This window comes from Fundulus heteroclitus, chromosome 8 (genome assembly GCF_011125445.2).
Source record: "Fundulus heteroclitus isolate FHET01 chromosome 8, MU-UCD_Fhet_4.1, whole genome shotgun sequence".
In the NCBI taxonomy this organism is placed as follows: Eukaryota; Metazoa; Chordata; class Actinopteri; order Cyprinodontiformes; family Fundulidae; genus Fundulus; species Fundulus heteroclitus.
Genome location: NC_046368.1, coordinates 11,208,777 through 11,352,955, shown reverse-complemented (window position 1 = coordinate 11,352,955; position 144,179 = coordinate 11,208,777). Strand labels below are relative to the sequence as shown.

General features: G+C 39.2%; 6 protein-coding genes across 6 annotated transcripts; 2 read left to right on the top strand and 4 right to left on the bottom strand.

Moving 5' to 3' along the window:
- Positions 1 to 40,108: 40,108 nt before the first annotated feature.
- On the bottom strand, positions 40,109 to 95,304 carry galt (galactose-1-phosphate uridylyltransferase). The gene is made up of 12 exons (XM_021318773.2): positions 95,188 to 95,304; positions 94,862 to 94,998; positions 92,747 to 92,916; positions 92,411 to 92,486; positions 92,227 to 92,275; positions 79,458 to 79,587; positions 78,810 to 78,866; positions 65,864 to 65,986; positions 59,649 to 59,781; positions 56,042 to 56,125; positions 42,944 to 43,098; positions 40,109 to 40,616 (listed from the first exon to the last, which is right to left on the bottom strand). Exons 2-12 carry the CDS (start codon positions 94,896 to 94,898, stop codon positions 40,536 to 40,538), a joined length of 1,095 nt encoding a protein of 364 aa, XP_021174448.2. The 5' UTR covers positions 94,899 to 94,998; positions 95,188 to 95,304; the 3' UTR covers positions 40,109 to 40,535.
- Positions 95,305 to 96,933: 1,629 nt separating this feature from the next.
- Positions 96,934 to 102,532, top strand: sigmar1 (sigma non-opioid intracellular receptor 1). Its single transcript, XM_012867037.3, has 5 exons — positions 96,934 to 97,186; positions 97,299 to 97,350; positions 98,066 to 98,214; positions 98,333 to 98,425; positions 100,643 to 102,532. Exons 1-5 carry the CDS (start codon positions 97,042 to 97,044, stop codon positions 100,870 to 100,872), a joined length of 669 nt encoding a protein of 222 aa, XP_012722491.2. The 5' UTR covers positions 96,934 to 97,041; the 3' UTR covers positions 100,873 to 102,532.
- A 1,265-nt stretch (positions 102,533 to 103,797) lies between these two features.
- Positions 103,798 to 115,054, top strand: katnal2 (katanin p60 subunit A-like 2). The gene is made up of 16 exons (XM_036140101.1): positions 103,798 to 103,914; positions 105,227 to 105,297; positions 106,346 to 106,512; positions 106,605 to 106,641; positions 106,742 to 106,841; positions 106,928 to 107,026; positions 107,526 to 107,588; positions 107,750 to 107,827; positions 109,706 to 109,804; positions 110,560 to 110,623; positions 111,957 to 112,075; positions 112,628 to 112,719; positions 113,761 to 113,871; positions 114,402 to 114,564; positions 114,719 to 114,821; positions 114,893 to 115,054. Exons 1-16 carry the CDS (start codon positions 103,864 to 103,866, stop codon positions 115,030 to 115,032), a joined length of 1,557 nt encoding a protein of 518 aa, XP_035995994.1. The 5' UTR covers positions 103,798 to 103,863; the 3' UTR covers positions 115,033 to 115,054.
- Positions 115,055 to 115,220: 166 nt separating this feature from the next.
- On the bottom strand, positions 115,221 to 121,301 carry hdhd2 (haloacid dehalogenase-like hydrolase domain containing 2). Its single transcript, XM_012867039.3, has 9 exons — positions 121,183 to 121,301; positions 118,733 to 118,842; positions 118,458 to 118,560; positions 117,337 to 117,442; positions 117,083 to 117,167; positions 116,824 to 116,989; positions 116,394 to 116,444; positions 116,188 to 116,251; positions 115,221 to 115,599 (listed from the first exon to the last, which is right to left on the bottom strand). The coding sequence occupies exons 2-9, from the start codon at positions 118,831 to 118,833 to the stop codon at positions 115,496 to 115,498; spliced, it is 780 nt and encodes a 259-aa protein (XP_012722493.2). The 5' UTR covers positions 118,834 to 118,842; positions 121,183 to 121,301; the 3' UTR covers positions 115,221 to 115,495.
- A 2,095-nt stretch (positions 121,302 to 123,396) lies between these two features.
- On the bottom strand, positions 123,397 to 124,965 carry ier3ip1 (immediate early response 3 interacting protein 1). The gene is made up of 3 exons (XM_012867041.3): positions 124,807 to 124,965; positions 124,453 to 124,554; positions 123,397 to 123,608 (listed from the first exon to the last, which is right to left on the bottom strand). The coding sequence occupies exons 1-3, from the start codon at positions 124,895 to 124,897 to the stop codon at positions 123,553 to 123,555; spliced, it is 249 nt and encodes an 82-aa protein (XP_012722495.1). The 5' UTR covers positions 124,898 to 124,965; the 3' UTR covers positions 123,397 to 123,552.
- Positions 124,966 to 126,720: 1,755 nt separating this feature from the next.
- On the bottom strand, positions 126,721 to 139,851 carry skor2 (SKI family transcriptional corepressor 2). Its single transcript, XM_012867038.3, has 9 exons — positions 139,545 to 139,851; positions 135,645 to 137,665; positions 135,017 to 135,080; positions 133,839 to 133,916; positions 130,546 to 130,611; positions 130,327 to 130,425; positions 130,039 to 130,106; positions 129,111 to 129,175; positions 126,721 to 127,999 (listed from the first exon to the last, which is right to left on the bottom strand). Exons 2-8 carry the CDS (start codon positions 137,634 to 137,636, stop codon positions 129,119 to 129,121), a joined length of 2,424 nt encoding a protein of 807 aa, XP_012722492.2. The 5' UTR covers positions 137,637 to 137,665; positions 139,545 to 139,851; the 3' UTR covers positions 126,721 to 127,999; positions 129,111 to 129,118.
- Positions 139,852 to 144,179: the final 4,328 nt, after the last annotated feature.

Genomic DNA, 144,179 nt, shown 5'->3' with positions numbered 1-144,179 from the left:
TCTGGAAGCTTAAAGGTTTTATTTATATTTTTTTATGCTAAATCTTTGTTACGCTCCTAAGGTTTTTTTATTCATCAAACAACTACTGTGCAACGTAAGCTGATGAATTAATTTCAGAGACTGTTTATTGATGTGTGACTCCATTCAATAAATTACATATACGTTTATTATGGCAATTATTGGTGTAACACTAGTAGGCTGTTCTGGTGGAGTAATTTACCCTTTAATTTAATTTCTGCATTTTGAGGTGTATAAATCTTTTTTTTTTTTTAGAAAAAAACATCAGCAATGTTCCAAAATAGTTCTCTAATTCAAAAAATTTGGTCTTGGACTTGGTCTCAGAAGGTCTGTCTCGGCTTTGGTCTTGGCCTTGGGGAGTTGGCTTTGATCTCAGAAGAAGAGATGTTGGCCTTGGAGGACCTTGGACTTGGTCTTGAGCCTAAGAGAAGCAGTCTGGGTCTAGGTCTTTGTCTTACAGAGTGCGTTTATGGCCTTGGTCTTGGGAGAAGCGGCCTTGACTCCACCACTGCCATTCTGAGATAATTTTCAATCAGCACCTACATTGTCATCTTGTCATTTATGTAGCCCTGCCTTTTCAACAGAAGCTTAACATCCTCAACCTCAATAGTTTTTAATTTCTGCAGTTTGGGATGTATAAATCTTTTTTAGAAAAAAACAACAACAACAATGTTCCAAAATAGTTGTCTAATTTTAAAGATTTGGACTTGGACTTGGTCTCAAAAGGTCTGTCTCGGCCTTGGTCTTGGCCTTGGGGGTGCGGCCTTGATCTCAGAAGAAGAGGTGTTGGCCTTGGACTTGGCCTTGGAGGGTGTGGTCTTGGGCCCAAAAGAAGCAGTTTGGGTCTAGGTCTTGGCTTCAGAAAGTCCGGTCTCGGTCTTTGTCTTACAGAGTGCGTTCTTGGCCTTGGTCTTGGAAGAAGCAGCCTTGACTCCACCACTGCCATTCTGAGATAATTTTCAATCAGCACCTACACTGGCACCTTGTCATTTATGTAGCCCTGCCTTCTCAACAGAAGCTTAACATTCTCAACCTCAATAGTTTTGCCTCTTTGCATACTGCATACATCTCCAGGTACTCAGCCAGACGGTCAAATAATATATCTTTTATCTTGTTTAGGACAGGTAGATATCCGCAGTCTTTGGTTTTGGCTGTGTTTAAAGACACTCATATGTCTTGGGGAGGACCATTTCCTTCCCAGGTGGGCCCGTTTTCCTACATCTCTCCTGCTTGAGTTTAGCTGTAGGTAAAGCTTCACGTAGACTACTAACATGAAAATGTTTTAACTGCTGAAAACAATGCGGGAGTATCAGAGGTTAAAAAATCCTTTTCTGTCTGACAAATGATGGCATCTTGTTGTGGAATTCTTGAAAACCATTTTCCTTCTCATCCTACTCTTATTCCTGTTCTGCAGCATCCTCAGCCAGAGCTTCTCCCGCCGGCCACTGGTTTCAACCTCATGGCGCATCTTGAGAGGGTGAAAGGAGCTTTTTCTGGTGCGAAGCGTTAGGCCCGTCTGGTTTCCGATTTGGGTTGGGTATAGATTGGCTTCTTATTTCCAAACTGGTGTTAAAATCCAGAGCACTGAGGCCTTTGGAGTTGGTGTAAAACCAGCCTGCTTCAGCAGCGTCAGTCAGATCCTCTCTTGCCTCAACAAAGGGCAGAACAACTCTGCCCTCAAAGGGATTAGCCCTGTGAAAAATGTACTTCATGTCACCCTCAAGCTGTTCTGATTCCCACCCTTTCTCCTGGTGTGCCTAATCATTATGTATTTTGTTTGTCAAAGATACCTTTTTACAAATCACGATCTGCTCATTGATCTGTTAATCTATGTTAAAATAATCCACGTCATGTTTGACAAATTCATATCCTGTGGTGTTTATGCATCTAATTCTAAGAGATATCCTATTACCAAAAAAAGCATAGAAAAATATGTTTTTTTAACACAAATAGAACAGAGGTTACATAAAGTGTCTGTTTGATGTAGAACTAACCAGTTCAGTTTTGACCAGTGTAAATATATTAGATTTTGAAGATGCTCAAATGCAGTCCAGATTCCTTAAACACTTGTCAAATAGTGTGGCACCAGCAGAAAACTGGGAAGCAGTTGCTAGCATCAGCATTTTTAGCACCTAACAATTAGCCACTTACCGTCTTCTCACATGAGAACACATTTGTATCTCTTTATTCCACTAGGCATGGCTGACATGTATTCAAATATTATATGTATCACAATGTTTTGGTGGATTTATTGTTGTAACAGTGAAAGCAACAGTCAGACTTTTTACAAATTGATAAATGACTGTGGCAGTAGCAAGTTCTTCAATTTTGTACCCAAGTGTTTTCAGCTAGCCTAACAATAGAAGTCTTTGTTAGCTGACTCTGTCAATACATCAGCTCGGCTGAAGAGCTTCCTCCTTTCTAACGTCAAATCAAGAGTTTCAAACAGATTAAACAGGATGACAAGCTTAAAGTTCATAACAGTATCTTAGTTCAAACAGATGAGGTAACATCCTTAGAGCATCCAGATGCAACCCTATCAGACAAGGCAGACAAAAAAAATTGGTTGTCAAATAATCATATCCAACACAAATGTTTTACACCTCTAACTGTAATGCAAAGTGATAAAATATTCTAAACATATGTTTTTAGAATAAACGTAATTGAAAGTTATTTAGACATTGACACTTTCTTCTACAACAGCAGTGGGCTGATCATGACTCACATGCAATATTATTTGCATCCATCTTTAATGATGATGCTTTTCCATCAGATTCTTTTGAGTCACCAAGAAACAGCCATCTTTGCATTCTTCTTACTGCTTTCATCTGGTTTCCCTTTTCCCCACTCCCCAGCTTTCATTATTCTGTGGTTTGTTTGTTTGTTGTTGTTTTTTCCCCCTCCTCATCTTTTATTACATCTCGGTCACTATTGCCTGCTTTCAGTTATTTTTAGTTGCCTAAATTCTCTATTCAATTTGTTTTGACATTTTATTCCTACTTGTTCCCTGTCATTTCTCTGATCAGCTCTCAACCAGCACCTCTCTCTTCCCCCTTCAGGCAGCCAATTAATTTTGTTTAGTGCTAATTCCTCATGAGCATCATGTAGTGGCAGCTCAGTGGGAGGATCCATAAGGATTTAATGTGTTTATTAAAAGTTTCACTGCAGGTCGATTTGAGAATTCTCCCCCTTGGTGGCTTAATTTCTATCTCTGTCAGCGGGACAATACTCAGCATGCTTGTGATGTCTCCGTGTCTGAATTCCTTAGGGGCAGCCGCTTGGTAAATTATTTTCAGTGACTGTGACATGTTTGGTGGTTTGAAGCGAAATAGGCAGTCACAGGTGGTCGGAAAACAAAAGATTGCTACTCTGAAAAATATTCACAAATGATGAAAATATGTTGTAACCCTTGTATAATTCCTTTTATTCTCATTTAACAATGTACAGTTGTCCTGAGAGCATTAAGGAGGAACATTCTTCCAGTGTGTCTTCTGGCTAGCAACCTAAGTTACAAACCACCAAAGCAGTTTTTTGAATCAAAGTAATATTTTGAATCAATGAGCATGTTGGTTATTATTATTATTATTATTATTATTATTATTATTATTATTATTATTATTATTATTATTATTATTATTATTATTGTTATCATTGCATAGGACTGCATCCACTGGACCTTTGCATTGCAATATTGCAAGAAAAAGGTAATGTTGGATATTTTTAAGCATAAAACAGTTGGCTATCTACACTTTTTGTATTTTGATTACCAGTTATCTCTAAAACATTCAGCTACACAACCTCCCAACCTGCTTCTTCCGCTTAATCAAGAGTTTGCAAAAGTAAAGGTTCCAGGAGGAATACCCAGACATTCGCAGACACATCAAACCATAAAACAATGGGCTGCAGCATCAAGCACCAGGTCCGCTAAGAACAGGAAAATAGGCTACAATTTACAAAGGTTCACCAAACCCAGACAATAGTAGATTATAAAAATGTTCTGTGGTAGTTTATGCTTTGAATCTCATTTGCTGATCCAAACAAACTAAATAAGTGTTGAGAAAATGTTACTAGTTGATCTGATCGACAATCATTTACACTGTCTCTCAGCTGCTAATGTCCATTTACACTCTTTTTTAGCTTCTCTGGGAGTGTTTGTTTGTAAAATCCTGCATATTGCACAGTTTTGATAGACTGTTCTGTAAATCAGCTGCGGCCTTTCTTCTATTTTAACTTGAACATTGCATTTTTACCTGAACATGCCAGATTATCATTGCACAGTATTTTTACTTTTCTGATTTTTCTCTTCTGCTTTACAGCTTAACTCTAAATTCAGATTTTTGTTAAAATTATTTAATTTAGTGTGTAAATATAGTGTCCTCTGTCTACATGTTTTTGCCAATGTCTCACACAAATGTCCAGAATGTGAGACAATGAAGGCATTTCTGTTCGATTCTACTCTCTTTTCTATTGTATTCTAGTAGGGTGAGAATTTCAGTAAAAAATCTGAAAAGACTGGTCCAACATGCTGTCAATGATTCACTCTGCTAATGATGGCGTAAGGGTGTCAGGGATATTTTCCTGACACACTTTGGGTCCTTTATTAGCTGGGTCCTAACTCAGCTTTGGTATAATACCACAACCCTCATGAATAGTGTTGCTGACAGCACGAGGAACATTTCAAACACTGTTTTGAATCTATCCCAACCTACAAGCAAAGTATACCCAAAAAGTGTATCTTGAGCATATAGTCCCTCTACTGAGTTCTTGTTCTTCATATTAAACCTTAAACTCAAATGTATAAGCAAAAATAGAAGAAATATATATGACTAGTCTCCATGAACAGTAACTATTAAATGTTCAAGTGCATTGCTTGCACTCCTTGGAAAAATGTGTAACACACCTTAAAGCTTCAGTAGGTGATTTTTGTACACATTTTTTTTTTGGCATAATTGTTCAAACTGGCACCATGTCCTGACAGTAAAATTTGAGATAGATAATCTGTGAAAAACAGTCAAGCTACTCTGGCTCTTCCCAGTAGCCCTACTACCATTTGCAGAAATACACCAGTCCCGGTCAGAAACAACCAATCAGAGCCAGGAGGAGTGTCTTAACAGTTTCAATCACTTGTACGCGCTGCTCACACCCCTCCCCTGCACAGTGTGTACTGTTGTTCAACCTAATAATTGCTGGTGTGCTGAAGCTGCCTGGCGACGAAACAACTATCTCAATTAGCAGCTACTCTGAAAACAAAAACAGGCTCCCCGGTGGGGCAGTAGCTGTGGCGAGGGACTTGTGGGGTGTGCTAGTTCAAGTCCAGAACTCCCTACTGCAGCTTTAAAACAAATTCATCTTAGATTTAATGAATATTTGAGAAAGATCTAACTTTTAGATCTGCTGAGTGAATTTATTCAGGAAAGACAAGTAAACGAATGTGAAGGAACAACAGTTTTTAATGAAATCACCAGTGACACAATTAGTGCCATATAAAACAATTCTTGTAAAAAATGTTATTGAATTTTTTTAAATTAATATTTTCATTTAAATATATCACTTTTTATAAATATATTCTGTAATGAATCAATTTTTTTTCTCTTTAGTGCTAAAAAATATACTGTCGTAGCCACTGTTCAAAATAGGGGAAGTCACCTTCTTATTCTCTAAAGATCCCCTTCTGAGCAGATAATATTAAAATCAAAGTGAACATTGGATAGGAGCCCTCAGAACAAGATGCTTTAAATACAAAAAGCAACTTAGTAAATATAGTTATGTGCACGCACCTAGGTAGCAGGTAAAATATAAATCCAAATGTTGCCACATGCACTTCAGAGATATGACTATTGCATTAGGTAGATATCAGGATTTCTGCAAAATAAATTCTACTTTATCGGTAAAGAGAACTACTTTATGGCTGTCTCACAAAATGTGCATCTGGATTTAAGATCTTTGAAATTAAATTACGTCTTTTCTTTTAATAATGTCATTTGATCCTGAGCTCTTAATCCCTTATTGGGGTTGTGCTCTCACATGCTGTCTCACTTTATTTCAGTGCTGTAACAATGCCAGAGCAAAAGCTGGCAGAAGAGATGAATAAGAATGGAAAACAAAATCTTGGCCTGCTTTCATTTGTTCCATTGACTTGGCAGCACTGTTTGGGGTTGCTGACGTACAACATTTTCAGCAGAAGAACATCTAGATAAGAAAGCAAGTTGTTTAAAGAAAATGTTAAACAAAGAAACAAATTGATGGTGCAACAATTGCAATTGCTAATAAAGTTTAATACATATAAAATATTCCTAAAATGTTTATATTTGGTTGGCAAAGTGTTGAGTTAATCAGGGATGTTTGCTCACAGAGAGAAAATTATTGGGTTAAATCTCAGCTGAGATCTTTTGTGTGTGAAGTCTACAACTGGGATGTTAAAACTGTTGTATGGAAACCTGAAGGGTTGCAGTGGTAGTTGTATGAGCCACAAAACCAGGAAAGACAACCCCTGGGCAACTGTTACGCTCACTGTTGGCTAGAATACAGGGGTAACATAATAAATGAGTTTTATTGATGGAAATTAAATTAAAGGTTTATTTATAAGGTTTATTTTTTTTTATAGTGTCCTGTCTGGTAATGTGGCAGGGGTCTTTCTTAAGGCCAGAAAGACCCCAACAGATTTTACTCTCACAAGCTGAACATTATCACTTTCGCCATAGTGCTCTGCTTGATTTATATATGTAAATAGTTTTATTGTGATTTATATAGGGAATAATTCACGTTATGTGGACACTACATTGAAAAAGTAGAAGAGAGAAAATGAGAAGAGGAAAAAAAGAAGAAGAGGTGAAGAAAGAGGAGACAGAAGAGAGAGATTGACAAAACTTCAAACATATTTATAAGGTTTCTTTAAACAAAAAGAGACAATGTCCAACACATCCATCCGTTTTCTTACTCACGCTATCCCTCATGGGGTCGCGAGGGGTGCTGGTGCCTATCTCCAGCATTTCAATGGGCGAGAGGTGGGGTACAACCCTGGACAGGTTGCCAGTCTGTTGCAGGGCAACAACCATTCATGCACACACTCACACCTAAGGACAACTTAGAGAGACCAATTAACCTAACAGTCATGTTTTTGGACTGTGTGAGGAAGCCGGAGTACCTACGCATGCACAGGGAGAACATGCAGAAAGACTCAGGGTGTATTTGAACCCAGGACCTTCTTGCTGCAAGGCAACAGCGCTACCCACTGTTGCACTGCGCAGCCGTCCAACACATCATTTACCCAAATTAACACAAACAAATGGGATTTAGATAAAACCGTTTCTAAACAAAACAAACCCAACATAAAAACACAAACAGGGAGTGGCACTCTGCTCAACCCTTTCAGGTATAACACCTACAACAAATAAGATATCTAAGCTGGGACTTAACTAAGTTAACAAGTGACAAACTGACAAGCAGTCAAAATTCAGAAGGTAAAGCAACCTGTAAGGTCTCAACTGTTTCAGACCTTCCAAGCAGCACGGTAGGAGCAAACAGTGTCAACTGTTCCTAATGCGGCTCCCCCTTGAATGTGTAACTGAGAGTCTTTTAAAGGTGGTGGAAGGTCTGGATTGATCCATGAAAATTTTGCTTGCAGGTGGCGGGCCCACATAGCGGGGGGCTTCCTGTTGTTTCTTGAGGCAAAAGCCTAACAGAGTCCCAGAAGCCAAAGCTTGACCACCAAATGCTTGCCGGACACTTGCTCCCAGCAACTGTCACAACAACAGCCTTCGTTATATTAGACTGATTATGTGGAGAAAAGAAAGACTTGTAGGAAGACTGCATGACTCAATGTGTTTTAATTGTGAGGGCTTAACTGCCCTATTGTATTCAAGCTATCTTAACCATTTTGAGGTCACTGTCTGTCAAACTCTAGAATTCTCCTTGAAGCTGGTTTCCATATCACAACATGGCATTTATCCCCCAAGAAGTCAGTTCAAGCTAATGCTTGCTTTGTAGCAAAAGTTACACAAGTCACTACTTCATCATTAACAGGTAGTCACATTATCCTTTAATTCTAATATGCTAAAATTAAGCATTTTGCATTTCTCTTGTAGATGAATCACAAAATGACCATTCAACCACCTATGTGGAAAAATGTTTCATGTATAATATTTTTTAATCTTGTGACTGCTGGAAAAAATTGCCTCCTGACAAATTTCAGTTGACAGTAAAGTCTGACACTTTTGCTATGGGCTAATCTGTCAAACACTTGGCAGGAAGCTAGCAGAGGATAACTACTGGATAATGTGAGAGAGTTGACAGTTAAAAACAGTAACATGATGATGAGGTTTGTTATGAATGGGTGATGGATAGACAAAAAGATAGCAGGCCTCTGGCGTTGAACTTTACCTACAGAAGATGTTTCAAATCAGTTTAGTTCATCTACTGTATATTGTGCTGATTCGCAACAGCTCTCAAAACAAAGCCAATTGTTCCTATCAAACAATGCATTTAAGTTCAGTTTATCATTCAAATTGTTTTAAAAGTGTACTATATAAGAAAACCCAGCAGATTTCATGAAGTCCTTGACTTGCAGAATTCACTCCTGGATGAAAGCGTAACTGTAACTGTTGACGGTTGCTTGCATCGTGTCAACTGACTTTGCAGGAATCCCTAATACTGAGCATGCATATAGCAATAGTGGAAAGCTAAACACACCTTTGATGGGAGGTGCCCTCCAGCAGAACCAGACTCAGTGTGAAAGGCCATCTGCCATGAACGACAGGGTTTGACAAGACAGAGCATAGGCACAAAAAGAACACAGAAGCACTGATACAGGATGACTTTTTAATTGAATTAAAAGTAAAAAGGTAATGGCTATAGTAGCTCCTTTAGTGGGTTCATAGAGGGGAGAAACATGTAAACTCTGAGTCAGTTTTCCAGTCTGAACGATAAAAGAGAAGATATGCAGTTAGTCAAGTAAAAACTCAATAAATACCTATGTCTAGGAAAGAGATAGGGTTACCCACAGAAAGTCAAGCCCATATGTAGAATTTATAGAAAACTCAGTTATTGGTAGCAGTAGCCCAGCCAAAGCCCTCCTCCAGGACGGTGCCTAAGCTGAACAGAAATGTAGCGACTATGAAGAGAGAACAGAGAGAGAGCATAAAATGAAAAGTTGAAGTAAAAGAAAATGATGCAAAATTGGATAGTAGCAGCAGTGCATAAAAAGTGGATTTTCGGTCCCTGTAAACCGCAGTGAATCCCGCTAACTCCTGGCACTGTTTGGCTATTTTCAGCACCTAATGTTTATGGTCTCCTGTGCAGAAAACTGCTGGAAACATACTCACACAAGCACATGGTGGACTTAGCTATCAAGAGGACGCTCAGACGACAGTTAGTGAACGTTGTCTGGATGTTGAATGTTCAGGAACATGACTCAACATTCATTTGCCAAGATGTTTTTGCTGGAGTTTTATTTAATCAGTTTTTCCACCTGTTAAAACTTTATTGCTGTTAACCAGTTTCCACCAAATATAATATGCCGCACTTAGGCACTCAAAATGGCTCCCCTGCCTAACTTTATCCTCCCCGTACAAATGTTATGCACTCATGTCCAAGAGGTCTCATTCGGTGCCTGTATTCCTTATATCCTTTCCTGCGTAATTGTGCATTGCTTTTATTCTAACATTAGATAAACGTCTCTTGAAGGTCTAGTGAACAAATGAAATTTCATTATTTTAGACTCCTCCTGTGGGTCCTACTGCCTTTGTAAAAAAAAAAATAAGTAAATCCTGACAATAGACTATGAGCCAATTAATCTGTGAAAAACAATCAAGCTCCTCTGGCTCCTCCTGTTGGTCCTACTGCCATTTGCAGAAATACACCGCTCCCACTCAGAAACAACCGATCAGAGCCAGGAGGAATGTCTTAGTAGTATCAATCACGCTTATACACACATCCCTCTCCTGCACAGAGCGTAGCGTCGTTCAAGCTCAAGATTGCCGGTGTACTGCAGATGAGGAGAAATGGCACTTAAACTACCTATCATTACAGGAAAACCGCCAAATTCTCAATTGGCACCTGCTCCGAAAACAAAGACAGGTGAACAAAAGAAAACCAGTGACAAAAAGCAAGCTTAAAGCATCACGCTGCTCTCTCGCCGGGACGGAGAAAGTGGTCAGAGTTTATTGGAGGATGGATGGAAGCAAATACAGAACAATTCTGGAAGAAAAAATGCAACAAAAGACACATCCAGAAAAAAAAAACACTCTCAATGCACTACCCTATGGTGGTCAGCCAAATTAAATCTTTAAAATCTATCTATCTATCTATCTATCTATCTATCTATCTATCTATCTATCTATCTATATATATATATATATATATATATATATATATATATATATATATATATATATATATATATATATATTATTTTGAGCGTGTATTTGCAAGCTAGAATTAATCATCAAATGTTGTTACACTATGGATAAGTGTAGTAGTTGACACATAAGTGATAAAGTGATAAGTGATGGAGCATAAAATCAGTCTGCAGTCTCCGATGATAAGGTGCAGCCAGACAAGAGAAAGTAGTGTGGATGTATTCTACTATTGGTTTAGTTAGCAAAATCCTACATCCTCCAGCACACGCAATCAGTAGCAATAAAATGTTAATAGAAATTTGTAATGACTGAATAACAGTTCTCTACCAAAGGAAACAGAACTACAAACACAGTTGTTAAACAGCAGCTAAAAAAAGTGAGGAAATCAGTTGTAGGCTATATCATTTGCATTCATTTGCATTTAGCTATATTGTTTCAAACCTTGCAACCTGCTATTTGCAATCATGTGTTCATTGTATCTGGGCTTCTCCAAATCTGGGTGTTTTCTGATCCCTAATTTAGCTACAGATGTGTTTAGATGAAAAATAATTTTGATTACTTTAGTTGATTTTCTAGCAGAATACACCTAAGCAGAAAAAAGATGGAAGTTTTCCACCACGCAGGTGAAAAATCATTTTCTCTTTTCCTGGTCAAATACAACCTTAGAAGATTTCCAGGTCGTTCTCCAGCTTAAAGTTGATTAAAGCGGCAAATAAAACAAATAATATTTTGAAATACTGTACTTTGTCACTTCTTGCACAATAAAAATTCAGAAGTAATGTGAAATGCCAAGTACTTCTTTATTGTTCCAGTGTATGAATTGAGAGAGTAAGGTGCAGTAATTTGTTGAGAACATGGTTTGTTATGTACAGTAATGTGTTTTTGTCCATTGTACTTACCCAATTTTAAAATGACAGTGGGTATGCTACAAAGTTTTATTGTGTAACTTGTGTAAGTTTTTGTGTTTTTCATGTAACCTGAAAACAAACACGCACATGATTAGCTCGATGACAGCACTTATGATATCATGTTTTCAATTCCAGGTCAGTTTGCCTGTTAACCAATTTCTACCACCGTCTAATACTCGCTATTTGTTGTTTTATCTCCTCCTACTCCCATTTTATAGCCCGAAATGTCATGGTAAATGGAATGAATTTTTATACCACTTTTCTAGTCATACCACTCACACAAAGCACTTTACACTAGAGCCACTTCATAAGCAAGAAATAAACAAAGCATTTTGTGTCTATGTTAACATAATGTGATGGTTTAACTTTCTTGATGGTTTGTTATTTTTGATAAATAATGGGGATTAAAAAAATTAAACAAAAAATGCTATGGTTTAATTTTGTGGGGGTATAAACATAAAGACTGAAACTCAATGGTCAACATCAAAGAGGGAACATGTATATATTTTCAAAGTGTCACATAACAGCAGTAAAAATGAAGCTATATGCTTGTCTATATTCAAATATGAGCTGTTAGAAATGATAAAGATTAAAACTTACGACTTGTTTATTTTAGTTTAAAAAAAAGTAAAGTGCTGTACTATAACTTTTTTAAGACATATATCCAATATTCTTGGCTACACTATATTACAAGTGCAATATTAGTGAGTAATTGGGGGGAAAAAAGCAGCCTAGTATAACTGTTTCAACTTGTACTGATCAGTTCTAATAACACAACTTTGAAAAGAAGCCAGAAAAATAATTGGATCAGATATCAAAGGAGTTCTACCTCAAACTTTTCCTATTGCAGTTAGAAGTAAAAATATTTCTTTGTGCCCCAAGCCGGATTTACTATCATCTACCAAAGACTACAAAAAACAGACACTATTCTATAAATGCCCAAAGACAGACTATCTAAGAGCATACAACTTTTAGCTCTCCAAAAGACCCATGAGCCATCCTCTTATGAATACAGCACACACACACAATTTACGGTTTTATAAGTTGGTGCAGTCCTCAATTTTTAAACTGCATTGCTTAAATATACGCTTTCCCTATTGTGATATCGTCCAACAGAAATTGGTCACTCAGGGTAAACAGTGTGTTGTTCCCATAAATACAAACAGGATTTATACCCCCCACCCCCTCACTGTTTGCCTCTTTCTTTACCTTTTCCCTCTTCACGTTTTTTCCCCCTCATTTTAGTCCCTCTCTTACTTAGTTTGTTTGGCTCAACCTCCTATATTTCCCATGTCTGCTTATTATGAGGAACTATGGACAACCATGAGCTTCTTTTGCTGTGGAGCTTTTGTGCTATGGCAAAAAAAATTATATGAGAAGCTGTTTTCTTTCTGTTTGGAGGGCCTGTTTTTTGTAGCTGGAAAGTAACCCACACACTACCGACAACAAATGTAAACTTTGGGCTCCCTCTTTCATTCAATTATTCATTTTTGCTGATGGAATGGTCAGGGATTCTGAGTTTTTAGGTGAATTTGTTTGTAACAGCCTGAAACCTCTGCTCCCACGGTAAATTAGGAGCAACAACAGTTGGTCCTAAGGCTCACTTCCATTCACAAAGCCTGTGTAGTCGCCAAAACATAATAAATTATTTTATGTTTGCATAAACAGGAGTTGGCATACAAAACTTTTGTTGTTGTTGTCACTCCATTGCATTGTGTTGATCCAGCTTAAAGCAAGAAAATTGCCATGAAAATATTCAGAATATTTTAAAGATCAATCCAGGGCTCCATGGATTGAAGCAAAGAATTGGCAGCAAACAATTATTCTTGATACGGGGTGACTACTTTATTATACATAAATCTATGATTAACTTGCAATTCACTTTGTTGAATTGTTAACATTAACTCGCTTCCTTCACTTTTTAGACTTTTTAATGTCTCAAATGGTTTTAATCAATAAATTCATTGTATCTTAAAAACAAAAGAAGCTGAGTAAATATGAAGGAGATAAAGCTGTCTTATTTTTTTTTTCAACTTAAATGCTGGATTTTTGCTTTTGGGAAAGAGGTTGTGTAGGTGAAGTACACACTAGAAAGGTCCCCAGTCCATCTGAGGGTGTTGGTAACATTCCTCCAAAAATTTGTTCCATATTGACATGATATATCATCACAAAGTTACTGCAGGTATCCATCTGAAATTGGGAATCATTTTGTTAATATTCATTGTTTTTGTAATCTGTTCTTTTGTTTTTGTAATCTGTTCTTGTCCAACCTTTGTAGCCTCAGTTGTCTGTTTTTGCTTTATCCGCTACTGCCACCAGCCGTCCAGTTTGGTAGCATAAACCTCACTTCACGGGCTCTACTAGCAATGATGAACAAAAATTAAGCGGCTCTGGATTTCAGTCTTGCAATCATTTGAAACTGTATATTACAATGCAAATTATCCTGAATTTTAATAATGCCAAGTCATCCGTGTTTTGATTTTTGTAGAAAGTGCAATCCATTTCATGTATCCAATCTTTTCTTTTAATAGTTCGAAGATTTGTTCTGTTGATAGTTCGGTCAATTAAACCAACTTAATCATATACCAACTTTGCCTGGTTCTGGCCCAAGCTTTTTACTCAGTAAATGGATGATTCAGTCTGGATGCTCAGTCAGTATAATAAATGCGGTTGGGCTTTGGATTGATGTAGACATGCTGCTTTGTCTGTTAGGTGAAGTGATGCTAACAAAGTGAATCCACATTAAGAGGATTAAAAGCACTTATGTAGATAAGGAGCAATGTAAGTGAGCAGGACAGAAAAAAGTGTTAATCGAAAAGAGTTAGATCCTTCAGTAATTTAAAATGATTTATATTCAGTGATTTTCAATATCATACCTACATTTTTAAACTTGACAACATGAGTTGGAATTTTTCATTGGATGAAAAACTAGTAAACTAGTAAAGAAATGGGATATCTAATGTTGTCCCCATGGAGGTTAATCTTAAACAAATAGAATATTCTGGTCTACATTTTTTAAAACTCATTTCAGAAAGTGAAACCTATCACCACCCTGAGGTGTTTTGATCTTGGTTTTATTGTGTGTATAATTCTTATATTGTTTGTTCTAGAATTGTTCTTGTTTATCGCTTCCATTGGATTCCCTAGTACAGCTCTGTGTTGTACATTTATGCTCACTACAATCAAGCTCATTCAGCCCATCTGGGCCTGCCAATTATGCTCACCTGTGTCAACTACTACTTAAGTTCTGGTTCTCGTTGCCCCTTGCTGTTTTTTTTTTTTTTTAATTATTGTATTTATTGTCTACCATTTCCATGCCTATTGCTCTGATGATTGTTCACATCACTTCCATTGGTTTTCTTGAGTAAAAATATTTTCCAAGTTTACTTTACTTTACTTTCTACTATTAAGTCATATCTAACCAAACATTACACAGAGTGAAATATTTCAAGTCTTTATTTCTTATAATTTTGATGATTGTGGCTCACAGATAATAAAAATCTCAAATTAATTTACTAAGAAACTTTTAATATTACGTAACAGAAACAAAACACACCTGTTAAACAGAAATGTCAGGCACCTCCAAAGCATGTTCAGATAAGATAAGATAGGGCTTTATTGATCTCACATTCATTTCTATGCACACAAGAGCCTAGGTTGATAGTGGCCGTCAGGTCATTTGCATTGTGGTGTCTCTCATTTTTCTTTTGACCAAACCTCATATAGATTATCTACACAGTACAGGTGTTTGCTGACCAATCAAGCACTGCAACACCATGGCCATTAAACCATCTTTTTGTACCTTTGGAAGTGTGGCCATGGGCCAAGGTCGGCTGGAAAATGAGCTTCTCCATAAAGCTTTTCAGCATATGGAAGTTTGAACTTTAGAAAGCGCAGAAGGAATCAGTAGATGAGATCCATCCATCCGTTATCTATAGCCACTTATTTGTGGAGGGTCGCAGGGGGGTTGGTGCCTAACTCCAGTGGTCATTGGGGAAGAGGTGGGTACACACTAGATCACCAGTCCATCAAAGGGTTACACAGCGACAAACAACCATGCACACACACACCTAGAGGGAATTTAAACCTATCAGTCATGTTTTTGTACTGTGGGAGGAAGCCGGAGGAAACCTTCTTGCTACAAGGCAGCTGTGCCTCTGTGCAGCTCCAGCAGATGACCTGGGACTCCAAATCATCAATGATTGTGAAAACTTCACACTGGACTTCAAGCAATATGGATTCCGTGCCCCTCCAGTCTTCCTCCCAGACTCTAGAACCTTGAATTTTCAAATGAAATGCAAACTGTATTTTCTTCTAAAAAGAGGACTTTGGACGTCAGGGCAACAGTCCAGTTCTCTTTCTCCATACCCCTGCAAACCATTTATGGTCTAAAGCACCAGAAGTAGAAACTTGAGCTGTGTAATGAATATCTATCTATCTATCTATCTATCTATCTATCTATCTATCTATCTATCTATCTATCTATCTATCTATCTATCTATCTATCTATCTATCTATCTATCTATCTAATTTAACTTTTTAAACTCCAAGTTGAAAAAGCAGACAGGATGTCCCCTGAATTTGAAAATGAAAGTGGATATTTTTATTTATTTATTTTACCTATTGAAACAAAAACCCTATGACTGCTTGTTTAAAAAAACTTTTTTGTCCATTTTTACTTTTGAAGGTTTGTCTCAATTGATGTTTTAAAAATTATTGAGTCTGTTAATGAATATCCTCACTTAGTATTTTGTTACAAAACAATAAGCTGATTACCTAGTATTGCTAACAGTAGATAGCTTGACACTGAGCTCAGCATTTGCCATAGCCGAATGTTTTATGTTTTTTTTTACTAGCACATGAAACATGTTTAGGTTAGCTTAGGTATCATTTACAGACCAGTGTTCTAACGTCAATGGAAAGGTAACTGTTAGAAACGGGTCTTGGGTACCTGTTGTCCGTGGGAGTCCTCAGAATATTCTCCACTGCATCTATCTACTCAAACAATTCATCGTTTCACTGTTATTTAGCTTGTAAGTGGTTGAAATCAGTTATGTTTCTCCAAGTACCACTAAGCGGTCCCCAAGCACCAAAGTTTGAGAACATTTGACTCTACACAAATGTAAGAGCAGCAATTTTAGTTTTAATAAAAGTGAAGTTAATTCAATCAGAAACCTTTTATTAAGATCTTGAAAACTGTAAACATGTCCAAAAGAAAAAAAAAAAGAGTGTGCCCCATTGAGACACTTTTACCAGGCAGCCCTTGTTTTTACTTTAACTGCAAGCCGAGAAAACCTCTCGTGTTATTACTCATGACAGGTATAAATTTAGAGAAATGAAAGTTTTCAAATTAAACCTCACATTTTGTCAGATGTTAGAAGATGGCTGGCTTCAACTGAGAGTCAAAGAAAGAACTCAGACCCTCAGATGCAGACATAAAGCAGGATTTTTAGTACTGGTAAGCTTTGACAGGCGGTATTACCCAGACTTTGCTCTCTGTCAGTTTTACCAAGACGACTGGAGCGGTTCTGTGATTTGTGAATGTCTTCCATTGGACTTGTCTTGTTATAAATCTCCAGTAAAAAAAAAACATAGGCACTTGGGAAGCAAGGGTTCATGCACTTTGAGCAAACATGAAAAAAGATATTGACTGTCGACACTGATGTTCAGCTGCCTCAGGCAATCATAAAATACTGGCTGGATGTATATTATACAGTTTGCTATGATGCAATGACAAGTCAATAGTCTGTGTTTATATCGTTGTTTTACTATATATGTTCGTAGAAGATTGTCTATATCTTTCAATGTATGGCCAAACATATTTAAACACAGGCATTTAATTATTGCCATATTTTTGTGGTGTTAAAAAGCTTAAAATCACCTTATGATATTTTTGATCTGATTTTGATACCTCTAATTCAATAGGAAAAGGAGATTGTTTCTCCTTTTCCTACTTTTCCTAGATCTAAAGAGGCAAAGTAAAGGTCGAGGTGTTATTCAGAGAATGACTTTTTAAAGCCATGTTGTTAATAGGGCTTTTCGTGAATGACTTCCCATTTTTTCAGATAGCTCGAGTTGGAGTTAGTTGAGTACAAACTTAGAATGGTAACATCTGTAATGCCAATCATTTTGGAAGATGACGACATCCTGGGAGCTCAATCTTTTTCACATTGTCGTTTTGACTGTCACGCCCCTCCACACGGCCAAAAGTTTCTGACCTGCGCACCTAGGAAAATTCCTTATTAAACAGTCTCATGCATAAAAACACGGAGGACAAGCAAGCACACCTTCTGGTGGAGGTTCATAAATATACACATCTTTATGATTCGACCCATAAAGATCACTGTGATCAACAAGTTAACAATTTCTGGACAGAAATTCCCATCACTCTTGGAAGAAAGTAAGAGGCTTTAAGATGTTGTACACAACTGTGTTTTCTACTTCTACATGTAGTGGGGTGTAGTATACTTGGCGTAGGAGTACAACGCTGCCCTTTAGAGCCTAGGAGAATAGTGTTACTTCAGAGGGAAAGCCACACGGAGCATTAATGCTACAGACGTTGTGTACGCACGTCTCATTTCCACCTGGAGCATACATGAGTCAAGCATAAATAAGCCTTAACACTGAACCTCACATACACCCCTGCCCACAATCAAAGACACCACCAGCCCATTTCATAAACTGTTTAAGCACAAATGTGCAGCGTGTGGTGTGTTTTTATGATCACAATGTTGGGGGATGTCATTGATTGTATGATGATGTCTTCATTCCGCTGAGTCGCCGGTATTAGGTCCGGACATTTTTAACTGTTGGCTCCTTAACACCAATGAAATGTAGAGAGCACAATCTGTCTTTGGTCAGATTTTCCACATTAAAGCCCTCTCACTTACACGCTCATATCTGACATTGAGATTTCTCAGCATTCCTTCAGGGTTTAGGAAAATTAATGGAGAAAAAAAAACTACCTTCATATGTCCTTCCAGCTGATACCAACGCAGCAATGTTTTGCCGTTACATAATACGTCTGTTGAGGCGATATTCAGAACATATCTGTCCACTATTTGACTCGTAAAAGTAAACTATTCAAGCTTTGCCGCTCAATGTTTGTTGGAATCTAAAGTGGTTGCAGCGCATGTGCACTGTGCTGTTCTAAATGTAGCAATTTGACGTCATTCGCAAAAAGCCCTATTGAACTGAAAACCGAAACACACACTGATTATTGGATGAGTCAGACAAACAGTTATTACCCAGTGTCCATTTCACAATACATTCATATGCCAGTTGCAAAGGTGTAACAATATGTTAATAGTTTTAATTTTCAAAATAAGATACCATTGAAGAATTTCTATTCAAATGTAATTTTTCTAGCTTTTGTTGAAGAAATTCAACAAAATTCAACATTGCTAATTTCTCACTGTCTTCAGGAGGCAAAGATGAATAAAAAACTTGAACATTACAAATTTTATATTTGTTTTACTTATTTTCTATTCTAGAAAAACAAAATGGTTAAATACATTACTCCTGCAGTTCTTCTGACACAAATGGACATCATTTATTATTCCTCAATCTGTAGTCTTAAAATAATTTATACCTGTACACTGATCTGGGAAGAGTTTGAGCATTGACGGGTAATGTGAATAACACATTATCATTTCATCATGGCTGCTATAGTGACTGGGGTATAGCAGGCAGCGAGTGAATGAGTTGTCCTCAAAGTTGATTTGTTAGCAGAAGTAAAATGGGCATATAAGGATTTTAGCAAGTTTGTCAATGGACCAAAATTATATATGGCTAAACAAAGGTATCAGAGCATTTCCAAAACTGCAACCATTGTGGGGTATTAAAGGTTTGCAGTGGTGCGTATCAATTAAAAGTGGTTGAAAGCAGGAATAATGCACATTGGGAGTTAAGGCCCAATTTAACAGACGAGCTACTGTAGTGGCATTAACTGTACCAACAGCATTACAGTGGTTCTGATGGAAAGGTGTCAGAATATACAATGCATTGTTGCTTATGGGGGTGCATAGGTGAAAACTAGTCAGGGTGTGGGTATAGCTGAAATAGCTGAAAATACCTTCAAGGAGCATCAGAACTGGAATCAATGAATCTGATTTCCATTTACACTGAGTGGCTGGACAGACAAGTATGCACACTGGTAACCTGTACACTACAGCACAGTATACTCTGAAGCAATTTAGAGAAAAGGAAAGCTAGTAGAGGCTGTATGTTTTTTTTTTTTGCAATGTTCTACAGGGGAACCATGGGTCCTGTCCTTCACATGGATGTCACTTTGACACATACCACCTACCTAATAATTGTTGCAGAGCCTTAACACCCTTTAATTGACAGTGCGTTTCTTGATGGCCGTGCCCTTGTTCAGCAGGAAATGCCAAGGTGTCAAAAAGAATGTTCAGGAATGGTTTGAGGAGAATAACAAGTTTGAAGTGTCAACTTGGCCTACAAATTCACAGACTGCAATGCAATTGAGTCTCTGTGAGATTTCCAAGACAAGTGAGTCCAATTCATTGAGGTCCCACCTTACAAGACTTGAAGAATCAGCTGCTAACATCTGGGTGACAGATACCACGACACACCTCTGGGGGTCTAGTGGTGTCCGTGCCTCAACAAGTCCAGGGTGATTTGGCAGCAAAATGGGTACCAAAACCGTTTTAGGTAGGTGGTCATCATTTTTATGCAAGATGAGTGCATGCTTTAACTATAGCCTGTGTTGTAATTGTCCAAAACATATATCTAAAATGAGAATGTACAAATACAAACAATACGTTTAAGGTTTTGATTAATTGGGTAAATCCTAAAGCTGTAGCGAGTAATCCAATTTCATCTCATTCTCAGTGAGAGCATCCTTGTGAGGGCCATAACAGAATTGATTCTTGATCACCTTCTGGCTGCGGACTGGCAACTGGCTGATGCAGGCCTGGCTGCTTCAGTGATTGGTCACTGGCCGCTGGCTGGTCAGATGGCTCCTAACTGGCTGATGGTTGTCTGGCTGAATAGCAATCAAATACTGGGTAGATTTTATCCCCTTTTGCCAGAAATCTGCTGGCATGTAAGCTATGTCCTGCTTAACACTGTGGGCTGGTTAAATGAAATCAGTGTGTTACTCTCAAAAACATGCCATGGCTAACAATGATTGTTACAGTGCAAAGTTAGAAATAAGGACCTATTTTTTTTAAGATGAAAATATTACACTATAACACTATAACTAAACCATTTTCATTATTTCTTTGCTGCCTCCTCTCCATATGATTGCCTGCTAGCTAGAAAATATTACACGTACCAAAGCAATATTTCTTCTTCAAGAATCTCTTGTATAAATTTGTGTTGTTTTCTGTGGTCATTGCACCTACCAGGGTAAATACAGCTTTTCTGGGTGGATCACTGAATGCTACAGATCCTGAATGGTCCTAGCAGAAAGATATCCCTTCTTGGAATACCCTGAACCTCCACAGTGGAGAGGGAGGGTGCTAAGTATTTTATATTGCTTAGTTGTCTGTCATATTAAATTCTATACAGTTCTTATTGTATTTAGTGGTATTTATAATTTAAATCAAATATTTTGTTGCGAAAAAAATCTAGTCATTGCTGTTAGCAAAAGGGATGTAATCCCGATATGAGTCACTAATATCTTCATACTTTACGAGGTATACTTTTGTCCAAAATAAGCTGTTTTTTCTCCATCTCTCAGGAACATTTGGCAGGAGCCCTGCAAGAAAGACCAATGCCCTCTGGTTTAGTGGATGCACTTTTCATAAACAGGACTTGGACCTAAAAATCCACCCAGCGGAGATCAGTAGTTCAGGATTATTAAATCCAGAAGATAAAGGTTCAGAGCAACACCAAGCTCACACCAAATATGTACCAGGTACATTGTAGATATGGTGTGAGCACTGCAAGTAACCCAAATCATTAAAACCAGTGTGTACACTCACATCAGACGCAGTTTGGTTAATGTGGCCATACACCACTGCAGAAATTTCCATAAAGTTTTGATTTTTGCTGGACACCACTACAACATGTATTCAGAATAAGGAGGTTAAAAAAATTGAACTCTGTGAAAGCTGCAGGCCTATAAAAACTCTGACCCATCCTGTCATTCAAACTGAATAGTCAAAGGATTGGGACTGCCCTCACCCCACTCCGTCCCTCAAGTACCGGGAGTATCACCTCATCAATTTGTTGTCCCACATGCCAATCATTCCGACGCGCTCACGTAACCAGTGTGCACGTTCCTTGTTATTTTTTTACTTGCTGGCTGCACATGTGAACTTCTAGTGTTTATTTATCCGGTTAGCTTTGGTTCGTTGCGGTGTTAGCCTGTTCATTGTAGCTTCGCTGCTTTCACCGTATACTTTGAACATGGCTGAGAGTCACAAGAACCAAACTGTGTACAAGTTTATGAGAAAGAGAGGAAGGCCTCTGTAGAAAGAAATAAGACCAGAGTGGATTTGGGAGCTTTTTTTTTTTAGGTGATCCCCCTGAGGAGAGGAAAAGAAGGTAAGATGGTCTAGTGCATGCGCAGTTATTCAAAAAGGGACTTGGGGAAACTTACGGAAAAATTACCGACTCTACCTTTAATGACCTATTTGGCCATTAATCAGTTAAATAAATGAGAGCATTCATGTTCCTACATGATGTGTTTCATTATATTTTTTCACATTTCCAATATATTTCATTGTGCTATTATTGCCATGTATTTGCACTAAGTCCCTCAGACTTACACACAATTAAACATGACCAAATGACTTAAAATAAATTCAAGAAAAAATACATTTTACTGATTTACTGATTTTCTCTCATCCTCCTGTTTCATCCCAGCTGCCATGCTTTCACAGGTTTTACAGCCGCTTATTTATTTACCTCCACTTGCTATTTGTGTGTAATTACATTTTTTATACCATTGTTTTGGTTGTTTTTCTGTAGCCGATAAATTTGTGCACACAATTTGGACATCTATTTAAGTTCAATTCATAGAAGTGATGTTGGACATATTTCTGGAACACTGTTATTCATCCCCATTAATCACAGGTTTTGCCAACCCATCTATCTCACTATGTGGTTTTTAAGAAACAATTACTCTACGTCTGTTTCTGTCAATACCTCTGTGTGCGGTTGGCCTCCCTCTGACAGCCATTCAATTGATTCAACAGATATTGGTTTACCATTATTAATCAACAAACTGACAAAGCACTAACAATGCCATTGTAGAGGAGAATTGTAAACAGACGGTATTTCTAAAAAAAAAAAAAAAATTGGAATTCTTGTTTCTTCTGGGGTAAGGAGAATGTGACACCATGAATCAAAAAAATAAATAAATAAAAACAAGCCAGGAATAATGATGCGCTCATGCAGAAAATGTACACAGACATGGGCAGGGAGATAAGAAAAACAAACACGACAGAAAAAATGTGACAGAGAGATGAGGCTTAACCCTGCTATGCCAGCTGCAGCATCCATAGCAACATGAGCAGCAGCCCGGATGAATCACTGGAAAATCCAGCGTCGGTGTGTGTGGCTGCTAACCTCGTCTCCTGCCAGGGAAAATCACTGTGTGACTGAGGACAACCTGCACTTTCAAAGTAATCTTAATTGTAAGGCATGTACAGAGTCAAGCAGACCCTCAGCAGTCCGTGATGTAGTCTGCGGTTGACATTTGCTTACGTGAGGATGGTTCACAATGAATACAAACGAGAAGAAAGGTTATTTTCCTTTAAAATGCCAGGGAAAATGAACCGATTTATACATTTAACACTCATGGTTCATGATTTAGAAAAAAAAAATTTTTTTTTCTTTTGATGTTTCTATTCAAGGTAAAATGTATGTTTATCAACAATAAGGTCATGGCCAAACATAAAGCAGGCAACAATATATATTCCATTGTTTGTCTTTGCTGAATTCTCCTTCTTCCTTTGGGTGTATGTTCTCTGATCTCATTTCTCTCTAGTTTTCATGTTTATGCTTTTGTCGCTTTGTAATTTTTACCCCGGCGCACTTATATGATAATATAAAGCCCGTGGCACACTTTTGTTGTCAGTACCTCCTTGTTGTTGGTGCAGTCTGTGATTCTTCTCTTATATTTCTGTTCTTTTAAACAAAGCATCAGTGTGATGCTTCGCTTGGCATCTTACAAGAGCATCATTTTCTTTCATGTAAGTCTAAATAGACTTGTGAAACCCCCTGTGAAACTTGGGACTTTTCATGTTTAATCAAGCTAATTATTGTTCTAGCATGTATTAAACGATAAAACAAATAGCTTTTGATTACGCTTCAGAGTTAATATTTTCTCTCCCTTTTTATGTCAGTTCAATAAAAAGTATTGTTTGCTGGCTGCTTGGTTCCATTGGTTGATATTTGTTGATATGTTACCCTACATTATGTCTGCTTTTGGTCCTTTAAGTCTCGTTGCTTGTGCTCTATGCTTCTCTATATTATCTATGCCTGGGCACTTACTGCAAAAATCTATCCTCAAATATGTTTCAGTTTCAAATTTTGTGAGCCATTATGAATTTTTAAAGACTCCTTCCCCCCAATTGCATAAGGTATCTAAGTGATTTTAAGGGGCTGACATCAAACATCACTATTTTTGCTGATGTGGAAGAGGGCAAGAACAATTATTGCTGTAAACTATTATTGACCATACTTCTTTGACACACTATTGTACATAATACAGTGCAATATGAATGTTCCTAGCATATGAATACTTCTGCATTCATATGCCATGAACATTCTCACATTTTGCCACGTTATAGATCACAATCCTTTTTAAAAAGTTCCTTAAGGAATTTAAATGGTGCCCCAAAGGGAAGAAAAATAATGATATGCAAAGTTATTTAAAAATAAACAGCTGAACATTGCAGTTTGTATTTGTACTCTTTGCTCTGTTCTAGCATTTATAGCACATAAGTGAAGTCCTTGTTGTAGTTACATCACAAAGGGGATAATGTTTGCTTTCAGTATCCTTGTTGAGTTTTATTTAGTGCATGGCAATAATGGGATGTGGAGCTACCCCATATGCATCATCGCAGTACATAAAATAGTCAGCTTGGGGGCATCCAGCTTGTACACAAGACAAAAGGTCAAAGCATTTCACCTTTATTAGCTTTACTGTGAAAAGGAAAAAGAACTATGATTGGGAATCACACCAGGTCACAAGTAAAACTGGATTTAATCTACTTGCCTTGGCGATAAAATAAATGAGACAAGATAGTAAATGGAACAATAAACAACATAGAGCGGTCTGGGTGATAGCATCCGTACAACAGCTGCACAGATAAAGACTGTTAAACAGTGCTATGACAAACAATAAAATGTCTGGGGTATTTTCTTTCTGCTCAGCAAGGATGATACAAGTAGTGATTATTTAGTGTTCAGTCCCTCTTATCTTGATTTGACCAGAGCTGAGGTTATCTTTCAAAGCCTCTCTCCGTGGGTGTGTGCAAGTGTTTCATTATCTATAGCTGTGGCATTTTTATAATCTTTATTTTAAATATCAGATGCTTGAGAAAAAATATCAGCATTCGCTGAGATTCGAAACAGCAGCCTTCTCTTTTGAATGCAACAGTGTTAAGATTTTGTGATTTACAAGAGCTGCAACAAACTCTTCCACAGTTCCCTCCAGTTGTATGACTTGGAGTTAAGGGAGTTTCTGCTCAGCTATGCCAGCTAATGTTCATTTTCTGAAATCCATCGGCTTGGCAGTTCTCATGATAGCCTCGAAACTCTGATGTAGTTCATCGATTGTATCTGCCTCTCTTGTCAATGCAAAAAAGAAAATGGGGGGAAAAAAAGCATAACCTCGAACAGCTGCTTAGTCAGCTTTCATGCAGATTAATTACCCCTAAGGGTGAGGGAGGAAATGATGCAGGAGAGTATTGGGAAGAAGAGACAGATGGAAAAACTGGAACACAAGGACAAGTTTGTATTTGATAATTGGCCCTACCTTAAAAAACAGTTAACAAAGAAAATAGCTCAACAGCTTATTTTGAATGTGTTAGGGAAACAAGTGTGATACAATCCAAAACCTCCAGTTTTTATGTTTTAAGAGACATGTTTTTAACACAGTAATGTGTCCCTTTGTTGTTAGTTTATCTCAATAAAATGTGATATTTGGTTGCTAAAAATAAGACATTAGTTAGTACATTTTTGTCCAAGTTTCACCAAGTTTTAGCAACTAATTTTTACATTAATTATCCCTTCATCTGACTATTATCTGCCAATCAACTCACTTGTTGAGTCTGGCCCAGTGAGTGGAATAGTTGTTTTGCAATCTGAAGGTTTTGAGTTCGGTCCCAGCTTTCCCCTGTCACCTGTTGATGTGCCCCAGGGCAAAGGGTCTTAACTCAAAGTTACCTACTGATTTGTGTATCGGTAAATGAATGTGTGCACGTTAGTGAGTGGGTGAAAATCTCACATGGCAGTTTGAGTGGTCAGTATGACTAGAAAAGTGCTATGTTAATTTTACCATTAACTATGGATCAGTCCATCCATCCTTAATTTTTCAAATTATTATGCCTGTTTGTCCATTCATGGTTTACCCTTGTATTTATCCATCCATCCTTCAATGTAAGTTCTGCATATGAAATATTGCATAGGTGATACCTGTTATAGTGATCTTTAGTATTTCTCCTTGGGTTAAAAGGGCTAAACATGGACTGAGAAACCTGGAACGTTTGAATCTGGAAAAGTGTGGAATTTTGACATGAAAAATATACACATCCTGGCGGCTGAGACATCAAAGAACAAGCTCTGTTTGCTCATTTTATCTACATATTTTTCTGGTTAGCAAAACTGTAGTAATTCAGAGAAATGTGAACTCCATATGCATTGTGTCTAATCAGCCAAATCAAAGCAAGCTTTTACCATATAATTGTGTTTTGTTTGTGGACAATGCAAGCAGTATAGGTCAATTTATGTCTATTGCACTGCTACTATCCTACTTACCACGATTCAAGAAACAAACTGTCTTCAGCTGCTCCTATAATGAGGCAATTCAGAGTATACACTGAGCAGTGCATGCACTGACCAAATCATTATAACAGCTAGTTATTGGGTGGGCAGCATTCAAATCAGGTGCACCAATTAACCTACTCTGCGTGTCTTTTTAGACTAGAGGAAAGAGAAGTCAAGCAGAATTGGAAAAAACAGGCAGACTCACATGAGCTAGCTGGAATAAACCTTCAAGCTGTGAAGCAACAGAGCTAACCACTGCTTCTTGGAGCTGCCTCTTTTCCATAATTCACAATTTATTCAAAATTCAATGCGTTTTGGGTGTTTAAAGATTTTTAGTTAATAATACAAGATAAACAAATAAAAATACCAAAACTGAAACTACAGAAGCATCTTCATGGCTTTGTCACCTAAACACAGTGTGCCTTTTGTTGATGAAGAATCACACAGTTGGTATGATTCCTGTCTTCTATAGCCAAAAATTACTATGCTGCAAACGCTATATGTTATCCAAATATTTTCAATTAATGTTCTCCACATGAAGACATGCTGATATCTAAAACTAAAATCTGCAAATGTGTGGCAGAAAACTACTAACTTCAGGGTTTCCCCCAGCGTTTTCACTCTCCCCCCAGTCTAAGCATTGTTAGTTTATATGAAATGTCTCAATGTTTGTGAGCGACATTAAAGTTATTGCCTGGGCGAAAACCTCCTGGTGTAAATAAGCTAACATGCTAGCTGCTATTAGCTCAAGGCCTACTACATTCACGCTGCGCCCATCCTTTGGGCTGCGTGATGCAGCGGTCCTCCCTGAACATCTATCTGATAGCGCGGTTTAGTATGGGTGGTGAGGTCAGCACCGGATCGTAGGATGATCTACAAGATCTTGGTTTATGCTACAAGAGTCCAGAAAAGGGCCAGGTGTTAGTTACACTTCCTTTTTAATCATACTTATATTTACATAGCTTTAAAATTGAAAAAAAAGCATAAAAAATATATATATTTATATTACATGCAGCTAAGGTGAGCTTGGAGTCTTGTAGTTCAAAGGTTAGTGCTGGTAGCCCTTTGTATAACACAGTACTGATGAAGTAGCTATCAGTTTCAAAAAGATTGGTGGTCCCTGGTCTAATACATTCTTGCAATTGCACAGGATTTTACATTATCCTGTGAACTGACTACTGCCTGTCTTTTTGACTTGACATCAAATACCTTGAACATGTCAATTGTGTTAATGACTATTTGCAGAATTTTCAGCCTCTCCGTTTTGTCTGATCCATTCATGCAGTTGCACAGTAATTTACATCAATCTGTAAAGTGGTTGCAAACGTCTTTATTGACGCGAACATTTGAATCTTATCAGATGGGACTATTTGTACACTTTTAGTTTCTCAGGAAGTGTTGTTGGTGCATTCAACTTAAACATTACATCTCTTTTTGCATATGTGTATCTGTGTGAATTCTCAGTCAGACACAATGACAAAGATTCTTGATTCAAGGCTAGGCAAGGCACGGCAAATGTATTTGTATAGCATATTTTAGTACAAGGACAACGTAAAGTGCTTTTCATGATTAAACATTTTTTTAATATTCAATTAAATCAACTCAAAAAACTGTTGGAATAAAATGTAGAGAAATCTAAACAAAATAAAACATAGGCAAATGGAAACTAAAAGCAAATATAAATTGTTTTTAAAACCGTTGGACTACAAACTTAAACTAATGATGTTTCAGCAAAACAGTTTAACTAGAACAGTCAAAGGCAAATGTGAACAAATTAGTTTTTAATCTTGATTTAAAAGAACTCAGGTATTCTGCACTTTTTCTGTAAATTTGGAAGTTTGTTCCAGGTAAGTGGAGCATAGGAACTGAATGCTGCTTCTCCATGTTTGGTTCTGATTCTGGGTATGCAGGTTAGGCTTGAATCAGAAGACCTGAGTGGTCTGGAACGTTGATACAAGTCTGTTATCAGTGTATAAACCTGTTAACAAATCTGGCAGGCTGTGACTCCATCCTCACATTTCCGTAGGGTTCCTCTGGTCTGAGGGGGTCAAATTCAGATTTCTCCAGGGCAGACATGCTATGGCTTATTGGGCTTATATGGTATGGTGTGGGCTGTCTCAGGGCATGCCTTAGCCCAGTGGATCTCACCTGCTGGAGACATGTTTGTAGGACCTCTGTGACCACCTGGCTGGACATACGAGAGAGTGAATCAGCGTTGGCATTGCACTGGCCCTCCTATACTGGACATCAAAATCAAAAGCTCCCATACAAGACACCCATCGCTGACCTGTAACATCCAGCTTTGCAGACGACATGACATAGTTGAGAGGGTTATTGTCTGTCAGGACCGAGAATCTACGCCCATAAAGGTGGTCATAAAATGTGTCTGTCACTGCCTATTTCAGGGTTCGGAAATCTAGTTTGTGAGCAGGGTACCTTGCCTCAGCTGGATTAAAACATCCGCTAGCTAAGGCTATGAGCCTCTCAACGCCATTCTAGAATTGAACCAAACCAGCACCAAGCCCCAAATAACCTGGTCAAGACTCAGAAAGCCCTGATTTTCCTCTGAAAAGTCAACAACACTCTCCATCAGGGAAACCTTTGCTAAATGTGTATGAGGCTTGATAGTAATTGCATGCTTGGAGAGATTTATCACTCTGTTAGGGGCACATCCCCTCTTTACATCAGCTAGGACCTTTGCAACTATGGGGTCTTGAGGGAGATGCAGAGAGGAGTGGCCTTCAATAATTGCGGTGTAAGTCTTTTTTGTGATCAAGCCTTTATTCTGCATCTTAAATTCATCTCTTTTCCCCCAGAAATATGTGCAGTCTAACCAGTGTACACCGCAGGGCCCACCATATCATCCACACTAGAAGGTTCAGTGCTCCCAACCTCCAACAGAGAAGTGTACCAATCTGGATGGCTCAACTTAACCTGGTGAAGAAACTGCTGACCATAGATTGCTTGGAGGTGATTTCTGGAAGCACATATGACATTAGTCCCTATAAGCAGAGGGACTGACAACAAAAGCTGGCACATTCCTGAACTCAGTCCCCAACATATTTAAGTTAATTTGCAGAACACCATGGTAGGTCATACTCTGACCAGCTGCACCTTATATAAGAACCTTAGAGGGCTGGAGCCCATATTTCTGCAGGATGAAGTGGTGACGCTAGTATGTGTTTGTAACACTGGTTATTTGAGACCCAGAGTCAAGGAGTGCCTCACACTTCTCTCCGATGACTTCCACCTCCACCTCATTGCTGGGGCCCACTAATGGGGTGCCCTTTCCTCCATCCTCCACTGCCTCTTTCAGCGAGGGGTCTTGGTGCTTGCCCATAGTCGCCCGTGTTACCATGGGCTTTAGCTGTTTAAAGGCTGAGCTGACAGAGGTGTGTCCCCATCTGCAGAAGTCCTAGACTGAGGTTGTGCAGCCCATGTCAGATTGGGATCGGGGAACGCTGCTCTGCAAACTCGAGCTATATGTCCTTGCTTTGCACATCTGTAGCACGTCACCATTGGGTTCAAGGTAGCAGGCCAATAATTTGCTTGGGCTCTTGTGGGGGAATAGAGGATGAAGCAACAAGTCTTGCCTCAAGGGTCAACTTAGCCATCTGCTCCTCCTGGCAAAGAGCTCTGATGCATGTTCAGTTCTATCCGCCCTTGCATTTGCGCTACACTCTTGTTTCTTTACTCAAGCTGAGCTCTTTTCTGAGCTCGGCTTGCAACTTCTGCAAGCTCAGAAACCAAGGTTACATGAGCGCAATCCTCATGTATACCTCTTCATCGATAAGTCCCTACCGGCTAAGTTTGCTGTCATGATCGGGGAATGGGTTATATCCTCTTTGGCTCTTTTCAACAGCACACAATGTTGCCTCCAAAGCTATAGTTTTAAGAGCATGCCGACTCCCACCTTTTTGGTTATGCTCATAGAAGTTGACTAGAGGGTCCAAGGAACCCTGTGTGTCACTGTACTCATCTTTCAACTTCTCAAATGCCATTTCAGGGGTTTGGTTTTGGGGCGATAGATTAAAAAAACAGCTTCCTGACCTCACCACTCAGGTGGTGCACAACAGTGGGGAAGCGCAGGTGAAGGGGAAGCTCTATTGCCTCCAGAAGATATTGCATGTCCTGAATCCAGTCCTCTACAAGCATCTTGCTATCAGCATTTCCAGTAAACTTGGAAATTTTTCACCTGGTGGATCTGCAGGAAACACCCATGTGCAGCTGGTGGGTAGCTCGGCATGGCTGCGTTTGGGAATTTATTGGTGCAAGCATGTTTTAGCATTCCTGATCAGTTTTATTGTTTTTCCTGTTGTCCCTCTTACCTTATTGTACAGCACGTTGGTCAGTAGTTAATTTTTTTTTAAATGCTTTAGAAATAAAGTTATATATGGTATGTTGAACATGTATCCAAGGATGCCACGCAGTTGATCTGTGCAGCAACTCAGGAGAAATTCTTTTCAGGCTTTACTAACCCCTACTGTTGTTGCTCTGGTCAAGCTGATTCTCCATCCTCTTCTTGTAGATGTTTTTTTTTCCGTCCCTGCTCTTCCTTCACAGATTCTTCTACACAGTACTCAGCTTCTCTATGTTTGCTGGTCTAAAGCCTGTCTTCTTGTCTTTGAGAAGAGCCTTTATTTCAAGGTGGATCTAGGGATTATTGGATAAGGATTGCACCTTAATGAAAGGGCACAGTATTGTCTAATATAGTCTGTGATGCAGTCTGTAATGCTTTCAACGTCCTGCTCCTGAGGAGCTCAGCGCTCTTACCACACAGTGGAGCTGAAACAATCTCTCAGAACTTCAGCTTACTCAGGTCATCTCTTCAGTGTGTTTCTCACAGCTAGTTCTCAGTGTACTCAGGATTTGATTTATACACGGGTTGGAGGAGAAAGCAGCTAACATACTGGGTGAAGGTTGGGAGAGTAGAGGACAGGGAGACTTGATTCAAATCAGAAGAAGCGTCTGCAGAGGAAGCTGTGTTTGGAGTCTGCTTTAACAATGTGGAGGACATCTCAGGCCGTTGCAGCATTAACCAAGGAGAGACACCACTATCCCAATAACAAATGTAAACTCCAGCGGTAGAAAATATGGCCTCATGCTAACAGCTAGCAGCTTAATATGTTTAATGTAATGTTTCTTCTTTTCAATAGTTCAATGCCTAGAGTTGCACCATCTGTCGTTCACAAACACAGCCAGACCCCGTCCTCTCTTCTTACCGGCATCCTTGTTTCTGTGGGCTCGGTGATAATGAACCTGTCCATGTTTATAAGTGTCCGGATTTAGGGTCTCCCATTTCAGTCAGAATAATTAAGCTGCTCTCTCTGTAGCCTTTCTTATTCCAGATTTGCAGCTGCAATTCCTGCGAAAGGTATTTCAACAAAGCATTTACTCATGGGTTCTGAATTAAAATGCAGGCCATAGTATTTAGGCTTCTATTTACAATTTTTTTTAAAACCCATGTATTATTTTCCTCCCATTTCACTACTTTGTAACATAAAGTCTTAACACAAATTATGGATGTAACATAAAACAGATATAATTGTGGTGGGTGGGGGGGGGGGGGGGGGGGTGGTTGCATACTTTTTTAAGGAAAAGTTTCAGTAAAAATGGTTTAAGTTTATTTTATATCAGTGTTGCCTTTAATTTGCTGCTTGAGAGTCTCTTACTGCCCTCTGTTGTTCATTTTCACATCGAGCAGACTCTAGTGCACAACGCGGACAGAAATAAGTCCACACTATATTTTCTTCACGGCATTTGCCCAGTCTAAGTGACGGTACTGCCTCTGGTGTGCATCTTGTTTTCAGAGGTTTTATACCCCTTTTCGTAACCACAGTCTCCACATGCCATGACACCCATTGTTCTTTCTTTATTGTCATTACACAGCTCTACGTGGCTCCGGGAACCTACTGTGAAAGTTTTCAGCTTTGTTTGAAGTCTCCTGCTGCTGGACTCCGTCAGTGTAAAGCTGCAATCCGAGCGAGGTCAGAGAAGAGAATAAAGAAAGACAAAGATGTTTTTTACTGCCTAATAAAACAGATTTACACTGCCTTGTAAACGTGTTAATTCTCCCAAAGCTTTTGCATATTTGATCATGTTAAAACTACAAACTTTTATGTATTTTAGTGGGATTGTAGGTGACAGACCAACACAGAGTAGTATACTGTAGTACAAAGTAATGTAATACATACATTTCAGAGTTTTTTTACATACAATCATCCCAAAAGTGGGTTGTGCCTTTCTATCCATCCCCACAGAACAAATATTTTGTAGAACCACTGCAACTGCAGCTACAAAACATTTGGGGTATGTCTCTTTGCACATCAAAAGACTTACATTTTGCCCATCCCTTTGCAAAATAGCTCAAGCTCAGTCTGACTGGATGTAAAGCATCTGCGCAGATCAATATTCAAGTTTTGCTACCAATGCTAATTTGGATTGGTAATGTCAATGTGCTTTGATCTAAACAATTCCATCATCTCTGCCTGTATATTTAGGGTTGTTGTCCTGCTGAAAGGCAGTCATTTCCCGCCTCAAATAGGTTTTCTCTCTGCTTTCCACCGGATTTTGTTCTAACAACCTCCCATTAACTCTGACTGCCTTATCTGTTCCCAGACCTTAGCCCCTTTTCCACTCACATTCCTGGGATTTAAATACCTAGATTTTTTTAAACCTGGGTAAGTTCTGTTCGTTCTGTTTCCTAGTGTTGTTGTTCATGAATGATTTGTCCAAATGAACAAATCATTTGAGTGAACAAACTGATTTCAATCAAATCATTTCATTCACTGATTTGTTCACTTCTAAGTTCAGCTGAGGTCAGCATGAGTGTGCCGGTTGTGTGGAAGTTCCATGTTCTCCAACTTACAAAATGTTTGATAAAGACTCACTCAGTGTAAGACACAGGGCCATTCCAGCACAGTAGATGAACTGCGAATCAGGATGTGATTCATTCATGCTGTGACACAGTGCCACAGCACAGTACGCGAGTGAGTCGCATACTGCCTGAATCCGGACATGATCCGCTCACGCTGTGACACAGTGCCAGTTAAGATAATTGGGATGGGGATGTGCAGAGGCGGTTCAAGGCCAAATTTACCAGGGAGGCCAAGGAGGGGCCAGTGGGTTTTTTTTTCATAAGGGCACAGAACAAAAGAATGACACAATAACACATCTATATGTAATTGTTTAATAAAATTGAGTGAGCCACTAGTGGCTCTGGAACTGCATGTTTTAGACACCTGATCTAGCAGATGAAAACTGCGTTCCCAGGTCAGCACAGCTGAAGCTAAATGTGAAACACCTTATTCGTTAGATCCTTATTAGAGTAAAACTGTATAAGTAAAAAATTTAATGGGTCAAAGGGACCAATCAGTTATGGTTTCTTTGCCAGTGCATATAATCATAAGAAATTTATTTTATGTTATGTCTTTAGTACAGGGGCCACAACCGGGGTCAAGACCATTTCTACAGGGGCACTGCCCCCTGTTGGCCCCTGTCTAGAACAGTCCCTGGGGGCGTGTGCGCATTTGTTTCTTTTTGGCTTGATACAACATTAGCTGTTAGCTGGGAGAATCAAAGTGAGTGACACAAAGAACCAGCAGGCAATGATTGAGCAACTAGTACTTTCCTGGAATGGTGCTGTTTCAAAGCGTGAATAGGTCATGTCCTGATTCGTGCAGTACGTGACTAGCTTACATACCGTGCTGTGGTGCTGTCTGCCAGCATGAACGAATCATATCCTCCTTTGTGCAGCACATGGTTAGGGCTGGAAGAAGCACTGCCACTCAGCACGAATGAACTGTGTGATTTGGTGAACAGATCTTGGGAACCAATCATTTTAATGTACCGATTCCGAAGACTCGGTGCCCTAAAATTAACTTCTGTTCCCATTCGTACTGCTTCCACTGCTCTGAAAATTTGCAGAAAATTTAAATCATCTTAATGACATATGAGGAAGTTGTCAAGAAAGTGGCACTACTCCTCCAGTCCAGCGGGTGGCGGTGATAAGAAACCAAAGGCATCATCAGCTGTTGCCCTTACCTCACGGTCTTTGTAGCTGTACCACCACAGCTACAAAGACATAAAAATGGAGCCAGGAGCCTATTTTTGTCTATTTAACCCTTCAGGAAGTCCAGCAGTTTGAATGCCATCACAGGCATGTGCTAAAGATAAATAAGTATTAATTTCCAAATTTACTCGCAAGGCCTCTAGTAAGACATTAAAGTTAAAGCATTTCACAGACAGCAAGATCTGCCTGTCCCCATACGTAATACATGTTACAAATCACATGTGGTCCCCAGGTAAGTAAGTACAATTTTATTTGTGTAGCACCTTTCACAGACAAAAGTGCTTTACAAAACACAAAGGAACGGTATATAAAAACATGACATCAAATTAAATTAAAAGCCTGTCTATACAAATACGTTAGCTGTGTTTTAAAATGGTCAACAGAACACACATGACGTAAAAACAGTGGGAGAGAATACCACAGTCAGGGTGCAACAGTTTGAAAGGAGCGATCCACCACAAGTTTTAAACCTAGTACGATGGGCTAACAAAAGACTCTGACCAGCAGAAGTATGAGGCTTATATACTGGGGGGCATGACTATGCAGGGCCCTAAGAGTTAAAACAAGAAGTTTAAACTGGAACCTAAAATTAACTGGAAGCCAATGAAGAGTGGCTAGGAGTTAAATGAGCTTCCCTGTTATTCCCTGTTAAAATTCTAGCTGCAGCATTCTGCACAGTTTGAATGCAATGCATTGCAGATTTGTTAAAACAAGTAAAAAGACCATTACAATAATAAATAACTTTAAGATCACATCTAGACACCATGGTTCTGAGTTTAGCAATATTCCTAAAATGATAAAAACAATTTCAAGATAATTGCTTGGAATGATGATCAAGAGACATGGAACTGTCAAAAATCACACCCAGATTTCTTAGGTTAGACTGAATGGAGCTAATGTAATGAAGCTAATGTGTTTTGTAATTTCATGAATCCTTTCATCAGACGCGTTAAGGTGAACTTAAACCAGTGCAAATAGGGTTTTAAATAAATAAACACCTTTAAATGTCATCTGACTGAATTATATCTGTTTTTAACCTTCACTCAGTGGTTTAAGTGGAAAACAGTGCCAGTACTCCCCTCAATGTCATTAAAAAAATGACAGAAACAAATAAAAGTTCTATATAGACCTATGAATCAATATATATATATATATATATATATATATATATATATATATATATATATATATATATATATATATATATATATATATAATAGTTAGAGAATAAATAGAACAAAGCCAGTTCTAAATCAAAAATGTTTTTTTTTTTTTTTAAATGTCTACAGATTATGATTTATATGGCGCCATCATTGGCATTCATAGCAAGAACAAGAAATCGGCAAAATAAAGAAAAGTAATCCTATGTACTGAGTACTGAGACTACAGTGGACTCATAAAATTATATTCACCAAGTTTGCCTTGATTCAGGCGATGTTCAAACTGTCTTGAAGATTGTATTAGTCGTAAACACTGATACAGATCTACACATTAATATCAAAAGTTATAATAGACACAATTATAACCAAATTGCTGTTAACCATTGTAAAATGGTAAAAAAGCTGAAAAAGGTTACCCCCTGCCTATAAATTACCACCTCCAATTCCAACTTCACCAGCTCCAAAATGCTAACATCTTTTCCCTCTATTCTATATATGATTGTTTGATCACAGCAAAACCAAGACGGAGTTCTCTGCCACATATTTTAGTGTTAAAACCAAAATTGAATTAATTCTAATGCTATCCCAACTATGTAAAAAACAGTTCTGGAACTATATACTATACAGTCTACATCATAAAAGGGGACTGATAAAGAACATATAAATCCCTCTTGAATATCACAAGTGACTGTAGATAGCACCCCAAACAGCAGTAGACCTATAACCTGATTCATATTGATGCAGTACAAAATTACTCATGTTAGTTTTTATGAGCCACATCCCTCATAATAATTTTAAAAAGATTTAAAATATTAAATTTCCTGTATCCTCTAGTTCTCCATGGCATGATGCTGCAACAGAAACCTACAGATTATACTAATTATGCTTCATAAGGCCAATTTGGCTTCCTTCGCAGCGCTGGGAATAAAATTCACCACCAGAACTGGCTGCAAAAGACAAACAAAAAGAACCTGGCATAGAATTACTAAACTATGCTCCTTCCTCTGCCAGTACAGAGACGAAACGCAGTTACAGACAGAGACTCGCACATTGCCTGCTGTGAGGGAATGGAAGCATATATCTGCAACACACAGGCATACGTGAACAAGACAGTCCCTGAAGAGTGATGAAACGGATGAGAAGAGGATTCTCGGTGAGCCTCAAGGACTAGATAAATATTGACCTGAAAGAATGAAGTTTGTTACAGTACGTAAAAATGGTTATACACCCATATACACACACACATACACAGTAACCTCCAAGCATGAACCTCACCTACATCTTCTACTGTTCAACCGCACATTTTAACCAAACCAGGAATCAATGTTTTATAGAAAACCTGCGACTTTGCTCCAAGGAAAGAAGCATGAATAATGAAGGCGATGAGTGTGTGTTTTGCTGATTTGAGTCATTGTCTATATAAAGAGTGCAACTGTGGTGGTTATATCGACTTTTTACATTAGGTGCACAGCTGAATTTCAACAGCCTTCTAGTCAAAATCCCAACAGGTTCAAGTATTGCATTTTTTTGTTCTGCTGGCCTGAAGGGAAGTAGTTGGTGGATCATTAAATCGAAAATGGAAGAAAAAGCTGATAAGATCCTTTTCCTGAAGGTTGCTGGACAAAAATGTTTATCAGTGAAAGTAGAATAAGATTTCCACAATCAGTTAGAGAGAGTGTCCCCCCGCCCTTCCTTCACGTGAGCATGGCTATGCATTGGTAAGAAGGGGTATTTGTAAACCACTCTTTTTTCTAACTGCAGAAGGTAAAAACTCACTTACCACCCACTTTAAGTACACCTTTTGTTTTTTCACCACAATTTGCAAAGCGCCTATTTTTTTAACACCTCTAGAAGTGGTGACAATGTCTTGAAGTTCAAAGAGAGCATCAATACAAGGAGGAAGGGAGATTTAAATCGCTTTGATCGTTGTTACCATCTCAACCATTCACCACAAACCTGTGAAGTGAAATACCTTCTCTGAACACGTTGGATGTTGAAATAGATGAACTGTAGAAGAAGATGGCCACCCGGTCAGACAAGCACAGGAAACCGAGGCTACAGTTTGTAGTTTCACCAAAATTGGAAAATAACAGATTGGAAAAACATTGTCTCGTCTGTTAGTCTTGATTTCACCCGCCACATTCAATATGTTGGACTTTGGCATAACCAGCATGAAAGTAAGGCTCCAGCCTTCTTTGTAAGAACGGTTCAGGCAGCTCCTGCCGTAATGATGAGATCTTTTCTTTTGTACAATTCGGGCCCCCCAAGTACCAGTTGCACATTTTTTGAACGCCAAAGCCCGCCTGAGTTGTGCTGCTATGTCCATCCATGTATGACCACAGTGCACCTGTCTAATAGGTGCTTTCAGCAGATAGGTGAACCATGTAAAAAAGCTCAAATTCTCTCCAAATGTTTTATTGAAACTAGCAATGAGGTCAATGTTACTTTAATGGCCTCCCCAGTCACCAGATCTCAGTCCAATAGAGCACTTTTTTTTAATGTGGTAGTATGGGAGATTCTCAAGCATTTATGGTCAGTATTAGGAAAACAAAATTTTTATACTTGAGGTTTTTCCTAAAATAAAAGTAATTATAATGATAAAGTACAGCATGTACACTCAATGGATGCTGCTCATTTGGCTCTCGTCATTTTATGAATTTTGTTTTTTTCTTGCCGTTGTTTCACAAGAGACACAGACTTCAGCAGCATATACGCTGAAGTCCGAGTTTCTTGTGCTGAGAAAAAGCAGCTCGTCCGTTTTGTTTGCCGGGCAGCAAACATTTGCCAGGTTTATTGACCAGAGTGGAGTGTCTCGGTCTCGGCCTGTGCCTGATAAATACCACAGAGAGCCGCTGCTGCGCTGTAAGATCAATCATTCAATCAATCAATCAATCAATCAATCAATCAATCAATCAACTTTTAGTTATATTTATAGCCCTTTAAAACACCCAAGGTGACCAAAGTGCTGTACATAAAATCATCATAATGGAAACACAACGAGAGGGAAAAATATACAAAAATCAAGTAAAAAATTATGTACAAAAAAATCACAACACCGTGTTACTTAACGTTAAAAGTCTGAGTCACACCAAGCAATAGCTTCTAACGACCCAGGACAGTCAAGAGCTGTGATCGGTTGATAGTAAAAGAAACAAAAACAACACAAATGCTCCTAGTAATGCAAGGAGAGAAATTAGACTGGATTAAGAAATGTGTGTCGTGATGATGGAAACTAGCAAAACCTATTGTTTGTCACACGGCAACAAAATATTTTAAAGCGCCTTATTTAGATCCTCGTCATTATTTTGATTTGCTTATTTTTACTTGCCAGTCATTTTACTACCTTATCCATTTGATATTAATGCGTACTCACCTGTCAGCATTTTCCTGGGATTGCCTGCTTGTATAAAGCGGTCGTATTTGTCAGAATGAGCGACATGAAATAGGGGGGGGAAAAAATGTAAAAACCGAACAGTACCGCAACCTGTTCAGTTATCTCTGGGAGGAGGAGTGTTGAAAGTTATATCGGCTCCTAGATCACGGCACAAATACACAGTTTAAAGCGCATTGCTTCAGATCAAGGCACTTTTACTCTGCACGTCTTGGCGCTTTTACGCACCAGCCTGAAAAGTGAGCGCACCGTGCAGCAATCAAAGCCCAGAGAGGAGATGGCATCACACACGCAAACCTAGATGACCATTTAGGCTACTAAAATTATCATGCAACACAGAAAATACTTTCTCACCTCTTTTATAGATAATCCTTGTACATTTCTCCACTTTATATTCATGATTATCCAACATTTTTCAATTATTCTTTTATCCTCCATAAAATTCCGTTAAGTAGTGTTGTGCATTTAACCCAAAGGGCCATTGAAACTAATTAATTACCCCCTAATGGAATGATAACGTTTATCTTATCTAAATATTTGTAAGATTGTTAAACAAGTCTATGTGCTTTGCTCCACATCAGCTCTCTGTGTTTCCACCATCTTCTCCGCTGAAGACACTCTTGGTCTCACTAAAACTCCTCCTCACTATTTACATGCTTTCACTTTAGGAGCTCTCTTAAGGCCTAAGACGCTTTGTAAATAACTTTTATTTTACTGACGTAAAACTCTAAGAAAAAAAAAATTTCTTAAATTTTTCCTAAAATGACGTCACAAAGAGCTACTTTTAGTCTCAGGAATCTTTGTGAGTACGGGCACTGGAGATCATCTGCATGGCAGTGGAACGGTAGCTTGTGCCTGGCTATAATATATCACGGTAAAACATTCTGGATTCTTGAGAACCGGAGATAAAATGCTCTGTGAGGACTGCCTGATGCTTAGAACCTGCATTCTGGAGACACCAAACAAAGCAGCAAACCACATGACAACCAATTTGTCAAGGCGTGAGTCAGTAGACTTAAATATTTAACATGATCTTTGACATATAGAAAAACATTCTTCTCCTTCATTTTTATATAGGTTTCTTAAAACTGTTATTTATCTTATATGTTTGTTTCTCCAATCAATTCTGCTGCTAAATAGCAGCACATTTACATAGGTTTTTACATAAAAAGCAACATTTTACATTTAACAGAAGAGGAGAAAAAAAGTTTAACTTTTTCTCATTCAAACACAGAGGCTAGGTTTCATATAATTTTATTCCAAGTTCATAATCCCAGCAGAAACAATACTTAAAATAGGTCATATTTCAAGTCTTCCTTTAACAGCAGTTAAAACACACAGAAGAGTCATTATTAATTTTAGTTTTTTAATACCTGTAGTGGGGTTTAAATGCATACTAAGCAGTGTGTTAGCAAAAACTGACTTTCAATTTAGCAAGTTTTGTACTTCTGAGCAAAGAATTTGCTTTTTGTCATGAATGGAAAGCTCCTGGCAGAATTCTGTTCTGTTGTCAAGCCTGAATCTTCACGACTGTGTGTGTGCAGACGACGACAACAGAGGAGACTCGATTAACATTAGTTTTAGATGTATGTGCTGTCATTATTAGTGTTCAGACATAATCTGTCCAAAATCTGCAGACCTCCATCAAGAACATAGTGGATTGTTTCATTTCTTCTTTTCTTCTTTTTCATGGCTCTCTCTTGTTTTATAGTGATCTTCTGGAAGATTTCTTAACTTCTGAGCAGCCTGAGACCAAAACACAGCAATATTAGATTTTCAGGCAGTCTAATAAATGCAGAAAGAGACAAACAGCCTTAGAAAAATCAAACTTTAAGTATAACAGATTTTTATGCCAAGCATTACAACTAATGAAACAGTGGAATTCAACAATTCGGGGGAAATGTTTTTAAAAAGGTCAGATTCTTTTTACCTTTCTGAACTGCCATATTTTGCGTTACAATTTGTTACTAAATCATTAGTTGGTCAAAACAGTTATTTGCAAAAGCATTTTCACACTGTGTGACATTTCAACCACAAATTTCCTTGTATTTTATTCGGGATTTTATGTGATCAACAATCATAAAAGGAACATTATGCATACCCCTCGTCCCAAGAATCAATGGGCTCTATTGCGTAGAGCCAACCTTTGGCTGCAGTTACCGCTACAAGTGTTTTCAGGTACATCTCTACCAGCCTTGCACTTAAAGAAAATTTAAAATGTAGATAGCCGCTGTGAACATTAAGTTTTGCCACAGATTTTTAATTGAATTAAGAACTGGACATTCTAACAGATGGAAAGACTTTATTCTGAACTATTCCAGTAGTCTCTAATTCTAGCCTGATGCTGGCACCTACATATTCCACAGTGATGTGTTCAGGGTGATGTCCTCTGAACAGGCTATGTTTTCTTTCAGACATAGCCTTACCTTGTAGGCCAAAAAGCTCAACACTGATCTCATTTAACCAAAGAACCTTCTTCAACACGTTTGCTGCATCACCTACATAGCTCGTCCAAACCTGCAACAGGGACTTTTTATGCCTCTTGTTGCATAAAGCCCTTCTTTAAGTCAATCTTCCACAAACGTCAGATTAGTCAAGTGCATGCCTAATAGTTTTCCTAAGGACAGATTCACCTGAGCTGTGGATCTCTAACCTGACAACAGCCAGCTGCATGTATCGCTCCGCCTAGCTCCACTCACATACATCTGGGACACCGCCATAGGCATTGCCTTTACTGAAGGCTGGGCCTTATCAAAAGTCCTTGCATATGATTGGATAAGCCACTTGTCTGTCATCTTTATCGACGTGCTATTTCAACCAGTCACACCGAAGCTAAACCGTGACGCTGATGAGACCGACGGCGGAAAAAAAACCTTTTTTTTTTTTTTTTTTATGTGTTTGCGGCTCTAGTGCAGGGTTTCCCGCAGCGCTATCTTGGCGAGGCGGCCGCGGAAAACGTGTCGTCGTCCCCCCCCCCCCCCGCTCCGCGAACCGGTCCGTCCACCCCCGCTCCGCGAGCCGGTCCGCGGAGAAAAAGACATCCACCCCCCCCCCCCCCCCCCCCCTCCGCTCCACGAGTCGGTCCGCCTCGCATAAGCAACTTCCTGCGGGAAACACTGTAGTGGCACGCGTTTCATTGACAGTGAGCTGATAGAAAGAGGGGGGAAGACAGGCGGCAAAGCGCCGCGGGTCGGAGTCGATCCCGGGCTGACCGCGTTGAGGACTAATAGGCCTCCCAATATGGTTAGCGCTAACCGCTAACCGCTCCGGGGCGCGTCCGCGTACGCGCCCCGGAAAACAAAACTTGCCAAATCCGGTCGGGACAAGGGCGAAAACATGGTTTCCACCAACAAAAGCCTTCAGAGCCGTTCTCTGATGTTCTTTTAATGAAACAATATCAGATAGATTGGACAACACGGAAGAAATAGCAGCATCAATGCTAACGCTTGCTTCCTCGATGCGAGCCGCCATTGTTGTTGGAATCTCACGGTGGCTTCTCCACTACGTCACATCCATGAAACACCCGCCCTGCGTCCTGATTGGCCAGACCAAAAATTTGGTTGGGGAAATCACTTTCAATCAGCCGTGTCCCAGATGTATGTGAGTGGAGCTAGGCGGAGCGATACATGCAGCTGGCTGTTGTCAGGTTAGTGGATCTCTGCAGCTCCTCCTGAATTACCACGGGCTTCTTGGCTGCTTCTTTGACAAATGTGCTACTCGGCTGGCTTTTTAGTCATACTCTTTCTATTTTTACTAAATGGATTTAATAGATCTCTGTGGGAGATTCAAAACTGGGGTTACTGTTTTTTTTTTATCTAATCCTGCTTTAGACGTCTCCACAACTTTATTCCTGACCTATATGTTGTTGTTCCTGTGTTGTTTGTTCACTACTGTAATGTAACAATTATTCTAGGCTATCACATATACCAGCTGTATTTACGATCTGATTAAAATACACAGAGGGGCTCTTTTAAAATTTGTGGCTATAATGTAGCAAAATGTGGAAATGTTCCAAGAGGTAATACGTTTGCAAAGCACTGTAGGTATCCTGCAAGGGCGTCTGAGTGCGTTACCTGTTCTGGAGTTAGATCCCTTTGCTCCTGGGCGAGCATCTCGTACCCCACCATGAACTTTTTAACTGTGGCTGAACGCAGCAGAGGGGGATAGTAATGTGCGTGAAGTTGCCAGTGGGAGTTGTCTTCTTTTAGATGAAGGCCAGTTGGGGCTCCTGAAGAACAAACCGAAAGACAGGAAAAAAAGAGGAAACATAAGGCGGGAGACTGGCCTCGTGTCAGTTACAGGCTTTGCTCATACCAACTGCTGGCTCTAAAGCTTATTACGTTGGACTCCGGTTGCTTTAAAACACTGTTCAGCTTCCAGAGACATCTGAAGAACGTATCACTAAATCTCATCATGCATACGTGGTGCCTTCAAGTTGACAGCTTCGAAAGTCCCACACCACCGAGCGCGAGGTTTAGACTTAAGGATCAAAAGCCCCCTGTCGTAAGTGTCAGCTGTAGTCTGCAGCTACTCCTGATGTGTGTCACATGAATGTTTTTTGCGAAATACAGTTTGTGGGGAACTTCACAGTGGTAAGCAGGTGGCCAATTTATTTTTAAAAGAAAAATATGAAATTGAAAGTTAACATGAACCGCAAGTATCATACAGTCATTAAAAAAAATAAGGCAAGGCAAGTTTATTTGTATAGCACATTTCGGTAACAAGACGATTCAAAGTGCTGTACATGAAGAGAACATATGAAAAGAAAACATTGTAGAAAAATTGTAGCAAAAGGTCAAGATAAGTTGGACTACAAACTTAATCAAACTATGTTTCAGTGAACTTTAAACTGACCATTAACATTTAAAAGGCAACTCTAAATAAATAGGTTATTAACCTTGATTTAAAGTTAACTCAGGCTTTCAGCACTTTTACAGTTTTCTGGAAGTTTGTTCCAGATAAGCGGAGCATAGGAACTGAATTCTGCTTCTCCGTGTTTGGTTCTGGTTCTGGGTATGCAGAGTAGGCTGGAGCCAGAAGACCTTAGTGGTCTGTAGGGTTGATCCACTGATAACACGTCTATGATGTATTTAGGTGCTAAGCCATTTAGTGATTTATAGACTAACAGAAGTATTTTAAAGTCTATTCTCTGAGATACAGGGAGCCAGTGTAAGGACTTTAGAACTGGGGTGATGTGCTCTACTTTCTTAATCTTAGTGAGGACGCCGGCAGCAGCGTTGTGGATCAGCTGTAGCTGTCTGATTGACTATTTTGGCAGACCTGTAAAAACACCTTTGCAGTAGTCAATTCTACTAAAAAAGGCCTTCTTCCATTGCTCCAGAATCCAATCTTTATGCTCCCTAGCAAATTGAAACCTTTTTTCCCGGTTAGGCTCATTGATTAGTGGTTTTCTTAAGGCTACACAGCTGTTCAGTCCATTGAGTTCCCTTCGCATTGTGCGTGTGGAAATGCTCTTACTTTCACTATTAAACATAGCCCAGAGTTCTACTGTTGTTTTTCTTCGATTTGATTTCACAAAACGTTTAAGTGATCGCCGATCAGTCAGGATTTTTTTCCCCAGACACATTTTTTCCTCAAAGACGATGGGTCCCCACTATCCTTCCAGTTTTTAATGCGTTGGACAATTCCTTCACCCAATTTTGGTAGTTTCTGCAATCTCCTTAGATGTTTTCTCTGCTTGATGCGTGCCAACGATTTGACCCTTCTGAAAGAGACTGACATCTTTTCCATGACCACGGGATGTGTCGTTCAACATGGTTGTTTAAGGAATGAGAAGCAACTCATTGCACCAGTTGGGGTTAAATAACTTGTTCCCAGCTGAAACATAATGGCCCATGCAGTAATTATGAAATGGGAGGCGCGTACCTATTTGCTTAGTTAAATCCAGGTGGTGACTTTTTTTTTTTTTGGGCAGGCAGTGTATGCATTTGTATGTAGTTTAATGAAATAGGAGAAAAATCAACAACAAATTAAAACCTGTCCACCCAATTCTTTTTTTATATATATTAAAGTGATTTTCTTTCTATTCTGGGGTGACAGCAGCAAAGAAGCTAGGGGTTTGTCCTTTAACTGGTGGGTTGCTGGTTTGAAGCCCTGCTCTGACTATCTCAGTCGACGTGTAATTGGGCAAGACACTTCACACGCTTTGCCTTCTGTTGGTGGTCAGAGGGCTCAGAAGCAGTGCTGTCAGACAATCAGCGCAACTGTCAGCCCGTCCCAGGACAGCTGTGGTTACAACGTAGCTTACCACCATCAGCGGGAGTAATTAGACTTAGACTTAGACAACTTTATTTGTCATTATGTATGCACAAAGTGCGTACAGAACGAAATTTAGTTTCCATACAGCTTGAAAAATCACAGTAAATTGCAGTAAATTTCCGGATAAAGATGCAACAGCGATAGTGACCATATGGGTGAATGACTGAATGTAGTGTAAAGCACTTTGGGGTCCTCTGGACTTGATAAAGTGTTCTTCAAGTACAGGCCATTTACCATTCACCCCCATTTATCTACATTATCGCATCGTTACAGCTGGTTATTTTATCGCCTGCTTGTTTGTATTTTAGATGTGTTTTTTGTTTTTGTTTTTTTTGATGTTGCACAGTGGGTCAATAACGTTTTCTTTTATAAAGTCTGGCCGTGAACAGTTAATGATTTTAAACTTATTCTTACCAAAGCAGAAGCTTTGTGCCGGCACACTCAGTTAAAATTGTCTGAATAAAAGTGGTTAAAAGACACCCACAAGTTTTGGCTGGCTGTTGTGGCAATATTATGATGGCAGATATTGGTGCAAAGATGGATGATCTTCTCTGCAGCAGACAATATCATTATTTCAGAGTTCTACTTTTATCACAATGTCTAATATGACAATAAAACTGAATGACGTAGCTCGATCTTCTTAGACCTTTCACTTTCACGTCCCCTTGTGAGAAGGAGCCATCTGCTCTGAGATTGGGTGAGAGTGGCTGTTCACCAAAAAATGATTGTGTTTGGTTTACTTTTTATCCGTGCAACTAAACTAAATGCCCATGTCAGAGGGTCACAAAAGGAGATTTATGGTCACTAATTTACAACAATAGCATTTAAGTAGCTTTTGTTCCCTTAAACTGATCTAAGGAAAACGATCAGTAGTATATCTCTCTTAAAACACAATAGAAGTAAAAGAAAGTCCCTGGAGACATTAAAGAAAGTGTTTTCTCTTGAGTCCATTTACTGGCAATGGGGACTAATCAAACACAGATAAAAGAGGCAGAGGAGCAACATAAAGGAAACTAATTGATAAAGAAAAAAAGGAACAAAGACACGCCTGAAGGAAACAGATAAAGAACGAACACAGATGGACACTCCTATTAGAAGACAATTACCTAGTTCTAAATTGTCTCTGGGTTTGTATGCATGCGTATAAATGTTATGTTTCCCCAAGATAGTCAACCATCAATCACAGAAGTGTGATAGAATAAAATGGCCTTTATATGACGGGCTGTCAGAAAACAGCTTTTGCTATCCAGAAACAACATTTGAACAAAAGTCCAGTTTGCAAATTAACATTCTGAGGAAGACCTTGCTCTTTTGAATAATAAAGTTTACTGCCTCAAAGGTCAAATGTCATTGATGGGACATTTAACTCAGCATCGTTTAAAAAGTTCAAAAGATTATGTAAGGCTGATCTGTCCAAAAGTTTAAGATTGAGTGGGTGTTGACCTTTTAAGAAGATTATGATCCAAAACATAAAAGCATATTCTTTTTTTTTTTGGCTCAACCGTTAAATAATGGATGGTTTCAGGTTCCCTGGTTTTAAAGGGGCAGAACCTCCAAAATGTTCAGCCAGCTGTTGCCGGAAGGCAGTGAGTAATTATTCAAAATGCACACAAGCAGGTATTTCAACAATCCCATCCTTGAAGATTTTTTTTTTACAGAAGGAATAATACATTCATTAAAAAGACTCATTACAGAACTTCAAATCACGTCTCAAAACCCACTTATTTAAACTTGCTTTTCATTAGTATGATTTTTCATATATTTGTGTTTTGCTTTTTTGTTTTTTGGAAAGCATCTTTAACTGTCCAAAAAAGCGCTATATAAGTTTGATGTATTATTATTATTATTATTATTATTATTATTATTATTATTATTATTGATTACGAGGGTGCTGTTTCTGATTAAGTTACTAAGAGTGATCTGTAGGTACTGTTTCAACAAGAATTATATGATACTACCCAATCCGGGTGCTCGGTTATGGTTCTACAATGGAATAAAGCCTAGGATATCTTCTCATTCCTATAAATCAGTCTGTACTTCTCTCATTACTTTCCTGGCTATTGTTCATCGCCATTTTCACCAACAGTCCCTCTCTTTTGTTCTACGAGAAAAAGGAAGGTGCTAATGAACCAAACTGTGACACAGCACACATCTGTAGGTGTTGTCTCACCTCCTATGGAAAACAGTGTTGACATGGGTTACCTAATTACTGCTTTTTACTTTAAACAGTGACTGTTAAAAGTGTACCAATTCTGTGATGTAGCAAAATTTGACTTTGATCAAACTTGGTCCATACATAATGTGACACGTACTAGTTACATTTCAAGAAAAAAAAACTAATTTATTAGAGGAAATCATATAAATAAAACATGTAATAACTGGGCTGCATACGTGTTCACACTCTTCACCTAATACTTTGTTGTCTTAACCTTCAGGTTTCTTTAACACATCTCAACAATTAGTGTGAATCCTATTAACTTGAAATTAAGCACTGCAAACTTAGCTCTGTACTAGAGGGAAAAATTATCACAAAAATATATATTTTTTGTATTCAAAAGCACAATTTCACAGTGACCTATATATAATTCATTGGGACAAACCAGTTGAAAGTCTCTGGAAAGATGTCAATTTAGTTTATTTAGAAACCATCGATTCACAACAAAAGCCATTTCATAACAAATATTCCTATCCAATTATGTAGAAATGAGTTGAGTCCAATTCCGCTTCAGATCAACCCATCCATCCATCCATCCATCCATCCATCCATCCATCCATCCATCCATCCATCCATCCAGTTAAATTCAGGGCCATTATAATTTGTCCATTTCAGTCTTTAGTACAATGTAATACTGTCAATTCCAGTTGATGACATCAAATTAGTTGATAAAACGTTAACTAAGGAAGTCCAGCACTTTGCATCTAGTCATTGACCTTGCAGCAATCGCTTACCCCGAGCAATAATGTTGCGATAATAGAAGGAAATAACTTTCATTTAAGACGTAGAGACCGGCATCAGAGCCACGTTCAGCATGAACAACAGCATGTTTCAACCAGTTGGAGGTTTAGAAGACTGCAAGGAGAAACAGGAAACAATGCAGACAAGCTCTGCCTGGGGTTTGGGTTGTTTTGTCCGAACTCCAACGCCGACGGGGCGGGGAAGGTGCATTCGGCAAAGCCTTTTATGTCAGTACAGCGGCAAGACCGGATAAATACCTCTTGTCTCGCTAAACCTGTTTCACTCCATCATGATACACTGAAATGGGGGGGGATTTCCGGGGACAGCTTTTGCTGGGGACAGGTCATACAAAGAGGGGACTGTATGGGGTAAAAGCGGTTCCATAATAAACTTGTACATAAAAGGATAGTTGTGTCCATATTAGTCAGAAGTTGTGCATAAAAAACATTTGTAAACTCATAATAATTTAAATCGTATTCAAAAGATACAACATACAGTTTAAATAGTTACAACTTCAATAACTAATAAATACAAATTTCAAGTTTCAATTTGTGCTTTACTCTTTATGAACACAAACAGTAGCGGCTGCTTGAGAATACAGATTTTTTCTTTGAGAATACGAATTCACAACAGTGGTCTGACGTCACGGTTTCCAAGGCTGGTTAATGGAGCACAGAGTGCGAAGATAGGAGCCGCGCATGCGCTCTTCAGACTGACCGTCTCTGAATGCACCGCGGCTGCAGCTTCATTCCAGACAGCGCAGAGCTCACAGTGGTAAGTTAAACACTCCCTTTTCTGCTGCTGTTGTTCAAAAGTACGTTTTCAGATCGTTTGAGGCGAGAACATTATACTTTTAAGCTTCCCTACGTGGCCTGTTTACAGAGTTAGTGCGTAATTTATAAAAAAAGAGTCATTTATTTGTTTTGTGTTTATCAGGCTGACGCGTGTTGCTTTATTAATTCAATAATTGCTGGAATAAATTGTAAACGTCTCCAAAGAATGACAGCAGCATATAAAATGGAACTGGACCATAATTTAATAACAATATATATCAGTTGAAAGACGTGTGGCACAATAAGGGGAAAAAAGGGTCGATAAAAGTTGGTTATAGAGACAGTTTTCCTTCTTTCCTCTTAGCCTATATTAGTTGATGCTACAGTCACTGCTTCCTCTCAACCAATCGTAATCGCGGACCCAGGCACGCCGTCACAAGCGCCGCCCTCTCAAACCACAACACAGAGCACGTGAATATGTCGCAGCAAGGAGCGGCGGAGGAAATTGTCCCAAAACGGGGTTTTACTTGTTCGCCAGCCTGACTGAAATAAACCACAGTGAACTGTAACATTTGCAAGGAACCGGTAAAAACAAAGTCTGGTAACGCAACCAACTTGTTTCATCACATAAGCCGCTCAGACCCGCAGCAGCGCGAGCTGTGTCAGCCCCGCGCGGCTCCGCGTCATCTTCTTAGGAATCTTCTGGAAGTTCTTCCAAAACAAAGCAGGTATAGCAGCTACTGGGCTCCGTTCTTTGTGATAAAATGACAAAACGTCCTGGCGGCGTAAGGGCATCACGCATGCAGTAACGTGCTTCATAGTGATGGACATGCTGCTGCTGTTTTCTGCAGCTGAAAAACCTGGCTTCAGACAATTACTCGCCACTCATGATCCGTGATATAAAGTTCCGGGCTGCAAGTTTTTCTCTAACAGCGCCGGTCATTTTAGTTTATTCTTTGTCAGTATTTAATAACATCACCCAGGTCTCTTAAGTTAAGTCATTTTTCATTAAACAAAAAAAATCAGTTATAATTAAAAATGTTGGTTAAATAAGAATTAAATTGGGATTGAGTGTTTGTGTGTGATATATTAAAAGTAAGTCATTTAGCAATATTATAAGAGCCAGGTTTTAAATCTTTTTGATAATTATCTATCGATCAATATGCATTTTTTTTATCAATATGCTTTTTTCTATATCGTCCAGCCCTAATATAAAATCTATAAATAAATCTATAAATAAATTCTATAAATGTTTTTCCTATCTAAGTGAGTTTCCTCTGAGTGAGGACACGAAGAATCGAGAGAAGAAAGAGGGAAAGAAAACAATAGTAACAATATATGAAAAAATACAGATATTTATTTTAGACAAATGTTTTAACTTTGGAACAGAATGAAGGTGTAACATATTCAACAAATTAACAGTTACTATTGTGGTTTAAAACAAAGAAATAACTTCTATTCACATCTTATACAAATAGACAACACCTACAAACATACAATTAAAAATAGTTGGAATGGAAATTAATTTACTGATTATTTTATGTATTTTTACAGGTAGTGAAAAAAATTAAATGAAGCAGCACGTGTACATGACTAGAACTGATCTACATAAGGTCAGGTGTAGTCATGTTCACTTAAACATGCAGCCAGCTGGAGCAGCTTCCTGTCTTCAGCCGCGGGATGGTCATCCTCCTCTGGGTCAACCTCCTCGTCCTCCTCATCTAGCTGGTCACCTGCTGCTATACTAATATTGTGAAGGATGCAGCAGGCGGCGATTACTTTTGGGGCAAACGTCAGGCGGACCTCCAGCACCCTTAAGAAGATGGAACGCCACCGTGTCTTCAGATCACCAAAGGCACGCTCAGTGATGTTTATCAGCCTTGTCGTGGTGCCTGTTGTAGCGTGCCTCCACTAGACCTGTACCAAATATAAAATTAACTTGTAATTTAGGTAATATGCTGATATGTCTTAATCTTCTATCCAATTAATATAATGTATGTATCAATTGTGTGTCATTGTTGGCTCTATTTAAGGACAAGAAGGTAAGAGATCTTACTGGCAAGCTGTTTCCCTATAGGATGCATCACAGGCCAGCCAGTAGAGGGTCACCTCTATCTCCTGTGGCCATCCATGGACCTTCTGGATGGGCAGCAGCTGAAGGAGGAGGACGATGGTGGCCCTTCTTAGCCTGAAGGCTGGTTTCAGGTCCCCTTCATTAAAAAATATTTAGAGGATTGGCACAGAAGTGTTTATCCTCACATATGTTGTTTCTGTTTCTTCCTGTAAATAAAAAATGCCAAATGTTACCATAATTGTTTTTTTCAATTCTCACCTTTATACACCATAAAACTATAAATGCTTAACATGCAGATTATTATAGATCTCAAGAAAGAAAGGGTCAAATGTATAGTAGTAAATGTAACAAATGGCTTCCCTTCTCTGGTATTTCTACCATTTCACTGAAAGAATGAACTGAACTAACTGCACATCATTTATAGATTAATCGCTGTAAAGGTGGACAGACAGAAATAACTTTTTCTTAATGAACAATGCTGTGAAGGTTAGACAAAGTAGCTTAACTGTACTCCCTTTACTGTTACTAATATATAAAAAATTATGTTTTCATTTTAATTATTTACAGATAAATAGTCACAATTTCAACGTGATCACATGTTTAATACCATCCTCAATGTTGTTTTTTTTTAAAGATAAAAGTAGGAAATAGGCTGTCAATCTTAAAAAACCTACCAGTTGGCACAGACGCTCAACGTCGGACTTTTTATTAAAATTACGCACCAACTCTGTAAACAGGCCACATAGGGAAGCTTAAAAGTATAATGTTCTCACTTCAAACTACCTGAAAACGTACTTTTGAACAACAGCAGCAGAAAAGGGAGTGTTTAACTTACCACTGTGAGCTCTGCGCTGTCTGGAATCAAGCTGCAGCCGCGGTGCATTCTGAGACGGTCAGTCTGAAGAGCGCATGCGCGGCTCCTATCTTCGCACTCTGTGCTCCATTAACCAGCCTTGGAAACCGTGACGTCAGACCACTGTTGTGAATTCGTATTCTCAAAGAAAAAATCCGTATTCTCAAGCAGCCGCTGCTGTTTGTGTTCATAAAGAGTAAAGCACAAATTGAAACTTGAAATTTGTATTTATTAGTTATTGAAGTTGTAACTATTTAAACCGTATGTTGTATCTTTTGAATGTGATTTAAATTATTATGAGTTTACAAATGTTTGTTATGCACAACTTCTGACTGATGTGGACACAACTATCCTTTTATGTACAAATCTATATAGAAAGCTATCTTACCCCATAGGACTGCCCCCATAAGTCAGGGATGTCCGATCCCCCTACCGGATGGACAGAGTTATATTACACACTTGAGAACAATATGTAATGTGCCTTATAATCCGGTGCATCTTAAATGTGGACAAAAACCCACACAGACACAATAATTCCCGGTGCGCCTTATGGTCCGAAAAAATACGGTAGTTAATAGTACTATTAGCATAGTCAATGGCTATGTCCAGAGCAGAATGCAAATCCAAACACTGGAACGATGGCCATGGATAACTTTTTTTATTAGAGAGAAAAACTCAACTCAGTTCATGACAGAAATGGCTCCATTAATGAGTTTCTCCTGAATAGAGACACAGTTAGACATAGAAACGCTGGAAGAGTGGAGAGAGACAAAAATAAAGCAGGTAATGATAGCCAAATCGGCAAATAATGTATAAAGGGAGAGCCACAGACTTAATTCTTGTTTTATTGTGTGCTTGTCCAGGTACAGATAACATCTGAACCTGAGCACAAGGGTTTGCCTGGTTCTTCAGCAGAAGAGGGGGTGGAGCCCAGATTGTTGTGACCATGTAGCCTGTGTTCAGCGGCAAAGCAGTTTCAGTGAAAAAAATGACACCCCGAATGACCAACAAAGTACATCGCCAATCAAATGTTTTTCTCAAATGAGTTTTGAGCAATTTAACAGAATTGGGAGTCCATTCGGCTGCTCCCTTATTCAGTAAGTCATTACAGTTTGCACAAAGACTCCCCTTTTGCACCGAATGTGCTTCCTAACGCAACTGGGATTTGAACCTGGGTCCATCATTTCAAAGGCGCAGAATACAAAACAGAATATGAGATTAAAACCAAAACGTATCCAAAGATCACCAGAGGCAAGTTTAAGCACAGATTTTCATTACATTTTTGATAACTGATTGAAAAAAAAAAACAGAAGAGCTAGGCTTGTGTCTTCTCTACCCTTTCAGCCAAACCACAGTTGTAAGACTGCATGTTCTCTCTTTTTACCAACTGCCTTTCATGTCAGCTAGTTTGCTGAGAGCAACTTTCTTTAGAAATAAAAAAGACGAAATAGACGAAAAAAAGCCAGTAAAAGCAAGAGTAAAAGAAAAAACACACACACACAGGCGAAGCCCAAAATGAAGCCTTACCTTAAAAAAGGTACGGCTCCATTTTCTCAAACTTATTAGGGATGACAGCTTTGAAAAAACTGTTGGTGAGCCTGTGGTCTAAAGCAAACGGGGTTCTTTCCAACCTTATGGGTTAGTTTTCAATTACATGATGCTCACGCGCCATTTTCAACAAGGCTGTTAGTGGAAGATGAAAAGCATTGTGAAATATCACTTATTCAGAAATGGAGGAGTAAAATAAGAAAGGTTATTGCAGTTCTAAAAATAACAGACACAATGCTTGGCAGCGCTGTTTATGCAGTATGGTAGTTAGACAAATCATTCCATTGCGTTGCCAAATATTATCCTAAATTATCCTAATGTTTATTTAAAAATGAAAGACTGAGATTTTATTTAAATCAATGCTCAAACAGAACATACAGGGACATTAGAATAACATAGATGACTTAATTTATTATTCTGATTTGTTCAAGAAGTCAAATTCATATCAGTGCATTAAAGAGTGATAGATTTGTTTGTTTTTTTCCAGGTAATCATGATTATTATGCCTCAAAGCAATAAAAAACACAAAATTACGCTTTTCACAAAAAAATCCTATGTTATGGTCATCTTTTGGCAAATTGACAAAGGGAAAGACTGCTGACGCGACAATTGTCCAACAGGCCATTGTTCACACTGCCTGTAAGAAGTATGATTTTTTTTTTGCTAAAACAGCTAGTTTAAGTTTAATGCCATATAGTCAACTGTGGCCACATCATAGAAACAATGTATGGTAAACGACAGGAGTCATTTAAAATATGAAATCAAAACAACAGAGAAAATTTACAGACAGTTTAAAGATGAATTAAACTCTAATCTCTAATGGGGTATACATTTAAAAAAACAACTCATCTACGTGGTGGTGTGCTGTTAGAAACATTGTCAGGATTAACTTCACTATAAAAATCATCTCAGGTTACTCAAACCAGGAGACCAAACTAAGATACTGTATCTCACTGAGAAATTTAAACTTCAAAACTAACAAGGCGGTGTCTATTGAGCTAGTAATGCATGAACATACGTAAGCCTAGAAAAACCAACCCGGCAGTTTGTTATTCACGCACATTGATCACATACCCAGTTTATTTTAGATGTACGTCGTCGACAGGTTTGGGATCCAAGACGGGGATTAGACATGTGGTGAGTCAATGCAAGAAATGTTAGTCCGACATGCAACAACTGGCGTGTTCTGTTGAATAACACAGTGGCGATTCTATTCTATTCTACTCCTTAAAGTTGTTGTAAATGAAAACTTAATCAAAAAGGTCAGACCTCAAAGAAAACTAGAAATTTACAGTGGCCAGTAAAAGCCTGATCGCTGCATCTCTGATCACATCTACCTTTAATCTTTCAAATCAAACAACAAACAATGAAACTTAGGTACTGAAACTACAGAACTTATGCAAGTAGACAAGCAATCTCGATGCTAATGCGTTTCCTAACATCAAATAGAAAAAAAAAAGGTCAAAGGAGCGCTTCACTTTTTGGACACTTTATTATTCAAATATGCATAACAACATCTAGCAGGTTCGGTCTCGGCGTGGCTGCTTGATCTGCGGTAAAAGTCTGGAATTACACCACAAGTGAGTGCCCTTTACGTGTGAGACCTCCTGCTTTACATAAGAGAGAGCTTTCTTAATGTATTAAATATTCCACTGTGTCTGGGTGCGCATTGAAGTGGTAATACAGCGAGTATTAGGGTGACATCAAAGATGAGAGGTTTCTCATATAATTTATTAGGGCGGCAGTGATTGAAATGCAACAAGGGTTATCTAGCCCCTGGAAGATGTACGACGCACCTTAACTCGTATCTTTTCATGACATCTGACGGGTAAATACATATTTATATGTGATGCTTGTGTTGCATGAAGGCTGCTTTTGCAAAATTATTTTTGAGTGAAGACTGATGAAACTTGAGGATGTAGAGAGAAATCCTTCCCATGTAAAATTATATTTATCTGACATTGATTGCGTACATCGTGACATAAATGATGAGGGAAGGAAAAGGGAGAGCGGGAGAGCCAATACACGTAAATAACAAAACAAAAAAAGAGGGATGATGGAATTAAATAAGAGATAAAAAAAGAAGGTGATGATAAAACAAGACTAAGATGGTTGGAAAGAAATCCTTTTTTATTTTTTTTTATTTTTTTGCTTGTGCAGTTTAAAAAAAACAACTGCTGGATATGGAAAGTATGGAGAAGTAGAGCTGAAGAGGATTTTAAGCCGAAAACCTGCAGGGTGTGACTGCCACAATTTTAAAGCACCTTTTCCTTCAATCCTCTTACTCCTGGTTAATTTGATATAAAAGTACATTAAATTTGTAACCGTAAAAAAGCCCTCCCCCATCACACTGTTGATTGCAGTCACAGATGAACATGCACTCTTAAGCTACTGTACATGATTCACCTTTTAGGTTTCAATTAAAGCAAGAGAGCAAGACGGTGTCTTGTTATGGCCTGTTATGTTCGTGGCTACACATCTGTACTCAGATTCACTAATCCATCCAGAAAATTCCCTTATCTAATTGGCTTTTTTTGTGGTTTTAAATATAATTAAACAGACTGTTTGAAAGATATATTACAGACCTTTCTTGCACACACACACACACACACACACACACACACACACACACACACACACACACACACACACACACACACACACACACTTTGATTCTGTTTGTCTTACCGTGCCAGCCCATTGAGTACGGGAAAGAGATTTCAAAGAGGTTGTCGTACTTAGTCAGCAGTTGCTTCATGATGGCTGCCAGACCTAACAAACACGAATACAGACACAGCAAAATATTAGATAATAAAAGGAATCTGAATCGGAGGGGCAAATGTTAATGTACAAAGGGTAAAGTTTTCAAATATATGAAATTTAGATTCCATTTTAAAAAGACCAGGAAATATCAGATTAAGCACTTTTGCCTATAAAAGACACTTTAAAATGTAATCGTCAGGAGTTTTAGATCTAATCTTTACAGCTTTCTTTCCCCCCATGCAAACTGTACTGGGGAATCTCCATGTTTTATGACCTCAAAATGTCATTTAAATCCCAAACTAAACAGGTTTCTAGGATTACCAAAATTAGAAATATCCTATCCAGAACTGACACTGAAAAACTAATCCATGCATTTGTTACTTCAGGGATGAACTATTGTAATTCTTTACTATCAGGAAGTCCACAAAATGCTGCCCAAAGTGTTGAGCTGATCCAAAACGCTGCAGCAAGAGTTCTGATGAAAGTTAAATAGAGAGGTCATGTGGGTCCTATTTTAGCTTCCCTTCTTTGTTTCCCTGTCAAATCCAGAGTACAATTTAAAATTCACCTTCTTGCATAGAAAGCCATTAAAGCTATAGTTGGTAATCCTGTTCAGAAAATTTTTTTTGTTACACTGGGTAAAATGTCTTTCCATCCTGAAAGTAGTCAGGAAAGAGAGATTAAAAATCCATCTCTGTGGGAGCTGCAGGCCTGTAAAAAATCTGACCAATCCCTGACCTGCGGTCCGAAGAGCAGGGATTGGTCAGAGTTTTCATCCTGTCCTCACCCCTCTCTGTCCCTCAAGTTCCACTGGAATCGCCTTATCTATTGGTTGTCCAACATGTCAATCAATCTGACGCGCTCACATAATGACAATGGACGTGCACGTTCCTTGTTAGATTCTGCTTTCTGGCTTTGCATTTCTGCTTCTAGTGTTTATATATCTGGTTAGCATCGGTGTTAGCCGTTCATTGTAGCGCCGCTGCTCTCACTGTATACTTTGAACATGGCTGAGAGTCGCAAGAAGTAAACCGCATTCATGTTTATGAGAAGAAGAGGAAGGCCTCAGTAGAAAGAAATAAGACCAGAGAGGATTTGGGCGATTTTTTTAATGCAAACTTCCTAAGGAGCGAAAGGGCAGGTAAGATGGTCTTGCGCATGCGCAGTTATTCAAAACGGGACTTGGGGAAACTCCCGGAAAAAAATGCCAACTCTACCTTTAATAATCAAGCTCCACCATACATCAGATATCTGATTCCTCCATATGTTCCTAACTGAGCACTTTGCTCTCCGACTGTAGGTCTACTGGTGGTTCCTGGGTCTGACACGATGCAATCTGCTTAGAAAACGTTTTAACCAATTTAAATAATAAACTGAACATGACTGCATTGTTTAATATCTAAGATCAACTTACAATGTATGTGCTTGACTTGGAATCTGTCTGTAAGATTTAAATTGATATTTTTTGTTAAGAGCCTTGAGACAATATCTATCCACCCATTCATCCATTATCTATATATGCAGGGTCGCTGGAGGCTGGTGCCTGTCTCCAACGGTCATTGGGCGATTACGAAGCCATTACGTGTTCAACAAACTTTAATTCAATAGACGAGACAATATGGTGAAACAAAATATTGAAATACATTTTTATTATTGGCTGTCTAATGTCATGTATCGCTCACATTGTGACGTCTACTTCCCTGGAAGCAGCTGTCTCCTGAGTCAGCTGGGTTCAGACACTCTTTTTGCACAACTGATTCAACGAGAGGCCTAATTTACGAGTCAGGATCCAGGAGGTATAAATGTTTTAGTTTGCATCATATGGCTTGCTAAGTTTATCTAAATTATCTATAAAATTCTTGGTAGGGTTTTTTTTTGCCTCAATTTTCATTCCTATCATTTAGCTCTAAATCCAAAGTGTGGATTAACCCCAATTGAGCAACAAATTACAACCTCCCAATCACCAAGTGACCTTCGAACATACAGAACCAGCGTTGAATCCAAAGCTGTTCATCCTTCTAGCTGAGAGAGGGAATGGAGATGCAGAACCACGGAGCAGAATTTCCTGTGGTTCAGAGAAACTAAATAGCTGCATCTGACACAGGGTAGGTACACTTCCTGTTATTTCAAAGGGTTTCTAGTCTGGGTAGCTGATGGGTTAACAGTGATATAAAAAAAGAAATGTAATTCATTCTTTTCCTCGAAACTTTTCACCCTATAATAATATAAGGTATTCAAACTATAATTCTATTCTGCAAAACTCATTTGAGAGTGGTAAACATGTGATTTGGCTACAATTGGTATTCTTTTCAGGCAATACTTTAAATGTTTAAATTCTAATTCATAAAACATCCTCTTTTATCTTTAATATGTTTGTAGAGAATCAGCATTAGTATGCTTGTTTCTATCTTTGTTTATTTTTACTTGATTAAATGATTAGAAAACACACATTATTTTTGATTAAAGATAAATAAATACCTTGATTGGATGTACTATTAACTCCTGTTTTTGTTATAATCTTTTAATTGAAGAGTAATTATATTTGATTAATACCAAATAATAATTAAAATATTAACAGTCTGAAAATTACACAAAATCTACTGGTTTCCATAAAAGTGTGATGGAATAGGATTGGAATAGGAAGGAAAATATTTATCTTTCAGACTTTAGATTATACACCTGTCTTCTTTATGTAAATTAATTTAGCTTGTCGAAGGTCATTAAAGCGACATATTTACAAACGCATGATCATTATTCTCTGCTACTTAAGCACCTCACAAGGGAAAACAACAGATGGAATAATGTTATAAAATATATTAGATGGAGATGGCAGATAAGTCAGCCGTTGCCTGCAACCTGCGGATTTTCAGTTTGATCATGCCAGACTGAGGAGTAGTTAGTAAGAAACAAAAAAATAAAATCTAATATTTTTCTGATTAGTAAAAACGCACCATGCCTGAGCACTACCAAGTTGTGCCGCTGACAACAGCACTCTTTCATGTGGAGGCTGTTACTGAGTAAAGAAGACTAAAAGTTATCCATTTTCCATTTCAGTATGGCCTTTCATGATGAAGTCAAAGGATGCACAGAGATGTAAGAAGCTATTTAAAATGGAAACTGTTGCAGTCGATTGATTGCATGACTTTCAGCACAAATGCAAAGGCTAAACAGTCACTTTGTAATGTTTTAATTTACTTATAGACACAATTCACATAGTTTAGAATTTACTACTTTCCGTTTTGAATTAAATTAATGTCAGAATTATCCATCGAAATTGTGTTTTGATGCAACAAAAGCTTGTTTATTAAAGAACTATGAACGATGCTTTGTGAAGTTAAGTCAGTGTGTAGAAAAAGTTCAAATAAAATACATTTTGTCCTATTAGAAGCTTGAATGTGACATGAATGAACATTAGTAAAACCTGTGGGTTCCTTACTGAGTCACTCAGTCACCTTAGACAGATCCTAATCACCTTCTTGCTCTCTCAGTCACTCGCCCCATCAGTACTTTACCCGCGCACACCCTCACTTACTCTCTCTCTCCCCCGCTGTCAGTTCATTGATTCTGAGGACGTGTCGTTGTGGCAACAGCAATGTCTGGTAGGGCCACGTTGCCCAGTACGGGACCACCACCAACCAATCAGAATTCTCCACCACCACACGCTCCTAAGAGAACAGAAACATTTGAATATTGATGGAATGTGGATTGAATCACAATTGCAGTTTTTTTTTTTTTTCCTGTACGTTTTGCAAGTGTTTTAACAAGTAGAATGTGTTCTCCAATAATTAAAACAGCAGATTTCAGTCGTATATGTGGCATATTAATGACACCTCAGCCCTGATACCTGAACCTTTGGCTATTAGAAGAACATTTTAAAGCTAAATAGATTGTGCATCTCAGTTCAAAACGTGCAGGGTTGTTGCACTTTCTAAACATACACAAAACTTGTTTTGAACAAAACACCAAGAAACCATTTAGTCATATCGGATTAAGAACGCCTGTGAACATCAACTTTGTAAGCTATTTAATTTAGGTCTGAACATTTGCTGGGGCATTTTTAGAAATGCATTTAAAAAAAAAAAAAAACACATGGATATACACAACCGCTGAAACGTTTTGAGTCACCCTAAAATGTATTTTTTTTTTCAAGAAAGCACATTTTGATAATGAAATGATTTGCAAAATGAATAGAAAATATAGTCAAGACACTGACAAGGTTAGAAATAACGATATGTACTTACATAATAATCTATCCTTCAAACTTTGCTTTCATCAAACACTCCTTCTTTGCAGCAACTGCACCCTAGCAGACCTTTGGCATTCTAGCTGTCAGTTTGTTGAGGTAATCTAAAGGAAATGTACCCCCCCCAATGCTTCCTAAAGCACCTCCTACAAGTTGGATTGGCTTAATGAGGGCTCCTTATGCACCAAATAAGCTGCTCCCACAACAGTGTGAAGGCCACTCCATTATAGACACAACTTTGACAATGTCTAGACGGTATTTTTAATTAATTTAATGCTATTTTAATTGAATAAAATGGCGCTTTCGATTAAAAATATGAGGATATTTCTACGTAATCCCAACATTTTGAGCGGTAGTGTATATTGTTCTGAATGATTCCCCCATAGCCGTGCGTTAAGTCATGCTGGAAGTCTGCCCCGGTCTCAAATGGTATGCAGCCTCTAACAAGTTGTCTTCCAGGATTACCCTCGTTAGATGATGGATTGAACTGGGCTCTGTGAGATGTTCAAAGAATCTCTAAAAATATCGTCCTATAACCCAACGCTGCTTTAAGTGCCTTCAAGACTTTATCCCCCGACACGTCTGCTGTGTTCCTCATGGTTCTCTTTTTGTTCACTTATGTTCTCTAACAAGCCTCTGGGAGCTTCAAAAAAACAGATGCATTGCAGCTGAAAGAAATTAGTAACGTTTCATTGTATTTAACGGCTCGTTGTAAAAGGGGGCTCAATTTAAATGCCGACACCACTTCTAATTGTGAAACACAACTTCAAAAACACCGTCTCATGTTCCTCCCACTTGACTACCATGCACCACTTTGTGTTTGCCCGTCACATCAAATCCCAATTAAAGACGGCAAATAGTTGGGAATCCCCTGAAACTGCAACGGATGAAACTGCAACAAGTCTCCTCCATTTTGTCCTACTTGGGAAGTTTAGCAACACATTCTAATACAGTTGTTTACATGCCGTGCTGCTACAACCGAGGGGGGTGCTAAGGGTGGCTTAATGCTTTGACAGGTGGTGAAAATAATAAAAAGAACAGGAACACACAAGACACACAAGATCTTTAACACACAACATTGTTTTTCAACTATTTGCCTCATCCAACAGTGGTTCAGTCTCGTTAAAGGTTGTGCTATTTTCTTATGAACCAGAGTTTTCGCTGACAGCATTCATATTTTTTACGACATCATCAATCACATGAAGGTGCTCAGGCAGCTTTATCATATTGCAATGCATGTAATAAGACCTGAAAAAAAGAAAAAACACAAAAAAAGGGGGAGGAGGAAGTAAAAAGTAATACTTGGATAATTAAAAAACAGAACTTGTATCAAAGTGAATTTGAAATGATAATTAAACTGGTCAACGGGGAAAATGCTGTAATTAGCATAAAATGTAAAATGCAGGATGCGTCCAAGGCAAAAATGTAACAAGATGATGAGTTGGCACAAACACCACCTGACCTTGCTAGGAGAATCCATCAGACATAGATTAGCCTGGTGGGTGTGTGTGTGTGTAAGGGTAGAGCGATAAAGATATACTGCTGTGTGGAACGACAAGTATCGCAGTATAAATAATCAAATCTTAACAACCCTGACACTGTTTTTCTGTGCTGCTCCGTGAGGGTGTGTTATTAACAGAGAGCAGAATGTACAAATATTAGTTTTCATTATTGATGCTATCAAACTAGCATCTGTTTCACAGCAGCCCAGCAACTTTGACTTTATTAATCCATCCGACCATCTGTCCGTGTCGAGTCAGGTTTCACCTAACCACCAAGAGAAATGGAAGGCTTTTCCAACTGTTACAGCCAAAACCGTTCAGTTTTGTGGTCGTGAAGAGACGGCACACAACCATAATTATGGTTATCCGTACAAAAGAGCCTCCTGCTGTTTAATAAAACATGAGCCCTGAGACGGTTATGACTAAACTGTCAAGCAAAGGCAAGAGAAAACAAAAAAAATAATAATAATAATAATGAGCTACCACCGCCTGTAAAGCCCCGCAATGGTCCGTCACTGTTATGAGTTCCTTCTTCAAATACTACACATGGGACTGTAGTATGCTTGATTTAATTTGCTATTTACCATCGATGATGTGAGGAATTGAAATGAAACCAAGGCGAGTTGAGAAGTACACATACGTAAGTGTATTTTAAAAATAACAAGGAAGACATGACGCATAATTTGAGGCGACTCGAGAGCACAGTAAAGAGAAAATATTTGTGACATTAGTGGTGATAATTATTCATTCTCATATTAGATTTTTGTTTTTATATATTTGGATGTTTTATTTCTAGTTGATATATTTTTTTTCACCCAACATTTTTGAAGGACACTCAATTGTTGATTTCATTTGTGTTTACATATTTGTATCTAATCAAATGACATCTGAATAAACACTTTCTCAATTATTGTAAGGGAAGATTTAACAAGCTGGTACCAGGGTAAATATGATAATGGCTAAAATCCCATATAATCATATCAATTTAAACGCACAGGATGAGAATGTTGTTATTCAGCATTTTGAAGCAGGTTTGCCCAGTTGGAGCCTCAGAAACCTGGTGTGCTCCTGGCTGTTGGAAGTGAAAGTGAACCCAGGGGTAAGATCCAAAGAGTAGTCTGAGGCTTTATTAAGAAGCAGCAACTCACCAATCCAACCTAATTTAAAGATTTCAAGAAATATTAAAATTATTTGAAATTGGCCTTTGTACATCAACACATTAGTAAATAATTAATGGATTCAGAGGGAAAGCTGGAGTATTTTAGTAACTATAGAAAAAACTGTAATTTAACAGGACAACAACTTACTTGGCTTTTCAATTGAAGAGTACAGCTTTTTTAAGACGGTGCTAAGTGAATAATAAAAACACTGCTAGATTACTGCTTTGCTTTCAACATTTATTTTGAGTAAAAATAAATAAATACATTTTAAACCAATGTCATAAAACCCAATGTTTTATGATCTGATCAAACTCACTAAAAAAAGCTACTTACAGTTATAAACTCGTGTATATTTCATGATTGTATGTGATTAACCAGAAGACAACAGTGTAAGGAAGGAAATTATTATTATTTTTTTTTTATTATTATTTAATTTTGAAAAATAAAACTTAAGGAAAAAATTAGGTTGTTGAACCAGAAGCATAGTGGCTTAAGGTAAACAGCCACTGCATAATTATGTGCAGATTTGTGTTGGTCCAAGACTTAAAATGCCAACAAGGCTTATTATTGTAACATGAAAAAAAAGTTCCAAGGGTTTTTAATGATACAATAATAAAAGAGAATTGTTTTCCATTTGTTTCACTTTTCAGCTCCTTTCATTTTATATTCTGGCCAATGTTTCGTTTTTTTTCCCCCCCTTCGCCTGCTCATTTTCTTGACCTTAGCTTCACTCTTGTCCCACTATACTTTTAACAGGATTATCAAGGGGCAAAATGAAGACGGAAGAACTGAGGACAAGGAGAGGAAGCAGAGGATGTCCTAAAAGAGACACCTAACAGGCAGCCAATCTCAAGGAGTTTTATTCAATTAGCTTAGAAAAGTTTTGTTTCAAAGTTGAGAATGTCACCGGGGAACCAAGGACCAATTCAGAGTCCTCCAAGCCCTCCGATGTGCCAATTTATGGTCCCTAACCTTGGGTCAGGGAGACAAGAGCAAAGAAAGGCAGAGAGATACACACACAAACACCGACGCACTAGCAAGTTATAGACAAATCATTCTTGGCTACTCGCTCACAAACAAACACCGTGCTTCCGGCTTTCGCTCTGATTTTATAAAGGTCGGTGCCCACGAGTAGCTCTCTAGGAGATTCAAGTGTCTACTCTGCTTTTCTCAAAGCCTTAATGTTACCTTCCTATATCACACACATACACACACACACACATAAAGTCCCAGTAAAACAGGTGAGCTAATCCCCAGAACAAATCATTGGCTTTTCTTCTGACGCCCACATCTTATATCTCTCTTTCTGACTTGTGCGTTTACAACTCCGTGCTCTTCTTTATTGTCTCCTAACTTTCACCCCGTTTGCCTTCCTTTGTGGCTAAAATCTTTGGGGTTCACGTTTGATTTGATTAATAATTCACTGTAATGGGTCCTCGGACTCAAGAGTTGTGAAATAATACGTTAACGGCTGAAACGGAAAGCTGGAATTCAGAAGCAGGAGGAAAAAAAAAGTTGGAAACGCTCCTATTGAGAGGATTTCAGCTGTGTAAGAAGTGGCAATTCAACAAAACTAATGGCTGGATTTTGTGTGAGGAAAGGGAGTCGTTCATTAAAAAAGTGCATCTTCTTCCATTATAATTTTTAATGGGAAGCATAATGTTTTACCGCAGACAAAGAATGTTGAGGATGACACAGCACCTTACAAAATTATTCAAACCCCTTGAGGGGTTTTCAATAATATTATAATAGCAATAAACAGTAGTGATAGAAAACGCTAATCCTATCACAGGGCCAACATATTTGAAAGTACTACATCAAGAACAACATCAGTAAAATTACATAGGTTTTATTATAAGTATAACCTGACATTAAGTATATGAAAATTTAAATGAAAAGCCTTTCCTGAAGTTGTCACGTCTAGTTCCGTTGCAGAATGTTTTTAGGCTCGTGTTCGCTAATTTGACATTGGCCAGCATGCTAAACTCTGTGTGAGAGCCCTGAATGTGTTCACGCAGTCTCCCTAATCTCCAGGTAGGATGAAGACGGACTCGGCGGCATTATGCTAATGAGCATCAATGCCGTCCAATCACACGCTTCACTGACTGGGAGACAGGCAGAGGATGGAAAATCAGGAGGAAAAGAGAGGGGCATGGAAAAGAAGGCTGGGTGTGGACGGATTGGAGGGAGATTTGTGAAGAAAGTAAAAATGTGCCTCCGCTGTTTAGAAGGGAACTCATTTTTGAAATATTTTTAAACCGCAAGATACTATTGCAATTATCAACATCAATTACCTCTCAATTTAATTAGCACGTAATGTAAACATTACATTCTAACTTCTCTTTGTACATCCGACACATATAAAGGTTTAGATTCCATAAGTATTAAAAGCAAAAGTAGATTTTCCACCTTTGCCCCCCCGCGGTCCAACCCCACACTAAATGTTGAAAGATGCAGATAAAAAAAAAATCTATGCTTCGCAAGGTAAAGATTTTGATTTAGATGAAATGAAAAATACCATTGCCATAGCAACGCTTCCATCTTTGTAAGCCTTTAAAGGTCTTTCAGAAATTGCCCTGAAGGAAACACGGTGCTTTTTCGGAATAATGTTTGATTTAAGACAGAATGAATATTGCTGTTGCTGCGTGACCTGCATCCTCTCCTACATTTGCCACTTGGGTTGTGGAGGATTGTGTGTACTTTAGGAGCCATTAGATCTAAAATGGCTGTTTGTGAAACTGTTTAGGCTGAAAGGCTAAGTGTAATTTGTGATCCTGCAACTCAATGGAAGTATGAAGCAAAATAGAACATCCACTTAAGATCTTATATGTACCGGCTGTACCTTTTTCTCTGCTTCTTGTTTGGCGTACTGCACCAGCAGCGGCTCTCCGTGTTTCTCATAGTACGCTCTTTGGCAGCGGTCTGACAGAGCCGGCTCGTTGGGCAGGAAGTTGCTGGCCCACACCTATGAGAGAAAGCAAAAAAAAAAAAAAAAAAAAAAAAAAAAAGATAGATAGATAGAGACATTTTTTTTTTTTGCCCTGCCTTGATTTCCAACATTGCTGTCTATAAGATTAAACAAGTATTCATAAAACATAGTGGAAAAAATGAGCCTTTTGATGAACGATTTCCTTTAATCTCCAACATATGTGCATTGGCATTTGCACATGATGTACTGTCTTGGTTCCTGTGAGAAAACAACCTTTTTTTTTTATTCAACAAACACTAAAGAACGTCTGAATAATTCAATCTGTCAGCTGGCAGATACCAGGCTGCATACAGAGATAGAAGGTTTTTAAACTTTTCACAATATTTCTAGAATGCCTAGATTTCTAATTTTTTTTTCTTCCTTTCTGCGCTCCCTACAGGTTTGCTATAGGATATGTTTCACAGAGTTGGTTCTATGGAAAAAGGTTGCTTTGTGTCGATTTGTCCATACGTGTTGGATCATTATCCTGTTCAAAGACCCCATGATGGCACATTTTAAGTTTTTATTATCTTAAATATCCTTATACTTCAAGAGTTTTTGGTTCAATGCAGTAAGATTTTGAAAGAGACCCACAGCATCACAGATCCTTCACCATGCTCAACAGTGGGAATACAGACGTTTTGCTTCAGACCAAACTATCTGAATGTTTTTTTGCAGAAAGCTCAATTATACTGACACACACACATACACACACACACACACGACTCAGCATGTCATTCTGGTCAAGGTGCCACCAGCATTTTAGCATTCTCTGGATGCAAATGTTTGTGATGACAGGAGAGGAAAGGCTTTGACCTCTGGTTATTCCCTGAATTATAACGCTCCATGCATTTGTCCCCATCTTTCCGGCATGTTTGTTAAACGTGAGAAAACGGATTATGACTTAAAATTCAGTTTAACAGATGCCAAGATATCTGTCAAGTAAATACCATGTATTTGTTTAAGCCCTTTAAACGCTCCTTTATAAACTGTACTGACTCGTTTATGGTCAACTTAAAGCAGAACTGTTCCCATCTGACCAGAACTACCCCTTCCACTAGAACCTCAAGAGTGGTTGCATGTGAAACACAAATTACAATAGGAGACCACATCTGCATAACGTCTGAAGATGTGTGTCATGTGAAGTGTTCTGTTCCTCCCAGAGAATTATTGTGAAAGTGTCAGAGCTACTTGGCATATCAGAGAAAAGGCACACAAGAGACACTAACACTGTTGCTGCAGCGCGGTTTTAATTATGCCATGTCTGTTAAAATGACAATCTCTTTACAAGTTTTATATGTTTGTATTTTTTGGCCAATAAAATCAGTTTTGCCTTTGGAAATCAATCTTCCAATAGTTTAATTCAGTGATTTGTTTTATGATGCTTGATTATCACCTTTTTTTTTTCACGTGTTAAGCTTTGTAAGACCTGATGTGAATGTTACAGTTGTGAACTACTTCATTACCAGGGATATTTAACATGTATTGAACTAAGCCATCACAGGGCAATGGTGAACAAAAAGCAGTCCTAAACACATTTCAGCACTATGGTACTATTATGAACAATAACTTATGTTAATCTTAACGTGGGCTAACTTCAATAAGTATCAATACAAAAGTTTATAACAAAATCATAGAAGATACTTAGGGTGAAAGGCTGGGGAATGCCTTTTCTTGTGTTGTCAATAACTTGATGAAAATGCTCCACTGGAGGGCTGAAATTGATGGTTGAGGGCAGATAAAACTTCCATATTTAGTGTGAAATTTCAGAAATGTAGCCAATTTTTTTAACTTAAATAAATAAGTTCTACGACTAATATAAACAATGGAATATTTCCCATACTATTTATTTCCTCTATATATGCCTCTTTAGACCTAGCCTGGCCAGCCAGCCAGATATGCAGTGTTTGTTGCATATCAGTCTGGAAAGCCGCTAGTAGAGCTCGATTTCAAAGGTGGGACTGACAAGAACCAATCAAATAACTACGGATGTGACGCAAACTCCAAGCAACATGCTCTTTTTTTAGCTCTTCAAAACAGTCAATTGTTGAGTTTTTAAAGATACATCCAGCTCATTCGGGACATGACAAAGGCCATCATTAAAACACCACTCCATTGGGCGGCCATATTGACTATTATGGTTACAAAAAAAGCTGCTGCATTATGGGTAATTCTGCCGCTAAGAGTGACGCATTGTAAACTCCCTTACCGGACCAGCTGTGATTGGTCCGGTAAGTCCAGACCGACAAGCTATGTATTGAAAACACATAGTGTTGGTCTGGCAGGCCAGTCTATATCAGACCTGGAAAATATTTCCATGTAGGTGGTTGTGGCAGTTCATTGTTATACAGGCAGTTGCAGAAATTAATCAAATTTAAATTGCCTATAAAAAGAAATTAACTAAATAAATCCAAAAGAAAAAAAAAAGAATTGCCCCTTAATGTTTCTGTGGCTGATTAAGCTAAAATAGTGACATTAGTTTACTAAGTAACACCTTTTTTCAAGGTTGATAGATCGGTCACTTAAGGGGATTTAAGTGACTGAACTTGGCTTTGTTGTTGGTATTCCAATATTTCTGAAAATGATGACCTATTGGAATGGTAGAGCAAAACCTGGTAGTGTATATATTGGGCTTACACAGAATGATTAAAAAAAGGGAAAATCTCCCATAACTGGCGCAGACAGAGGGCAGAGAATGCCACCAAGGTCAGAGGAGAATGGGCAGACTGGTTTGAGATGATAGAAAGACAGCAAGAGCTCAAATAACCACTTGTTACAACCAAGGTACCCAACATTGTCTGGTTCGATGACTCTCGGTTAAGGCTGTAAAGAATTTGATGTCCACAACATTAAAGCATGACACCCTGCTGCCTCATAACAACAGATCCGGCTGCTGGTGGTGGTATGATGGTACTGGGAATATTTTTTGTCACATTAGGCCCATTTGAACCAACTAACAATCATTTAATCTCTGCAATTTACCTGAGGGTTCTTGCTGCAAAATGGTTTCTTGAACGTGAGAAAGAGTTCATCTATTCAGATGGTGCCTACTGTCACCAGATCTAATTCCAATCTAGCACCTTTGAGATGTGACGGTTTGGGAGATTAGCATCAAGGATAAGCTGTCGACAAATCTGATGCAACGAGGCGATGTTTTGAAGAATGACACCTTGGTGAATCCTTGCCTTAAAAAAAAAATAAAAATGAAGGCAGTTCTCAAGGCAAAATGGGATTCAACCCAATACAACAAAAATGTGCCTAATAAAGAAACCTGGGAGTGTACATTTTCATTCCAAAAGCTGTTTACATTTCACGAGCGTTTTATGTTCAATGTCAGTGAAACAGCAACCATATCTCACTACGCCACAAACAAACCCAAGGCTGACCGTTGTGAAGATAACCACAAACCCTGCCCTCAAAGTCATGGAAAAAAAGTGATCTGGGTCTTTCTTCCTTATTAGAATTCCAACACATATACCCTTCAACGGCACATCCATTTTATCTACCTTCAAATGCCCCCTGTCACCCACCTTTTTCACATCTCCTGATTATGCTCCTCCCAGTCCTATTCCCTTCCCATTTCCTACAACTAGAATGTCTTTTTGAGCCCGCTTTTGAATCTCTCCTCCCTGATTAGTATTGACTGCCTGCTCACCTCTTGTCACCGTGTAAGTCTTGTTATTCAGCCTTTGCTTTATATTCCTATTTGCTCATCCAGTCCGGACGATGTCTTTCAATAATTTAAGACTGCATAAATGCAGAAGTATGATATACGAGCAATATCTTACACACTTGTGGTTTTAGATTGTGCATCTGAAGAGAAAACCAACCGCATCACTAAATGAACCAATTATTTAGAGCTGATCCCATGAGCGTCAGAGTATTTTGCCACATGCATTTGCAGACAAAGAGACACACACACACACAGCAAATGATTCTCCTAACTGTGATAATAACTCTAAAACTAAAGACCTGTTTAAATCTAGCCATACTGATTGCCAACTGAAACAAACACATTGTTCCAGCGTTGCTCTCATCAGCCACCAACCGGTTCCCCTTATCAGACGGCATTCACCTTAAATGGGATGCTGGCAATTTCTCCAATTAAGCCTCCCTGGAGAAAATTATGTTCGGCGCTTCAAAACCCATGAGGTGTCACTTATGAGAAAAGACGTATTCTGCTTTAGTTGCTTACACACTTGGCATTTTGGTGTAGCTATACTACATTGCGCCTTTCTTTGGGCCTCATAATGTATTTCTATCACACTCCAGAAAGCTTTTTATAGGCAACAATGAACATAACAAAAGACATTTGCACGGCTCGGGTTTGAGCTTTATGGCATTTTAATGGGTATTAAAGCCGACAAGCAGTACAAAACAACCCTACGATTCAACTACAGGCTCTGGGCTGCAAGATAAGTAAGAACCAGGAAAAAAAATACTTTGAACAATTGGTATTTGGATTTCTTAAAAATCAAAGGCCACGCTTACGTACTCATACATATGCAAAATGCCAAGGCAGGGCAGACGTATGCAAAGAGCTGTGTAGTCTCAACCTGATGATTGAAGCTTTCACCAACATTTAAATTAGTTTCTGAGGAAGAAAGCTGTTTGTCTTTATTCTGTTTTAACCCCTTTAAAGTTTCGGGGTTAAAAAATAAAATTATCTAAAACATACAGCTCCTCCATTTTAAAATGTGATTAATTTAAAGCAACCCATTTATGTCATTAAGAGAAGGATTTGCAATTATACCATTCCATCAGATCATGAGCTCTGCAATTATCAGAGGAATTCTCTGCTTCTCTGAGCCGCATTGCTCCATGATTAAACGTTCTCTAAATAAACAATCTTGACTCATTTTTATCCGGAATTCATTATAGTATTTTCTCCAACCACAGAGAAAATATAATTGCATAATGGAAATTTAAAATAAGTGTTGTTGATTATTTGAGCGTGGCTGTGCACAAGTTTGCCGTGGCCTCTCTCATTTCAGCAAAAATATTTTTGTTTTTGGCTCCATGCAGTCCAATGCAGTTTTTTTATTTGATTTCTGACACTGTTTCATGGGAACTGTCATTATTGTCTTCACTAATTTCACCTAAATCGGTGGATGAGACCGATACCAGCCTTTTGCTCCCTCATCTGCATCAATGTCGCTGTTCTTTCCGCTGACCGAGTTTGGCAGATTGTAACCACTGCAAACTGGGAACACCCCACAACAGCTGGATTTGCTCTGTCCCAGTCCCATTCCAGGTTGGCCATTGTCAAACTCACTTAAATCCTTAAACTATCTCCTTTCTCCTAATTTGACCACGTTAACTGAAGCCACCCTGCCCACTCGCTTCATAATATATCCCACTCACTAACAGCTTCTATGATGTAAAGCTAATCAGTGCTAATCGCTTCACCTGTGAGTCGTCATAAAGTTATACCTGATGGATGACAGTTGATGTTCGACAAGAGTTTATACGTCAAAAAAAACACTGAATTAGCATTATAAGGATTTGTTAGTTTCTATTCTGCTCATAAGTGGTGCAGAAAAGTGAACAAGAGTAATGTGTTCTGGTAAACGGAGGCTTTGTGAAACCAGATGCTGGAAAGGCTAAATGAAACAGTTAAAGGCACTGTGTAAATTGACCGTTCAAATACCGGTCAGCTCTAAGTTTGCATGCATGTATAACATGGACTGGAACTATGTGAACATTGGGCCCTGACAACAGGCCATGAGGTAATTGGCTCACCTTAGTCTTTGTATGCAATAACGCACTATCTGCCTGACAGCAGTTCGCAACATACAAAGTCCAGATAACACAGACTAACCAAAATATAACCCATTATTAGAAGATACAACCATCTTTTGATAGATATGTCAACTCCATACGTCTGTTCATTTCAACGTTGCTGCTTAAGAGGGAAATGTAAGCAGAGGCAGCGCTACACAGAAAACTGATGGCTACTGGAATTTAAAAAAAAAGGCCATTACTATTCAAGAAGCATATGTTTTCCTTCCTCTTCTCTGATCCTGCGAGACCAAAGTTATCAGAAAGCATGCCGCCTACAGAACAGGATTAGCCGTTTTTGTTTTTGTTCATCAAAGTTTCACATCCATGCCTCTAAGGTGTTGGCTAAGGGGGGTGCAGGTGGGGGCTGCGTGCCTGTACAGACGAATGGTTTTAATGTACCAACAGACACATACATACATACATACATACATATATATATATATATATATATATATATATATATATATATATATATATATATATATATATATATATATATATATATATATATATATAGATAGATATTTAAATTTAGACAAGTGTGTCACTTTACAGCTGTACTTCATAATCTATTTAGCGGTCTTTTTCCTCAGTGACATACTGCCATCTGCTGGTAATTTTACACTCTTGTCATAGAACAGTGCAGACTTCTTAAGGCTCTGGGTTTGTCTCTTTCATACTACGTATAACTACAGTCATATGAATTATTTATCAGTTAAGAAAGGAGTACACATTATGGGAAGAAAAACTAGAAAAAACAGGTTTACTCATAAATGATCTTTGAAGATTTTCTGTTTGTTTCTGTCAATCGTGTAGTTGTTCTTAATTTCATTGTCTTAACTCTGATGATCCGGGTTTCTATACATTTGTTTTTCACTAATTATGGTATGCAAGAGGACAACATGATGAAGTAGTGCCTCAAAGTAATGTAAAAGGAAAAAAGATATTTTCAGAAATGTTCGCAAAAATCTGAGTAGAGTGGCATGCATTTGCATTCAACCCCTCTGAATCAATGCTTCAAGCTTTCCTGCCAGATTGCTGCAGTTTAGGGCAGCTGGATGGATGGATGGATGAATGAATGAATGAATGAATGAATTAATTAATGGATTTTATGTCCTGGATTGTATGACCTTCTTTCCAAAAAGCCCTTTCAGGTCATTAGCCAAGATTAAGGATCTATTGCAAAAATAATTTACTGGTAAGTGTGCAGAGTTGTATAATCACTGAAGTAAACCGATTGGAAACGTACTCGTTTGATGACCAACCTGGTTTTTTTTTGTTTGTTTTTTTTAAATCAACACATAAACTTATCTTTTTCTATTTAAACGATTGTGTCCTTGCATGCACTGAATTCCAAATCTTTACCTTAAGACCCCAAGCTACTTTAACATTATGAGATGTATAAATGTTTAGGTGGGTCTGCAGTTAGTTTTTCTTTGAATTTAAGAGGCAAAATGCAGGGCGAGTGGTTTGTGGACAGAAGGAATAATTGTTGTTTTTTCTGTGTGTTTAGGTGCAACGGCTGAGTGGAAACACAAAACACAGGAGGTGCAGGAAATGCTGCGGGTTTGCAATTACCAAGTCAGCTACGCATCACATCCTATAAGTTACACTGCGTAGTATTTTTAGAGGCGGGTACGTTGACCCATTGCATTCCAGAAAATAAGGACCATGTCATCATGAATAACTGTCCCCACTGTTTAAGCAGAAAAGCCCAACCCTTATCCTGAGTCATTTCTAAAAGTCTGTTTCAGAATCAGTTCAACAATGCAACGAAGAGTTTTTGTGTGTGCTGTTGTTCAGGAAAAAACGGCTGTCTGATGATGACCAGTTAGGAGTTTTTACTGCCACTCTCATTCCTCCACCAAACACTGCAGCCCCATTTCCAACCTCAGCTCACAGTCTGAGTCTTCCTTCGTTTTATCAGTCAGTTTTGCTTTTTCTACAATTATGTAACTTCTCATTATTTCTGTGAACAATAAGTCTTCAAATTAGTAAAACAGGTGTAGTTATCATTAACCAATCGCATCCTGGTGGCTTTCACTGACTTCTGGATGGAAACCAATGCGTTTCCACACAGAGATGCTATATGACATCCCCTATTCATTGTTTCTTTGTCCGTAAATTGATTGAGCTTAATACACAGTATCAGAAACAATAATTTAACTACAGGTAATTTATTATATTTTGTTATGTTCTGACTTTTCAAAATTTAAAGGAGTCATAACGTGGTACTTTATGTATACTATCCTTCTGAAAATGTCTTTGAATACATGTCTAGTCATTTTTAGCAGAAATGTTTTTAAATAAAGCTCATTCTGACCCTTTCTCATGCCCTTTTTTATTTCTCGCGAGGGTACGCACGAGACTTTGACTTGACGCTGCAGCTTCATTGTCTCAAGTTAACGAAGCGCTCGGGTGCAAAATGTGACCCGCATACAGAAAGTAGCTGGGAGAGTTGGTAGGCGAGAGGCGGGCATAGCTTACGTTAGCTTCCTTCCACAGTGACGTAAATCTAGGAGCACCACCAATATCTCGCTAGGCAGAGAGTGCGCACTTGTGGGTTTCTATGGTTTGTACAAAAAGCCCACACACACAAAAAAAAAGAACACCTTCACACTCCTGATTTTCTAGAAGGTTTTAACTGACAAACACAACGAAAAAGGCCAAATTCCAAGTGATGACTCCTTTAAACATAGTTTTGCCTTTGTGTTTGTATTGGAAGAAAAAAAACAATGTTCCAGATGTAATGCTAGCATTTCTCTCTGCTAGTGTTCCAACGCCTGCTGTCTAAACGGAAACCTCTGCAAATGCAGTTGAATCAGATATTTACAGAAAGGCTCACAACCGTTTCCCTTCTGCACCATCTGACATTAAAATCAAACTAAACCTCAGACAGGGTTCCAACAATTATTTCTATCCTGATCCTGCCATCCATTATGGAAAGTGCACTGATCCCTCTTGCAGCGATCCACCCACACGACATGATGGTGTCACCCTTCTAGTTCACAGGTGGGATGGGGCAAGCTTCCTCCTTCTTTGGCCAAAGGTAATAATGGTAATTAAGGAGTAATGATGTTTCCTTTTTTTTCATCTTGATTCTTTCTCTCCTTGCTCATCTTTGAGAAGATATTTTGTCTTCAAACTATCATCAGAGTTAAATAATTTGTTTTTCAAGTTTGCCCTTACGTCAATAAGCCAGTTATAATCAACAGACCCTGAATTTCGTGTTTAACATTTGTGTGCAGAGAGATAGAGGCAAAATCTAAAGGGGCAACTTTATTTATTTTGTGTTCCCTATTCGTGAAACCAGACTATGTCAGATGATCTTAGTCTATTGCCTTCTTCCGCTTCTGATGAGGCTTCTCATAGTTTGGAAAGAAGCCGCCGCTTGTAGATCTTATTGTTCCTTTTACCAGCTATATTTGAGACAACATGAAATCTAAACTGTAGTCGTAATTAGAATCTATTGTTAGGGTGAGCATCCACAGGTAGATGGAGGGATAGAAGTTACAGAACATGTTTTCTTACACACCTTGATAAATCTAATCAAGCAGTAATTGAGACTTTTGTGTTATTGGACCGTTTCTAGCTCTCTGAGAGCATCAACAATGTTAGAGTTTATCCACCAGGTTGTTGCCTGGTGTATTGATCCCCAGGAGAACATAACATTTATCTTGTCATATAAATCTCTTCAGATTATGCTGATGACCACCTTACCTATGCGGGTCCTTTTAAACAGATAATAAAGTGATATCCATCACAGAAAGCTTTGATTAAGGCGTTAGTGGAGTGCTTTGGGGATTTAACAAGCGCTGAATGACTGACGTACAGCCGCGGACTCCTGACGCCACTTTGAGGCCCCATATATGGTTCTGGTTGGTACATATTGAGTCTAGAGCAGGCAGCGCATTTCGCTTTACGGACATGCGAGTTACCCTCCGGTCATAGACAGTTCTGCTCCACACGTCTGGGACAAGCGTTGCAAAATAGCAGCGAGCCAAAAAAGAAGATGTGACTTGTAAAGAAGCATTTGTGGCTCATCAGCTGATTTTACAGCTCCTTCTTTATCTGAGATTCCAAGTTCAAAGTTGCATTGCACAAATGGTTTTGCACCAGAGACACCTTCATACACTGGCATCATCCTTTCTCAAGGATCACTATTTAGGAGTCTCAGTCTCAGTCTCAATGCTTTTCCACCCTTGATGTCAATCCAGCTTCCCATCAACGCTCTCCAGCTTTCATATCCAAGATGCTGCCACCAACATGGTTCACTCTAGGGATAGTGTGTGTGTGCAAAGTTCGACTTTGGTCTCATCTGACCAGAGCACCTTCCTCAACATGTTTTCTATTTCCCCTACACGGTTTGTAACAAACTAGAAAAAAGGGACCTCTGCTGACTTACATCAGGCAACTCTTTCTCCAAGGCCAGACGTGTGGAGTGGATAACTAATAGTTGTCCTGTTGACACATTATCCTACCTGAGCTGTGGATCTCTGCAGCTGATCCGGGGTTTCTAATGGGCTTCATGGTTGCTTCTCTGATTAATGCACTCCTCGCCAGGCGCGTCGCTAGGTAACCCTTCATCATTTTCCCACCGCCTCATAATTACTCCTGACTTTGTGTCCGTCTATCCCATTAAATCCCAACACACTGAAGTTTGGGGATGCAGCTCTACAAAAAGAATCTGTATTCTCACTTATTGTCAATGGAAGAGGTATAGGCTGCTTCATCTATCAGACCTTTCTGATAATATAACAAGTTCCATCATTTTCCATCTTTTTGCACTTTTCTTACATCGCTTTTTCTCTCTCTCTCTCTCTCTCTCTCTCTCTCTCTCTCCCATATCGCCGTACTGAAGTGGGAAACATGATCAGGGGCAAAACATCTGAGATGTAATATAGGTGTGACTATGCATACGCACTTACACATAATGTGGCAAAGAAGCACCGCTCCATCTGATTTCTCGATGAGGACTCAATTAACAGCTTCCATGCTGCAACATTTCTGACAGCATAACCTGGATGTGTTTTTCTTTCACGTGTCTAATTCTTTAGCGGTGTGTGAAGGAGCAGCGTCTTGAATCTGCTAATTGGGGCCCTTATAAAGGAAGGCGTTGTGCGCATGTGATAAAAGTGTTGTTTTATCTATTTTCTTTAACTCATTCTGCATTTTTAAAGTAGCTGTCCCTGTGAATGTCTAAACGTATACCTGTGGGGACACCGTTTTCCATTAAGAAAACAATTTTATCACAAATCAGTATGATGCAGATGGCATATAGTAGTTCTATGTCGTTTGCGGTGCTTGTCAAGATGCAACAATAATATAATAATAAGGCTATTGTGGAATTTGACATTTTTATATTACCTAAGATGACATTTTTTAATTGGAACAACATCAAGGGAATGAGCTTTTTCAAAAATGCCCTGTAATTTTCAAAATATTGCATGATCAGTTCTTCTTTTGAGAGGTAAGAAAGTAAAGAGAAAGCTTACAGCACCCTCTATACTTAGTGGAGCTCATATAAAACATGTAAAAGGCCTTAAAATAATTGTATCTTTTATTGCAGCTGCTTAATTTCACACCTTTTGATAAAGTTCTGTCTATTATATGTAGATTTATTAGTTCAAGCAATTATCCCAGAAAAAATAAGGAATGGCAAAAAAATAATTTGCACCCATAATAATAAAATGAAAGTAGCTGAAAAACTGTTTTAAATTTAGAAATTACATTTTTGTGTTGTTCAGTGTATAGGAATTCTTCCAAATAGGAAAACAGGCCATTCAAAAGAAGCAGATGTGTTTCAATCTTTATAACTCAGGAAATAGCTGCAAAAAATAAAAAAATAAAAAAGGTCCACAAGCGTAGAGTTGTCCATTTCTACTGTCAGGGGTGTATTTAAAAATCTTCTAATAAGTTAAACATGACAAAACAGGCTGAGAAGAGGACACAGTTTATAACGCCATCACACACGGCGAGGAGGATGGCACCAGAGGTTAAAAATAATATCTCAAAGGCTTAACGTTAGAGAACTGCAGCAAAGAGGGGCATCTTAGGGTGGCAAAGACCTCATAACAATCATTTTACGCTATTTATATGAAATGACAACTTGTCATTTCAGATGCATACCAGGACAGGTTAAAATTGAGCTTTTAGACAACAAACACTCCAAAAGGATTTGGCCTGGAACAAAGGATGCCTGCGTGGAAAAGGGACCTCCCAACTGTTATTAGGCTTGGAGAAGGATTTGTGTTGCTCTGGCTTTTTTTTTTTTTCTTATATTATCTCTCAAACCCATCAGCCCTAATTTCACCATTTTGTTGGAGGTAAATGAAAGGCCTGAGCAATAGTGATGACTGTAGTAAAATGTAGTTGACTGCCCTACATAGTCCAAATAGAACAGTAAGTTATTGGTCTGTGTTACTCAGTGTTTTGCGAATCTCTTATTTCAATAGCTACATAAAAAAAAACTCATACCTGAAACCTGTCAGGTTTTATGTTAAATCAGCAGGTTATTAGCTTATTACAGTTGATGTGATGAATAATGAAAGGATTTATATACAATATGGTTTTTTCTGAAGGTACAAGGATAAAAAGGCAGACTGGAGTTTATAATAAAGTTTCTTTTAAACCTTAAAGGTTCATAGTTTTTGTCTCAAACTATGAATATTTGTGGAGTCTGTTGGGACTTTTCTGCTGGAACCCTGTGCTTTGGGTCAAATCAAGCTAACAGCTTCTGCAACACACACACTTGTACGGTTCTGCTATGAGACAAAGGATGAGAATGGAGAAGCAGCTGATGTCGGCTGTTCGGCATGGTGGAGGTGCTGTGATGCAGTGACCCTGTTTCTTTTTCACAAGCACAAGGAACCTTGTTCAAGAGCAATACATCCAGAACTCTTTCACGATTCAGGACATTTTAAAACTTTACCAAAAGCAAAAGACCTCTTCCATATATAAAAAAAAGAAAAAAAACAACAAAACATGTTCAGGATTCACTCTGTGTGAAAATGAGATGTTTCAGTGATCATCCTACCTGGCAGTGAGGGTGGGGATTCGAACAACCCATCATAGCCCCCTTATTTTCAAAGATCTGCAGACAGAAGGCAGGAGGTCAAGTAAATTGAGGGTGTAGCTGACATGTGCTGCTCTCTTGTTATAATCTAAGTTATGCTGTCATAAACCAAAGCACATTGGATATTTCAGAAAAGCGTTGACTTCACTGCGTAGGTTGAAGGAGGAAGGTGAGCGTGGTCGGTTACGACTAGGGTGAAGTGATTAACTCATGATTTATTAGCGTGTTAGCAAAAGGTTTTAGACAAGTCGTTTTTTTTCCTAGAATACAGCAGCAGCTGAAGTAAAAATAAAACTGTGCTCACAGTTTTTTGTTGTTGTTTTTTTTTCTAGAAGAATCCATTGCCATACAAAGTTATACAATTTGAATACACGTTTTCGTACATTTCTCTTTTCCCTACATGTGTCTGAATGAGAGTTTGCCCAGGGGCACCATTAAAGTATTAACCAGTTAAATGGAAGCCACCTATAGAAACTACAAAATAAAAAGCTGACCAGGCGGAAAACTGAATGGAAAATGGTGTGAAATTTGAGCCGTGCACACTTTTTACACACGTGTAACGTCGGGAAGAATTAGATTCGTTGTGTGGGGAGTGTGTGCTTTCTGTACCTGAACCCATGGGTATGTAGCACCCAGTTCATCCAAAAGCTCAGCCCACTTATCGATCACTTTGACAACCTCTTCTTTTTTCATCAGAGGGAGGGTGACGTCAGACCAGGGGTGGAAACACATCACCTTACTGAACAAAACACAGAGAATAGGGAAGCAACAAAAGCCAGTTAGTAAAAATTTAGAAATATATCTGGATGAAACCTGTTAGCAGAACTCTAAATATTTATAAAGATGTTTTTTTTTTAAAGGCATGGTTAAAGGCTAAAACAGAAGAAATAAAATATTCTGACATTTTTTTCGGGAGATTGCTGATTATCTGTCAATAGATACAACATCTTTACCATCATTAAAATAATGAATTGTGTATGTTTTTTTAGCAAATTGGCATTCTGATAAAGATGTGTGATAAGAAGTCAAATAAATGTAATAGAAGGGAATATTTTAGAAGAATCCAATCTTTAATCAAATTAAATTTGTCAGTGGGGGAGGGGGGGGGTTAACAGCCACCAGTGCCAAAAGGATTGTAATCTTAACAACTCAAATAAAATAAAGTTAGCTGAAGTTTATTTATTTATTTATTATTGTTGCTTCCTTTTTGAAGCTGTTAGTCAGTAATCCATGAGTTCCTGTTGCTCTGCGGCGTAAATAGGCGTGACACAAAGGCCCCTTTCAATTAGTACCTGCAAGTAAGGCAGATTTCTGTTTACCCTCATAAGTTTAGAAATGGCTAAATAAGCCCATAGTTATAGTCAGAGCATTAATTAAAAAGTTCAAAACATTTGGGATTGTGAAAAATATAAGAACCCCAAGTTTATCCCCCAATCTACATGCCAACTTTTCTTTTGCATCTTATTCCCTGCTTTAGCAAGATCCATGTGGTTTGGTCAATTAAGACAAATGATGAGGTATTCAGAAACAGACCCTAACTTGAGTCGGGCGCAAAGCAAAGGATGAATATATGCAAAACATCCTTATTTCCATTTGGTGGAGGATCTATGATGTTTGAATGCTTTCTGTTCCAAGAATCCCTCGAACCTTGTTGCTATGCACTGCATCATGAACTCTTTGAAAGGAGATTTGAATAAAAATCTGTGGGGCTCTGCCAGAAAACATGAAATGGATCATCACTGTACCTTTCCACAGGATAATGATGCAAAATATATGGCAAGTGTTTCCTCTCTTTAATCCGTCACCATTTCAGGTGCAAGTCTAACAACTCTGCTCAGGTTTCCAGACCTCATCAGAATCTGTCTCCCCTTATGTCTGCTCGTCTTGGTGTGTCTATTATTTATCACGAGTTTTCTGCTGCGGTTCTGGTTGGGATTAATAAGTAATAAGCATGCCAGAGCTATCACTGATCTACTTGGCCTGGTTAAATTGATAATCTGCAGGAGTGCTGTTTGTATCTCTGGTGTAAAGTGAGATCACTGCCCTGAAATATCCAGAGACTGACTGTCAAATTCTACTGCGTGTCTACTTTGAGATGTTTTTAGGATTGTTTTGTGGAAGAAGAATAATAAGGAAAAAAAACATGCTCAGGTTTTCTTACACATGTGTAGCTCCACAAATTAGAATATTGTAAAAAAAAAAATACGTATATAAAAATGAATGACAAAAAAGTGAAACTCATCCATTATACCGATTCATTGTACATAGAGTAAAACAGGTCTTATCATTTTGATGATAATGTGCGTTAAAGATAATGGGCTGCAGCGGTGGCTACTGACAAATGTCTCATGGGTGCCAATGTTATGATGAATGCTAAGATGACCCGTTTAATTGGTAAAATAGTAATAAATAAAAGTCAGATAGCTAACCTCTCACTGTGACATCGCAATGTTTAATGTGGTTTCCTGTTCAGCCACTAGATAGCAATAGAACACATGAATTGTACACACTGGACAGTACTTTTGTACATATAATAAGTTAAATTGTCACTTACAATAAATTTGGTTCCACAATAGAACAGCTATGCTGCGGCCATAAAACAAAAAATTGTTATTTTGGCCTTGAAATTACTGTTAACATAGTCTGCAATATGGATCGCCCACTGTGGTACGGGCGCCCTTGATGGCCTGAAGGCCAGCGGTCACTCTTTCATGGATGAAGATGTTTTCATTTTGGATAGAGAGGGATGTTTGTATGAAGGGGGAGTAAAGGGAGCCATTTTTGTTAAAAGAAACCACCCATCATTAATGTTGTTATTGCAAGCATGACTGAGCCCCCATGGGAATAGTAAGCAGCCATCAGAGCAGTAATGATCAGTTGGTAGCCTGATGGTCCTCTTTTACAAGTGATGGTCCTCTTTTACATGTGATGAACCAATTTCAGTTGTCACGCTTAACCCTTGTTGATCCACTCTGGAAATGTACTGCTTATAAGGCTGAGTTTACCTACAACTCTACAGTCTGAAGAAGTCTATTGGGGGGAAAACAAACAAAAGTAAAATGTTTCAACAAAGAAGAACCCGTCCAGAGGACCTATCCAATTTTTGTTTGTACCAGGAGAGATTAAAGATGGACAAAAACAGTGTTATGTTACACATCATGATATATAGCAGTATGAACAGATATGAAAAATATTATTGTGATAGGATTTTATCACCATATCGCCCGACCTAGAGACAACATGATACCACTGACAGAAGCAGAATGGCCAAGAAGGCAGCAGAACAAAAAATATGTGGCAAGTACCGTAAATATAGTTACACGGAGACCAAAGAGATGCATTGGCAAGAAAAAAAATATTGATTTTTCCAAAAATGAAATCTTCATAAATTGCTAATTCGAATCAATCAATAAAATCGATTCATCGTCCAGCCCTACACTGAAAGACTTTTGCCGTGAGTGAGCAACTTGTGAGCGGTCTCTGACATCTGAATGTCTTTATTGAGTCTGTCGTGCCTTACGATATTGTAGTCAAACATATTTGAGAAGGAAGACATTTGGGTTTTAGTTTACTATCTCTACTGTGTGCATTAAATATGAGAACAAAATGTTTTATGAAATAATAATCATGCAGTTCGTTTGTATTATTTACCTGCAAAAAAAAAAAAACACCTGGCTGCTCCCAAAAGTTGTACATTCATGGTGCAACTGAATTTTCTATAAAAAAAATCTCTTCTGAAGGACTTGAAACATTAAACGAAAGGAAGAGAACGCCTCTTTTTTTTTTTTTTTTACAATTTTAACAGTAAAGTAATGGGATGAGGCATCAAAAACCAATTTGAAAGATATATATATATATATATATATATATATATATATATATATATATATATATATATATATATATATGTACTTGAAATAAGGTAAAATCTACAAGACTGGGTTTAAATAAAAGCATGGCATAGGTTCAGCCATCTGAAACCATGTCTTCCTCTGTAATAATACACTTTATAGTGAGATTATTTGACTGTGAATTGAATATACCTCCTTAATGCCTCTGTGGGCTTGAAAAAAATTTGTGTTAATACATCTGTTTGCTGTCAAGCTTACACACGGCACCTCGGCAAACAAATGTGACTGTCGGAGCAAAACAGATATTACATTTCTATTGACAGTCACAGTCTTCTGGGACAGAAAGCAGCTCGCGTGCGATCAATAATTGAACATGACTTTGGTGTTTATGCTCAGAGCAAAAAAAAAAAATGAATGGTCTGTATTTATGAATAGTTCATGAGAAGACTTTTACAAGAGCTGGGAGCTCTCAGAGCATTTGTTTTTGAAATCCAGTCGAATTCTACAAGCATGAAAGCTCAAGTGAGCTTTCTTATTGTTGATGCACGGAAGGCGTCTGGGTGGACGATACAGCAACATTTCAGAGTTTTATCCTAACATCCCAATGTGAAAATATTTTGTAGCAGTTAAAGAAGAAACATATAATGGAGCATTTGGGCCAGAGAACTTTTCAGAATGTATTTTAAAAACGTTTTTTCAGTTTTGTCAACTTCTATTAAGCATAATAAACATTTATGCAACATTAATATATCCAAGACTTGATGTGCACACTCTCTCAAACTACTTTTACTCAATTCAAAAATGGACTTTATTCTGGGGGCTACACAGTAGGGACGTAAAAGTATAAGAATGTGGTATCATGCTTATCAGTTTAACATTGCCATTTGTGTTGTCATGGCTCCAGGTCAACTCACCCCTTTTACAATCTTTACCGTTTTATACCTACCAGCTGCCATTTCATGTCTTCCTACTTCCGTTTTTTTATTTTTCAAACTGTTGCATATCATTTAAATTAATAGCACAGTATTTTTCTGTTTGCATGGGTGTTTCAAACGACGGAGCGTTGGTTTGACACACTTATGCCACTGCACAGTAATCTAAACTGTCTGTAAAGGGACCGCTATCTGTCCTTTGACTTAAACATGAGTCTTATTAGATGCTAAGGACTATTTTCACATTTTAAGCGTCTCAGGAAGTGTTTTGGTGAGTGCAAGGAAATACGCTCATATAAAAAAAAAAAAAAAGATGTCTCCTCGTGCCACCACTGATGATATCTAATAATAATAATAATTGAACTTTATTGATCTCACAATGGAGAAATTCACTTCTGCATCTTAACCCATCCCCTTGGGGAGCAGTGGGCTGCCACTGTGCGGCGCCTGGGGAGCAATTAGGGGTTGAGGGTCTTGCTCAGGGACCCAGAATGGCAGCTTGTGGGAGTTGAACTCAGAAACTCTGGGACCGAAGCTCTGTGCTCTAACCCACTAGGCCACCACTCCCCTAATTACTATTACAGCTGCCCCACCAGCAAGTCGCACACATTGGGGGAGCACGAGTCCTCGCCTCACTCGTTCATCAGCAGCTTTATTACTTGCTTAATTAGTTATAATATATTTAGAAAAAATTAAATTGTAGTGTAATTGAACAGAGAAAAGCAAAAATCTCAAAAAGAAGCCTTTTTCTTTTCAGAGTATCAGAATTGTATCACTCAACAACCTTTCTCAACTTTCAACTAGCTCTCTCCTCAAGAAAAAGCTAAAAAAAAAAATAGATAGTCTTGGATAACTTGGATAATATAACAAGAGAAGACACTATGAAACGAGGTACCACGACACATACAAGCATCTGGACATGAAACAAAGGCTCCACAAGGTAGGCAAATAAGGGTAGCGTCACAGCAGGCTAGGCTCCCAAAACCCAAATCACAAAGCGAGGTAGCTGTTAAGGCCCATTTTAGTGTGGTAACAGAGATTACAAAGCTCCCCTAGTCAAAAAACTGCCTGATGAACGTTCACAGAGCCGTGTGCCCAGAAAAAAGGCAAGCGTCTTTAAATGTGAGCCTCGGCTTGGACAGTACTGCTGACCGTGTGCGTCAACTCATCACATACTCCCTGGCTGTTGATGAGAGCAATGACACTTCCGATACGGCCCAGCTGTCAATTTTATTGGTGGAGCAGGCTTAAGCCCGTGCGTAACAAAGGAGTCTTTAGGGTTCCAATCGAGGCATGGCACTCCAACTACGGGGAAAGATCTCTTTGAAGAGGTGTCCACACGTGTAAAATCAAAGGGGGCTGCCTCGGGATAAGCTTGTGGGACTGAAAGCAGATGGAGTGCCCGAAATATGCGGTGATAAGTGGCTGAGCGGGATTGGTAGGAAGGATTCTGGGAGAAGACGCAGGAGGAAAACGTCACACGTGAGCAGACAGCTTATCACTTTCTCATGCGGCAGGAATTATTATGTGGTATAGCTTTAAAAAAAAAAGCGGAACACGTAATGAGCGGCATAATGCGAGTAGCTCATTTACCCTTCTCACATAGAGGTGCAGCGGTTAAGCCAGGAAAAGGTGCCGAAAAGATGTTACTTTTGGAGTTGCGCGAAGAGATCTGTGAGTTTATGGAAAGCAGAGCGAAACACTCCACAGAAACATTTCATCTTGGCGTCCGCTGTAAGTGACATTTCTGTGCGACATCATGAGCAATCTCAACGCTCTTCAGCGTGAGGAACGGGGGGGGGGGGGGGGGGGGGGGGTTGGTCATCACTGACATGCACGCCACGATGGGAACCTTCAAAACCAAGCTGCTCATGTGACAGACGCAGATGCTGCAAGAAAACTTGAGCCATTTTCAGCGCTGCCAAACCAGGAAAGAAGCAGCTCTCCACTGCCGTTTTCACAAACACCGTTGTCTGCTGCAGAGCTTAGCCTACTTGGAGGTGACTTCACAATTCTGAAGCCCAAAAGGCACGTCTGAACCGCTCAGCAGTCCATCTGCCGTTGACGTGGAAAAGCATACCATCAGACCTCCAAACGGAGCTGATTGAGCATTAATGTAGTGACACGCTGAAGGCAAAAACACGAGTCTGTGGGTGCTGCAGAGTTTTCCGTGTTTCATCTCGGGCCCCAGCGGCTCAAACGCTCCCTATGTTTTGCCGCATATACTTGCTGGGGCAACTGTTCTTGTCGATGAAGATTAACAAAACATCACAAAGGAGTCGTCCCACTGATGAACACCTTCTCTCAGTCCCGAGTTCCTCGTTAAGGAGCTTGTATCCAAGGTGGGAGACACCGACGATCTGCATCGAAGAGCAGCAAACAGAGCTTTAATACATTTTTGGTTTCTTCCTCTTGCTACTGCAGGACATTTGATCTGTCTTGGAAGGAAACTACTTTTTTGGCTAGTGTCTGCCTGTAGAAAAATGTGTTTACTTAGATTTATCCTATCTCATTTACAAGAGAGACCTGTTCAAACCCATACAATTACAACAATTTACAACCGCAATTACAAATTTAAAAGTATACCAACACTTTAAAAGTGCATGACAAAAGTGACGTATGTACAAATGTCTAAATAAAACAAGAAAGGTTTCCTATAGACCCTATCTCCAGTCCTTTTAATAAAACTCTTGGAATTCTCCACGTGTGACCAGACTGGACAGCTTCAGGTCCTGCTAAGGTGGGCTCCAGCTGGAGGGGCCTGAGAAGGATGCTGTGGGCCTTAATCCCCACTGAATCTGGAAACGTTGCAGATAGAGCCATAAGGAACGATTGCATAACAGAGTAGCAGGCTGAGATTTAGGCCCTGATCTTCAAATTTTTATTTTTTTTCTGTCAAGGAAATTATTTATGGCTGTCGTTTGTCAGTAGAGAAATATTTTCACTTGAAATTACTCTGAAAAAAAACTGCCCATTGAGCTATAAGCACCGTTCCCACGAAGCTGTGAGCGTACGCAAGTGTGCACTGCAAAAATCCAAGTTTAACCGTAAACTAAATAATAATAAAGCAAGTTATTTTGCCAGCCTGGCCCTCACTGTCAAGTTGGACACCCATGCCTTCAAGCTATAAAACAGACATTTGTCAACCTGAATCAGGGAAAAGGCCTTTTACTATTATTTTGACCCATGAGACCCATGGTTGCTATAATGGCGGACAAATCTGAAGACCACAAAAAGCTGACTTGGTTTATAGCGAGGTTGCTAGCAGAAGCGGAAGGCTGCTCGTGCTGTTCTTTTCAGATAGATCTAGGACACAAAACATCTCCAACATCCCATCTGTGTGCCGATTAGTGTCCAAAACACAGAAAGAGGTAACGGCAGGCATAGCTGCTTTACTTTCTCCACAACTCCTTGTGTCTGCGCAGAAACATGGAGTTTGATGAACATAAAAAACGTTTTATGAGTTGGTGCCACCAACTGTGCCATCATGGCTCCTACAGCATTACTGTTCCCTCGCAGCAAGAAGGGCCTGGGTTCAGGTCCCTTTCTGCATGGAGTTTGCATCCTCTTTCCGTGCTCTTCTCTCAGGGTTCTCCATTGTGTCCTCCCAAAGTCCAAAAACATGATACTTGTCTCTCTGTTTTGCCTGTGATGGACTGGGTGTCTCCCGCCTCTCGCCCAACGACCGCTGGAAATAGGCTCCAGCTCCCCCTATGACCCGGCATGGAAAAAGTGAGTACAGACAAATATCTTTTTGCTGGAAATTTCATTGAACATTTAAGCCAGTGAAACTAACTCATTATTAATACTAATTTCTCCCATAATAATCATAAAACCAATCACCCCTACTATATAAATTAGAGTTTCTCAGGCTAAAGGTAAAGGATGAGCCTGAGCAAGGGCAAAGAACTGCACAGGACCAATGTACCAGGGGTCCCTCATTTTTTCAGCTTCGGACCCGAAAGATAACAGTGGAAGAGATAAAACAAGGGTTTCTGCAAAGTCCATTAAACAGAGATATAATGATAATGTAAACTGCATCAACTCCAAATATAATATTTTATCTGCTTTTTGTACTAATGTTTACAATTCTTTAAGCATTTATTGCACAAATAACCACAAGTTTGATAATCTGCGTTATTTAATTTTAATTAAAGGGGATCCCTCTTGTAGATTTTCAGCCTCAAGTGGGATCCTGGCCCCATCTTTGGAAACCAACATTATATATGATTCCCTAATATCTACGCTTTGAAAGATCGTCAGCACATGCTAATCCTTCACACATTTATATCATTACATCCACCATGCAAGCCTGAACTACAGAATACTAAACTGATACTGATGGGAAGAAACAGAAAATGAACTGGGAAAAGAAAAGGTTAAATAAATATAATAAACATTTCATGTATCCTAATTTGTGTTTTACATACTGATTAGGGAATGTATCGAGCTTTGTCTAAGCTAAGCCCTAATTAATTCCAATAGTATAAGTTGACCTTTCAAGGAATTTTAAGGAACCTGATAATTAAATAGGGGAAAGCAAAACAAAGTGTGACCACATTTTCCGTCACAGCGGAGCTAATTGGGAGCATATAACTGAAAAGAGATGATACAATAAATCATTAGTGTCTGTCTTTTCGTCCCCCTTAACCCATTTCTCTTTGTCTCCCGTGACCCAGATCCTTTAAAATCCTGTTTCCTGTGCTGTTTTCCTCACTAATTGGCTCTGTGAAAGTTGCCGCAAGGCAACAAGCTATAGCTTATTTTCAAAGTTTTCCTTTTTCCCCCCCATATAAAGACACAAACCACATAGACTTAGACGACCAAAAACACAAAAAAAGCACACAGATGCTGCATGGGAGGGAAAAAAAACAAAAACAAAAAAAGTCCAACAAAAGCTCGACTAACTCAGACTCCAAAACAGAAAATACTTCTAATATTTAAAAATCAGAACAGAGAAAGCACAACATGTCAATCACCGCTGCTTCAGTGCTTTTCGCAGTACAAGTGGCAAGCAACACCTGACAGCCCCCACATCTGCCAACACTGGGGAATTAAACCCACAGTTCAGTTTTCAACCGGCACGCTCGCTGACGCCGATGTTTGATTTAATCTATTATTCAGTTGTTATGCAACTCTGCTGTCAGCCAGAATCAGCCGCGTAGTCCCAAAAAAATACGCCATTGCTCTTGAGCTTCATCAAAAAGCAGACAATCACATCGCGGCAAGATCAAAAAGAAACAAAAACACGAGTGGGGGGTCTGTCGGTTCCAGTTGTGGAAATTCAATGGCTGATCCGTGGCGGACTCAAAAAGATGTGGGAGGTCAGGGTGGCAGCGAAAAGAAACCTTCATTTCTAAAAACTGAGCACAAGCAAGTTTCTATGGATGGTGAAATGAGTCTCATATTATTCATCATACATAACTGAGCCTTAAGATAACATTGCAACAAATGAATCCAGTCAGTAGCTAAACTAATGATGTAAAGTAGAAATTAAGACTAAAAAGTGTTGGGTAAGCTATTCAAACGGGATGGAGTGAGGAAAGAGCTCCATCTGCTGGTGGCTTTAAGATTTACAGCTATGATTATGTAGAGAGCGTGTTAGGAGGATGAAGACAACTGCTCTAGAGTAGTAACAGTGATTTGCAAACACATTCATGCCCCTTGAACCTTTTAACATTTTAAAAATGTACATAATTATTTTATTTTATGTGATAGACAAGCAAAAGGCAACGTATATGTGTGAAGTCAAAGGAAATTATACTTTTTTTTAAATGAATACATATCTGAGATAAAATAAATGGTGCACGTGTGTGTTATGCCTCCTTTGCATTGATACTGGAAAAATGTATCCAATCAGTCGTCTTCAGAAGTCCCGCAATTGGCAAACAGAGTCAGAAAATCTGGGATTTAATCTCAGTTTGAATGCAGCTTCCTGTGAAGACCTCAGAAGCTTGTTAGAACATTAGTCTGCAAGCATCTGAATAAAGACCAGGAACAGACCCGACTGGTCAGGGTAAAAGTTCAGTAGAAGTTTATGGCTCAACATCTCCATGATCAGGCCAACCAGTTCTCAGTCTTTTGGTGGCTCTCACAACTTATATTTTCCTTTATTGTCTGTCATTTAGATCCATCAATCTTCCCATCAACTCGGACAAGCTTCCCTGTCCCCAGTTATCATCCATCCACCTCAGCATGATGCTCTTACCACCATATAACCTCATACGGCAGTGTGCGCTCTGTGTCCGTGGTAATTAGCAGTTTTCCTCTACGCTCAACTATTTCCGCCTGGGCTGAAAGGTTCAACTTTGGTCTCATCTGACCAAACCATCTTCCGTGTGTTTCCTGTGTTCCCATTAGTTTGTTTTTTTTTAACTTTAAACTCTAAAAAGGGACTTCTGGTGATCTCTAAATTATCTCTTGAAACTCTTCCATAAAGGCCGGATGGTGGAGTATGCAACTAGCAACAGATTCTCCCACCTGAGCTGTGGACCCCTACAGCTCCCCCAGAGTTAAGATGACACCTTTTCATCCTGCTGTTTGTTCCCTAATGTTCTCTAACAAATCTCTGAGGCCTTCACAGAACAGCTGGACTCATACTGAGATCAAAATGCCTGCTGTTGTTTACCAATTCATTGACTTCTGAAGACAATTGGTATGATTTACTTTTATTTTGGGGTATCAGAGTAAAGGGGACTGAATATAAATGCAAGCCACGCTTTTTCGGATTTTTATTTGTAAAAAAAAAAATAAGATGACTAGAAAATGACAAAGCTTTAGGAGTTTGTCATTCCCCAGGCGAATGAACCAAAATACATCTTCAGGCAAATTGCAAATTGCAGTTGACTCATAGGAGTTTGAAAATGTTTGTTACCAAACAAACCCCGCTGTCACTGTAATTTGCATAGAGTGCAGGTAGCGGACGTGAACATAAAGCTCAAAGGCTTTTGTTTCAAGGCTTTAAAAGCCTTAATATATGTGCCGTACACTTACCGGTCCACTTTGTGTCGCTCTAATATGGACTTTATAGGCTTGAACGGTGGCGAAAAAAAAAAAACACGATAGCAAAGCTCCACCAAGTTCACCCAAAGACGGAAAGAAGAAATGCGGTGTTAAACCTCCGTTCACTCTTCACAATCTCCTGACAGAAAAGAAAGATCCTGATGGACTAAAATTGCAAGTAATTTTGCACACATTTGGGACTAATCGTCATTATGTAGGATATCTAGCCTTGAAACCGAGGAAGCTGTCAGGCTCAGGAGGGCTGCCCTGTAGGTAAAAGCCGACAGAGGGAGAGAGTAGAGCGTCAGAGCATGGATTCGGCCCTACAGAAATTTTATTTTGCTCACTGTCACTTTTCAAATCATTCATATTTGTCCAGGAATAACAGAGAAAAGTTGATAAATGTAGTAGATGAAGGCTCCGTGTATAAGTTAGCGCATCATACGCCGTCATATCACTTCACTCATGTTAATGTGGGCAAAACAACACTTCATTCAGGGTAATTGGGTTTTTAGCAGATTACAGAAATATAAGATTTACAGTAATGCATCACATCACTTTAAAAACTACGATATATTCCTCGTTATCATCGCAGTAAATTAGCTGTAAAAATCATTTTATCATGGTCTGATGGTACGTGCTGTAAGCACATGTCCCTGTGCCATGGGGCGTTTAGAGACCATCAACCCGTACAGTGCTTCAGAGGTTCTTTGGGTCATGAGACGGCCGCAATGAAACTAGAACCTGCTTCCAGACGATTCACCCCTCACTGAATAAATACCTGCCTCTTCCTCGCCTCAGGGTCGCTTTCTGCCCCCCCCATCTCTTAGTTCGTTCTTCCTCGGTCCTAGTGCGACTTGCACCTTTAGCCAAATCAGTGCTTTAAGCATTTAACTTAGGGTGACCATATTTTCATTTGGGAAAACCAGGACACCTCGGAGCGGGGGGGGGGGGGGGGGGGGGGGGGTTAATGTTGTAAGGCAAACGCGGCCGAGCGGGGGGAAGGGGGAAGGGGGTTGTAAGGCAAACCCGGCCGAACGGGGGGGGGGGGGGGGGGGGGGGGGGAAGACAAGCGCGGCCGACAAGCGCGAGGGAGGACTCTATCTTGTGATTAATAACAGGGCTGCCCAACCTGACGCGGCTCAGGGATTACGTCACACGCAGCGTGACGTACCAATGAAGGTAATTTAAAAAAACAGGACATTTCCTCACTTTATAAAAAAAAACCCGGGACGCCCGGGACAGGACGTGAAATACGGACATGTCCCGGGAAATACGGACGTTTGGTCACCCTAATTTAACTAAGCTTAACTTTAGTGTCCCAGCAGAGGACAGACGGTGTTATTTGACAGCCGGTGTCTCAAAGAGAATCATGGTTCTCTTCGGTGCTTTCCACGATCTATCAATGTTGTTTTGTAGCCAAAATAAAAATTATTTTACCCACAATGCACCGCACAACCCGAATTCTGAAAGTCGCTTATTTAACATCAGTTTATAGAGGAGATGTTACTTTGAAACCTGCCTAATCTATTTGCTTTAGTCTTAAGAAAGTAAAGATAACTTGCATGGACCATTTCTGTCCTGAGCTCTTACCAAACACCTCTTGCAGCCTTCGACTGGAACAGTGGATGTTGATCCGGGCCTAAAAACCACAAAGGCATCTTTTTAGGAAAAAAAACTGTTGGCATAATAAACTCAGCAATAAACAGAGCAAAAATCTTGCCCTTGCCATTCTTTATAAATGCAATTAAAACGTCTTTACAGAGCAAAAACCCACCAGGATCTGGAGCATCCGACTGAAGAGCAGGGAAGTCGTTTTCAAACACAAAGGTGCTGTCATAGCTTGGATTTACCTGGAAAATGATAAACATGGAAATGTCAAGAAAGCAGTCGTACCAGGGCGATATAGACAGACAATATATTATGCAATGTAATGTAGCCGCTTGTATTGAAAAAGCAGCACAATAAGCATGGACAACTCTACATTATGTTACCAATAGTAATACTGACGATATTTCTACGAAAATCAAACCATACCTGTTGAAACCTGGACAGCTAACACTTTGATTTGGTTTGAAATTCATTTTTCTTCTGTTTACCCAATTCTCCCTACCTCTCCGTTTGCTCTTGTGTTGCCAGGACAGAGAGGGTTGCGGGGATCATATCTGGGTACGTGCTCTTCAGAGGGTTTTTCTACCTGCCCAGCCCAGGGTCTCTTCATCCGGTGAGCCGAAACCAGGACCCAGCTGTCTCTCAGCGGGTTGTAACGCAGATGCTGGTGCTCTGGTGGTAAAAGGAGCGCAGAATAAGACAACCAAGGCAGAGTTCAGTGCCCCGCAATACTGTTCACACCCCTTGACCTATCCCACATCCTTGTCATCTTGTCGGAAGTCATTTGCAGCTTCTAACATGTTTTTGTTTTTTTCAGACCGACACTCTTGTGTTTTTAACTTCATCCAATGCCCGATCAGCACTGACCAGCTTCCCTGCCCATGCTAAAAAAAATAAAATAAAATAAAAGCATTTCAACATCATGTTACTCCCCTCGCCGTGATGCGGGAATGCATTTCTTTGCCAGGGACGAAAGAAAAAAAAAGGAATAAAACAACAGGATTCACTGTTTAATTTTGGCTCTCCTCTGACCAGAGTGTGTTCTTGCGTAAGCTAACCAAAAAAAAAAAAAAAAAACGGAGCTTTGCAAAAACAAATGCAAAATGCAAAAAATAATATTCGCTAACGAGAATATTAGCTTCACAACAGTTAAACCAAAGAGAAATAAGAAAATCTGAGGAAGCTAGGTGCTGCACGCGCACATTCACGGCACACGAAGAACTTGTGCACCACTGTGTGTTTGAGAGGATAGCTGATTTAGTTCAGGGTAAATTACTTTCAAATTCAAAGTTTTACACGGCAGTGGAAGCTTATCAGAAGAATATTAGATTCCTCTGTGCGAGTCGGGAAGCCACAAGCCTGGAACACAGGGCTGCACGTTTGTGTAGGTCCAGTTTGCCCTCTATCGTCACAAACGTGAAATAAAGGTAGGGCTGGGCGGTAATTCAATAACAATATATATTGATCGATAGACGTATATCGATGATAGAAAAAAGAAGGGTCGATAAAAGTTCAATAGAATAACAGTTTTCCTTCCTTTTGCTCTGAAGGGACTTGTTAAGCCTTTGTTTTTGCCACAGTTTGAGGGCAAGTACTTGTTCTTTCGAGATATTGTAAGCATGGGATATTGTTTAATAGCCTGATCCCAGACTGGCAACTGCTTGCACTGGATTTTATTCAGTGGCTTATGTTTAAAGTGGTCGGAACATAAATGCATTCCATACTTTTTGTATTTGTGTTGTTTCACAATAAAAAATGTGAAAAGTGTGTTCATTTTTCCTTGTTCTTGCAATTATGTGCTATATTGTAATTGTTTTTTTTACACATACGACCCAAAAAAAAGCACTGAGGTTTATGGAGGCAAAATGTGAAAAAATAAAATAGGTGATCTATGAAAAATAAATATTTGGCACTGTGCAAAGGCTTTGAACCACTCTTAATTCCTCAGGCATTTAAGCCTGATTTACCCTTATGGTATATTTAAGTTGCTTATCAAACAAAAAAAAAAGACATTATTTCTTATTGGACTGATAATTAAGGTCTGCCAAAGCAGCCAACAAGACTTTAGGATCAAATGGTGGAGATTGATTAATCAAGACGTATTTGAAAGTTAGGTCTTGATTAATCAAGACCTAACTTTTCTTAATGCACATTATTATTGTGTTTGTTTGTTTGTCTGTTTTCTTCTTGTGAGTCTTAAATCGCCCATGTTGTGTCCTTCCTTCTTCCTGGATCTGCAGAGATATCTGGAGCTGAAGCCAAATTCCTTGTTATATCGACAAGAAAAGGAGACGTCACAGCAAAACAGTTCAGATCCGCGCTTTGTTCGACATTTAAATCCCAAGGAATCCACCAAACAGCCATTCTGGGAGCAAAGCTGCTGATGCCGCAACTTGCAGGAAGATCAACAACAGGAACTCAAGTCACATGAACGCGAAGCTGACAGCGTGTTTTTCGTAAAACAACGAGCTGCAGTCTGAAGCACCGATCTTTGCTTCCATGTCTGGATCCAGTAGGTACAGCAGCAGGCATGGATGTGTTGTGTGGACCTTTGAGTAATTATCCTGGATGAATGAAAGTGGAATGGTGCGCTCACCACAGTCCGCTCCCTACCTACCTTTAGGATCGAAACTGAGATCTCGATTCCCGCTCATGGTCTTCCGTGCAGTTTGACAGCTCTCACCCCGGCGTTGAATGATCAACTAGTTATGAACTTTAGCATGGCCCCACACGGTTCACCGGTGACCTTTTAGCCTATAGGGAGAAACCAGAAGCAGCTGAAAAAGCTGTTGGGACGGCCGGACTACACAGTGTGTAGAGTTTAAATAGCTACAATAAACGTAATTATAAGGCTAAGAATTAAAAAACTGTGCAAAGCATGTAGCAAATATAACACGCAATCGTTATTTTCATGTTATCAAAACATAAAAATAAATGTACAACCTTTTTTCGCTTCTGCTGTGTGCTGTAAACCTCGCAGCAGCCTTGCCCACTAGCTGTATGGGTCGTTCGCGGCCGAGCCGAACGAATTGACTGACTCATTCGAGTGAACGAGGATTCGTCTGTGTCAGGCAGGCTATGGAAGCCTATCTGATTAATTATGATCCACTTCTATTGAAAATAATTGATATTTATGACATACTACCAATCAAAGTTATACAGGTTGATCAAGCTTTGAAAGATTTTGCTTTCAGTTCATACAGATGTCTGAGGGCAATTTGTGGCACTGGATTTAGGCTAATTCCAAGCTATCAGTGTCAAAGGCAATGAATACACTGGATACCACACTATAGCTTTTCTTTAGTAAAACTTTTCTTGTTTTGCCTTTGCTTCAGTTATTGTGTGTTGTACTATCAAATAAAATCCCAATGAACTACATTGATCATTTATGGTGAAACTGCTTTATCTAAATAGGGTAAAATCTTGCTTAATAAGGACTTACAGTGGGTTTTTGTGAACACTGGAGGCTGGATGGCCTCCGTGTCTCCTCCATGCCTCCCTCCCAGCTACTTGCTGCTTTTTGGTCACGAGGTGGACACCGGAGGACACCCAAGTTAGAAGCTGTGAGTTTTGAGGAAAGGAACTTTTAAAGAAGATTAATCTCAATGCCTTAAAAATATATACTTTATGACACTTTCTAAACTAGCATTTTGCTAGAGATCAGTGACATGGAAGTTTATAAACAATGCAATCTTTAATTATAGAAAGCAAACGGTTTAAATTGCATATGCCTGAACAATGATCAATTGTGCATATAAAACTTTCTTGAAATTACTGGATCTCAGTGCTGCACTCAATACACGTCTGGTCACAACATTGATAGACTGCAAAAATGGGAGGTATCTGCTGAATTGATTCAGACGTCATTTGAAAATGTGTTGCTTTATATTGCAAAATAAAAATTATAAGAGCGCTATATTAAAAGGCGGTGGAAGGGACAGACACATTGGAATAATGTTCCAAAACTTTTGTTGGTAATAATAGTTTTACTAGTATGTACGCACAAAATTTTGCTTGATTCTATTAGCCGGGACATCATCCAGGGAAGACAGATCACCCGCTATTACCAAAAACGTAGAAAAGATTAGTGGATCAATGTGTGCTTCTGTGCTTCTTTGTCTCTCTTGTTGTGTCTCTGCTCTGTCTTCTGTAACCCACAGTCGGTCGAGGCAGATGACCGTTCACACTGAGCCTGGTTCTGCTGGAGGTTTTTCCTTCCCGTTAAAGGGGAGTTTTCCTTTCCACTGTCGCTTCATGCTTGCTCAGAAGGACAGCTGCAAAGCCATGGACAGTGCGGACGACAGTCCCTGTGGCTCTATGCTTCTTCAGGAGGAGTGAATGCTGCTTGTCAAGACTTTGATGCAATCAACTGGGTTTCCCTAGAGAGGAAATTTCTTTGGCCAACCTGTATAATCTGATCCAATCTGTAACCTGATTGAATTTGATTTAGGAATGTGCCTTGAGATGACATGTTTCATGAATTGGCGCTGTATAAAAATAAAATAAAATTTTATTGAATTGAATTGAATTAAATTGTTAAAACTAGAAGGAGTTTCTATTGAAGAGCCGAGCGAAAGCAGAAAGAGCTCCGCCAAAAGAACCGGATCCCTAAGAACGAGGAAGTCCCACCGTGTTGCCGAGACGGCTAAACAAGACCTGTGATTGGCTGATTCGTCATCTCGCGCGCCCACGTAATAAGGAAGGAGCAACCAGTTAGCAACCTGCCTGTCCGTCTGCACGCATGTAGCCTAAGCTCACCTGCTGGATTCCTTTCGTCCGCGCGCTTTGTTTGTGACCATGTCTTTGATCAAAACCATCCTCAAACTCTTGGTGCTCTGCGCCGCCAGCGTCCTGCTCGCGCTGACGCTGCGGAAGTGGATGGAAACCAAGCAGTACGTTTTTAGCAAAGAAGATGTCGCCAAGTTGGCCAAGCAGTACGCAGGTAAGTCCTGGTCCGAGTGTGTCGCCCCGCGGGTCACCCGCATTCCGTTTCACCGGGTAGGTCTCCTCTGAAGGGTCCTAATCTCACCTGGTTGTCCCGTGGTTCTTCTCAGGGCAGGACCACGAGCAGGCTTTCTCCAAAGTGGTGGTGGAACTCAGGAAGAGGTAACGAATGCAAACTTCCAGACCCGCATGCATAGTTGTTAATTGCATGGCTTTTGCATTCAACGTTTAGTCTACTTTAAGTCCAATATTAGGCTACTTGTGCTCTCAGATTGCACAGAGGAAAGGGTGTTTCTAACCCTCTCTGTTAGACGAACACATAGTTTTTCTTGACTAAGTATGTCAATCATACTGTGCGCAGATCAGGCTTCTCCAGTATTTGTACTGTAAAGGTTCAAGGTTAAAAAGTGCTTTGCTATCAGTTGCTGGTGAAGATTCTCAGTCATCCAGGTCATAGTCATTCCAAAAAAAAAAAAAAAGTAAAAAAACAAAGCAACTGGACTTGTTTTTCGTAGTTGAAGACTGCTTTGTTTTTTACTTTTTTTTGGAAGTTGCTATCAGTTATTTTTTCCCCCTAGATACCACAGCGTAGTGCAAATATTATTCTTCATCCTGTGTCCTTTATGTTATTTTACAACTATTTGCATCAAGGCACTCACAGTTCCTTTTCTCAGTTTTTTTTTTTTTTTTTTTTTTTTTTTGGATAATTTATCATTTCCCGCATCCCGACAACAAGGTACGGCCACCAGCATGTTTTCTGGCGTAGACAGTGAGTTCAGGGTGAGGTGGTGTTGACTTACCGCCACACAGGAGGCTGAGTGCATGCCCACATCACATCTGTGTTCGTGAAATAAACAACCGAGTGTATCTAAACCAGGTATCCGGGTCACATCCTGCCAGATGAGGACTTGCAGTGGGTGTTTGTGAACGCCGGGGGCTGGATGGGCTCCATGTGTCTCCTCCATGCCTCCCTCACAGAGTACTTGCTGCTGTTTGGCACTGCGGTGGACACTGGAGGACACTCGGGTAAGGAAACCAAGAGGTTAGATGACTCTCACATTATTTACTGTCTTGAATTGTTTGGATGTTTCTTTTTCAAACTCTACATATAGGTTTATTTTATTTTTTTATTTGTTTGTGTCAGGTCGATACTTGGCTGAGATCTCTGACACCATCATCTCGGGTACTTTCAGACAGTGGAAGGAGGGCACGACCAAGAGCGAAGTATACTATCCAGGTAATAGAGTAATAGTTTAAATCCTGTAATGCACATATGTATTATGTATTTGCAACTATTATAACTGTACAATAAATCTGAAAAGTGTACATACCCATGTTAATATTTCAGGTTTTTGTAGTCTAAGAAATGAGCACACAAATCATTTTAAAGCTTTGTATAACTTTGATTTAAGCTGCATCTTAGATATTTTAATTCACAATTTGAATTCTATTGGGGTCTTAATTTAAAAAAGTTATAATAACACGGATGTGTAATTGTGCATCCCCCTTTACTGATGCACCTTTTAATCCAGTTGCAGCCTTCAGTTTTCTAGCTTATAGTAAACAGAATTCACATTAAATGACATTTCTCAGTTCTTTTTTTATGTAACCTGTCTGGTAATGTAGTATTAAGAATTGGTGTGTTAATGCCAAAAAGAGCCAAACAGATTTTACTTTCACAAGTGGAGCCTTACTGCTTTTGCCACAGTGCTCCACTTGATTTATATATGCAAAAAGCTTTAGATTTTATGCTGGGACTTATTCATGATCAATGGACACAGAAATGGGAAGGTAGGATAGAAAAAAAGAAGAGAAAGAGATGAGACAAAATGCTAAAGGGGAGAAAAGGTGACAAAAATAGAGGAGAAGAAAAGGAGAGAGCAATATAACAACCTTGGTGTCCGCTTCTGCACCGGCAAAGAGAGATGTAAAAATAACAGCAAAACAAACTGATAAAGTATCACAGGTACAAACGACCAATGCCTTGATACCATCACTGAAAAATATCAGTATTTAATACAAAATGTATAAAGTGACAGCTAAAGGTAATAATAGGGGTTTTCTGTATAGACGTGAATGTGTAAGCACCTGAATTCAAGCACCTGTAGGTGTTTGTGAGAGTGCACTTGTGTGTGTAAGGTTTATCCATAAGAAAAACGCTCAATAGTGGTTGTGAGGAGCCAAATACCCGACCCCCCCCAGAGTACTGGGGCTGATGCCAGGAGAACCACAACCCCCGATGCCTGAAGGGACCCCCAGAGCAAAGGTGCCCAAGAAACCCCCCCAACAGCCACAATGCCAAAGCCCCTGGGAGCCAGCTATGCCAGAGCGGATCCAGTCATTTTCTTGACATTTGCATTATTTAGCTAAAACCATATTTTATAAATGATCTTTTGACAAATGTAGAAGTCAGAGTAAGGCAAGAAAGACAATCATAGAACAGAGATATCCTCTATTTATCCGCAGAGGGAAAACTAAAGCATAACAGCAATAACAAGCATGTTTACAACATAGAAAATAAATACTGTAGAGTTATTTAAACTACCATACAACTGAATAGAGGGATTTTAAGAAATGTGCAAAACGCATGTGTATATTTTTGAATGACAAATGACCACAGACTATTTACAAAAACGAAAAAAGATTGCAATAAACAGCAGAGTTGATAAACACAGTTAGTTGGGAGCAACAATTTAAGAACATATTGGTCTTCATTGGTTTGTGTCATATGAAGAGCTACCTGTACTGACCTTTGAGTTCACCATAACGTTATGTAATATAAACATATTTAATGCATTTACCATTTTAAATCTATTTAAATACAAGAATGATTAAAAAGGAAGAGCAGCTAAATAAAATAACATTTTAGATGCAGCTCACTGGAGAGTTGTGCTTTGCGGTTCTTGGGGGGGTGGCCGCTACATGTTGGTGACCCCTGGCCTAAGATGTCAGATTACGAAACAGAAGACTTTTTTTCCTGGAGAAAACATCGAATGTCTGGCCAAAATCTCCCAAAACCTTGTGCAATGAGGTTTTGATCTGGTGAAACAAATGTTTAACCTTTGGGCTTAAATACCCAGATGTCTGCTTGGCACCAAGAAAATGACACTAAGCATCACTGAAAGGTCACCATGCACAGAGTAAAACATAGCGCTACTATGCGTCATGCTGTTTTTTTTTTGTTGTTTTTTTGGGGGAGGGTTTTAAGGATGGATGCAGTTATGAAAACCTTTTTTTTATGTTTTACATCGTTTTCCTTTTAGTAGATTTGCTTGTTTTGCAGTTAATTGGACAGGGTAAACATAAAGAACCATTAAGCTTGGCCTAATTCCAAAACATTTTATTAGCGATGTGTACACTTCTGATTTCTAATACCTGTATGATGATGATGATGATGATGATGATGATGATGATTAAATGTTTGTTTTTTTGCATCCATACTGTATCCCCCCAGGTGACACCATCGTCCACGGAGTCATCGAAGCGACGTCGGTCCAGTGGAGCGCCGGGACGTGGATGGTGGAGTACGGCAGAGGCTTCATCCCCTCCACGCTTGGCTTTGCTCTGGCCGACACCCTGTTCAGCACCCTGGACTTCGTCACGATGTTCTACACCGTACGCGTCTACGTGAAGGCCCTGATGCTCGAAGCCGGCACGTTTCTGACAGAGGCGGGAGTCTTCTGAGAGCTGGAAGACGGACTCGAGCTCGCACATCGCCTGGGACATCAAAGCGTTGTCCAAAATTAAGATCTGTCGTTAATGCAGAGAATTACGGGTGCCAAAAATTCAGCATGTGATTTATGACAATCCACTTTACAGTTAGTCCTTCTCTTTTAAAATCATGTTAAATATCGGCGTTAATTACACAAGCACATTGTTGTAGATCAGATCTTAGCGATCCACGCAACGGTTGGTGCCTCTCACCTTTCAGTCATTTCCTGTGAGCAGTCAGGGTGCTAAAGTATGCCAGTCAGTTGGTTCTAGTTCAAGGATTTTGAGGCCTTATAGTTTGTGTTGCCAAATGTGAGATTACTCATCAACTCTGAAACGCAAAAGTCAACTATATAACAAGGTATAGGCGTGGGCCGGTCCAGTATAGAGATAGTTTTCCAAAAACAAACTAACATAATTGACTTGTTAAAACAAACAAGCAACAAATAGTCCTATTTTACATTTCCATACTTAGACTTAAGTAAAAAGACAGAATGAAAACCTGTCGGATTTATAATTGAAGAACATTTAGGGAAGAATGTTAGACCTTTTGTAGAGTAGTAAGTTTAATGAGCTGATATTAGCTGGGATTAAGCAGCCTGCACTTGGCTCGTTGTAGCTTCTTAACTGTAGGCTCAAAAACAGCTTTTCTCTAAGAGATGACTGGGGCTTTTAGTTTCCACACCACGGCCGTCTGCTTTCCAGAACCAGAAATATTTCCAGTCTCGATTTTGTCTTTCTTGTAAGCTTTCAGTCACCTGACCTGCCGTGTGCAGCAACAGGTGGGGCAGTGGGAGGAGGGCTTTACTCTGTGCCGAAAGGCGGAAAAAGCCTCGATCGCTCTGGAACTTTCTCATTAAAACCTTTAAACTGCAGGAATGGAAACACGATGTCAATTAGCAGCGTTAAAAACTGAAACGTACCATGATACCGGTAACCTGCCCATGCCCAGTCAAGTTTCAATTTCTCCTCTCTATGCATGCTGAATCTCGTTTTAATGCAGCTACCACCCACAGAAACCAGCACCAAGAACTGAAAAGGCATATCTTAAGGCAAACTCGTTCATGGTTTTCAGCCTCCATTCCTTCATTTGTATCTGCTCTTTTTGGAAATATATAAAAGCTGGCAGGATATGCTGGTGAAATCTGTGCGAATTGATCCGTGTAATCCTGTACCCCTGCCAGCTTTGTGAACTGGATTGGTTGTAACTGAGTAATGTCCTTGCACACTACATAAAGTGTATTTTGTTTATCTCCAATGGTTAAAACAATTTAAAAAACTGCGCTAAACCCTTTTGGCAGTGCAACCTGCAGAAGAGAATAACACTAAATCACAAAGCTCAAGTGCTTTGTTTGCACCACACGTACACGTCTTAGAAGAAATCAACTGGTGTTGTCTTAACGTTGAACAGTGACTGTATCTGCTGCTGAATCCAGCATCTCTGTGAAAGCAGCCTGGTTTTGTAACCCGCCCAAACACACGAAGAACCATTTACAGTAGTCTGATGAAACAGTTTACATACTGAAGTGATATTGCAGTACTTGATATGCAGTTTGCCGGCTAAAGATTGAAGCCGATGGTTCAAGATGAAATGTACAGTTTCTGAGTAAAATCAATCCTGTTTTCATCATAAGTCTGGGTATTTATTGTGTTAAGATTTACAATAGATCTGTTATTGAAGACCTCATCTTTACAGGAAATGCAGTCATAGCAACACAGAGTGCACACAGATTCTTATCCATGCATGCATCTTTTTTTTTTCTTTCACTTTACCAGTCAAACACATTGAGTTGACCTTAAAGCTCTCGTTGTTTTGAAGCCATTTCAGTGAAATAAATAAATAAATATGCTTTAAAATGGAAACCAAAACAAAATGGCAAGTGGCCATTGGTTTACAACTGATTAACAGTTCAGGAATTCACATAAAAAAATCTTCAAACATTGCTGAAGTTTGAATGGAATAATGCAGACATTCTTTTTTTTTTTCTTTATCCCCTAATTTTCTTTGGAGGAAAGCAGATTAGACTTTTCTTCATGTTTTATTAGAATAATTAGAACTGAGAATACTGTGTGGCCAAAACATTTGTATAAAAATAAATGCAGATCAATAATAATAATTGAACATCATTGATCTCACAATGGAGAAATTCACTTCTGCGTTTTAACCTATCCCCTTGGGGAGCAGTGGGCTGCCACTGTGCGGCGCCCGGGGAGCAATCTCGGTTTAGGAGATTAAGAGATTTACTCACTTTTTTAAACCTGCCGCTAATATTTTAACATACCTCTACATCAGTATTAGTAAGCACTGAAATAAAAGTCTATAAAACATTACAACGACATATGAACATTAGTCAATTTTAATGTCCAAAATGCCTTCTCTACAGAGATATCTAGTATCGTTTCAAGCAACTTGTTGCTTAATTAAAACCAGTTTGAATAACACAAAATTTAACAAAATTTTCCTCAGGAATAAATAGTCCTTTTTTTAAATTGAATTGAAGATTATAGTGACTGTTCTTGTTCCAACTGATTTAATGCAGTTTGGGTTGGCTACAACAACAGTCATGTTAAATATGTTGCATGTTAGGAATTAATTGTTCTTCTTTGTGTTCCTTCTTAAGGATAAAGTAAAACATGCTTGATAATTACCAGCTGTTTTCTAGGCTAGTTTGGTTTTTGAAACTTAATTTTCAAAACAGAACTATTTGCGGATTTGGCGTCAGGTTTTAGTCCTGATAGAGGTTTTTGCAAATATTTCAATATTAAATTATTAAACGCATTGAAAAAAGTATAATACTGAATTTTAACACAATTTAATACGAAAATAGTTAAGAAATAAATAATCGCATGTTACGTCATTTGTTTAAAAGTGGGTTTGGTTGCGATGACGTCACCACAGCATGTGACCTACAACAGTCTCTTGTAAGGAGCTGCACTGTTTTGCTGGCAGCTTTCAGTAGTAAGATGGAACTTTCTTATCAGTCCATGAAAATCGCCCATGAAGCACGGGAGGCAGTGAGTTATGTGTGTGTGTGTGTGTGTGTGTGTGTGTGTGTGTGTGTGTGTGTGTGTGTTTTTTATAGTGTCAGGCAAGATGTCACGTAGAACATTAGCTGAAACGTCCTTTAGCTTTAAACGATGCTACACATAGTATAATAATACTTGTAACTTTCAATTTGATGCGTTCATGTCCCCAAATCAAAAAGCTCAGATTAAGATTTGTTTTATAGGATAAGTATTTAAACTCATGTAGTCTTACTTTACATATACATTAGAAAGTAAAGCTTTTAAGTTTCAAAGTTTTGCAGTTAGCTGTGAAGCTAATTATTGAATCGGCGTTTTCTGGTTGCCTAGTTACCGCAACAGACAGGTGATATTTGTGATTATTTGTCTCCCCCTGCTGGTAACATGTGCGTACTGCTGCGATTGTTCACCTGATTCAAGGGAAGAGAACATTGTTGTAGCGCTGCCTTTTTAATAAACCAATAGTTTAGCTGTATTGGGTGGATTTATTTTAAGTATCCTAAATACTGACACATTTGTTGGGTGTGTACAGAAAGAACCAAAAGCGTCACAATAATAATAATCTTAATAAATTATGAGTAACTCATTGTCTACGTGCTAATTTAAATAAAGTTGTAACAACACAACGGACGGGTAGAAATTATATTTATGATAATTTAATGTGGCAATCATTTATTAAATACCCAGTTCAAAATCTAAATGCCAAAACCATGAATAAGGATTTGGTTGTATGAAGGTGGAAAAAGCATTTCTGATTATTTGGGAGTTTATTTAGCAATGCGAGTCTTCATGTGCTACACTGCATCATGACATTATTTCCATTTTCACCATCTCTAACATGTGATTGATTAACCCACAGAGGAACTCATCTAGGGATCAATAACCTTCTCCCATTATATTCGACGAGTTAGGCTGACAGATAAAATGAGTTCATGATCTGCTGCAACTCAGGGCTATTAAAGAAAATAAATACCTAAACAGTCATACACACTTTTAACATGTAAAAAAAACTAAATATAATCAATTATTAATAAATTATTTATGTATAAAACACGTATCTATTGAAATGACTCCAGCTTTATTTAATAATGTGGTGGGTGTTTTGGCCCAGGATACCCTGTCCCTAGGTTCTGGTTATTTTCCTTTACATAAAAACATGTATATTAAACATATTGAATAAATGGCTACTGTACTCTACTATGGGAACGTTTTTGATGATAGGATTTGTTTTTCTTTGGTGATGACACATTTTGCGGTTAAGTCAGCTGCAGTCCTGATCCTGGACTCTGTTGCTGTTCTGCAGGATAAACTCAAGAGAGAGATGAGGAAGAAGAGCATTCTTGTTCTCATTTACCAACACCTGCTTGGGCAAGGGTAGGTATGATTTCTATTTTTTTTTATCAGAATCAGAAATACTTTAATAATCCCAGAGAGAAATTACTGTGGAACAGTACAACTGTTCATTTCTGAATGTATCCTCAATATATAGATAGTAATTCTACCTTAACTTTTTCAAAACAAGTTGAAAAAGCATGCTGGGCCGTATGTGTGTTAGTGTGTACACACAGATTAGGGGAAATCACATCCAATGAACAACATCAGCCACATTTGCTGGCAATTCTATTAAAGTGCATTACAAATAAATTAACCGCTTATTGCAGGAGCTTAATCTGCCACAGAGAAATTTAGAAGCTCTGTTGACTGATTTCTGTTTTTGCCAGCATGCTTCGGCTCATCACCATCCTGCTGAAGGCCCAAGACAGCGCATTGTCAATTTACCAGTGAATCTCCTGGTGTTTTAAAGAGCTGATTTTGTCTCACAGCTTTCCCAGGGCCTATGCATGAGAAACGGGCCCAAAGCATGACAGATCTTCTACTATGCTTGAAAAAGGATTATTTTGTAATTATACATCCAGAGTTTTATCCCAAAACCGCCTGGACTGTTTTTTTTTTTTTTTTGTTTGTTTTTTTGCCAAAAGCTTCAATGTTTGTCTCCTCCTTCATCGTTACATTTAAAGACCCTGTAAATTGACCAAACTTTACATATCATGTATGTAGAACGAGCATTAGGCACGTAAGAAATTTTGAATCACAAGAATTTATTCAAGTTTGGACATTTTCTTCTCAATGTACCTTTTTTAGCCGTGGTTTCTCCAATTTCCTGCCTAGACGAGATGTGGCTTGTTGTACCATTGACTCATTAAAGTCTACTATACAGCAAGAGGAAAGTCTGATTTCCCCCGCCTTTGTAGAGCAAATCTGCCTCTGACACTGCAAGGCAGTCGGACCAATCAGACAACTTGCCTAAGCAGGAATGCAAAATAAAAAATAAAAAAAAGTCAATAAAAATAAAGTTTCTGTTTAGTTGATCTTGTCTGTGTCCCTTTGAAATCCAACGTGTGCGTTGGTATTTGCCCAGCAGGTACACATCAGCTGCAGTAACTCTGGATCAGGAGACCAATGGAGGCGTGAGGAAATTTGAGGTTTGTGATAACGTCGACCTGGAGATGGTGTTCATGGAGTACGAGAATTATCAGTACGTCAAGTTCCAGAAGTATCCCAAACTCATCAGGAAAACAGCGGAACCAGGTGGGGGCGCCGTCTCTGTGCACTGAAGGGATCGGTTCAGTATTAAGGCAGATTTATACTGAACTGACTAAAGGGTTTCTTTTTCTGTAAAGGTGAAAGCAGACAGGTGAAAAGTGCTGCTGTTAAGAAGTGAGTCGCCACATTTTCTCCTGGAACCCGTCTTTTCCGATGTTCCCACTGCACTTCATGTCTGAAGAGGCTGAAAATGTCACGTCTGTTGTGGTCACAGGACTCCCCAGTCAGCTCTGAAGCCTCTTCCCAAAATCGCCCCGTCGTCGTCGTCCCCCCAAAGCGGAAATGCTGCCAAGAAGACGGGCGCCGGTTCACACGTAAACATTTCGCCCGCTTTACGCGCACAAACTCAGACAAGTAAAACAAACGTAACAACAATTGACTGATGCGAAACATTTCCCAGGAAAATAGCAGCTCTGTGGCACCAGAGTCTCTGGATTTAGGGCTCAACACGTTCTCCATCAAACACGGGCCTGTTGGGGAAGCTGACTCGAGCAAGAAGGTACGGAGAAGGAGGATAATGCCACTGAAGGTTCCTTAGGCTGACATTCCTGCAGTTTTGTAGTTTAAAATGATAAAGATCTGAAACAACCCAGAACAAGGATATGTACTACTCTGTGTCGGAATCTGAAGGAGAGTTTTGAGGCGAATCAACTTTAGGCAGACCTTCATCACAGCTGATAAACGCCGCTGGTAAACTGCCGGCACCAAATTCCATGTTAGCGAAGTATTATTTTAAATAGGATTGTACTAAATGGTGTCCAATTGTTCTTCAAGTATATATTTTGGTGAGTAGTGTTCTAGTGGATCTGACGTGCGTTTTTCTTTTCTTATCAAAAGGTCCCAGTTTTACCGAATTAGCTTATTTGCAGCAGTCCGTCTTGCTAAAAGGGTGTCTAACAGTCAACGTTTTTTCATTCACGGCGAGACACTAACGCGGCTGATTATTTAATTCATCTTCTGCTATTATATGTAACAGTTGTTGTTACGTTTGGGTCCAGATGGCTGATGGCAAAGCGGTCTACGATACTGTCAACGGAGCGGCTTTTCAGACAGACTACATGGTAAGCGCACTGAAACCACAGAGAAACCAAAGGAAGAAGCATTGCGTTCGCTATGAACTACAGTTTGATGTAAAACCCAATGAATGTTTTGTGAAAGAAACATAATGTAGGAATATGACTCAAAAGTGCGAGAGTGCTAGTCGTGTCTTTTTATATTGCAGGAGCCGTTGCTGAAGCCCCTTAGTGGCTTTTTTGGGACCAGCGGGGAGATGAGGGAACTTGCTGCAATCATCAGTGAGGTACTGACACACACAGACACAGCGTCCAAACTCTTCATACAGGTAATATATATCTGTAGGCTCTTGTAATATTTAGACAAATATCCCAATTTGCACCTGGCATCCACACGTTCTGTAGCCATCGACAAGCTTCTGTCATACGTTGGTCATCAGTCAGGTTTCTGCACACAGACAAGGAATTTGCACTGCAAAAACAGATCTATAATTAAGTAAAATGTTCTTAAAATTTGTGTTTTTGTCCTTGATTTGAGCAGGTAAATAATATTATCTGCCAATGGAATGAGTATTTTGACCCCTAATATAAGATAATTAGAAATACTGCACTTGAAATAAGATGATGGAGATGAATTGTTCCTATTTTAAGTGCAAGCATATTATTCCATTGGCAGATCATCTTATTTACCTGCTCAGATCAAGGACAGATACACTCAGTTTAAGAAAATTCGACTTATTTTTAGTTCTGTTTTTGCAGTGTGACTTTTGTTCCAATTTGCTGTGACTGTACAGATATTTTAAATATAAATACATACATGTTGTGGGAAATAGAAAACAAAAAGTATTTTTTCTTCTTTTACAAAAGAAGAAATGACAGTTGAATTAGTGCAAATATGCATCATATCGATCGATGGCTAGCTCTATGTAGCGCCCACCTGAAAGTAAAAGTCTGAAACATTTGAGTCATGGATGTGGGCGGTCTAAAGAGATGTAGCTCCCCTTTTTCCTGTCCCTGGACCAGGATGGAAGGGGGGTCAGCCCTGATCACCCTCTCTGCAGACCTGGTTATTTGGCATCATTGTACCTTAAATACCTTAAATACCTTAAAGCTCGCTAAAAATCAACAGCTAGCCCGTTGATATTTTGACACAGCTGAGTGTTTCAACAGAGCGACGATCCCAAACACAAAATTACTAAATGACTTTGTAAGAGATCATGCAGGCTAACAACAACCTTCTGGAATTGCCCAACCTTAAAGCTATCTAAAATGCATGGACTATGTCCAGTGGGAAGTTTCTACAGTCTGTGAATTTTGGGGGTGCCGTGTCATCTGCTGGCGTGGGCCCACTGTTTTCTGGAGTCGACAGTCAACACAGTCAGCGTCCAGCATGTCTTTGATCACTTCGTGCTTCCTTCTGCTGACGAGCTTTATGGAGATGCTGATGAGATGCTGATGCTGACTTGGTACCAGCCCGGCAGGTCCTGCCCACACTCCCTAAATCACCAAAAGCTGATTCAGTGACCGTGTTCAGGTGCTTGATTGGCCAGCAAATGGACCTGACTTTAGCCCCCCAGAGAATCTATGGTTTACTGTGGAGGGGTAAGAGTAGAGACACCAGACTAAACAACGCACTGAAGGCCACAATCAAAGCATTCTGGGCTTTCAGTACACCTCAGCAGAACCACAGGCTAGTGGCCTCCTGATTGTACTGTACGGTGTGACCAGAAATCTCAATATCCTTTTTGTTTCATTCATCTTATGAGAAATCTAAATTTTTTGAGACGCTGAATTTTGGATCTTGATCATCAAAATTACAAGAAATAAAAGGCGTGACATATTTGACTCTGTGTATGAGTTTCACTTTCTAAAAAGATACAAAAAATTATGAACTTTTTCACGATTTCTATTTTTTTTTTTAGCAAACTGTATAATAGTTTGCAATTTAACATATGGTTCTGACTCTGTCCACCAGATAGCAGTAAAGAGCTTTGCTGCGCACAGACTGATCCGCCGTATTAATGAAGGCCTACTGTTCTATCCATATTACTTAAATGACGCTTCATCCTAAAGGACACCCATTTACCCAAGCCTAATTGACCCACAACGTTTTCTTCCAAATGCCCCCCCTCACTCTTTGTGTCTGTGTGTGTTCACCCCTAAAGGACATCTATTTGCACAACCCAAATGTGAGATGGGAGGACATCATCGGTCTGGAGGACGCCAAGCGATTAGTCAAAGAGGCCGTCGTTTATCCCATTAAGGTGAGGCCGGCGCACGCCCGTGGCTGGTATTTCGATTCTGAATACATCTCCTTTAGGGGCTTACAGAGAAGTAGGGCAGCGGGGTCAGGTCAGTTTATTAGACTGACATTAAATCTATATCTGGGATCTTACGGCAACACGTATACACAGATGGATAGACGACAGAGGGAGGCAGGAATGCGCAAACGTGGAAGGCCGTGTAGAATTTACCATACCCGGGCACGTTCACACAAGTTTGCCACTGCGTATGGATGACCGTCACACATTTTTATCATGATCATCCAGACCTTTCGCGTGACAACAAATCAGGCTGTCTGCATCCTCTTGACATTTCCAGATGAAGATGAGGACTGATGTGTCCATCTTCTTACGTATATGGCGCTGGACTCTTTTATTGAATAAAGCCACCTCTCTGTTGTCCCTAACTTCTGTCTCCATTATTATTCATTCTGTCTTATAAGGTCAGGTGGATTTGATTTGAGTCTCTTTACCGCCTAAAATCCAGACTAATTTGTGTCCCGTGGCATTTGGAGCACTGACTCAGCTTTTCGCGTTGCTCCCCGCTTTCACTCGCACATAGCCCGGCTTCTAATCGGTCTGGGCAAAGAGGTGGCGCAGGTAGACAGCAACAATATTGAACAAGAGTTTGATTTATAGGCGGTTTGTGAAGTTATTATTCATTGCTTGCTCTTTCTTGGATTAATCACCCAGCACTCCGTTGACTCTTGCTTTCTTTAATTCCCCCCTGTTTGCAGTACCCACAGCTGTTTACGGGCATCTTATCTCCATGGAAGGGCTTGCTGCTTTATGGGCCCCCGGGTAACACACTGCTCCTATTCACGTGGCTCCCACACCGTTTGCATGTCAAAATCCTATTCCTTCCATGGCTAAACATTTATGGTAGATAGTTTTACAGAGATAAGGCTCTGAATACGGAACCTGCCAAAGTCTATAAGGAGGTATGAGGACAGACATCTAGAGAACGGATGGATGGATGGATGGATGGATGGATGGATGGATGGATGGATGGATGGATGGATGGATGGATGGACACTAGAGATGGATGGATGGATGGATGGATGGATGGACACTAGAGATGGATGGATGGATGGATGGATGGATGGATGGATGGATGGATGCTATAGATGGATGGTACTAGATTATGAATTGATGGATGGATGAATGGATACTAGAGATGATGGATGGATGGATAGATGGATGGATGGATGGATGGATGGATGGATACTAGAGGGATGGATGGGTGGTACTAGATTGTGGATTGATGGATGGATGAATGGATACTAGAGATAATGGATGGATGGATGGATGGATGGATGGATGGATAGACACTAGAGATGGATGGATGGATGGATGGATGGATGGATGGATGCTATAGATGGATGGTACTAGATTATGAATTGATGGATGGATGAATGGATACTAGAGATAATGGATGGATGGATGGATGGATGGATGGATGGATGGATACTAGAGGGATGGATGGGTGGTACTAGATTGTGGATTGATGGATGGATGGATGGATGGATACTAGATAGATGGATGGTACTCGATTGTGGATTGATGGATGTATGGATGGATACTAGTGATAATGGACAGATGGATGGATGGATGGATGGATGGATACTAGAGATGTGGATGGATGTACTAGAGGTAGATGATGGATGGATGGATGGATACTAGAGAGATGGATGAAAACTAGAGATAATGGATGGATGGATTGATACTAGAGATAATGGATGGATGGATTGATGTAGGGATGGATACTAGAGATGTTGGGTGGATGTACTAGAGGTAGATGATGGATGGATGGATGGATGGATGGATGGATGGATGCTAGAGTTAGTGGATGGATGGATGGATGGATGGATGCTAGAGTTAGTGGATGGATGGATGGATGGATACTAGAGAGATGGATTGATGTACAGATGAACATTTAGACTAATGGCTAGGGACTAAAGTCTGGAAATACAGAACTTTTACGACGATACTTTTTCTTATCACTACTTATTCAGACCTGGAAAATACCTCCATACTTTTCCAGACTATGTAGGAAGCCAATGTTCAGTTTTTTTTTTTTCTACCTAAATATAATTTATTTAACACTGTATCACCATGTCTCGTGTACCTAAAGGCACAGGCAAAACTATGCTGGCCAAGGCTGTGGCTACAGAGTGCAAGACCACCTTCTTCAACATTTCAGCCTCCAGCATCGTCAGTAAATGGAGAGGCGATTCTGAGAAACTCGTGCGGGTAGGTTGTCATTCAGCACGTGCAGGCACATCTCAGTTGATCGGGATTTTATTGAAAAGTTTGTTTATTGCAGTAGTGTGTTTTTAAAAAAAGTGATGCGGGTGTCTATGATGGAAAAAAACATTTTTCCTGGCACACAACTCTCCATCAAGATGCTGAGACAGAGTGAGACAACCTCCTTCTGGAGGATGACCTTTAGTGTCTGCTGGCCAAAGGTTTTTCAGGAGTCATTGGTCATCAAAATAAACAAAAATAAAACATTTAAATATGCTGGTAAAGATTCTCAGTCATCCAGGTCATGGTCATTCCAAAAACGTAAAAAAAAACAAAGCAACTGGACTTGCTACAACAAGTCCAGTTGCTTTGTTTTTTTACTTTTTTTGGAAAAACATTTAAATATGTGTTAGGACTGTATGCCATATTAGTTTCATTTTTTGACATTGAAATACATGTATTTTGATGATTTGTACTTATTGAGATGCAGGTGATACACCAGATGATGTGCCTGCATGTTTTACACCTAAATCAGTTTTTTTTCCCTTTTTCTTGCAGGTTCTTTTTGAGCTGGCGAGGTACCATGCCCCATCCACCATCTTCCTGGACGAGCTTGAGTCAGTGATGGGACAGAGGGGTACCAGTTCAGGGTGAGCTCTGCCGCTACGAGTCGCAAACACTGCTGCTGTTTGGTTCAGCGCTTAAAAATAGTCCCAATAGAGCCATCCCTAGCGATAACAGAGACAGTGTAGGTGGAGGAGCTTACTGCCCGATTGGATAGTCTGAGCATAGTCGCTCAGAGACAGAACACAGCGTTAATTTCAATGATCCTGCGTTATGGCCAACAAAATGACTGATACTGATCGAATGAATGTTGTGCGTTTAATGGCAAAAAGGAAGCCTTTCTCAGCAATGGAAAATGAACTGCCAGCAGATTCAGAGGGCAGAGAATTCCCAAAGTATGTAACATATTTTACCTCCTGCAATGAGGGACTGGCTAATATACAGCAGGTTAAAATAGGCCATATTTTGGCTGCAGTGCTTGCTGTTCTCTTATAAAGAAAAGATCAACTAGTGCACTAAATTCAATAGATGGGTTGAAAATATCCAGTATAAAATACAGGGATTTCCAGGGCATGAAGTATACAGTTAATTTGACTTTTTTTGGTGTGTGTGTGTGTGGTGTGGTGGCAGCAGGTGTAGGGGGAGTTAACGAAGCCTGGTTTATCACTTAACCATGTTCTTAGTGTACAATTTTAAAGTGTATAGCACTGAACTTTACGTGAAGAAGGAAAACTGAAAGCATATTTTCTGTCTAAACTTGGTCTAAATTTCTCCTGCACTTGGTTGTTTATATTATTTTAAATGAATTTGACCTTCAAAGTTTACAAAAATATAAAAAATCTCATTCAAATTGCATTTGCTTTGTTTTACTTTTTACTTATACTTTTTATTAGATTACTTGAGTACATTTATTTTTACAGTAATTTTCATACTTAAGTAAAAGACATTTTAGATACTTTAAGACTTTTACTTTAGTAACAATTAGTCAGTGACTTGGACTTTTACCAAAGTCATATTTTGGAGAGGTACTTATACTTTTACTTGACTCCGAAATTTCAGTACTTTATACAACACTGAGTAAGAGGGAATAGAAATCAACTCCACAGAAACCAGGTGTCTGTGTCCAGGAGGGAGCACGAGGGGAGCCGGAGGATGAAGACGGAGCTGTTGATTCAGATGGACGGGCTCGCTACGTCAGAAGACCTCGTGTTTGTTCTCGCCGCTTCCAACCTGCCTTGGTAACGCCCGACATATCCGCATTTATACTGAGCTCTTTATAGCGACTACATGTTGAGTCTGCTGTTAGCTTCCGCAGTGCACTCCGCTCGCATTCAAGTTGAACGCTACCTATCATTTAAAATCTAATTTTATGATGGGGGAGGAAAAAAAGAACTGTGAAAAACGATGTTGTCACATCAGGTTTCAAGGTATTCTGTTGGCATTTTACGTGACGGACCGAAAACAAAGTAGTGCATAATTGTGCTGCGGAAGGAAAAGGAGACGCTTTTCAGAATATTTGACCGATAAACTTCTGTAAAGTGCGGCATGCTTTTATGTTCGGGCAGTTCAGAGACAAAGTTGCAGATGTGTTTAAAGCATCCTTAGGTTATGTTTTCCTACCACGCTATTTAATGTCAGTCTGTTCCATGAAATCCTACCAAAATAATGTCTGCTTGTGACACGGCAGAATATATATATATATATATAAAAAAAGATATCAGCTGTTTTTGTCTCCACCTGCTCGTAACAAAAGCAGCTCTTGTTTCAGGGAGCTTGACAACGGGATGCTGAGGAGGTTAGAGAAAAGGATTCTGGTAAATCTTCCCTCAACACTTGCTCGCCAGGCCATGATCTCTCATTGGCTGCCTCCACTCAGTTCCCTGGGCGGGGTAAAGCTACAGACCGCATTAGACTACAAAAGGCTAGCAGAGGTTGGTTAAAGCTTGCAGGCAAATATCTGCAACATAAATGTGATATTTTTTTTGTTCTGTATTTTAAAACCTAATTCAGTCTGGAATGAAATAACTTCTCGCACGCCTTTCCGCTACTTCCCCTAACGAGAAGCGTTCTTGTGTCCTGACACAGGAGATGGAGGGCTACTCTGGCTCTGATATCAGGTTAACGTGTAAGGAAGCCGCCATGAGACCAGTTCGCAAGATCTTTGACGCTCTGGAGTCGCATTGTGATGGTAAATAATAAAAATATATATGCATTTGTAAATGGTAATCCCTGCAACACTTCTTTGATTCTCCTCTACAGGCGAAATCGACATGCCCGCTATTGAGCTGGGAACTGTAACGACTGCTGATTTTATGGAGGTTCTAGCACACACTAAACCGTCGGCCCAAAACCTGATGGACAGATACACCGCCTGGGAGAGGAAGCACAAGTCGGTTTGATGCTCAGGCTGGAAACATTGGGGCAAATTCGCTTTTTTATTAAATTTACTTTTAGGTATTTGTTGTATATTACATTGTATTACCATTACACGGATATTAAAGTTGTTCAAGAAAGTCTTTTGACGTGTTGAGGGGAACAGAAGCATACTAGAATAATCAAATAAACCTTCTTAACAAACAGCCAGCTATCATTCTTTAGAGCCACCATTGCTTTATAAGACCTCTACATGTAGTACGCTTACATTTACAGTATTTATTTTAAACAGTTAGACAGAGCAAAATGTTCCAACTAAACATTTCTTTTCTGAGGTTACAAATGTTGTTGTTTTTTTTAAATCAATCAGCATGTGTTAGCTTTAATATCATTTTCCAAAATGTTCCTGCAGCAACTTTTTGTGGGGAGGGAAAAGCTGCGATTGATGATTTGTGCAAATGAAACGGGAGTGTAGGAGACGATTGTAGCTTATAGCAGATTCTGCAGGATGTGTTCAACGGCGTCGGGGAAGCTGTTGCATGTCAGGTAAGGAGGGGGGTCCGTTTTCTTTTCATCGCCGTCTCTGTATTTTCCTGAAGCGTGAGAAGATGGAGGTATCAGAAACAGAGTTTATAAAGAGACCCTATAGACACATATATGGAGGATATATAAAATATCTAAATACATCTAAGAGGAACAGGAGGATGGAGGGATAATAGCAAGGAGATTTCACTCATCATCCCTTCAAATGGCATAACAAAATAATACTCCAAACATCACTTTGCATAAAACGTCTTGCAAATGTGTTGATACCCTTTGTTCTTGAACTTTATTTAGCTCCGTCCATCTTCCCATCACTAACTAGCTATTACTATTTGGATAGAGTGTTTAAGATGATGTGTCTTGTTTCTTTTCTAGCATGTAAGCCAAAAAGTTTAAATTCCTGCTGTTCTCTCTAGAGCACCTGCTTCCACCTGCTGTGTCCACAACAAGACTCGATTCAAACTGCTCACGGCTTCTTCTCAACGTTACACTTGTCTTCTATCAAGACTAAATGCATTCAAGCTCACGGTTGTAACAAGACAAGATGTGAACAGTTTAATGGGGTATGACTACTTCTGTACAGCAGTGTGTTCACGTGTAGAACTAAGGGACCATCGGCGACGTTTGATCAAGCTCACCTGTTCTGACGAGAATACCCAACATTCCTGCATTCTGAGCCCCCCCTACATCGTCTCTGGCGTCCTGCAGAAAGCAAAAGTCAAAACAAGGGTTAGAGCTGGGCTGCGTATACAAAGTGTATATTTGAGTCCCACCAGCAGCTTCATGGGCATTTAGAATGATTCTCTGTGTTGTGTGTAGGTGAGACATCTACATATATACTCACATCTCCGATCATGACAGCTTCACTGGGGCTACATCCTAAATCAGACAAGGCCTATTTAAAGGACGGAAAATAAGCAGAGTTCATTCAGAGGGCAATTATTACAAGGGTCCTACACATTTTATTTCAAAATGTCTGATTTTTCCTCATTTCCAGATTCCTCAGCTCGCTGTGAATAGTGGATAGATGTACTTGTAGATGATGGATGGATAGACTGACGGGTCAATGGATAGATGGTTTAACAGAATAGAAGGCTGATAGAAGGCAGAGATGATAAAAGCAACAAAAACTGTTGGGAGCCATTTTAGATATAGATCGTGGAGACAATTTCCAGAATTAACCCGACCAGAAGGATTGCTGCCCTACTTTTCTAGACTTTCTAAGATTGTGTAGGCACTCTGTTGTGAGTTGTTAAAACAATTAAAAACTTCACCTGTGTGAAAAACGCCTTTTCAGGCTTTCCCACCACTGTAGCTTTACAGTCTGCGGCGTACTCCAAGCCCGTCACAAAGGGTCCGGGGCCAAGAGCCAAACCGTCTTTGCGTTTGTAGTAACGAGCCTTATGAATGGCAATAAGAGGAGCTCCATCCAAAATCATTCTGGAGAGAAACGGACATCAAACACGTTCGAAAACACTGATGAATGAAACCGTGTTCCTGAAACGGCCGAGAAGCAAAGCTACAGCTTCCCACCTGAAAGCCCTGTTGAGAGTTTGGTAGTTGAAGTGATCCGGAGCGAGTCCGATGACGACCGCGTCTGGCTCTGAAGTGTCGATGCCTGCGGAAGGAAGGACTGAACATCGTGGACTCGTCTTCCTATCATCTCATCTGCCTAGTTCGGACCGTTACAGACTGGCAACGAAAACAACTTAGAAAGTGGAGATGAATTTGTGACACAGAGAAATCATTTTTTAACAAAAAGGGTCAGAGATCGTTTAAGCAGGTACCAGTGAAGTCTTCCAGAGCGCTGTCCTCCACCAGCAGCAGCGGCCTGTGCTGTTTCTGCTCCAACAGACTCCTCGCTGCACTCAGAGACGTGAAGATTTCTTTTTCCTGCCGTTTCGGAGAAGCACAGCGCCCCAGACTGATTCACTTCATGTAAAGCTTCTCTTTAAGTGATTATAGCTTCATCTCTATACGTTTGTTAATGGTGGAACAGTTCATTTATTCCTGTAATTCAGTTCAAAAAGTGGAATTCCTGTATGAAATAGATTTACTACATACAGGGTGATATATTTCAAACATTTATTTCCAGACAGGCACAGAATCTAAACTCTGAGGTCCAGCGTGAAGTTTCCACACAATGGACCGCACCAGGTGATTTGGGAAGCCGTGCCAACTGTTGCTGTTGGTCTATTATGTTATCAAATCGAACGTCAACATAGATGTCTACTTGGAAGCTCTAAAATGGCTGAGATCTCACCTTTGAGATTTCATTCATATGGCTCCTGGCCAAAATATCAATACCTGGTGTAGCGACCATTTATTTTTATTTTATTTATTTTTTAATTCATATTCATAATCTCTTCTTTGCATACGTCAATTCTACTTTTCTTAACTATCTTCACTCCACTTGATTGTTACCAAGACCTAATGGGTGAATTTCTTACTTGTGAGATCAATAAAGTTTATGTTGTTCTCTTCTTTTCCTCTCCTCTATTTTTGTCACCTTTTCTCCCTTTTAGCATTGTGTGTCATCTTTTTCTCTTCCTTTTTTTCTCTTCTACCTTCCCGTTTCTGTGTCCATTGAATGTGAAATAGTCCCAGAATAAAATCTAATAAAGTTTTTTGCATATATAAATCAAGCAGAGCACTATGGCTAAAGCAGCAATTCTCCACTTGTGAAAGTAAAATCTGTTGGGCTCTCTTTGGCACTAAGACAACAATTCTTAATGCTACACTGCCACATAGAACACATAAAAAAAGAGTTTGTCTTATCTTATCACTGTGCTTGATTGAACATGGAAAGTAGACTTACCAAACATTTTAATAACATTCATATTTTTTTAGATGTGCTGGTATTTCTTAGCTAAGAACAAAATAAAAAATATTGATATTGATATTTCACCTGGATATCAAAGTTGAGTTGTTGCAGTCGCTCCAGTAAGATCCTCTTACATTCCTTTGTCGTGTTGGTCACAAACTTCACGGCGACAGATGCCTGCCGTAACCTGCCGGCGGCACAGCAGGAGAGAACATGGTAAAAAGAAAATGCCAATTTAGAAGTCTGCTATACAGAAGGCTGTATAAAATGTGCAGCACGGTTAGGGGGGGCGCTTTGTTTGAATCGGGCGTTTGCTAAAGACAGGAAGTGTGAATAGTGACTCTGGATGTGGGATTCACCTGTTGAGGGCGTCCTGCGCCCCGGGCACCGCAGTGTCCTCTATGTGTAGAGTTCCACTGAGGTCTATGAGCACGGCCTTCAGAGCCCGTCTCCCTGCCATGCTGGACGCCTGAAAGGGAAAACATGATGTCTGTGAGAAGAGCTTCCGTGGAAAAAATAAAAAAATAAAATTATATATATATGCAAAAGAGATTTGGAAATCTGACTTAAAAACAACCGTAAATAAAAACTGACTAATAGCTCATAAATGATGAAAGTAAGAATCTGTGACCATACAACAAGGACACCAATAGGAGCAGTTCAGATAACAGATTAAAGCAGCTTGGACTCTGGTTCGAAATTCTGATTTTCGACGCAGCCAAAGATGACGGCGGTCTCCTGCCCTGTTTAAAAAAAAGCTTATTCTTCCATCATAATTTATTATTCCAGAGATCACATTTCTGTCATAATCATAATTCTCATCGGTAATGGCGGAATTTATCAGATTATAGCGTTGATCGAAACCCAACGTCAGGACATACTGAGAGGATTACTGACCCGTTTCGTGTATGGGCTCCTGCCTGGAATCCAGATTGTTTTATTGGTATTTGATTTTAAACTGTGATCCCCTTTTATTTAGACATACTTGGATTTCTGTCATGTAGTTATCAGTTTGATGCTGCAATTAATGCTCTTAATACCCCGCTAAAGACGTTTACTAAGGCCCAGTCACTAATATTTGTATTTATCTCCACTGATCAACCGAACTGTCAGGGAAATGCCAAACTGAGGCTTATTGTTTGTATGTGGGGGGGTGTATGCAGAGAGCAGTTTTACTCAATACATTTCTTCCTTATTCTGTTTGCAATATTGCATCTTTTAGCTGTCTATGTTTGCAAAGAAAAACTATGATATAGTATTTGTTTCACACATTTGATTAAATCAGATCCTTATTAAGTACAAAAATAATAGCTGTAAACATAACCTCTATCAAGTCGATTTATTTGTCTTGTTTCTTGAGTTATTTACAAACACTTTGTTTCACATTTCTGTTTGCAAAAATACTTACATTTCTGGAACGTTTATTGTTTTTCTCACCATACAACATCAAAAACCTCGGTGTTTTATTGGAATTGTATGTGACAACCCAACAAAAAAGTGGTGCATAATCATGAAGTGGAAAGAAAAGCATACATGGTTTTAATTTTTTTTTTTTTGTTTTGTTTATGAATACAATAAGAAATCTATGGCATGCATTTGCATTCAATACATCTGGGTCAAGACTCTGTAGAACCACCTTTTGCTGCAGGTAAACATCAATTATTCAGTGGAAGGTTTCCGGCAGCATTGCACATCTAAAGACTGAACTTTTTTAACAACTCTTCGCAGAAAAAAATCCAAGCTCAGGCAGAATGGAGGGTGTCTGTCTGTCTGTGAACATCGATTTTTGAATCTTGCCAAAAATGCTTGAATTTAAATCCAAACCCTTTTAGTGTATGAATAGCTTGTATATTTTAGCTCTGAACCTGTTTACGGTCATTGTCCTGAGAAGTTGTGATGCAGTTTCAGCCTTTTTCAGCCTCTAACATGTTTTCTTCCAAGGCTGCCGTGTGTATATAGCTCTGACCTCCATCCCGTCCACTCTGACCTGATGCTCTGCCTCTGCTAAACAAAAATGGATCTCTCCAGGTCCTAATGATTTTTTGGAGTTGATGACTGAGCAACACTTTTCATATTTTAGCTGCTGGATTGAACAATGCTGTGTTCCGCCAGGCCTTTATTTCTCCACTTATGTCCAAAACTGGCAGTCCACTTCACAATTATGTGCTACTTTGAAATTATCCACCACATAGAATCCCAATTATATACAGTTATTTGCTGTTGTAATGGGAGAAATGTGGTAAAGTGAAGGGGCGTGGGTACTGTAGTAAGGCACTGTATGATTTCAGATCACAATTACATTAAAAAATGAATGCTATATGTATACCAATCGTTTTTAAAACACAGGTAAGTCTAGCTCTCTTAAAACAACAGAATTAGGAAGAAAGGTTGTCACAACACTGAAAAAGGTCACTTTAATATCATTGCTTTGCAGTGTGTCTGTAATATCAAAGAAAGACTTGTTTACTATCTTAAGTAGTCCGTTGAACTGCTTAGTCCAAACGTATCACCATATTTAGTTTGGGAATATTTTGGGTGTTTTTAAAAACCACTAAAGAATGCAGAACCTAAAGAGAAAACCCGTTGTTAGAGCTCCACAGTCAGACACTAGTAAGACGAAATGAACAAGAGTGCTTGTTTCTCTCCTGCTGATTTCCTCCTGTCGACTTGCAACCGCTGATATTTGAGCAGTAACGGCTAAAATGCTTGTTAATTGTTAAATATTCCCGTTAGAAAAACGACAGAAACACAAAAGATCAAAACTCGACAGCACAACAGACGAGAAAGCCACACAAGGAGCAACCTTCACCTTAGTGCAGCAGCGCTCTTCCTTCTTCCTGTTGACGTCTCTTCTTCGTCCACCTATAGCAGCATCTCAGTGTTCAGCTGCTCTCTGCTGCCCCCTGCAGTTGACGCGACGCAGCCTCGCCTTTACACAATTCCTACGCTAAAATTTTCATCACGCACACTACATTATGCGGCTTGTTGGATTTAAAACTATTTTTTTGCATCACTGGGTTATTTTTCTGCTTCAGTTTCACTATATAATATTATTTTCCTCCACAAACTAATAGCGTTTAATCAGTTAAGAGGGTTAGCCTTAACCACATAATCACCCAGTGGAATAATAATAATAATAGTAATAAAAACATATGTGTCCCATCAAACTAACAACCAACAGATGTATCGCATTAGTAGGTCTTTGAGATTTAACACAGATGGGGAGCATTACCAGAGTGATAAGAATATTCCCCGCATGACGCCAGACAACACTGATCCAATCCTCTTTTTATCTCACATCCAGAGTGAATAACACAGTTGTTTATCCCCCATTACATGAGTTCACTTTGTTTTATATATTAATTTCCGTGAGCAGAATCCCACGGACCTAATCTCGCATTTATATTAATTTGTTATGGTAAAATATCCAGAATTATATTTATCGTTTTTAGTGAATTGTTTTGCCTCTGATGTATTATGCCCAACCCCCACCTATTTTTTTATTGTATGTTTCCTCGTCAGTTCAATTAGTAATGTTTTTTTTCCCCATTTTTCTTTGATGCACTTGACAAAACTACACAGGGGTTTTAAGTTAGAGAGAGGTATACAATTTTAGTAAACAGACAAACTTTCATGCTTGAGATTTAGCTAGGAGTGAAACTGGCCTATATATTGAAGTTATCAACTACCTTTTATCATACTGAATTTACAAATATATATATATATATACATAAAAGATGTTATAGTAATTTCTGACTCCTTTTGTGAATGTGAATAATAAAAAATAATACTGCAAAACATCCAAATCTCTTAAAGCGGCCACGATTTCTGTGATCGCTTACAGCTTACCCCCGTGGACTAATCACATATCAAAGTGGCTTTAATGTGTAAATCCCCCCCGTTAAACATATGCTTCTAATTCTAGCAGACCATCCCAACAATCCCTTTAAATTTTGGTTGAAAACTAATGTCCCTGAACATATTTGTTTGGTGTACATTAAATTATGTTTCAGGAAAAATAAGGAAGTGGGGAATGCTAAAGATGTCACTGAAATATAAGAATGAGGTTGTTGATGTATGACTGGGTTAAGGTAAAGCTAAGCAAGTCATATACTTACTGAGCACTTTCAGAAGAAGCTGAAACAAATATTACTCCCTACCAGCATCTACACATTTTACATAGCTGGAGTTAACATGACAGTGAGGAGAGATGGTGCAAACATCAAAACTAGACCCACCAGAATGCTACACAGCTTCCTATCAGGTTAAGATACCACATTGTGTTTTTTATGTGTTTTTATGTATAGGGCATTGCAAAAGTATTCCTCTTCACTGACCATTTACCACACTTTTCTTATTTATAACCACAGACTTTAGTGTAGTTTATTGGGATACATGTTTTTTTTTTTAAAAAACATTTTTCTTTTTACAAATACAAATCTGAAAAGTGTTAGACACAAATTATCGGCGAAGACTTTCTAACACAGAAATGTACTTTGACGTGATGCTATGACAAGTTATCTTCCAGGATTGCCTCTTATTTAGCTCCATCCGTTTTCCATTTCAGCTTCGCCGTCCCACCCCCACACCATGACACTGCCACCGCCGTGTTTCCCAGAGGGCCTGGTGTGTTCCGGACATGCACGCCATTAGTCGTCTGCCACACATAACATGTTGAGAGTAAACCAAAAAGTTCAGTTCTGGTCTCATACGGCCAGGCCGATGTGTGTCACGTTAAAGGTGGAAAAAGGTTAGAAATTATTTGTCACAAACTCAATTTGTAAAGTCCTAAAAAAATGTTATATTTTACCAGAGTTGTGAGAAGGTGTCAGCGTGTAAACAGTACATTGGTTTTGTTTCGAAGCAATTTTAGAAGTCGAATCCCCCCATACATGATATCCCCGACATTTTGATTGACCACATTAAGTTTGTTATGGATATGAGCAGATGAGGAAGACTTCTCTGTCCATTATTTTTGACAGGGTGATGGGTCAGTTCCTCTTTTCTTTGGCTTTTTTTTTTTTTGAGCAGTCTCTGGCTTTTTTCCGGTCTGCCATTGCTGGACAGCCCCACAAATCCTTAAAGGTGCTGCAGACTGTTCAGTGTGTGAAGGGTGTATTATCGTTGTGTCTCTGTTCCTTCCTCTGTTCCTTGCTTTGGTTGCATCAGTGATCACTGGTCAACCAAAGAGCATTAACAGGACGATGCACGCAGAGTTCACGATTATCAGCGGCACTGAAAAAAATAAAAATCAACATAGAAGTTAGGAGAAAATGTTCACATTTGCATCACAACTTCTCATTTAATAAATACCAAGAATCAACTTCACTTAATGAAAAAAAAAATAATTAGACTCTTTCAACAGTAAGCATTTAGTTTGGAATAATAGAGGGATTAACTCACACCAGAATGTGTCAGTGCTAAGAGAATACAGTTTACGCGACTATCCAGACGTTGCATAGAGTTAAACAGTTAATAGAAATATGAAGGTCGGATTGAAGTTTGCCAAAGATAAATACAGACAAAGACCAGGACTTCTGGAATAATGCTTTGGAAAAATAAGAATAACTGAATTATTTGCGCCCCAGAGCAGAGGATCTGTTGCTTCAGTAGGACTTGGCTGACTTGCTATTATAGAATCCACCATTAATTTTACAGTTTCAGTCAGAGGGTGCTTGAGAAACATGTCAGACCATCTGTAAAAAATAAAAAAGGAGCTGAAGCAGGGTCCTGCAACAACAAGATAGTGGCCCCAAAAACACACGTAATGCACATTTCTATCTTTCGGTGGGGTTGCTTGAAACAATTTCCAAAGGCAAGAAACCCCTAGAACGTCTCAGACTGATGATAGATAGCTAAAAAAAAAAAGAGTTTGTTCAACCAGGTCGTAGGGTGCCCTAACTTTTTTCCTCAGTAAGAACATGCCTTTTGTGAGGGAACCTACATTCCGCAGATGGTATTCACCAAAAGATCAACACGTGCACTTTTCCTTTCAACCAACTTGTTATTTTTTGATGATCTCCTCATTTATGCTAGATGCTGATCTGAGACCTTCGGCTCACGCTGTTTTGTTCCTCACCTCTCATGACGGTCCGAACTGAACGGACGAGATTCAGTATCTGCGCTTTGACTCCCGGGTCGTCCCCAAAACCTCCAACTCCCTGATCAGCCCCCCAGCCGACTGCAAAGATCCACACACACACACACACACACACACACACACACACACACACACACACACACACACACACACACAGAGATACGCACGGTAAGTGGGAAAGTCAGAAAACACGATTATACCAACAAATGTGTGAAGGCAGATTCCAAATCTCAGAATCCCAGCCCATTCATAATGCTATTCTGTGATGAAGATGACAAACAGCAGGCTGCTGACTAATTAAAGTCTCTTCCCCACTTGAGGCTGAACTCTTACTTTTGCTGAGGAAACGCTCTTCGTGCAACACGGCGATGGCGTTGGTGCACAGAATAGCGGTCTGGATGAGGGTGTACAGAGTAAACGCCATGCTGGCAACTGATGTTTCGTCTCCTCCCTCTTCTCCGTCGTGCTCCTCCACACCCCAGAAGCACACGTGCCGTAAAGGCAGCAGCGAGTGTCGTGCACACGGCGCGAGCTGTAGTTCTGCAGTTGTAGTTCCACGTTTCGTCTCGTGTTTTTTTTCCCCCTTCAAATGATACTGTTAAGGACGGGACCGTGTATAGTTAATAACTCCCTTCCTCTTCTATTCTTGCTAAAACATAATGATCGGAGCCTTAAAGGAATAGTTATTTTGTTTTAAATAAGGTTTTGCTGAGAGGTTATGAGAAGATGATAGCTTACATTGTTGGTAAAATATGCATACTCTCACAGTTCAAATGTCAAGCTCACATGCTGTGACGTTTAATCACCATATTATGACCCATTATTTTTTTCTAGGTGGACACAAACCTACAACATACAGCTTTAAAGATAACAAAAACAGGAATTTGATGCCCAAGTTTGCATTTATTGTGGATTGTTTTTCTCTCTAATCCAAACGGTAAAAAAAAAAAAAGTAGCTAACAAGTTGAGGTAGCTAAAGCATTACTAACATTTGGATAAATGTCCCTCCTTAAGTTACAGAGAAATCAACATTTTTTAAGGCCCAATAGCCAGGTCTGGTGATAACTCTGGGAACAGCTAATTGGTTTTCTTCCAGTGATCTCCATTGATCAAATTCTCAACAGCTTTGAAGTCAGAGGCACTCCAGGAGCTTGATGTTATGCTGCTTTATCCATTTCAAAGCCAGTTTGTTGAGACATATGGTTGAACGAGTCAATGTGAGTCTCTAAAACATAAGAATTAGAACATAAGGAAACTGTACAAATTGCCATGCATGGTGGCAAATATAATCCTGAAAGTCTGTTTGGCTGCCAGTGGTTAGTGGCAGCCATTGACTACCTGCCTATTCTTCAACTTCACAAAAACCTTTAACTAAATGGCTGAGACTTCCACATTATAGCTTTTCCAAGGTAACATGATCCCAAACACACATCCAAACTGGTTTTGGACCTAAAAAAAGTAGACCACCAATAATCCAATTGGATTACCGTGACTCCAAATGTATTGAACTTGTGTGGACCACATTTAAAAGCCTGCGGCAGGAAACAATCGCATTTAAATGAACTCAAGCAATATCGACAATAAGTTTGGTTCATTCTCGAGCAAGAATTATCTCAAGAGGCGGTTGGTGGCAAAGAAACACGAGAAAAATTAGTTTCTAGAAGTCTGTTCGCTGTCAGTTTACAGATAATGGTGACAATTTATTGTAATTGAATTTGCTGTTCATGGAGTCCAGATGGTGTCATGATTTCCCCCATTAAAGGGTACTTTTCCTCTCCACTGTCGCTTCATGCTTGCTCAGTATAAGAGATTGCTGCAAAGCAATGGACAATGCAGACGACTGTCCACTGTGGCTCTACGCTTCTTCATGAGGAGTGAATGCTGCTTGTCAAGACTTTATGTAATCTGCTGGGTTTCCTTAGACAGGAAACTTTTTGACCAATCTGTATAATTTGATTGAATTTGGCTGTGTAAAGTGCCTTGAGTTGACATGTATCATGAATTGGTGCTATATAAATAAAATTGAACTGAATTTCCAACAATACGTTTGGTTTCTTTTTTTTTTTACCTTTTTTTTTTCAAAGATTCAACAGTCTTTTTTGTATAGACATTTTTATTTACACATAGTAGAGAAACTACAAGAACATTTTGAAATACATCTGCATTAACAGGTTATAATAATAACATATCGGTAGATGATAAACTCATCCATTCATTCTATAAACCAGTTGAGGGAGATGTTCTTTGCAGATTTTTTTTTTTTTTTACATACACTTAAATGCACCATCGTAATCATGTTGTCGAGTCTCTTAAATCTTCTTTAAAATTCATAATAAACATTATTTTCACATCGGTGGTCTCAGAATTTTATTTTCAAAATATAAACAAACAAACATAAAAACACTGTAAGGTTCAATACTCTTATGTGTGATGATTTATACAGTTAGGTGAGATAATTTACAAAAAGATACAGAACAATAATGAGCTCCTTGCCGGCCATACACTAAGCAGGCACTTGGAGAGGGCCTTAAAATAGTCTGTTAGCTGAGGGTAGAATAATACTCTTACTTAACGTGAATGTTTAGGGTTGTTGCAGCAGTAAAGATCTGAATTTGTGCCTTTTAGCAAAACTCCAGCTGCTGTCAATTCGTACAGAATAAACAAGACATTTAATGAAACGCGTCATTTTCGGGTAACTTTGCATGTATAAATAAAATATTTAATATGTTCAAAGAGATGTAAAACACTGAGTATCGACAGGAGTGTTACATCTGCAGTGAATACAATACTTTTTTGTACATAAAAGAAATAATGGGTACTGTACAATGTTCTGTCAGCATGTGTTTTCAAAAAGTTTTTTTTTTTTTTAACTCTTTTGTCGGCTCTCCACCTTCCTCAGACATCAGTTCAACTTCTGTGTCACCTGTGATTGCCGATAACTGGTGGTAATGATGATTTGCGTACAAAAAGAAGGGTCATGCCAAGAAGAATCCCTTTGGGAATCAAAAGTTTATACTTTATCAGGGCAACCTTTCTTCTGGCTCTCTGGTTGGTGATGCCAATGCTCCAGCAGTCCTGTGCATTAGGCCAACAGCAGTGAGACTCAGTTTTTTTTTCCCCCTCCACCTCGTTGACCTTCCGTCTAGGTGTTTGCTCCTGGTTGAATAAAGCTTGTGATCTGGCAAAATTTCAAGAAAGTTCCCCTTTTTTCCAGACGCTTTCAGTTCAGTCAGTTTGGAAAAGAAACACAGTCAAGAGAAGATAAAACAGTTGGTAATCTTTTACCAACATGCTGGTACAAAAGCAGCATCACTTTGTCCAAGTGAGTTGAGGAGAATTGGAGGAATGAGCCACATAGTTACTTTCCTTTGGGAAATGCAAGAAAGATGTACATATGTATAACAGGATTGGAATTCCTTAATGTTGGTGTTTTGTTCATATACAGTTAATGTTTTACTTCTAGAGAGAACATATGTGACTTTCACAAGTCCAAGCAGCTTCGTCCTCTTGGGTGTAATGACTCCCCCTGTGAATGAAGAAATGTATAACTTAATTAATTATGCTCTTCACTGAGATTTTGTTTTACATTGTTTCTGCATTTTCAAATGCTGATGCAGGACCAAAAGATGTTGGGTTTTATTCAGTCTCCTCCACTTTAAAGCTAAATGTAATAGCTTCTAGTGTGTTGCAATGGTATTTGTACCTAATTAACTTTCAAACCTAAAGTTAATTGGGTGTTTTATGTGATAGACCAACATAAAGTAGATAATTCTTGTGAAAAGGAAGGAAAAGCATAAGGTTTTCAAACATTTTTGAAAAGTGTGGCGCTGATTTGTAATTACCCCCCCCCCCCATAAAAAATAATACCACAAACTGAAATCCTGTGCTAACATGTTCCTTTAGACTTTATAAATCGTCTTATTCGAATTGCAGAATAGATGTAGTTGTTCAGTAACGGCCTCAGAGGTTTGTTAGAGAACACTGGCAAACAAACAGGGTGATGTGCTCTGGTCAGATTTAAAAAAGGCTATGTGTGGTGGAAAACTGACACTACACATCACACTGAAAACACCCATGGTAAAATGTGTTTGTGACACAATCATGCTGAGGAGATTCTTCCTTCAGCAGGGACAGGGAAAATTACCATAGTTGAGCCAAAGCTACAGTGTAGCCGTTTAGATGGAAGCATGTTTATGTTCTATAACGGTCCAGACAAAGTCTAGACCTTGTTCAAAATAAGAATTCATCTGAGAATTTAAGTGTATAGCTATCTAAAGCTGGTAGAGACGTATACCCAAAGGACTAGTAGATGTAACTGCAGCAGAAGGCGATTATTCAAAGAATACAGAACAAGGGGTGCTAAGTATTAATGGATGCCACATTTTCAGGAGTTTTAATAAATAATTTTATGTGAAACCATGTGTCATTTTCCTTCTGCTTTACAATTCTGCTATAGCCTGTCGGTCTACCACAAACAGTTGAAAATTTCAAGTGGGCTAACAACTTTTGCAGCGACTGTAAATAATGGGTAATGAAGTTTATCCTTGCTGTCAGCATTATTCAAACATGATGTTTTTAACAAACATTGCTGGTAGTCTATGCTGATCATATGATTACGTTAATTCAAATAAAGTTACCTTTTCAGCTACTTGCTAAGATGGGAGCTGATCTTTTCTTTTCTGATGATGTTTGCGTAGGGAATCTGAAAGACAAATAAGGAACCATAAATCAAATGCATTTCAAATAAACATGGCACAGTAATAATACAACTGTTTAGAAATCTATGCTTAATCTGTTTAATCCTATTTTCAAATTAATTTACTGACACCGAAACTATTTTAGCTAATAATGGCAAAATAGCAAATAATGGCAAGAAGTCTAACGATTTTGAATTTCAATACATTCGTAAAGTTCATTTAAATGTCTATGTGAAATTAATGTCTCATTACTCTCAGACTGATCCATCTGCTGCTTCTAGACACATTTGTCAGTTACAGTGCGCACGTGCTTTAGCGCACACATAAACGCTCGCAAATGAGCATGAAATCTGTTGCCTGTGTTTGTGTGTTCTGCTTTTATGGTTACACAAATGTAGTTTGCTCCTAAGTGTGTTGCTGCATGTGTGCATGGGGGCCACGGTGAGAAAGTCCCGCGCGTACAAGCCAACACAGTTGCGCTGTGTGTCACAAAACAAAGACAAACAGCATCTGTCAGCTGATCTGCCAGCTGCTCCTGTGATTGATGTCGACGGAAACAATCAGACGGCTGCAGAGGAGCTCCTCACCCGTGAAAGACGAACTGCGTGATTGGTTTTGTCTTTTTTTAGTGGACAAATAAACAGCAAAACTAGTGTTGATTGGAGTTTCCGTTTCCGTTTTGGTTTTACCCATGACTTTAGCGTTCCTTCTTTCACGAGATTCGATGAAAACATTCTACGAAATTGGTCGAAACAATTATATGAACCGTTTTTGAAGATATTTAGTGTTTATTTTAACTCAGTTATTTGTTAGTCATTCATGCTGTGCCTGTTTCCCTTTTAGTGTTGACCATTTGATGTATTCTCACCATCTGTAACTGCTGGACCATTTCTTCTCTGTAGGCGAGCTCTCGTTTCATCTGATCTTGAAAATTATCTGGAAAAAAATTGGTGCAAAACATCTATAATTAAACAGAAAATAACTTTTTTACAACAACTAAAACAAGTTTTTAAAAAAGTGCAGCAAAAAGAAACAGTAAATAAAGAAAAGGAAACATTTGTAAGAGTTAAAATAGACAAATAAGAAAAAAAAAATGTCTTTTTGAGTGTGAAAACTAGATAAACAGAGATTAATGGGATAATAAGATAAGACTTACGGAAGACAGGAAAGGGTGATGTCCCCTTTAAGGCATGAAACTCTTGCTCCAGTCTCCTCCTGAAGTCGATCTGCTCCAGGAGAACTTTCTGAAGTTCTTCTAAAGAAAGAAACAAAGAAAAAAGACATGAATTTGTGCATGATTGTTGGGCTAAAATAGTGTCCTATAGATTCATAAATCAAAGCAAATAATTAGAATCATAATTATAATCAAATTTACCTTTCTCCATGTTCTCAACATCCTTCTTCAGTGTGACAGGAGAGGCTGCACCTCTGCTCTGATCCCCTAAAATCACAAAGATTGATTCAATAAATACATGGCATAATCCCATACAACTTTCACCAGTTATAAACCCGTGGCAATTGTTTCATGATTAAGGCACGTTTTTATTGGTTTCCTAAAATGTATGGGTGATACTGCACAGCACATACAGACAGACCGTTTTTAGACTAGACCAACCACTACAGGGTGATTGAGAAAAATTGGTTCAAGGAAGAGAACGCAGTCAAATCGAAATATAAAAGTACTTAAGGGTGCAGCAACATAACAGCTTTCTAAAGAAAAAAGCCCTAATATTATATAAAACTAAACTGAATGTGAAAGATTATTTTCCAATCCCTCTGTAACTGTGTTGTTTATGTTAAGAAAGGATATCTGTCTACTTACTGTTTGCACGGAAACATGTACTTTTGTACATGTTTCCTTGCCACTTTTCGCCTGTTTTTCTAAAAGGGTGTAATTCCTCGACTGGCCTCTGGGTGTCAGTGTAAGTTTGAAATAAGAAAAAAACGTTTCCAAGTAAATATATTAAAGACACGTGGAAACTCATTGGTCACTAGGGAGGGCGAAGATGTGCAAACACCCTTAAACTTAATTTATCTATTAGCATAATTTCATTTTAAATAGAATCAAACCTTTAATGCTAATAAAGAGCAACGTGAATAACAATACCAGGGGTAACAACTGCTGTTACTCCTGGTGCCACAACATGAAATAATATTTTGCAAGGTTGAAACATACAAAGAGAGGGGGGGATGTTTGAATTTTCTGGGTCCTGGGTCAAAGAGTGGATATCATGCAGCTTAACGCTCCCAGGGCCGTTGGAAGAGAAACAAACCCACGACATGACGGTTCCTCTGCTATACTTAACAGCTGCAAAGACCTCCTTATATAAGGGCTGCAGTTATATAAGGGATTGTTCCCGGTATTACTGCGTGGCTGGGGATTTTTATTTGAGGATTTCCTTCTCCCACAGAATAATTGTACTTAAAGTAAATGTTGGATTTTTATTTTTTTTATTTTTATTACATTAACTTCTTTAAGAGCTCTTTGTCATGGATGCCAAGCAAGCTAAGTTATAAGTGTCATGCTGTCTTCTTGTCAAATCAAATTCTATTTACTGGTGTAAACTGATCAGATGTATTTTAAAGATGAAACATGAAGCATAGCTGAGCAGTTTCTATACATAAAGGTAATAAGAAAGGTAGTTGTCCTAAATCTGAATAGAATGGTAGGTACTTTTTTTCTTTTTAGTTGTTGTTCAGCTATTTGGTTTTTTTTTAATGTTTTGTCATTGGGGTGCACAATGAGTCTTTTAAATATGTTTGTGCTTTACATAACTATGGGCTATCCTTTTATGCTGTAAACATATTTTTTCCCTACAGATCGAATTGTGGGCTTTAATATTCACCCATCACATTTTTATACGTCTTTAATCCTTTTTTCTTCTTCCTGAAGGGTCTTGGAGGTTCTGTGGCTCTTGATATATATTATTTTGTGGGAGTGAAGGTAAAAAGTTCTCATTGATTAAATTTGATTTATATAGAGCGTTTTTCATTATACTGATCACTCAAAGCGCTCGACGCTACAGCCACATTCACCCAATCGCATTGACTGGTGCACAGACACACTGGTGCCCGGATCGGTAGGCAACTTGGGTTTAAGTGCTTTGCCCAGGGGCACATTGACATGTGACAGGGGGATCCTGGAATCAAACACACAACCCTGTGATTATAAGATGACTACTCTACCCACTGAGCCACAGCCGCCCATAGTAGTCAAAGCAGCTGACCCAATGAACACTGACACATATTCATCAGTTTCTTTTAGTTTTTATTTTAACAGTCATCTTTAGTTTGGTAGGTGCTAAAAAATTAATCCACCCTACTTTACACCCATTTTTTTGCCTCTGTTGCAAACATATCCATCACATGCTGTTTTCTACCAGTTTGAATTTACCTACATTGTCATGCATACATGCATGCCCATGTGACAATGAGGCATTTTCTGGCTTAAATGAAGCAATCCAGCACCCTCAACATGTATCGTCTCTGCCAGTCAGTCCTGGCTCCTTCAGCCTCCCCATGCTTTCTCCTCTTTCCCCCATTTAGAGCTCTCCTGCTCTCCTCTCCTTTTCTATCCTCTCATCGCCTCTCTCTGTCTCATTTGACAAGCAAATTTGCAGACAGTGCCCGAGGATAACAACCTCGTTTGACAGTCAATTAACCGTGAATAGTCAAAGCCAAGGCGGTTTGCATTACATAAATGGAAAATTAGATTATTTTTTCTCCCTAGAAACAGAGGGAGAGTGTAAAGACAGTGGAGGGAGGGAGGGTGGCGGTGGGGCTCGGAGGAATCAGGCCTTCTAATCACGTAGAGCTTCCCACCGCCCAGGGAGACATTTGGCAATCAGGGGAAAGGTGGTCTCATTTAATTTGTTTCGTGTAATTTTTTGAAATACATTATACATTATGCGCAGGGATCATTACTATGTCTGCATGTGCAGGGGTTGAGGGAACGGGGGGTGTAGATATAAATGTTGCCACAGATGTCATAAAGCACTTTTAATGTCTTCCTGACAGATATAAAAAGGCAATAAGCTGTGATCTTTTTCAAACGGGAAGGGCTGTTTTGCGCTGAGAAAGGGGGAAAAAGGCAATTATGCGGGCGAAGATATGGGCCTTGGATGGAGATTGCCAGCGCGCTGCTTATCTCCGAGCTGATGTTTTCTTGTTGAACTGTAACAGCCCCCCTAAGAGTAACATTGCCGGCGACAGAGAGCCGCGGCGTCAGAGCGGCAACAGAAGCAGCTCTCTGCTGCTTTCTCATTTCTGTGTGTATTTATTTAAATCCCTTAACTCCACATCTGAATACAGAGGAGCTTTCCCCTCACCGCGTTAAGCACCCTGAGTGCCATTTGTAACAGAATAGGTGGGAAAAAAAACAAAAAACAGTATGGTTTGAACGTGGAGTCTTGGTTTTAGCATTTGTGAAATTTAATCAGCATTACTAGTTTTATGCATACCTTTATTTCCTCATTAAATACCTTATTATTGTTTCCTCTTGAGTTGGGTGATGATTTAAGATTTATGGTGGAATATGAGAGCCAAATACAAATTAAACTAAAACAAAGAAATTCAATTTATGACTAATTTGCCTTTTAAAAAAATTGTATTCGTCTGTTTTCCATCTGACAGCAGCAGCTGTTTATCGGTTTTGCCGTCTGTTCTTACCTGAGCACTCTCTCCAGTAGTCAGGCGCTGAGGTTTCACTCTCAGGCACAAAGAAACTTCTCTGCTCCTTGTTTTCATCTGGGAGAAAACGAGAGAGAGGAAAAACAGAATTGGGGGAGATTCAGTAAGGCCCATTGGTTGAGCTGGTTATCCAGACGCTTGGAGATAACTAAATGCGCCCACGGTATGTGCATTTGAGAGTTGGGAAAACACAGAGAAGGCATATTCTTTGGGAAAAAGGGGTCATCCTGTTAGATGAGGGGAACAAATGAAACCTAACAGGAAGGCGAGCCACGCAGTGACACAAGGACGCCATAAAACCACTGAGTCAGACAAGAAATGAAACAAGGGGGCTTTAATACAATTGATTTCAACATCTGATAAAAAAAAAAAAGAGTTTGTTGAAAATAGAGCAGAATTTTATTTGATGAAGCTATGAAACATTTTAAAGGCATACCGCTGTTCAGGAGGGAAACAGTGATTTTTGGAGTTTATGTATAAGGAGGAAATGTACTTCTGTGTGTGCAAAAAGATATTGCAGTTTTAAAAAGAATCAATGAAATAAGTAATTAAAATGTTAAGTTATTATTCGTAGAAAATATGAAAAAAACACAAAATAAATTAATTATATATATATATATATATATATATATATATATATATATATATATATATATATATATATATATATATATATATATATATAGCCTTTGTGGTCCCATCCAATAGATGAACATCTGTGGGTTGAATTGCTGAAGACATTAATGCTGGTTCTGTTAGAAAGGGTTCGGAATAAAAGGTGCATTCTAGTTTGCTGCATTCGGGGCATAATAGCTGCAGACTAGCAGGTTCGCCATACTGGTCATAATGTTATGTCTGAAGTGTGCATAGTCTATTTATAACAGGAGATGCAGCAAATACATGTATGTGAATTATTTGATTCAATTTAACATTTATTGATTTGAGAAACGTTTTTTTTCTAACTGGTGCCAATCACTGCTGAGCTGGACATTCCACTAAGATCAAGGGCTGATGAACAGCAGAAAAACAACCCATGATCCCACAGATCAGGTCCAGAATGCAGAAGGCTCCCCACAGAACAGGGTTTACTTTTAATTTGAAGAAACAAACACATAATAAAACAAAGACAGGAAAAGGCTTAAGATCTTTCCACTCACCAGAATTACTTGAATTGTCTTTGGTTGCATATGCAGGCAGTCCTTCATCTCGGTTTTTCTGCACCTGGAAAAAGCAGAATAAATATTTACAAAAATTATGATTATTATGATTATTAGTATGATTATTATTATTATTATTATTATTATAAATTTTTATGTGATTTTTTTTATTGGCAGTTTTCTTCAAAATCAATGCTAGCATTAACGTAGCACTGATTCATACGTCCCCTTTTGCTTCAGAATTTTTTGTGCCATGGGTTTTTATGGTTAAAAAGCTGGTTTAAAATTAGTTTTAACTAGTCTTGACAACTCTCCCTCTGTCTCTGTCAGTATTTCCTCCTGTGAGAGGGCCGGTTAATGTGGGGGAACAACGACGTCGTCAGATGTTGTCAGAAGGTTAAAGATTAGAGCTGCCCTAACAGGCTGGGGTGACGGGGGCAGAACAAACACACTGTGTCCATTAAACAATCCACGCCTGGGCCTATTAGCTGAGATCAGAGTGGGTTGACTGTTTCAATTTCTACTGGGAAAAACCAGGCTATCAATCTCCTTATGCAGATCACAGCTCTACCCGACTGCGGCACCATTTAAATAATAATTAGCTAAAGTGGCCTGTGGGGATATTTACGTTTTTGTAAGCTGTGTCCTCTCGGTGGGGCGGGGTGGAGCCAGAGACAGGCAAGCTGGCATGAGGCGAGGCAGGTAGGCTGGGGGACTCCTGTACGATGGGATTTGAGGAGGATCCTGGGGAGGTGCCGGGATACATTGCGCCACTCCCCCTGTCCTTCCCCCGGTCCTCTCCGGCAACAGTACTGTCACTTAGAACAGGGAGATACAGGTTGGTTTGAGTCTGTGGCGGCCTGCTTGCAAAACTCCCCTCCTCCTCCTCGTCCTCCTGCTTGGAAGACTCCACATCCACTTCCCCCTCTTCCTCACTCTCCGCTTCCTCTGCTTCCCCGTCACCTCCGCTTTCACTCCCGTAGCTGCAGCTGCTGGTGGGCGACAGCTGCTGGTGTCTATCCGATCCGGGAACCAAAACCCCAAAGTCCTCGTCGGTCGCTCCGTTGACTCCTCCGCTGTTGCTGTGGAGCTTGGCGATGCTTTCCGCGTCCTTGACGACCGGGCGGAAGGCGGAGCCGTAGCTGGGCTTTCTTGTTTGGAGAGCTGGGTTTTCTAGCAGCTTGAGCCATCCCTCCGACGTCACAGGGCGGAGGTCCGGCGTTGTTGTCGTGCACTCTGTGTCGAACAACCCAGATCTCGGCGTGGCGGTCCCGTTGCTGGGCGCCATAGTTGCACTGACACCATTCCCGCTGCTGCTTACGGCCCCGGCGTCGCCGGGGTCTGACAGGTCCAGAAAGGCCTGCCTGAGAGACGGGTTTTCTGTCAGGGAGGAAAGGGTGCTGGGCTGAGGCTGCAGATAGGTAGGGACAGGAATACCTCCAGCTGCTCGCGGGGGCCAAAACATACAGAAAGGAGGGTAGAAAGCGTCTTTGCGGCCTGGCCATAAAAGACCCGACAGTCCTGGCCCTTTCTGCGCAGTCGAAACATCGCTGTCCTCTTTTTTCTGCTGGCAGAGGCCAAACGCAGGGAAGGGGTAGGGGGACGGGAAGAGCGACGTAGGGGGGAACTTCTGCAGCATGCTGAAGCCTTTGCTTGGGACAGGGATGACGGGGTAGTTGCGCGGCGTTTTGCGCGGGGAGAGATTGCCTCCGTCCAGGTCGTCCTCTTCCTCAAAGCGGCCTCTTTTCTGCGCACCCAGGTCAGCTCCTATCATGTGAGGCGCCACTGTACCCGGGAGACTCTTCATGGCACCCATGGAGGCACACTGGACCGACGACGGCAGCGCTCTCTTTCGGCTGCCTCCGTTGAACATGGCTTTGACGTCTTCCCATGCATAAACCAACTCATCCAGCGGGTGCTTGTCTGTTAGTTTGAGGTGCCTTCGCCAGGAGTTGAAGTTGGCCGCGTCGGGCTGGGTGTACTTGGCGTCCGGCGTGCGATGAGAGTGGAAAATAAACTTGTTTGGAGAGAAGTACATGTTGCAGAAGGAGCACTTGATGCATTTGGCCCGGGAGCTGTTGTAGCGCGCCGGTATGAAGTTACCCCGGCAACCCCAGGCGCACTCGTGCGTCACGTCAAAGGCAAAGTTGTCGGGCAGCTTTGGCGGCGAGTTCTCTCCCAGGAAGGACTTGCACAGGCGCTCGGCTTCGCGCTTGGTGATCATGCCGCAGCGGCGTGACGAGATGGGCATGGCACCGGCCCTGCGGAGGATCTCCAGCTGGACTGGCGTGCACTGGACACAGGTGATCCCCAGGGCCACGCGGCGGTTGTGGATCTCGTTGTAACTGTAGTTCTTCAGGAGAGTGTTGGAAATCTGCGCCAGGCAAAGTCTCTCGTTGTTGTCAATGACGAGTGACACAATAGGAACGCCGTACAGGATGACCTGACCCACCTGGTTAGGTTTGAGGGGGGAGGAGGCGGAGGGAGAGGGGGAGGATAATGAAGAGGATGAGGAGTGAAGATGGGCAGGCCTGGGTGGAGTGAGAGGCTCCTGTTGATAAGAGCCTGTAGAGTTTGTCATTATTATTTCATTGGGGCTTGAAAGATGAGCCTTGTCCATGCTTGGAATCGAAACGTTTGCAGATGAACCTGTTGGAAAGACGGGGAAAAAAAATGTGGTTATCGTTTTAAATTAAGATATAATAATTTTTTTGCAGTTACCATGTGAATTGTATGTTAACGCATAAGTAACTGGTAATACAAAAAGTGTTGCAAAACATGCTTATATTTTGATAATTAGTCTTTTAAAATGAAAAAGGTAAATTAAAATAAAGACACATAAAAATATGCTTTAAATGTTTCTCATATCACATAGAGTAATTGATTTAAAACAGATTATATATATATATATATATATATATATATATATATATATATATATATATTAAAACCTTGTAAAACATTTAAAACAAATATTTTCATTTAATGTTATTTTCATTTCAATAACAACATAAGAGTTATTCCGCTTCCTTTGCATTTCCAAAAACACAAAAATGAAAACCATTAAAAAAAATTCATGGATTAATTTTTTTTGTTAAAAAAATATTATGGCTTTATGGCCTTTTACTTCTGTGTGTTTTTAGCAGTTGATAATGAACAATGTGGAAGAAGATAAGAAAAGCAAATCTTTTAGGGTGAAAAAGGATTAAAACTAACTAATAAATTAGTTAGTTTTAAATAGTTAGTTTTCTAAATAAATAAATATCTCTTGTAAAACATACCATTAAATTAAATTGAGCGTACAGAAATAAAGTACAAAATATTAAAACAGAAAAAAAAATGTATAAACTAAAATATCAGTCCCAACGGGCTCCAAGAACACAACAAAAGGGTGCAATTTTAAAAGCAGCTGTCTTTTTTTTTTTTTTTTTTGAAAAGCCAAATAACACTTACACATATAATAAATTCGTTTTATTCATTTATAATATCCACTGAATCATGCAGTCTATTTATGCTATCTATTTCTTGCTGGTTTAAAATATACTTTAAAAGGCATTCATGATAAAAGCATTGAAAGCAAAATCTCAAAAGGCAGTAAAATGTGCAGGTTAAAAGACGAGAGGACGCCTCTCACGCCATCATTTTGGAACGTCCCTAATAACGGACTCCTTAAACAGGAAAATTATACAGGCGCCTTTAAACTTTTCTCCTTGTTCTTTTCCGTCTTTTAATTACTCGTAATTTAGGTTATATGTTGACCAGTGTTGTTCGTTTATATTGTCTTGTCTGAAGCGTTGTTATGACTGTGCCAGTGACAGTTTTTAGTTTCAGCTCCACCTGGATCTAAATATAAACTCAATTTGTAATAGCTGGTTGGCAAACACTAATTTCATCTTACTCTCATAGCATAGAAAGCACTTTAAAAAATATCTTTGCATGCAGTGGCTTTATAAGGCCCGCTAAAAAACTGCAGGATTTATTGAAAGGAACTTTCAAACTACAAAGCGTCGGTAACCAGCCCAGACAGACACGCAAGAGCAGACACAAAATCTGAAAACCTAAATTGATCGCAACCCTGTGCTTTCTGTGCATGATATAAAAACTTAGGACATTTATATCCTTTAACAGAATGAGCGCCGGCCTCCAGTGACACAAATTAATGCCGAAGGAGTTGTAGACGCGAGAAAATAAAACAGAAAAGCGTTTTTTTTCCCCGACAAAGGTGTCTTATTATGACGTTTTAGTTATTTCTGTAACAAATGGTAGTGCGCATACAAAAAATGGCTACCCTCTGTGAACTGTCCAATTTTACTATTGACGAATAAAATAATAATAATAATGATAATAATAATAATAATAATAATAATAATAATAATAATAATAATAATAATAATAATAATAATAATAATAATAATACAAAGTGGTTTAGGAACCAGCAATTTGTGATAGAGGGAAAACTTTTTTTAATGTGCGGGAACGTTTTAGTGTTGTGCTCTAGAGCAGGAGTATAGAAACAAACAGTTCTTACCTCTTGACTTTTGCGGCTTTTCCCACTCGCGCCAAGAATAAGTCACCCCGTCACAAACCGGATCGATGCATCCCACGCAGCAGAAAAAAACTCATGTTTTTCTCACTTTGATATTTCCGGGAAGCTCGCGCTGGTCGGTACCGGAGTTTTTCTTTAACTGTGGACTCAACCCGCTCGTGTGATGTGAGTAAACTGCGGCGCTCGCGCAAGCTTTATCCCTGTTTTCAGAGCTGCCACGCGCCGTCCTAATCTCGCGCTCCTCCTCTCCCTCTCTGCGTGTGCCTCGCGCTCTCTCTCCCTTTCTCTCTCTCCCTTTCTCTCTCTCTCTCTCTCTCTCTCCCTCTCTCTCTTTATACCTGCCTTGAGCTTGATTGGCGTGCAGCGTGAGCTCAGACCGCCGCTCGGAACAGCTTTATTCACTTTCCTTACCCTCTCCTTCACACGCTTTGCTGCTCTTTTCCACTAAACTGCTTTAATGAAGTCCCTCCGACTACCGATCAAACGCTGGAAGAACAAGCCCCATTCTGAGAAAGAAACTAGTTTAAACAACTCACCCAACCAAACCCAGACTTTAACAGAAGTTTGAAATTGTCCTGCATTAGCAGCGGAATAAATGGCTATGATTAAATCAACACTTCCCCAACTAAAAGCTATCCAAGCTACAGATTAAGGAGGATGTCTGCTCTGATTTCATAGCCGGCCCAAGGAATGAGCAAACTAAGCACCTGCCAAACCAGCAGAGCACTAGGATTTACACATTGAATCCATCATTGTTAATTGTGATAAGGTTAATGTGCTATCCTTGAGTTAGGTTTGAAAGCAATGTTGAATTTATACAAAAAAAAAACGTAGTGCATTTCGAAAAACAAAAAAAACAAACACCGTTTTGATACAGTTACCCAGCACAATACAGAGCAATCACAATTAATCAGGCATTGTTTTTTATTATTATTATTATTATTCTTGCTTATTCTTTGCTTTCTTCAAATTAACTTCCTCTGGCTTTGAGAACATCATAGCTTATAGCTAATTCCCTCTTGCAAATCCTCTCAAGCCTAAAACTACACTCTTTTCTTTTAACTTTCATTCAGCAATACTCTGGTAAGATTGATACCTGAAAGTAAAACTATGGATGTCAAAGAAATCAAAATCTGACAATGCAGTGAACACACCACATAATCCACTGAATTTGGGCTGTTTTGAGAAAGATGCTGCGTACAGAAACTTTAATTGGCTTTTAAATGTTTGGCCTGCCTTGGCCTTGCTTCTAATCTGCTGGCCTGTGGCGTGTAGGTAATTCATTGTTGTCGAACAGTGTAGTTTTTTTCTGCCTATAATATTCTGCTGTTGAATACGTTTGAGCACAAGCATCATTATACCCATTTAACCCAGAGCATATCTTCTATGCCAGACCAAAATTCCTGATCAAATTGAAACACACCGTTGCAACTGTTAAAACAGCAAAGTGCCTAATGATCAATTACAAAATATTAGAAGAACGTCTGATTGCTTGCATGAAAATATCAAGGAATAAGGAAAGACTAAAGTGCTAAGCCCAGTACTGTTTATGCAGATGAAATAGTCTTGAAAAGCCAGTCTTAAATAAAAAAAAGGCAATATAAAAGCTCAGAACATGTAAATGCATGTCCACACTTAGTCTTAATTTAGCCAATGCATCGGAGTCAGCTGTAATTCGGAATACGTATTTATGTGAAGAGCATGTTGGTAAAAGACATGAAGCAACTGAATTTAGCAGGAAAATGGGGGAAAATGGGGTTGTTGTTGGCATTCTATTCTTGTGCAGATAAGTTTTTATGTATCTGGAGCACCCTGATAAACAATACAGAACACTAAAGTGAATATTTGTGTTTAAAACATGCTAATTGTTCACCTTTTTCTACCTCACTTTTCCTTCCAATCAACTTCCCATTATAATGCTTGGATACAGCTCTCTGTAAACAGTCAGTATATTTAACAGTTTACTTTGTGGCTTTCCTTGTGGATGGGATGAAGGACTGTCTGCTGGATAACTGTCAAGTCAGCGGTCTCTCCTATGGTTGTGTAGGTCCATAGCATAATATTTCTGAATTACAAATATTTTTATTAGCCCAAAGTAAAATGTCCTAATTTTCTGAGAAACTGCATAAACTGTGGGGTTTTCATTTCAGATCATGTAGTAAAGTATTGGATTTCACCAACATTTTTTTAGACTAATCCTTTACATTTTTGCCCAACAAAAGTACAATGACAACAAAAACACAGCTTGGTGATAAAATCGGGCGGTGTACTGCAGAGAATCACACAATACTAGCATTATTTTTTTAAAGATACAACAGAATTAACATGGGACGCACTAACATTTTTTTTTGGTGTTCTTTAAACATGCACACTTCACCCTCAACGTTCTGAGCGTTACTTTGTGATGTAATTGGAAGGCCCCCCCCCAAATCAAGTTCTGCCCAGGGCCCTGTGCAGCCTCGAGCCTGCACTGCTTGAGTTACAAATTAATTACCAATAAACTGATGTTAAAACAGACTACTGGCACCAGACACAGCCAGGAGCAGAGAGTGGCATGAGGAAATGTGGCTTTTAAACACAGACACAGTGTAGACTAAAACAATATTCCAACCACAAGAGCAAGAGTAGAACGGGGGTGGTGAGGGTGGCTGGATAAAAGCTGAGGCAGCAGACAGACAGGTATAGGACACACAGTCTGGGGGATCAGAATAATGTCTGTCAGAGCAGCTGATACCCACATTCAACACTGAGAAGGCTTTTGGAAACTTGACTCTCCCTGCATGTGCAGGTTGGTCCCAAGGGATTCACGGCAGCAGGAAGCGCACTGTAGCCTATGGGCTATCATCTGTTGTAATTGAAGGTAAGAGGAGCTCAGCAGCAGCGCACGGTGCTATGAAATGCACCTGAACAAGCTCCTCAAAAACTCAAGAAACGATTATTTCATTATTTTTTTTATTAGGTTTTTCAAGAGGCCAAGAAGTTTTAGAGCTACGCCAAGCTCTCAAATGAAAATGATACTACATGACCTACTCATTTCAACAGGATTACTGTAGAGTGGTGCATCCAAAAGGCACATCTTTGAACCATGCAAAACCTGTTTTCACTCTTCAGGACAAGGGTTTTCTAGATAAATTAGTAAGGTTCTTAATCTTTTTCCTCATTCTGCACTGTTTAGAGACAAAGAAAATTAAGGATGTTTAAGGAAACAGACATTTTCTGTTGGAATAAGAGTTTCATCACAGAAAACAAATATGGAAAATGTTTAGGCGTGATAAATAAATACATTTTTCATAAATAAGTTTTATTGCTAGCACTTTGCCTTTAGAAATAAAAAAATAAACAAGCAAGCAAGGACATAAGGGCTAATGAACAATCTCTCTTGATTCTTTTTCGCAACGCTGGGGCTTAAATTTTAGTTTTAAGCTGTGAGCTATAATCGCTGCAGACAGAATGAAAGACATTTTCACAAAAGTAAAAAAAAAAAAAATCAAAAAGAAAAGTACAGTCTTTGAAATACAATATTTTCTGCATTTTAGTTGAACTTTTTTTTTTTTTTTTTCTTAGCTTTTAGTAGTGTATTATTATTAATATTATTACTGGTGGACTTTAAATCGTAAATCCCTGCTTTAGCAGCCAGGTTATACGTTTTCGAAATTAGTTGTAATTCTCACCTGGTATGCTTCTTTTTTTTTAACATTAGAGCATCTTGATTAACATGGCAGGGTCGCTCTCAGTCTCAGTCTTAAATCTGTGCGCGCATGCCCCTGATGCAGGAGCGACACACCGAGCGAGGCACGGGACCCCATCTGCTCGCTTTCAAACCAATTTAGGCTGTCACCGCGCGCGCTTTTGTCTCGCGGACAGACGCCACGGGAGGACACCGACGGGGCGGAGGAGGGGATGCGCGCACAATAAACGTAGCCTAAAATGAGCAGTTAGATTTTTTTCTTTTTAAAACGTGAAAAAAAGTACAGATACATTAAAGGATCCCGACAGATGTATTCCTGTTGTATTTGATAAATTAATAAAGTTTTAATCCTTAGTATAGGTATAAAGCAAACAAATATGGAGGAGACTTTTGGAAAGCTCGTAATGAAACAACTTGCTCTGTCCCGGGATGAAGATGTCTGACATGTTATCAAACGCAGAGCATGACTAAACCACATAAAGCAGGGGAAAAAAAGTCTTATTGGAATACAATAGCGCTATTAGCCCCGTTGGAATACGTTTCACTTTTTTTTTCATAATGCATTAGCAGCTCGCCCTACTGAGAAATTAATCATGCGTTTAAAAAAAGAATTGCGTGCGTGACCTCTGCGGGTCAGAATGGGAGAGCGGAAAGAAGAGTGAGAGAGGAGAGAGAGAGAGAGAGAGAGAGAGAGAGAGAGAGAGAGAGCGAGAGAGAGAGAAAAACATAATAAATTAAGAGCTACAAGACTAAGTGAGCTTGAGACATTTAACATCAAATCTGTCAATAAATGACGTATGCCCCGGGCCAGTGATTTCCATATTAAAACGCTTCACCTCCTTTTGTCAAAAGGCTCTGAATCGAGTCTGCATTACACCACAGCACTGATTTCAATTTTTAATATGAAATTATTCCTGTCAATATTGCTT

Excerpts from the sequence above, each read along its gene's own strand:
- sigmar1 (XM_012867037.3), top strand. The coding sequence starts at position 97,042 with ATGTCTTTGATCAAAACCATCCTCAAACTCTTGGTGCTCTGCGCCGCC. Across the intron at positions 98,215-98,332 it reads GGACACTGGAGGACACTCGG|GTCGATACTTGGCTGAGATC; the intron begins GTAAGGAAACCA and ends TGTTTGTGTCAG. Across the intron at positions 98,426-100,642 it reads GAGCGAAGTATACTATCCAG|GTGACACCATCGTCCACGGA; the intron begins GTAATAGAGTAA and ends GTATCCCCCCAG.
- katnal2 (XM_036140101.1), top strand. The coding sequence starts at position 103,864 with ATGGAACTTTCTTATCAGTCCATGAAAATCGCCCATGAAGCACGGGAG. Across the intron at positions 103,915-105,226 it reads CCCATGAAGCACGGGAGGCA|GATAAACTCAAGAGAGAGAT; the intron begins GTGAGTTATGTG and ends GCTGTTCTGCAG. Across the intron at positions 106,842-106,927 it reads AGACGGGCGCCGGTTCACAC|GAAAATAGCAGCTCTGTGGC; the intron begins GTAAACATTTCG and ends AACATTTCCCAG.
- galt (XM_021318773.2), bottom strand. The coding sequence starts at position 94,898 with ATGAGCGGGAATCGAGATCTCAGTTTCGATCCTAAAG. Across the intron at positions 92,487-92,746 it reads ACACAAGAGCAAACGGAGAG|GTAAATCCAAGCTATGACAG; the intron begins GTAGGGAGAATT and ends ATCATTTTCCAG. Across the intron at positions 65,987-78,809 it reads ATCCCCACCCTCACTGCCAG|GTGTGGGCCAGCAACTTCCT; the intron begins GTAGGATGATCA and ends TTTCTCTCATAG.
- ier3ip1 (XM_012867041.3), bottom strand. The coding sequence starts at position 124,897 with ATGGCGTTTACTCTGTACACCCTCATCCAGACCGCTATTCTGTGCACC. Across the intron at positions 124,555-124,806 it reads AGAGCGTTTCCTCAGCAAAA|TCGGCTGGGGGGCTGATCAG; the intron begins GTAAGAGTTCAG and ends GGATCTTTGCAG. Across the intron at positions 123,609-124,452 it reads AGTTCGGACCGTCATGAGAG|TGCCGCTGATAATCGTGAAC; the intron begins GTGAGGAACAAA and ends TATTTTTTTCAG.
- hdhd2 (XM_012867039.3), bottom strand. The coding sequence starts at position 118,833 with ATGGCAGGGAGACGGGCTCTGAAGGCCGTGCTCATAGACCTCAGTGGA. Across the intron at positions 117,168-117,336 it reads CGCTCTGGAAGACTTCACTG|GCATCGACACTTCAGAGCCA; the intron begins GTACCTGCTTAA and ends TTCCTTCCGCAG. Across the intron at positions 116,990-117,082 it reads ACTCTCAACAGGGCTTTCAG|AATGATTTTGGATGGAGCTC; the intron begins GTGGGAAGCTGT and ends GTTTCTCTCCAG.
- skor2 (XM_012867038.3), bottom strand. The coding sequence starts at position 137,636 with ATGGACAAGGCTCATCTTTCAAGCCCCAATGAAATAATAATGACAAAC. Across the intron at positions 130,612-133,838 it reads CTACTGGAGAGAGTGCTCAG|GGGATCAGAGCAGAGGTGCA; the intron begins GTAAGAACAGAC and ends TTGTGATTTTAG. Across the intron at positions 130,107-130,326 it reads ATCACCCTTTCCTGTCTTCC|ATAATTTTCAAGATCAGATG; the intron begins GTAAGTCTTATC and ends ATTTTTTTCCAG.